At 40.7% G+C, this 101,709-nt stretch overlaps 2 protein-coding genes across 6 annotated transcripts; one reads left to right on the top strand and one right to left on the bottom strand.

The window, feature by feature from the left end:
- The first annotated feature begins 14,829 nt into the window (after positions 1–14,829).
- Positions 14,830–43,814, top strand: UPK1B (uroplakin 1B). Its single transcript, XM_003935423.3, has 8 exons — positions 14,830–14,984; positions 26,998–27,085; positions 28,042–28,242; positions 30,513–30,587; positions 31,249–31,371; positions 34,771–34,950; positions 37,810–37,893; positions 42,592–43,814. The coding sequence occupies exons 2-8, from the start codon at positions 27,017–27,019 to the stop codon at positions 42,640–42,642; spliced, it is 783 nt and encodes a 260-aa protein (XP_003935472.1). The 5' UTR covers positions 14,830–14,984; positions 26,998–27,016; the 3' UTR covers positions 42,643–43,814.
- A 6,416-nt stretch (positions 43,815–50,230) lies between these two features.
- B4GALT4 (beta-1,4-galactosyltransferase 4) lies at positions 50,231–100,987 on the bottom strand. 5 transcript variants are annotated; one of them, XM_074404324.1, is made up of 7 exons: positions 100,967–100,987; positions 68,654–69,050; positions 65,459–65,691; positions 62,747–62,934; positions 57,325–57,447; positions 54,716–54,820; positions 50,231–51,172 (listed from the first exon to the last, which is right to left on the bottom strand). In XM_074404324.1, exons 2-7 carry the CDS (start codon positions 68,904–68,906, stop codon positions 51,040–51,042), a joined length of 1,035 nt encoding a protein of 344 aa, XP_074260425.1. In that variant the 5' UTR covers positions 68,907–69,050; positions 100,967–100,987; the 3' UTR covers positions 50,231–51,039. The 5 variants fall into 5 exon arrangements, with proteins under 5 accessions (XP_074260425.1, XP_074260426.1, XP_039333282.1 ...); XM_074404325.1 differs by lacking the exon at positions 100,967–100,987 and adding an exon at positions 93,402–93,422; XM_039477348.2 differs by lacking the exon at positions 100,967–100,987 and adding an exon at positions 80,157–80,244.
- Positions 100,988–101,709: the final 722 nt, after the last annotated feature.

Raw genomic sequence — 101,709 nt, 5'->3', positions numbered from 1 at the left:
TAAGCTCCTAGCCCTCTGCTCTTCTGTATTTTGACACATTCACAGTAGCACTCTGAAGTAGAGGGGAGAGAGATGACCACACCCCTTCAACTAGGTTCTCTCCTGGGCTTTGGAGGAGCCCCCACCAATCACTAGCTGTGTAACTGCCTTTCCTTTGTGAGGTGTTCTGAGCTGCAGGTTGCCTCAGGCAGGGGCCACAGCTGGCAGGCAGGCCATACCCTTCTTTAACTGGCCCTGTGGAGGGAAGCACACCCACTCCCCTATCAGTCTGAGAACCTGGGTATCTCACCTCTTTCATTGTTCTGAGAGTGGGAGCTTCCCCCTTGCTTGGGGACTGCACAAGCCAGTGAGTCCCACCTAGCCAGGAACAGCAGGGATGAATGAAGTCAGCTGATCCATTATCCAGGCATTTCCACAGGGAACACAGAGCTGTGCCCAACCACAGATTTCAGGCAGAGGTGTGACCGCTGTGCAGAAGCCCCAGCCAGGGAGTCTTGCATGTAGGAGCAGCAGGGTTGAGAGGCGTAGTCTGGCCCATCATCCAGGTGCTTCCTGGGAGAATGTGTAGCTGCACCTGCCACAGAGTTAGGCAGAGGCAGGCCTTCTATGTTGGAAGCCCCAGCCAGCATGTCACACTTGCCTAGGAGCAGCAAGGGTGGGTGGAGTAACCTGACCTGCTGTTTGGGTGCTTCTTGGAGAAACATAAAACTGTGTCTCCTGGCAGAGTTCAGGCAGGTGTGAGACCACTGTGCTGGAAGCTGACACTGAGCCTTACCTGGTGAAGGGGAGTGGAGCAATCTGACTGCTCTCTGGCACTGTGACTGGGCCCCTCTTGGGGCTATGGCAGCTTGCACCAGGCTGCTCCAGGGCCCACGGCCTGTGGGTGTCCCTATGGACTTTAGTGTTGCTTCTACAGAAACTCTTAAGTGGCTCTCAGTATCAGTCTAGGGGCCCTGGGGGAGTCATGGGTGTTCTTCCATTCCCAGGATTGCATAAGTTCCTGTGGGTAGTATGGATCCCCTGGGGGTTCTCACCCTTTCCCCTTATTGGGGAGCTTCACTTGCCTCTAGGCCAGTCCCAGGTGACTGGATGCTCAGCTTTGCTCTTCTCTGTTCTCTATGTTCTCTCACTCCCTTGATGGATCCCCATGTAGTTTCTTCAGTTTTTTTCACTTTCCATCTGTCTTCTATTTCCTATGTTTTCTTTGATTTCCAGTGTATTTTCCTTTACTTGATTGAGCATAGTTAATTATTATAGCTGCTTTAAAGTGCTTGTGTAGGGCCAAGCACAGTGGCTTATGCCTATAATCCCAGCACTTCTGGAGGCAAAGGTGAGCAGATGACTTGAGGCCAGGAATTCTAGGTCAGCCCGGCCAACATGGCAAAACACTATCTCTACTAAAAATATAAAAATTAGCTGGGTATGGTGGAATGCACCTGTAATCACAGATACTTGGGAGGCTGAGGCACTAGAATCACTTGAACCCAGGAGGCAAAGGTTGCAGTGAGCCAAGATTGCACCACTGCACTCTTGCCTGGGTGACAAGGTGAGACTGTCTCAAAAATAAAGTGCTTGTCTAGTAACTTCAATGCCAGATGATCTTGGAGTTGGCATCTGTTGTCTTTTTCATCTCAAGTGAATTGCATTTTCTGTTTTCTATAAGTAGAATAATTTTAGACAATCTGGGATATTGTTAATATTATATTGTGTAGACTGAGTTTAGTGATACTCTTCTGATGAATGTTGATTTTTTTAATGGCAGTTAATATGATTAGATTCAAACTGCAAGTTCTCTCTTGCTTCATGTGATTGACAGGGGATAGCTCAAATCAATTCACATTACTTTGAGTCCATTCTATGAGTACATGTTTTAGGGGTCAGCCAGAAGTTCATATACGATATTGAGGAATCTTTTTCTCCTTTCTGAATTCTCCCTCACTCTTCAGAATCTGGTCATATTTGGCCAGGCTACTTCCCCTGATTCTTCCATCCAAAAAGACAGCAGGATTTCTTATCAGAGTTTTAGGCATTCTTGCACTGCCACAGCTGTCTATGGCTGTGACTACTATTGGGTTAATGTGGAAAAAATGAAGAACTCATTTTGGTCACTTCATCCAAGTTTAGTTTAGACTTTCCTTTAAAATTTATCTGTCTTTGTTTAGTCTTCAGAGCCTTCTGGAAGTTATGTTTTGGTTTGGTTTGATTTTTGTGTTCATTTGTTTGTAGTGGGTGGGGTGGGGGTTGTATTTTGTCCATTGTATACAGCTGTTATTTGCAGGAGTCATTTTTTAAGTGCCTTTCCCTATATTTAGAAAGCAGAATCTCCTGGCTAAAAAATAATATATGCATTTAAAGCTTTAGTACATAAATTTAAATATGTAGTATTTTCATTTAATTTAGTTCTAAATAGTTTCTAATGGGTATTATAATTTCTTCTTCAACTCATGGGTTTGGGGACATTATATTATTTTTATAAATTATTAGATATTGAATTTGTAATTATCTTTTGGTTTCTAAGTCAATTGCACTTTGCTCATAGAAAATACTTTGTATAATGTCCAATCTAAATCTTTGAAATGTGTTTGTTTTATGACATGGCATATAGTTAATAGTTGTGAATAAATTTTTTGAGCTTAAAAAAGGTTTATTCTGCAATCATTGGCAAGTATTCTGAGTGTGTCCATTAAGTCAGGCTTACTAAACATGTTGTTTAAGTCTTCTAATATGATTGTGAAATTGTCTGTCTCCTATAGCTCAGTCAGTTTTTGCTGTGTATATGTGCTTGGGGTTAAATTATTAAGTGCATATGAACTTATAATTCTTATATATTTCTGATAAATTGAACTTTTTATTACAAAGGGTATATCATGAACTCTGACCACTTGGTTGAACATTATTGTGGCTATACCAGATTTATTTTTGCTAATAGGTAAATGGTATTATATTTTTCTATCCTTATTACTTTTAACTTTTCCCTGTTCTTAGGTTTTAGATATGTTTTTTATAAGTAGCATATAGTTGAGGTTTTGCTTTTTTATCATTAGTATTCAAATCTGGCAAGTTTTTAACCATTTACAAATAATACAATGAAAGATACATTTGAGGTTAAATCTCTTGTTTTTGCCATGTGCTATCTGTCCTACTTGTATTTCTCTTTCTTTTTGTCTTCTTTTATCATTCCATTTTTCCCTCTGTTGACTTAGAGGTTATCTACTTTATTGTTGTTGTCATTTCTTATTGGGGGAAATTTTTTTAAATGAGTAGGATTTTTTAGAGCAGTTTTAAATTTATTTTAAAAATTGGACAGAAAGAATTGTTTTCCTGTATCTCCTTACCCTTCCCTCATTCCCCACCACTAATTTCTCTTATTATTAACATTTTGCATTAGTATGGTACACCTGTTACAAATTGGTGAGCCTGTATCGATATATTATCATTAACTAAAGTCCATAGTTTACATTAGGGTTCTGTCTTTGTGTTGTACATTCTATGGGTTTTGGCAAATATGTATGACATGGATCTACTGTGACAGTATTATACAGAATGTGGTCACTGCTCTAATAATCCTCATAATATTTTATAATGGTTCCCATAGAGGTTATAACATATATTCTTGATGTATTAAAGTATAAGTTATTTGCACCAGCTCAATTAAGGACTTCTGTTATTTTAAATATCTACATATTTTAGCCTCACAAAATATGATAACTCCAAGTAAATCAAAAATTGCAAGGGGAAAAAAATTGTTTTTCATTCTCCCTAGGTGCAGGAAATGATTAAAAACAGAGACAAAATCTGAAATCTACAAAGAATGAGCCTCTCTTCAGGATTGTTTACAATCATGTGTCAATACTCTATTCTGTTTTCCATCTGGAAAAAAAAATGGTTTTGAATAGACATTGATGTTGACTCTACCTGAATATGATCTTAATTTGTAAGTAAAAATCTATGGGATATCTATGTAACATTTATATAACAATTACAGATATCTCTGAATAATCACACAAAAACATACACATTATACTTATGCATACATTGGTATTTCAATACACATTCTCTGAAATCCTTGAATAATAAGTTCACAAATCACAACTAGCACTTTATATGTATTTCTTATAAAGCACACAAACTTGTCTCCAAGCTATTTACAAAATAATTAGAAAATGTGTGAAAAAGAATTTATAACACCATTTTTTCTCTTAATGAAAGATTAATGTTGCAATATTTCTTCTTTTTTTTTTTTTTTTTTTGCTGTTTCTTCTTTAACTTTGTTTGTTATACTCTGCCATTAGTGGATGTGATTCTAATCTTTTCCTATGGATAGCTCACTTCTGATTTTTAACCTACAGCAAAACTCAAGCATGTTGTACTGCTCTGTACACACCTGTGGGTGTGGCAGAATGTCACTTTCTCATTACCTTTATCCCCTAAAGAGTATCTACATCATGTGGAATGTATAACCAGTTCAACTAGTATTTTAATGGAAAAAGCCTTAACTTGGTCTGTCTGGTATGAGGGTGTCTGCCCAAAGATCGTAACTGAGATGATCATCTGATACTACTTTTGTGATATGAACTTTTTATTTAATTTCTGTTTGAATATTACAGGAGACTTGATTTTTTTATATTGTTCAGTTGATGCATTGGTATGATTATATGGTTGAATTACAATAAATTAAGCTTCTGTTTGAACAAATCACACACAAATTCTACTTTTTTATATCTTTCATTTCTTATAATTATGTAAAAATTACTTCATAATTTCAAAGTTTACTTGTATTTTTTTTCAGTTGTCCACAAAATGTACATGTGGTCAAACTCAATAAATTGTTCTCATTCAAACAGATAAGTAGCTCTGTTGACCGTGGGCTGGAAACACTAGGTGAAGCTGATAAACTTGCGTAAACCTATGAGAAAAGTTTGAGTTATACAACTAAGGTCACACCAATTAGATGGCTGAATAAAGTCATTCAAAGATAAATGGACCAATAATATTATTAGTGATCAAAAACTCAAATGTTATCAACAACATATGAAATTAATAATTAAATTTCATTCACTGGTTTTCAATCCTAAGACCAGACAATTTTGACATGTTTCTTAAAGCAGAACACTTGAGACTCAACCACACCAGCCACTTCAGCCTTTCCTGTTGGCTTTCTGGGATGCCTTTCACAACTGTCATTTTTGACCTTTCAGAATGAGGCAATGGATCAGAGGGATGGGCTCTGTATGGTACAGTGAACCTGTCTAAAGATGTTTGTTTAGGAAGAAAAGGGAGAAAATGAAGATCAAGCTTCATATGCAATGACTCAGGCTCTCTACTGAAAGAGCTATCTAATATGGAAGATCAATCAGCTAAAAGTGTATTCAGTTCTTAGTCCTTAAGTGGAAGGAAGTAGTCCCAGCCCAGGAGTAAACACTAAAGTAACTGGGTGGAACTAACTGTCAAGCAGAAGAGTAAGAGGAGTCTCAGAATTGGCCCTTTTGGAGTAAAACTGACAGAGGATATGGATGAGTATGTCAAATATAAATGGGAAATAAATGTTTCAGTGTCAGAGTAACCAGAGATCAAAATACATGACCTCCCTTAAAGAATTCCTTAAAGAAGCTTATGAAAAATAGGTTATTTATATAGATATGAGGTACAAGTGTTTCAAGTGTTGTTAGAGATGTTTATAACAACACTTATAACAATAATGGGCATTGTTAGCCCTGATTATTTTAGTAATATTATTATCAACAGTAATATTGGATTTTACCTAAGCAATTCTGATTGTCTTCCCTCAAATCATTCCCCAGCTACCCTGATTTCCTCACAGTAATAGCAAAGCTACTAGAGCAGTTTTCCTCAATCTTTCTCCTCCCTTCTTCTGTTTAAAGAATAAATATGATGCCATTGATCATTAAAAAAATGTAAATGAAAACCACAATGAGATATCACCTTACACTATAATCAAAAAGACAACAAGTATCGGTGAGAATGTGGGGAAATTAGAACCCTCGTATGCTGCTAATAGAATGTAAAATGGTACAGCTACTTTGGAAAACAGTTTGGCAGTTCTTCAGAAAGTGAAACATTGTGTTATTACATGACAGTAATTCTGCACCTAGGTTGATATTGTTTGGCTGTGTCCCCACTCAAATCTCATCTCGAATTGTAGCTCCCATAATCCCAATGTGTCATGGGAGGGTCTGGGTGGGAGGTGATTGAATCATGGTGGTAGATTTTCCCATGCCATTCTCATGATAGCAAATGAGTGTTCATGAGATTTGATGATTTGGGTAAAGGGCAGTTCCCCTGCACATATTCTTTTGCCTGCTTCCATGTAAGACATACCTTTGCTCCTCTTTCTCCTTCCTCCATCATTGTGAGATCCTCCCAGCCATGTGGAATTATGAGTTCATTAAATCTCTTTTGCTTTATAAATTACCCAGTCTCACATATTTCCTCATAGCAGTATGAAAATAGACTAATACAGAGGTATATGCCCAAGAGAATTGAAAACATATGTCCACAAAAATCTTGTTTATGAATGCTTATAGCAGCATTCATAATGACAAAAAAAAGAGAAATAACTGAAATATCCATCAACTGATTAACTGATTTTTAATGTAGTCTATACATACGATGGAATATTACTTAGACTTAAAAAGGAAGGCAACCTTTTCAACTGCTACATCATAGATGAACCTGGAGGATATTATGCTAAATAAAATAAACCAGTCACAAAAAGCAAATCATGTATGATTCTACTTATATGAGGTATCTAAAGTAGTCAGATTTACAGAAACAGAAATAACCAGGGACTAGGAGGAGGGCAAAAGGGAGCATTTTAATGGATTTACTTTCAGTTTTGTAAGATGAAAATGTTGTGGAGATCTGTTGCACCACAATGTGAATATACTTAACACTAATGAACTGTGCACTTTAAAATGGTTATAATGGCAAATTTTGCATTATGCGTTTTTATCACAATCAAGAAATGTTTTAATTCAAAGTGAAAAAAATGTAACACATTTATACAGTGGATTATTATTTAGCCATAAAAAGGAATAAGGTACCAATACATAACTACGACTTACATGAGCCTGGAAAATATTATGTCAAATAAAAGCAGCCGGACATAGAAAACCACTATGATTTCATTTCTATGAAATGTCCAAAATAAGAAAAATTCAAAGGGACATAAGTAGATTAGTGGTTGTCAGGGGTTACAGTGAGGTGGTAATGGGAAGTGACTGCTAATGCGCATGAGGTTTCTTTTGGGGGTGATGAAAACATTCTGGAATTAGGTAGTGGTAATGATTGCATAACTCCAAATATTCTAAAAACCCCTTAATTGTACACTTCAAAAGGATAATTTTATGTCATATGAATTATATACAAATACAGCTATTTTTTAAAAAGAAATATGGAGTTAATATTTTAAGTTTCACCATGTGACAGGGAAGAAGAATAGTTGTGAAACTCAGAACCAACAAAAATAAAAGTATCTTAGCCTTCCAGGAGAATTATCCATTTCCCCTACTCTTTACAAATTCCCTTGTTTTATTCTTTGGTCTTTGGTCTCTTGTATATATTTTTAAAATTAACCTCCTAGTATTTCATGACTAGTAACTCATTCTCAGCTCTACTCAGCCACTCTCTCCACCTATCTTCTTTTGCTTTTATATCTTTAACCTTTTTAATAACTCTATTCTAAACCACCTATTCTTGTGAATAAGTTATGAGTATGTAAGTGTAATTATATCCGTTAGTGTTTTGTGCTCATATATCCCTAGATATATGTGTGTGTACAGGGGTGTGGGCAAGTGTGGTTTCAGGTGATTCTGTGCCTATGCTTTAATCTTCATGTCAATTTTTTGGTTGGAAATATTGTAAGGATAAAACTCAGAAAACCTTGTATTTTTATTTGTAAGGATAAAACTCAGAAAACGCTGTTTATGTAAGTGACAAATACTATGCTAATGTTGCTAGTGTGCCAGTGTGTGAAGGTGCCTTTCTTCTCCTTCACCTTCCTTGGGGTCTCAGGCTATTTTTTTTATAGTGTTGGCAGAATTTGTAACTATCTAATACCATGTGAGAGTAGTAGTGTGGCCTATTATGAACACCTAGGAGATTCCAATAGGCAGAATAAATTATTTGCCTAATTGAGTTTTTTTTTTTTTAGAAAAAGAATTCTCCTCAAACTCCATTAAGATTACAGTAAAGATTTACAAAAGGAAGAAAATTTACTGTAATACTTAAAGCAGCAGGGAAAGAGACCAGATATCATAAAAATATCCATGGGATAGCAATGACAGGTAAACGAAAGCACAACCACTGCTTAGAACTCACAAGGGTAGCTAAGTGGAGGGAGAGTGTTAGAGGGCTCTAAACTCAGTATTAGCAGATATAGAGAAGGAGGCTATGAGTATCTAAAGGACTCTTCTTTTCCAATGACTTTTACTCTGTTTTAATAACCTACCACTAGAGCCACAGCTGGTCATCACCAGAACTGTTCCACCCATGAACAGTTCTAGACAGCTACACTTGTCTAGACAAGCTACACTTCCAGAAATTGCACTGAACTTCATTGATTTTATAGGGAAAAAATGTGTCCCATTTTTATATTAAGGAAAAAAAATGAGATAATTGTCCAACTGCACTTTGGTCAAATAAATTGCGGCACATCCATGCAATTTAATTCTATCCATACAATAAATGTTGCTGTAATTGTTGTTTAATTATTTGGATGAGTACAATTGGATGTACCCCATATTATATAACAATATAACTTTACATATATAGCAACATAGTTACACATACGCACACAAAAACAGTCAAACGGGGAAAGAGACAAACTGAAAAAAATAAAAGAATATAAAAATATGAAATCTTGAGTTGGGATGCTTTTTCTAAACATAATATCAAAGGCAGAAATCACTAAGAAAAATAATTACATAAGTGACATGAAAAACAAAGAAGAAACTATGGAGGAGCGGCTTCAAGATGGCGAAGTAGGTACATCTGGTACTCACCTCTTCCACAAAAAAAGAACCAAAATAGTGAGGGGATGATCACAGCCTTCGCATATCAATAATAAGTTTGCATGTAAATGGATTAAACTTTCCACTTAAAAGATACAGACTGGCTGAATAAAAAAGCATGGCTCAACTATATGCTGCCTATAAGAAACTCATCTCACCTATAAAGACACATATAGCCTGAAAGCAAAACGATGGAAAAAGATATTCCATACAAAGAAGAACAAAAAACGAGCAGGAGTAACTAAATTTAAGTCAAAAACAATAAAAAGAGATATAGATAGTCATTATGTAATGACAAAGGGATCAACTCAGTAAGAGAATATAACGATACTAACCCTATATGAAATCAACACCAGAACACTCAAGATATATACAGCAAATATTATTAGATTGAAGGGAGAGATAGACTTCAATACAATAATATTTGGAGACTTCAACACTCCACTCTCAACATGAGACAAATCATCTAGACAGAAAGTCAACAAATGTCAAAACCGTGTTAATGTCAAAACGTTGAAGGCTAAGATCTATCTGACAGCACAATAGGGTGACTATAGTCAATAATAAGTTAATTGTATATTCTCAAATAATTATTTGGGGCTGGGCATGGCGGCTCACGCTTGTAATACCAGCACTTTGGGAGGCCAAGGCAGGAGGATCATCTGAGGTTGGGAGTTCAAAACCAGCCTGACCAACATAGAGAATCCCTGACTCTGCTAAAAATACAAAAAATTAGCCAGGCCTGATGGCACATGCCTGTAATTCCAGCTACTTGGGATGCTGAGGCAGGAGAATCACTTGAACCCAGGAGGCAAAGGTTGTGGTGAGCCAAGTCGCACCACTGCACTCCAAACTAGGAAACAAAAGTGAGATTCCATCTCAGAAAAAAAAAAAAATAGAGTGTAATTGGATTGTTTGTAACTCAAAGGATAAATGCTTGAGGGGATGAATATCCCATTTCCCATGATGTGCTTCTTTCACATTCCATGCCTATACCAAAACATCTCATATACTCCAAAATATATATACCTACTATGTAGCCACAAAAAGGAAATATATAAATGGGCAAAGAAATAAAAATTAAAACAAAAATTAGATACTAATTAAATATATTTTGTAGACATTGTTTTTTCAATATAGTATCTAACATACCTAAAAGTAGAGAGAAATGGGCACTTACTTCCACTATTGAGGGGAGCACACACTTACATTTTACAACCCTCTGAAATACAATTTGACTGCATAAATGAAACTTTAAAACAAGCATGCCCTTTAATCAGGAAGTCTAAGAATTTGTTCTAAGGAAATAATAAATGTCTTTAAATTTATGTACAAAAATATTGTTGACAGCATTATTTGTAATATTGAAAAATTTAAAGTAACCTGAATTTTCCACCCAGGGATTCAGTTAAACACATAATAGCATATTCATGTGGTGGGATATAATACATCCTTTAAAATCATTTTGTAAAACATCACATAGGAAAACGTCCACACCATATTGTTGAGTAAGAATAACTGTTTTAGAAAACTGTAAATGACCAGGATAATTAAATGGGGAGAAATGCAAAGAAGATGGGAAGTACCCTGGGGGGGTGGGGGTTGTATATGTTATTTATGCTAGAACTGTATCTACACATAGCAGTCCCTCAAATAGTTCCTAAATGGATGATTCTACACTAAAATATTCACTGTATTTATCACTGGGTAGGGAAGTATAGATTATTTTTGTTTTCTAAAATAAACACTCAAATTATCAGAATAATATGATGAATGTTGTTTTAAAAGCAGAGAATAATTTAAGGCAATACTTTAATAAATGCAGATACCTTCGTATAACTGGCAATTTGGTCACACACTTTTGGCTCTTCTCAAGCATAACTTAATGTAATATTTTTTTTCCAGGACTGAGGAGAACTAATTCACCCTTAACCTCCCAAATCAGAAATTTTTGTATTCATTAGAAACGATGCTAATTTGGGTTAGCCAACAAGAGCAGAGAAAGAAAGACAATGAATGAACAACACCAGACTTTGATTTTGTTTATGAAAGAAATAAAACAAGGTGATGTGAGAGAAAGTAATTGGAGTGGAGAGGGCAGGGTTATTTTAGGTAGGGAAATCTGAAGAGGCTTCTCAGAGGAAGCGAGAGCCGAGCTGCACCTGAAGAGTAGCAAAGGAGTCAGCCCGGGAACAGCCAGGAGAAACGGATTTCCATTAAATGGAACCACAAATGCAGAAGCCATGTGGTTGGAGCATAAATGGAGTGAAAGCAGTACGTAAGGAATTTGGAGAGTAATACATGGGCAACTTGTAAGCTCCAATAAGAAGTTTGGCCCTTGCTGAGTGCAAAAGCTGAACTGAACTGTTTTAAGTAGAGGAACAACAAAATCTGACTTATGCTCTTTTTTTTTTTTTTTTTTTTTTTTTTGAGACGGAGTTTCACTCTTGTTACCCAGGCTGGAGTGCAATGGTGCGATCTCAGCTCACCACAACCTCCGCCTCCTGGGTTCAGGCAATTCTCCTGCCTCAGCCTCCTGAGTAGCTGAGATTACAGTCACGCGCCACCATGCCCAGCTAATTTTTTGTATTTTTAGTAGAGACGGGGTTTCACCATGTTGACCAGGATGGTCTCGATCTCTTGACCTCGTGATCCACCCGCCTCGGCCTCCCAAAGTGCTGGAATTACAGGCTTGAGCCACTGCGCCCGGCCGCCTGATTTATGCTCTTAAAAATTCTCAGAACCACAACCAATTCAGTATTCCTTAAAAACTGGTGGCCAAGGGAAAAAAAAAGAAGGTTCCAGGGTAAAAGCAGAGAAATACCACTGTGTTTACAAGACAAAAGCCTGCGATTTTCACAATAACCCTTAAATCCGGACAGAGTTGTTTATCTTCTTGAACTAACCAGGAACTAGTGAAAATGAGTGAAGGTATTGGGGACTAACTCCTTCTGATAGAAATGCAGTTTCAGAGCTAGACTCAGAATTAAGAGCTGGACCCAAGCCCTAGAACCTTCTAACATAACTGGTCAGGCCTAAGGAGAGACAACAGTGGGGAATGAGTAGGAACAGCCAGAGATATAGGAGAGGCACAAAGAGAATATGATCTTGTGGAAAGCAGAAGAGGGAAGCATTATAAGACGGATAGAGCAATCCACTGTATTTATTGTTTCTGGGTGAGAATAAATAAAAACAAAGAAAAAATGTACACTGAATTTGGCAAAGTAGAGGTTGCTTATAACTAGAGAAGCAGTTTCAATGGAGTAGTGAGAATGGAGGCAAGATTGAATTTGGTTGAAGTTTAAAGTGTAGACAGATAAAACAAGCCAGTTGCTTAGGAAAAGTGTAATTCTTCCAGACACTGAGACCAGCAATGTTTGCCCGTGGGACCTTTTAGACCCAAAATATAAGGTTGTACATAACATCTTCAACAATATCTCTACAATAAACACAACATTTTATAGAGTATCCCCTTAATATTGGACATCAGAGATATCACTGAGGGATTTCTTCATTGGGTGAAAATTTGGGCTAAATGATTTTTTATTGGTATATAGTTATTACATACAATAATTCCATATAATAACCATATATGCTTATTGAAATGAACTAAAATTCTTTCCAAATGCAAGAGTCTACTAATGCTTGGATGTCCCTTTCTTGGAAAAGGTCGAGACATACTTTAAGAAGTCATCTTGTGGTGGCCATAATCTAAACATATTAACTGAGTTAAGTATTTATCATCGCTAGGAGCTGAAGGAAATATGGGGATGTCAATTATTTTTGAGTGAAAAAAAAATAGCTGTGGAAAAGAGAAGACCCATTAAAGGTCAAAAGCCTAAAAATATACACACTTTAGGAAAGCTGTCAAAGAAATCCCACCAAAAATTTGTCAAGACCAACTGGAGAAAAAGTCATTTTTAGAGGCCCTAAAGAATTGTGTGGACCTGAACACTTCAGGCACAGCATTTGCAGGTTTGACTCAACTGGTTTTTTTTCTTATTAACTTTTTTTTATTATTATGCTTTAAGTTCTGGGGTACATGTGCAGAACGTGTAGGTTTGTTACATAGGTGTTTTTAATACAGAAGCTAGACATGATCAGTAACCTGCTTTCCTCCACAGGGAGCCTGAGCGCTCAGGCAGACTTACTCTCCAGCCAGTACTATAGAAGATGGCTTCTCACATATCCCAGGAACAATATGCTACTCTCTATTAACCTCATCGAGCAGTTAATAGAAAAAAATCATATCTGTGATTTTAATTTTTAATACCATTTTAAAAGTTATACAGATCATGTAACTGTACTCAAAGTGTAAGGGTGCATGCTGTGAGGACAGGCTGATTGCAGTCCTTACCTTCAAAATGCTGTGTAACAGTGGGCAGTTAGCATCCTCAGGCTTCAGTTCTCTCATCTGTAATATGGGAGAATAATAGTATATACCTTAAAGGGATATTGTGAAGAGTAAATTTGGCAGTACCTGGGACTTTTAGCATATATTTAAAATATTCTAGACAACATCATGTTTTGAGAAGTATTTTTCCTGAAATTGGTCACTAGAGAAAGCAAAAGGCATTAAATAACCCACTTGCCGAACTTCCAGTAGGGAGGCAGCCTCTTTACCACTCAGTTTGCACTGTAACTCCCTCCCTTGCCATAGGAAAGTCCCTTTGAAGTAAGGGATCGGTTAGCGAATGAAGAGAAGACGAACATTGCAGTGGCTCCTTGCCCCAAAGATGATAGAGGAACATCTCGTGAGGATTGAAAAGTTTGAGTGTGTATATAGAACCAAATCTTTTTGCCCAGTTAAATATCACAAGTCGCGACCCACATTGAAGGGCAGATCATGGAGGAGCCCGGTGGCAGAGCTACTCTGACAGGCCATCTTTCTCCAGAGTTTCCAAGAAGGGCTGCTTAAGACTGTCCCACCTATATGGCAGCTCAACTTCTTTCTCTGCCCAGTCCTGTTTCTTCCTTCTCCCTGCCATGGGTGTTAATCTCAGGGCACTCCCTCACAAATACATTTCACATTAAATTTCATCTCAAAGTCTGCTCCTAAACAACTTAACCTGTGACAGAGATGATGCTGATCCTTGAGGAACTCCCAAGTCTCTTGATTAAAGCACTCAGTAAATTCTAACATTACTGCCATTACCTATTCCTAACCCAGGTTAAATAAGTATGGTGCATGCATACAATGATAGGTCATGCAGCCATTAAAATAATGCTCTGGGTTCAATGTATAACACATGATGGCTCCAGAAGGCAGAGAAGAAGGGAAGAGAAAGGAAAGGGAGGAAAGAAGAGGGGAGGGGGGAATTGGACATCAGATAATTACTTGAGCCCTCTCTCTTTGCCTGAATTTTTCCCAATCGGTTTCTTTCCACATCTCTTGCTCCTAATCAGTCTTTGGGTCACCTACAGTATGAGCATTACTTGGACAATTACTATCTCTATGAATTTGGCATATGCAAGTTATAGAAGCTAAAACCGGACACGGCCCTACACAGGTAAGCACATATCAGCATTGCTGTGAGCGGTCAGGACTAACAAGCCTTCAACACACAAAAGCAGAAGTTAAGGATCAAATCACACTAATAAAAACAAATCAAATCAAATCAAAACCAAAGCCCTGAGTTTGTATTCCAATAAAGTCCAGAACTAGGAGGGATCCAGGAAAGCGATGAGTGAGGCTGTGAAGGTGCTTCCATCTGTCAGAGTCACACATTCCAATGCAGCAGAAATCTACTGACAGCCTCCGGTTACTCCCCCGCCTCCGCGAGGCAGGGCAGGCAGCGGCAAGCTCAGCCCATGTTAGGTGCCTCCTGCCAATCACAGACCACCGTTCCCTGGTCCTGGAGGTTCAAAGAATTGCAAGGGGGCAGAAAAGCACCTGGGGCTGGTGCAGACTGCGAAGTGGGTCGCACCGTGTGCAGAGAAAGAGGAGGCGCTGTGAGTAACCTGCTTTCCCTCTGCAGGGAAGCCCCTGGGCTTGAGGGTTGGGTTGCCCTCCCGGGAGGGAAGCTAACTGTCTGGGAGGGAAAGGGGAAGAAGTTAGATTCTCAATTCATAGAGTCTGTCATTTTTTTCTTTGTAATTTAGAGTATTGTAACTGTCCTGTTCTCTTTTACTTTGAACGTTGGAATCGCTTTCTTAAAACCTTTGATAGAAGTCTTGTTCTCATTAAACTTCTGGAGATAGTAGGCAGCCATCCTGCTTTCAACCTTAGATGTCCTCACAGAAAGACCAAGAAGAAAATCCAAGCACCCCGAGAAACCCTGTATCTCCTGATTAAATCGCACATAGACACCTTTGTAGACCCCCGATTTTCTTGTGGAGTCAGAAAAGCGATATAAAATTTAACAAAATAGCTCGTGTTGTTTCTTAATAATCTGTTCAGACTAGCAGAAAGTTTCCTGGTCTTCTTGTCAGAAATCATTTGGTCCTGCCAACTGGTAGTGAAATGTGTGAGGCAATTTACTCACAGTATTCTCTGTAAACACTTCTGCTTAATAAATGTGTGAGTTGAAGTAAATCAACAAAGTAGCTTTATCTACACAATGTAATTTTTACATAATTTGTTTTTACTCTTTACCAAGTCTTTGCTCCATCAGGATCTGCAGGACACAAAGATGTTTTTTGTTCTAATGACATTTTCGTACAAAATACAAACCTAAGTTTTAAATAATGCTAGTATTATTTTATGTTTGCATTTGTTTATAAACCTAAAACCCCACTTCTAAATAGTTTTTAAAGACTTTTAAGACGTGTAAGAATTTGTATCCAGTCACAGTGGCACATGCCTGTAGTCCCAGCTATTTGGGAAGCTGAGGCCACAGGATCAGGAGTTCTAATCCAGGCTGGGCAACATAGTGAGATCCTGTCTCTAAAAAATAAAATAACATTTTAAAGAAGTTTTGTTTACTTGAATGTCTTCTTCTAATGAAGGACAATGTTTCTTGACTATTTCTTCCCTGACTTGCTCAGCACAACAGGAAAGAACTCACTTAGGTTTTATAGACATAGTATATGTAACTATATGTACATATAGTATACGCACCCATAGGGTAGGGTGCACAGGGGCTATTCCTTTTCATGGAAAATATTTTGAGGTGAGTTGCATACTTTCAGACTGGGGCGTTCCATCTGTAACACGGGCAAATACTCAAAGTATTTTGAGTATAAATAAAATTTAGGTTACATAGTTTTCAGACCTTATAAAGAAGTGGGTTTTCTTTTTTATATTAGCTGTCTCAGTGAGGAGAAAAATTTCTTACTTTGCTTTCTGCTCCAACGGATTGTTTTGCTTTCTGCTATAAAATGGTCTTTAAAACCAACCCACCTATTTTTTTAACTGCTGGGAAGAATCATAGGTTTTTAGGTCCAAAGGTGACCTGCGATATCATTTAATCAAGGGAAAAAAAAAATCTCAGAACTTCTTTTTTACTTCTCCTGCTTACATTCTTAACCAGAGTAAACACTAGTCAGCCTTGAAATATGCTCTGGAATTTGGGCCTGATAGCCATGCAGGCTGCCCACAAACTTGATGGGCTACCATTCGCCAACTGGGACGGAAACCACATTGGTGAGGGGGCACCATCATCATAACCCCTCCCCCCAGAATTCTCCATGGTACTTCTGCCCTGGAGCTGGGCATCTCTCTGGCGTTACCCACACCTGAGACGCTCATGCAACTGAGTGCTCCTGAGCCGTTGCTTACAGCTAGTCCCTGATTTCCAATGGGTTGATGACTCCCATCATACTGGGAGCACCAGGAATCAAGAACAGTGCTGTCCAGTAGAACTCTCTGTGATGAGAGAAATGTTCCAGGCAATAGACACTGACCACAGGTATATAGGGAGTGCTCGAGATGTGGTCGGAGCAACTGAGGAACTAATTTTTACTTTCATTGAATTGAATTCATTTGACTTTAAATTAACTCCATGCAGCTACTAAGTACTGCATTAGTCAACACAAGTTTGGAGCTTTAAAGCAAGAAAATCTTATGGGCACTGTGAGCCATGGGTGATGGCCCTGGGAGAAAGCTCCCCTTTTTGTTATTTCCAGGGACTCATCCTACCTTAAGCTGAAGCAGACCAGCAATTGTTGTGACCTACAGTCTCCACACCCATCTTTACTCTGAGTCAAGCAAGTGTCTGTTCTTGTCCTGAGTTTCAGGGTCAGGGCTAAGGCAGTAGCATATTGTGTTTCTTCATTCCTTCCTCTCCTATTTTTCCTTTTTTTTTTTTTCCTTTGTTAATCCAAATTTCTCTAGCATGAACTAGCGTTTGAGGTGTGGTTTGTGTGTTCTCTGGTGCAACAAACTTGGGTGAGGAAAAGAGGCAATGAACTTGAAAAAATGATCTCATGCTTACTGGGTGAGTCTCACTTCTTTTTCTTCTGCTTTGCAAATTGTTTTGTTTAGTGAGCAATTGTTTTTAGACCTATTCAATGTGTCTAGAAACATCAACTCTATGGATATGATTACTTTTTATAAGAAAACAAACTGAATGAAAGCACAAGAAAGGAAAAACAGGAAATATAATTCTAGCCTTCAAAAAATCTGCACTCTTTAAAGCAAAGGAACTCCCAGGGTGTTGAGCAATTTGAGTAAATCATCATTGGGCTAGGCCAAGAGGCAATTTTCCCACAGGGTGGGAGCATAGGGGCTGTTCCTTTTCGTGGAAAATATTTTGAGGTGAGTTACGTACTTTCAGTCTGGGGAGTTCCATCTCTAACGCAGGTAACTGCTGCCTTGCCCTCTGCCTTCCACCATTTTCCACTTGTAAAATTTATCTCATCCCATTTGTTTCCTTTCCACCCCTGCCAGACAAGATATCCAATATATTTGAGGGAGGCATTGCTTTAGAATAACATGGGGACGGTTCAGAAGACCACATATTTAAAACAGCTTCTGCATACAGTGGGCTAAAAGAGAAGACAGGAAGGAAGATACATCTCATCATCAGAAGTCATCTAGCCACGGAGACAGACTTCAACCCCCAAATCATAAGTTAGGAGGTTTGTCATTTTAGGCTCTACCCTCTCCTTGTATCTCTTTCCTTCTCATGGTGTCTTCCTTTGCCCTTTGAAAATTCATTAAGAGAAGGAAGCTGATAAATGAGCCATGGACATGGATGGCTCATAAGACTTGATGTGCCTCTTTTATATGAGCTTGCATTTTAATCAGGAACAAAGGAGTGATTCTCAAATTGTAGCATTCAGAAGTTAGGGTGAACAGTGAAGAAGCTGTTGAATGGAGGGAGAGGATAGAAGGCTTTTTCCCTGCCAGCTTCACTTATGTGGCTCCCTTTCTGGCTTACCTTGTAGTAAGCCTCATGGGTAGGCTCACAGATGAGAGGTCAAGAGTTTCTCTTAATTTAAAGAGACACAAATGGAAGTGTATCTCCCTACCTTAAAAAGAATAATGATTAGTCACAAACCCAACACAAGACTAGGTTAAGAGTTAGGAAACCTGGACTTGAATCTTAACTCTTTTAATAACACATCATGATCGTGAACAAGTCACTTCCTCTCTGTGAGCCTTAAATTCATCACCTGCACAAAGCCTCCAAGTTTGCACCCAGAACTGATATATCATGCCATGAACAGGCACCTGGCCAATAACTGTCCTAGGATAAAAGACACTTTAATTTCTCCCAAATTACATGTTTTTTAAGACATAAACTGCTAAAAATGTAGCCATTGTCTTCTAGTTGTGACATCCATCAATTAATTTAAAAGTTTATAATTTTTCTTTTTAATGCAATTCTTTGTCAAATTGGCTTTTCTGATGCACAGCAATCCATTTTTTTGTGGCTTCCGAATATCTTATTAAACAAACTTGGATGAAGGAAAGAAGCAACAACATACCAGACTGTATTGCTATGGCAGAGGCTAGTAGGAAAGAAAAGCCATACACACATATCCACCGTGGTTTGAGCTTCCCTAAAGAGCTGTTTGCTAAAGGCAGAGAGAGAGATATAGGGGAGGAAGGATAATTCTGAGTAAGGCAACCTGAGGAGAGAAGAGATTTCTCAGTTGGGCTTTGGAAGATGGTAAAGAGTTCAGAAGGCAGAAATGGGAGAAGGGATTCCAAAGACAGGGAGGCTCTAAGGACAGCACGGTAGCATGACCAGGACACCACGGGGGGCAGTGGAAAATGGCAGGCAGGCGGTTTGGAACCTGGATGGGTACTGCCTTGAATACAAGCTGAGAAGTTTGTACTTCATCTCTTAGGTGGTCCAACCACTCTTCCACTGGCTGAAAGGAGAATAAGATAGTTGGGTCTGGCCAAATACTACAGACTGGTCTGTCAGAATGGAACAGAAGCAAATCTGGATTGAAAGAAATTGGTCAGCAACAGAGAAAGGGTAGACCAGTGATGCACCTGGCAATAGGAAGTAAGAAGGAGCTGGTGGCTGCGCTCGTGAGTACAGAGGGAACAACCTAGGGCTTTCCTTTAAATTGAGGCTACAGGGAACCTTTGAAGGGTTTTAAGCAGTGGGGGAGATATAAATTCAGAGCAGTGTTTTAGGACAGTGGATCTCAAGATTGGCTAAGTGGCTGGCACTTGGAAGCCATGTTCATCTTTGTGGAATACCAGAAAAAAATTGGTCTACTAAATTTAAAATAAGTAAGTAGATCATTTTGGCCTAAATTCATACCAAAAACTAGATTCTAACATAGACAGGTGGTAGCAGCATCCATGATTTAAGAAAAATGTATAAGAGGAAAATAAAATGACAAATTTTGATAGTAATTTTTCCTCAAATTAGGAACTGACTGGAATAGTTTAATACCGGCATCAAAACATGTCCCAGTAAATGGAACATCTAATCTGTGCTTTGGAGGATCATTTGAGAACCTCTGCTTTAGAAAGTTCACCATGAAGCACTGTGTGGAATAGAAACAGAAAATGTTTAATTCATCTGATCCAGAAGTTAGGGGCCGGCAGTTGGAATTGGTAAAACGGTATCAGGAGACACCAGAAAATGATCATAGGTTCTTCTATCAAAAATATACATCAATCCCAATTGGATGGTGTGTTACTCGGGGTTCTCACAGAAATAGAACCAAAAGGAGATACATAAAGAGACAAAGAAGCAAGGTACGGTGGTTCACACTTACAATCCCAACACTTTGGAAGGTCAAGACTTGAAGACAGGGGTTCAAGACAAGCCTGGGCAACATGATGAAATCCCTTCTCTACAAAAATTTAAAAATTAGCCAGATATTGTGGCATGCACCTGTGGCCCTAGCTACTTGGGAGGCTGAAGCAGGAGGATCACTTGAGCCTAGATAGTCAAGGCTGCAGAGAGCCATGATTGTACCACTGTACTACCTGGGTGACAGACAAATACTCTGTTGAGAGAGAGAGAGAGACAGAGAGAGAGAGAGAGAGAGAGAGATTAATTGTAAGGAATTAGCCTATTTGATTGTCAGGGCTGACAAGTCCAAAATCTATACAGCAGGTAGGCAACCTAAAATTTGGGGAAGAGTTGATGTTACAGTCTTAAATCTAAATCTGCATACTGAAAACCTAGACAGAGTTTCTATGTTACAGTCATCTTAGGGCAGAAATGCTGCCTCTTCAGGAAGCATCATCTCTCTTAAGCTTTTCAGCTGATAGGAGGAAGCCAGCCACATTATGGAGGATAATCTGCTTTACTCAGTCTACTGATTTAAATATTAATCGCATCTAAAGAATATCTCCACAGCAACATCTAGACTGATATCTGACCAAACAACTGAACACCTCTCCCAGCCAAGTTGACACACCAAATTAACCAGCACAAGGTGATCATTAAAATATTTCTTTATCAGGCAGTCAGAGACAAAACTCAAGAAGTTATTAACACAGGCAAAAGTACTACCAGGCCCTAGAGAACACCACAGTTTATATTCTGTGTGTAGAGGAGTCATCATTTGTCCTTCCCTTTTGTTCTTTCTCTGTGCCTGTCCTTTCTGGAAAGGTCAATTAATTCATATTGTCTTTTTTTTTTTAATATCCATTAGCATGGAACTTTGTCAAAGCTTTTCCTTTTTAACCTAAAAAAGTGCATTAGTCTCCCCCTATGCACAGGCATTTATTAGTCTTCAAAGAACCTGTATCAGCCAGGCCTGATCTTTCTCTTTTGTAGAAATTATATCGCCTTTCCTCTAAGTGTGCCAGGAATGCAGCTCTTCCTAAAGATTGATCCAGCTAATGTATTATGAAAGTAAACTCACTTATCTCAATTTTCCAGGACTTTTCTAGAAGTCTTGCATTGAATTGGGGGGCAGGGGCAAGTCTTTGACACAGACTTTGTAACGTCAGCTTACACGTTGTGACCAGAGTTCTTCAACTTCACTCTTGAGTGTCCTCTTACTTCTTGGGTAACTGCTGATTGAACTCAGTAATTTGCTTATTTCTTTCTTTTCCCTTAGTTCTAGAATAGTAGTTTCCAGTTATTCTGGGGTTAGCTATGTGTTTAGGAGGTTTAGAGCTGGTGAGAAGATGCTCTGTGAGCCCAGGATTCCTACTCTTGTTTCAGCCAGAGAAGTACCATTCTGATCTGATTTCATGTATTAGAGTTCCCTATTAAAATCCTATTTCCCTATTTCCTTTGAAAATGTTGTTCTATACCAAAATAAAACAAAACACTGGTTTTAGGTACCTTCACCAATCACTGGGCTATGAGCTCTAGTCTGTCTGCTTTATAAGACAAAACTAAACAAAATTAATTGGGTAACTAATATTGCATGAAAACTTCACATATATTCTCATTTAATTTTCATAGTAACCCTTGAAGTTAGGTATTCCCTATACTCATTTGAAGATAAAGCTCAACAAGATTAAGTAACTTCCAGGGGTCACAAAACTAGTAAGTGGTAGAGCTAAGATTCAAACCCAGGTCTATCCAAAGCCCATATTCATTCCACTTCACCATATTCTCTAACCTGCTCTTCAACAAAGCTCAAGGAAAATCGCTAATTTGCACACTCATTTATTCAAATAAACATTTATTTCTTTACTTTGTCCTTTTATTTAGCAAAATAATTGAGTGCACCTACTATGCCACAAGGTACTATGCCACTTTGGACCTAGAAAGACAAATAAAACAGGGTCACAAATGCCTCCTCCTATTTTAGAGACTTTTGCAGTAAAGTGCAGGATGCCCTTCACAGGTTGGTAATGGGAAGAAATAATGCAAAAACGCAGCAGAGCAGAATCCTCTCTGAGTGTCTGTGTCAGGGAGAAAGTGGTCCCAGCACAACGACAACCTCAGGGGCCATCTCCATATCACCTCACAGTCTGGGGCAGAGGCCTCAGAGCTGACCAAAGCCAGAGGGATGAGGCCCGATGGCGAGTGTTAACCGTTCAAGAATGCTAATGGCATGCAAGGCGGGCCCCTCCCATGTGGATGTGCGGCTTGGTACCTGACTCTGGCCGCACCCAAGCACAACTAGGAAGTGTTTTTCCTTTTTTCTCATGAATTCTTCTATGGAAAATATAAATAAGTACAAATGGGTATCTTCTTGTAAGGCCTCCAGGTCCCTTATGCAGTGAACAGAGGGAAGGAAGAACAAGGCTGCTTCTCCTCGATCCAAGCCCTTGGCTGTTAAAACCTCCCTTTCTATGCCCTGGGGTCACTGATGCATAAAACAAAACCGTAACCCAACACCCTGTCCTTCGTAAATATCCTCTGAGTATAATTGATAGTTTCTTACATATGTAAACAATCTTAGTGCTTACCTATTACCTTGCCATCTTTTATGTCATTTAGTGATCACAGCAACCCCATCAAACAAGTTGTAGTCCACTTATTTGATAAATAAGGAAGTAGACAGTAAGGAGAACATTGTCCAACTTTACACAGTAATGATAATGACAGCACGAGGCTGAGACTTGAACTCTGGCATTCTGATGCCAAGTCCCATGTGGTCACCGTTATACTACAGACATTAGACTATGCTGTGAGCCACTGGAAGCCTGCACTTGGCTCTCTCTTGACATTTGTGGCCATTTGGGAAATGCAGCAAATGTTTTAGGTCCTCTAGACACCAACCTTATCTAAAATACAAGTGGCCAAGTAGAAGCTATGAAATGCTAACCTCTCATTGACTTGCACATTGCACCTTTTACTTCTAAGAATTCTGGTCTTAGAGGTGGGTGGGAGAGCTGCAGATTTTTGATACATCTAAACAGGTTTTCTGGAAAAGCATGTGGGTGCAGCACTGGGTTTGGGGGAAATATGCAAATATGAGTGTCCCGTCAAGGGGCTAAAGAGACAAGAAGCTGGAGATGTGAGTGAAGGCCTAGTGTTTCTGACCTTTGCAAAGAGTCTCCCGAGCAGGGAAATGTATCTGTTCTCTCTGCTCCAGGTGTTTCTATTTCTACTGAAAGCATTTGCTATGTACCAGGACTTTATAAACTGTAGAGTGTTTAGTAAACAGTCTGGGGCCAGGCAGACTTGTGTTTCAATCTCAGCTTCTGCACTTTTTAGCAATGTGGCCTTGGGCAAGCTTGCTTTTTTTTCTTTTTTTCTTTTCTTTTTTTTTTTTTTTTTGAGACAGAGTTTTTGCTGTCACCCAGGCTGGAGTACAGTGGCCCAATCATAGCTCACCGCAGCCTCTACCTCTTGGGTTAAAACGATTCTCCTACTTCAGCCTCCCAAGCAGCTGGGATTACAGGTGCCTGCCACCATGCCCGGCTAATTTTTATATTTTTAGTAGAGTCAGGGTTTCACCATGCTGGCCCGGCTGGTCTCAACTCCTGACCTCAAGAGACCCACCCGCCTCAGCCTCCCAAAGGGCTTGGATTACAGGTATGAATCACTGCATCCGGCCCCTTTTCTTTATACAAACAATGGCAAGAAAACAGATTCTCCCCCTAGACCCTGCAGAAGAAACACAGTCCTGATTTTAGCCCCATGAGACTCATTTTAGACTTCTGCCCTCCAGAACTGTAAGATACATTTCTGCTGTTTTAAACCACAAAGTTCATGGAAATTTGTTACAGCAGCAATAGGAAATGCAGAATTGAAATACCCATCTCTCAGGTCTGTGGATGAACATCAAATGCCTAACACAGTGCCGAGAGCATTGTTAAGTGCCCAATAAATGTCAGTTTTCATCACTATTTCCCTATCTTGGAAGACAGGAGTGTCTAAATTATCATAGGCCATTGATGCCAAAGGCTCTAAGGGAGAAGAAGAGAATGTATAGTGAAAAAGGAGAACATTTTAGTGCCAGCAAATTCAGAATATCTTGCCCACTGATAGATCCCCACCTTCCAAAATCCCAACCACTGCTGGGCTGCCTGCCTGGCGTTTTCCATCATGTCCTTGCCGAAGTTTCTTCAATTTATGCTTTTCTCTTTGCTCAGAACAAGTTTCTACCTCCCTTCCTTCTTTTCTCCCACTGTTACCTGCATTTTCCACCCTAATTCTGACTCCTGCAATTCTCCCACAGAATATTCATTTGCTCTTTCCCCTTTGTCTAAACTCTGTGTGGCAGAGTCATCTCTGGAAAAGTGTACGTCATGGGGCATAACTGGGTCACCCAGGCCGCCTCCCTTGATCAGGGCCCCTGCAGCTCCTTTCTGGACCAGTAAAGCCCCTCAGTGCTCTGTCCTTCTCCACAGCCCTCCTTTTCCCCTTGATGTGCATAGTGATTTTTGCTTTGAATCCATGCTATAATCGCACTTTAAACCCCTTGAAAGAAGAAATTGTGTTCTTTCACATGGTACATAGTCAGTACTAGTTGACATTGGTGCTGATTTTGGTCTCTACTGATTCCTGCCCTTTCCTCTCTATGCTTCTGTTATCTGAACTTCTACCTTTCACAGTCTATTTACTTTTGTCCCAAGTTTAGATACTAACCTAACTGGTCAGGAATAATGTCTGTACATACCAGCAATGAACTTTACAGTGTGACTCAACCAGCCACATGAGTAAGGCTCCCCCGTGGGGAAGTTTGTGCAGTATAACACGCAACAATAACTGGAAAGAATGAATGAAATTGCTAAGCAGAAAGAAATGAATGGCATTTCTAAGCAGAAACTACACAGAGATCTCGTAACAATGGCCCAGATTCTTCCATTTCTCCAGCAAACATGGATAGAGTACCCACTGTGTGCCAAATTGAGCCAAAAATGCTCATAAATTTTAACTCAAATTGTCACAGCTACCCAGGTAAACAGGAAAGGGAAACTATTTAGAGATGTCTAAACTTACTTGAAAGGTTGCTAATACTTACAGTGTAACAACAAGGCTAAAATTTAGCAAGGCTTAAGACAAACAGGTTTGCCTCCCACTGCTACCCTACAAAACTAGGACTTGGCCAAATTGGCTGGTTTGCTATCTTGTGGGCACCTTGCTCCTCTGTCTCTACTCCCTAACTTCCCGTTCTCTTTACCTGGAATGTCAGCCGCCCCCACCTCACTCCCACACATATCCTCCTCTACTCTATTTACCAAACCATACACATCCTGCAAGGCTTACGTCTTCCCGCCTCAGGACTCCCACAGTATTTAGTCTTGTTACATGTAGTATTTATGTGGGAACGCATCTTAGTTTCCCTACTAACACAAAAAACCCTAGACTACAATAATCTCCCTTACATATCTTTGTATGCCTCAAAACACATATTGAACCATTTAATACATTTTTATTTACAGCAGGAATCCATGAATTAATTACATGCTGAGAGATATAAATGGCTTTTCTCAAGGTGCTTCAAGTGCAGAAGCCCAAATGATTGACCCACACTCTTACCTTTGTGTTCCTTCCAGAAAATCCTCAGGGAGGTGAAAAACCCATGGTCAGCTGTGTATGGCACCAAAGTTTATAAATAGTTTCTGGGAGTCAGTCCGGGCTGTGGTGAACCTCGGGGACTCTGAAGTCACACACACCAAAGTCACTAGCCTAGCTCCGCCACATACTGGTTTCGTGACCCCAGGGAACCTAATTTACCAATTTAAGCTTTAGTTTCCTCATCTGCAAAATGGAGTCTCCTCACCTGTCTTCTTTTTCTACCTAATTGGGTTATGAGAATCAGATGCGTGCAGGCAAAGCACCTGATAGAATGGCACACACCTGGCAGAAGGAAGTAAATGCTGGTCCCTGTTTTCTCTTCACTTCCCCTCATATACAATAGGGCACTCTTTCATTTGCCAACTATTTCTTTGGAGATAATAAAATATGCAGAAAATAGGCCGTGCACGGTGGCTCACGCCTATAATCACAGCACTTTGGGAGGCCAAGGCAGGCAAATCATCTGAGGTCAGGAGTTTGAGACTGGCCTGGGTAACATGGTGAAACCCTGTTTCTACCAAAAAAACGAGTGGGGCGTGGTGGCACGTGCCTGTAATCCCAGCTACTCAAGAGGCTGAGGCAGGAGAATCACTTGAGCCCGGGAGGCAGAGGTTGCAGGGAGCCAAGATCACACCATTGCACTCTGTCTTCAGCAACAAGAGTAAAACTCGGTCTCAAAAAAAAATTTTTTTTCAGAAAATAATAGTTTTTAACAGCATCCTACAGTCCACATGGGAACCAACCGCTAACTCTGGCCATGAGTTTACCCTTTGGGTTTCCATTTGCCATGGCCAAGGGCAATGCAGGTTACACCTGGGACCCTAGAGTGCTTTGGCCCTGCCCAGTCACCACCTCAGCTCTGCTCATTGTGCCCTCCACCTTGTGGGGCTCAGTCCACCAGTCAAAAAGATGCATTCTTCACACTCCTTGCCTGAAAAGAACTCCTGAAAGGCACTGACCAGGCCCTGGAAGGCTATATGTTTTTCCTTCTTTATGAAAGTTATGTGATTACTAAGCTCAATAATCAAATGTTCTTCATTGCTAAAAGATTATATGGCTTCGGTTTGGCTGCTTTGGGAACAAGGAGGCAATACGCAATGGCATGGTTTAGTCATGTTACGGAAACTGTAGCAGTTACTTGGTAATGCTTTCCACTGTGCCTTCAGCTGGCAGGAAATCCTGAAGATGGCCAAAGACGACTCCAGCTATCGTTGCTTCCAGGGCCTGCTGATTTTTGGAAATGTGATTATTGGTGTAAGTTGTGATTATTTTTCAGGAAATTCTGCTCTTCTTGTAATCATAACTCTAGATTAATCAAAAGTAAGAGTTTAAAGGAAAATAATGCTATAATTACTGGTTTCCTGTATTTTTGCTTTAAGAAATGTGTTAGTAAATATGCTAGCTAGAATTTAACTATATTTCAAAAGATCATGGTTGAAAAGATAGGTATTTCCCTCCAAGCTTTAAAATATAAGTATCTAAATGGACTCATGTCAACCATAGTCAGTGTCTAAACACTCTGACTACGTACACACTTCAGCGTTTCTTTTCTACATCACCTTGGTTTGATTTCCACAGGACTCTGCTGTAAGGTTGTTGGGGGCAGATGTTTGCATCATCTTGTTCTCCTCATATAGAGGTCAGTACCAAGGTGCAAGAACAATACAGAGGCCACACTGTGTGGGCCTGGTGACATGGGAGAACACTTGTTTTGGAGTCAAGAGCTCATGGCCCAGCTCTCCCTCTGACTCCCCATATGACTCTGGCCGTCACCTTTCAAGGCCGAGATTCCTCATCTATAAGATGTGGGTGTTGGCAAAGATAAGCAGCAAGGTTCCTCCCAGCTGTCAGTGATAAATATGACCAGGACCAGCTCAAATACCACAACTCAGAAATGTGGGCCATGATGTGAGGGCCAGGGGAGGTTATCCTCACTTAAGGAGGCATTGTTTGAGTGATTCATGCCCCAAGAACATTGTGGATGTTCTGAAATTGTGTGAGTCTGTTACTAAATAGACAGAATAACATGTGAAGAGATGTATGCAACCAGTTACCAAGATGGAAGTAGCTGTTTCATTTCCTAGCCATGGGGAGTTTAGATTAGTTGCATAAAACCTGTGCAGGAAAGGGAACTAGTCTGTCTTACCTTCCCTCCGCCCCCTTTCCCAAAGCTGCACTCCTGATGGATCCCACCCTTCATTTGCCCTCAGTGTTGTGGCATTGCCCTGACCGCAGAGTGCATCTTCTTTGTATCTGACCAACAAAGCCTCTACCCACTGCTTGAAGCCACCGACAACGATGACATCTATGGGGCTGCCTGGATTGGCATATTTGTGGGCATCTGCCTCTTCTGCCTGTCCATTCTAGGCATTGTAGGCATCATGAAGTCCAGCAGGAAAATTCTTCTGGCGGTAAGACCTCAAAATTCTCTGGAGTTGTCTCCCTGAGCCTGTTTTAATGGACTCTTTCTTCTTCACTGAGCAATGCTTTGGCTTTCTGTGGGAGAGCAGGAAGTACCAGGTGAGGAGGGGAAGACTTTCCCTGCAGTGAAATTGTCCACGTGGAGGCAAAGATGCCCTCCACTGTTGCAAGTCCAGAAGGCTCCAGTACAGAGAAGCCAAAAGGGAGACACCTGGGGGTGACCTGATGAGTATTTTCCATACTGTGCCTCTACAGCTGGTGTCTACATGCACCCAATAGGTACAACTAGGAGCTATATAGGCCAAAGGAGAGACACAGTGAGAATTCATTCATTAGATTTTTTTCTCCTGACAATAAGTTGATTAAAACATTTTGATATTAATTAGACATTAATATATTAGGATATAAAATACAAAATATGTATACATTTTTAAAAGAAAGTATAAGCTTTCAAAGATTTTTGAGCTCAAGGCTGATGATTGTGTATCACAGCCTACACTCCCCACATTATCATCCAACCTGCTTTTCAGGGACCCCAGAAAACCTTGATAAGCACCACTGTAGCTTGATAAGCACACGAGCTGTTAACCTTCAGCTCGTACCCGCCTGTGGGGACTTTAACTCTGTGCACCATGGAGAGGCTTCTGCCCCAAACCACAGACAGCAAGACCATGCCCTGACTTTGCAGATGAAAGCAAATTTGCAGGTAGCAGAGCTGAGAAACCTCAGTGTTAGGCCTGGACCCCTACTCTCTGCTTCCATACTCAGGGCAGCAGTTTCACACTATGATGGAACATACCTCCAATCCCCTACCCCTGAAATAATCCTTTTATTCTAATGCTGCAGGACCTTAGTACCTTCTTTATAGAATGAGTCTAGCAATGTAAGGTGCTTGTTAGTTGGCTCTTCTTTTAAACTAACCATTGTCCTGGTACCAAGGAAATACAGGACATTTGCATTCTCTGGTTCCTTAGTGCGAGTTAGTGCCAGGGCAAAGGTACCCATTTTTGGTGGGTGGGGAAAGGAATACAGGAAAAAGGGAGAGGAAAAACAGGTGTTCCTAAAGACAAATTCACGTGCATTCCAGCCTCCCTTTGGGCCAGCCATGTGTGTGCCTGACAGCCAGGAAAACTGAGCTGGGGAGGCCAAGGGGCTAAAGGAAGAAACACCTCACTGCGTGCCTCCTTTCTGGAATGTCTTTATGAGGAGCCAGCAAAGCTATTGACAAGGAGAAAGGCAGCAGCTAATACAGGGAAAAAATGTTCTGAGGCCTCTGAAGGTGCTCCTGCTGTTGACTCTGTAGCTAGAGCTTTATTCTGGGCTGGGTGGTGAGGGCGGCAGAGGGTCCTGCTTGGAGAGCCTCCCATACCCAAAAAGAGGACAGTTTTCCTTGCCTGCCCTGCTGACACTGACCACAGTGCCCCATATCCCAAGAGTGTGTGCAAGGCTGAGGAAGGCAAGGATGGAACTCTTGCAAACAGTCCCAATCCCAGACTCAGAGGTCATTTGCTGTTCAGATATTTTCCAGCCAGAAATAGGGGCAGTGTCATGTGGAGGCATCACGTGCACATGCACCCATGTGCCCACGCACATGTACACACACCACCACTACCACACACAGCAAGTGCCATTTCATTCATCCGAGCCAGTGTACTTCAAGTGTGGGCACATGTGAAAGGAGAACACCAGAAAATCACGGTGCACCTGGAGGCTGCCTGCTCCTCTCTGGTAAGGTTGGAGGCTTGTTAGGAAGGACCCTAGATGTTCAGCATGATCCAGTTCATCTTTTTCTAAACTCTGTGATTCTAAATTTTCAGCAAATTGGAAAGAAAAATGTCTCAAAAATCCCAAAATTGAAGGAGATTTATGAGGCCTTATATTGTATGTGATTCACTGACTCTCTTGTCAGGCACGAGCAGGCACATGCATGTATGCACGTACTCACACGTGCATGTATGCACACATACACAACAGTTTGTTCTCTTACACTTGTTTTTCCCAGTTAAAACAGAAACTCTGGATACTGGACTGAGGAAGCTCTGTATTCAGTGGCTATTTGTTCTCTGGAGAAAAGGAGAGAATTGAGCTGACTAGCACCAAGCCCCAATCCAAGCCACTGATCAATGAGGGTTTGTTGAATAACTACATGAATGATTAGATGATTATACTCACATGAATTTGCTGAAAAATCATAATTACTTCGGCAAGTTGCTCTTGGGGGGTAAATGTAATTCTTTTATCTCATTTGTTTCCCTTCCAGTATTTCATTCTGATGTTTATAGTATATGCCTTTGAAGTGGCATCTTGTATCACAGCAGCAACACAACGAGACTTTGTAAGTACAACCTCAAAAAGCAAAACGCTAACATGAATTATCATTATTATAATAACCAACATGTATTAACTAACCCCTTACTACATGCCAGGCAAGCCAATATGCACAGTAATAATACATATATAATTTTACTTAATCCTCATAAATCTATGAAATAGGCATTATCACTCTTGTCATTTTACAAAGGAAAAATATGAAACAGAAAGGTAAAGTGACTCGTCTAAAGTCACATAGCTGATAACTGAAAGAGCAAGAATTTTGAACCCGGATGGCCTGACTCCCAGGGCCCAGGTTTATAATCCCCTGTGGGTTTCACCACTCTGCCATGGCCATAGGCCTTCCAATGGGAAGATCTCTGTTCTACCTCAGCTAAGACTTGCTCTCAATTTTACATCTTTCTCTCCCATTCTGTTTCCCTAGCCTAAGCCACCCTACAATATCTGTTCTCCTGGCCTCATACTGATTTCTTTTAAGATGGGAGTCTCTTCTCTGCATGGGGACTTATGCCAATCTGAGCCAGCTGTACTTCATGCCTCTGAGTATAGTTTTGCTCCAGGAGAGAATGTTCAGTGTCCCCAGGAACAGAAAGACAAAAATATTTTCCCCTTCTTGGAAATTAGTGTGCTAACTCTCCCTCTTGTGTGGCCTCTTCCTACCGTAGTTCACACCCAACCTCTTCCTGAAGCAGATGCTAGAGAGGTATCAAAACAACAGCCCTCCAAACAATGATGACCAGTGGAAAAACAATGGAGTCACCAAAACCTGGGACAGGTTCATGCTCCAGGTAAGACCTGCAGTCTTGGGGAGATGCCACTTTTATTTACTGGTGGGAGTGGATGTCATACTCATGACTCAGTGGGACCCTATATTTTATTTCAAGCCATGATGATTAGCTTACATTTGTTGGGATGATTTTGTCAAGAAATTTAGATTAATCATATACTCTGTGCCTTAGAACTCAGGTATCATTTACATTAAAAGAAAAATATTTTCCCTGTCCCACAGTGAACTCGAGTGGTAATTACTGCCTGTTTACCTTTTTGGTACCTCTTCACAACTCCTGTGAGCTAGTCTTGCCAAACACCAGGCACTGTGACTTGATTTGGACACCCAATTTTCTCCAACTGGCAATCATAATTTACATCCATGTTTATCTCAAATGCCATCAAAAGTCCAAGTCTTCCAGAATATCCGTCATCACCCCCACATTGCCCTCTGTACACAGATTGTTATCTTCTACATAACTACCAGTCTGACCCAGCTTTCTCACTGGCCCCTGCTCCCACTCCCCACCCCACCATCAACTTCTTACAGTCATCAGCAAACTCCCTTATAGCCTCCATTCCTTCTATGAACTCTCTCTTTACTCCCTGTTTCTTGCTTCATTGGAAACTTGGCTATCTTCTAGGAATACTGCCTGCCCTTCATTTTCCTCCCATATCCATGTACCATAGGACTGGAAATTGGCTAGATGTCCTTCTTGCTCCTCTTGACTACCATATGATTTGCTTCCTCAATCTACATCACCCCTTATCCCTCCTTGTCATTACTTACCAGCCTCTCTACCCCCAACTGTTCTCCTTCATTAGGGATTTCACTATCTCACTCACTTCGACCTCTTCAGTCATACTCCTGACATCCCACCTAAAGACTTCAGCAGCCACATGGATGACTCAGCAACATCTGGCCTCACAATTCCTTCTCCTACCCCAGGATGGAGGTTTTGTCTTCCACCCACCTCCACCTGCTTCCATGACCATAGCCAGCATGCCATCACTCATGATTGTGCCACTAAGAACATTCCACTCTCTGACCACTAATTTCTATCATTTCTTTCATCAATTCTAGTAGCTCAATTCTAATAATTTTACCCCATTAGGACCTCCAGTTAACTTCTTAACTTTCCCACTTTTTAACTTTCTATCACCCCTTTCATGTTTTCTCTTTCCTCTTTGCCTAACCCATATTTAGGTCCAGCCCCATGGTCATTCCTTCCTTACCCTTCTGTGTTGGTCGCTCTTCCCTAACCAAACCCACTGCAGAATACAGCCTTTTGCTCACTTTTCGTTTATAGTACTCTAAGAGCTAAACATTGCTGAGAAAAGTCACACAACCATGATAATTTAAATCTGTGACCCCAGAGCTCAAATAGGCACACAGTATTTCCTAGGATATTTTCTCAGAAAACTCACTTGTCGCTATTCACATGTTCTTCCCTTCCTTCTTGCCTGCCACGTCTCCCCGTGACCCACTCTCCTTCTCAGCTCATGATCTGACCTCATATGTTATTAAGAATACAGAAGCAATTAGACAAGAACCACCTCATCTTTCTACCACCAAATCGACATTGACTTACACCTGTGCACTTTGCCTTCTCTCTCGTTATGACACACGGGCTGTCCCATGTCCAGCTCCTTTTCTTCTGTTCTACATTCTGTCTCCTTTGCCTCAGTGGTCTTCCCCACTCTGATCTACCTCATCAGTTTCTCCCTTACATCAGCCTACATGGACACCTTAAATTGTCCGTCTTATAAAATGACTCCCTTGTCCAACATTCACCCACTATTCTGTTCTGCTACTGTTTTGTTTTATTTCACAGCAAATCTCAGAAGAGACTCCTGCACTTGTGGTCTCCATTTTCATCTCACTCATCTGCTTTCTTCCACCACAGTTAGCCTCTGGCACCACCACTCAACAAAAACAACCCTGCTCATAATTACCAATTACCTCCATCCTGCCAAATCCAATAGCCAAGCTTCTCTCCTCATCTTCTTTGACATCTCATCAGCATTTGTCTCACTGGCCACTCCCACTTAGTCTCCTCTGCTGGATTGTCACCCTTTTCCCAAATCTGAAGGTTGGAGTGCTATGAAGCTCAATTCTGGATCCTTAAATCTTCTCTGTCCCCACTTAATCCTAGTTTGAAATAAGCCTGCCTTAGACTTAACCGTTTTTTCCCAGAATGCAGAATGGTTATTTTCCTTGGTTAGATATTTCCAATAATATAGTGACAAAACTGTACATCCTTTAAAGATGGTTGATTTATCATCAAGTTTACTTGAATACATTCATTCTGAAAGTTCCAAGATACCCATAGTTTTAAATTCCTCCCTTTTGAAGGATTTTAGCAGAATTTATAATAAAGAAGGAAAGCTATATGAATTGTGTTTTGTCCTCTATTCTCAATTCTATCCAGAGTGTAAGGGTCTGTATTAACTGATCTCCCTTCTGAATGTGGAGACATAGCTGTATGTTACCAGGTTTTTTTTTTTAATTTATTTTCTCTCACCATAAAAATAATACCTAATTACTCTAAAAAATGTTTAAATATATTAAAAAGCAAAACAAAAACAATTACTCATAACTTCACCACTAAAATTTTTAATTTTATGATTCTCAATTTGCTCATATATCAGAATAATTATTCCTCTCTCACATTGTTATATCAAGATATTAGTACAGTAGCAATCATAATTAACATTTATTAAGAGTATACTAGGCCGGGCGCGGTGGCTCAAGCCTGTAATCCCAGCACTTTGGGAGGCCGAGGCGGGCAGATCACAAGGTCGAGAGATCGAGACCAACCTGGTCAACATGGTGAAACCCCGTCTCTACTAAAAATACAAAAAATTAGCTGGGCATGGTGGCGCGTGCCTATAATCCCAGCTACTCAGGAGGCTGAGGCAGGAGAATTGCCTGAACCCAGGAGGCGGAGGTTGCGGTGAGCCGAGATCGCGCCATTGCACTCCACTCCAGCCTGGGTGACAAGAGCAAAACTCCGTCTCAAAAAAAAAAAAAAAAAAAAAAAAGAGTATACTATAAGCCAGGCACTGTATTGAACACAGTAAGTATATTAACTCATTTAATCCTTTAAAAAAATCTCTATGAGATAGGTACTGTATTCCAATTTTACAGTTAAGGAAACTGAGGCTTAGAGAGTTTAAGTAACATGTCAATGGCTGCAAGGTTCGTTAATGACTAGTAAAGTAACAAGTGTAAAAATTATTTTACAAATTGTAAAATGTAAGTTGTAAGTTATCAATACCTTCAGCTGTCATTTGGGGATTTCTTAGTAAATGTAAGATATGGTACACTTTCCATATCTTCTTTCACTGTAAAACTTCAATATTCATGGCTCCAGTAGGGATCCCAAGACAATTTTGTATCTCACATCCATTGACAGGACAATTGCTGCGGCGTAAATGGTCCATCAGACTGGCAAAAATACACATCTGCCTTCCGGACTGAGAATAATGATGCTGACTATCCCTGGCCTCGTCAATGTTGTGTTATGAACAATCTTAAAGAACCTCTCAACCTGGAGGCTTGTAAACTAGGCGTGCCTGGTTATTATCACAATCAGGTGAGTCCTCTCTCCTCCCAAAACTTGCCAGGAGGTTCTGCTGCTCTATATGAGGAAAATGTTGGTCAACGGTAGGAAATAGTCTTTCAGTAAGGAATTCTACATTGTTTTCCCTGAACTTCACGTTAACTATTTCCTTCTCTGTTAATAAACTGCAAATGCTAAACTAGGACTGATATGGGCAAATTTACATTTTATTAAAATTAACAAAACATGAGAATTGCAATAGCCGAATCCAACTTTGTTGAAATAAAGACAATTTGTACAATGCATAGAATTGGTATTTCAAGGAATATTTACATTAAACAAAGTTTTGCTCTAGTTTTGCAAAACGTAAATGGGAAGGGATGATGTGCAAAAATAACGTTTTGCCAATTCCAAAGCAATGACAATTGCTGAGGATTAAGGCAGCAATTCCACATCCACAGTCCTTATTCAGTGATAAAGTAGGACAGTCTTAATAAATATTGGGTTGGTGATTTGGACAGAAGGTGGTTTACATACAGATAGTTTTTGAAAAAGTTTCCAGACTGATGAGGATAATGTGATTGCGATCACGAAAACTAACATTTATTGCATACTTACTAAATGCCACACACTGTTTCAAGTACCACACATATACTATCTCCTTGAATGCTCAGTAGTAGGTGCCAGTAGGATCCCTATTTTACAGATGATGACATTAGATATAGAGATGCTAATAAATACCTTGCCAAGGTCACACAACTAGTAAATGTCCACCTTTTCAGAAAACTCTCTGGCTTTAGAAACCCAAGCTTTCTGCCTCCAAGCACAGACTCTAAGCCAATGAAGACTTGTTAATATTCCCCAAAAGCCCTGATGAGAACTCTCATATACTTGTAGTCAGCATCTGCTGACACTACACTGAAACACGGTGCTCTGCTAAGGGAATTACCTCTTTAAGGAAAGCTAGTTGTGTACCAGCTCATAAAATAATTGAGAAATGTCAGGTTCTTTTGTTTGAGAGTAGTATAAACTGCACTTTCAGATTGAAGGACATGGCACTGTGGATTACCATTTACCTGGCAGGGTGCCTGGACTAGGTCTGGATGCATTATTCCAGAAAAGGACATGGGAATGATCTAGATTATTTTGCAGCAGTGTCCAAAGCAACCCTCATTGAGCTTTACTGCAACATTGTTCTGGCATTGTTTCAGTTATATTCAGACTGTTACTAAAAATTAAATTTGCTGTTTATAATCATGTGCAATATAATTATTCTCAGGATTATAAAAGGCTTTCAATTTGTCAACATTGGAACTGGCTCATACAAACCAATCTTGATTGAATTGTAATTGTGTACAAACTGTATCACATCTTTGAAAGGAGTGAAAATAGGACAAATTATACGGAAGGATCCTTCTTAGGAAAAAAAAAAACAAAACAATAAAAATATGCATACAAAATGAGGCACAGGCCTTGAAAGGGTATTGCCAGTAAGGGGCCCTGAAGCTTAAGCTCATTCGCTTCATAGAGAAACCTCCTCTGGTAGTGGAAGATGGGGTGAGAGGCAGGGCCATATCATACAGTGCTTTCTAAGCCATGGCAAGGACTTCAAATTTCATTTTAAGGGTGGTGGGAAGCCACTGGAGAGTTTCAAGCAGGGGTGTAAACAAGGATGGCTGTGGAACTAGGTGAAGACCCACAGGGTGCTAAAGTGAACTCAGGCCTCAGGGAGGCCTTGTAATCTGGGAGTGAGGCTCTGGTAGACCAAGGTAGTACCAGAAAGTGATTAAGAAGTGTTTGGATTTGGGATATATTTTAAAAGTAGATCCCAAATTGTTGTATGTTGGGTAAAAGAGAAACAGCTGAGTTAAAGATAACTGAGTTAAGATCTTTCATTTGAGCATTGAGGTGAATGGAAGAGTCTGCAACACAAATGGAGAAGGGTAAATGGGGAAGAAATCAAAGTGTAGCAAAGGCAGGGCATCTAAGTGGATTAAAAAGGGACTGCGCCAGAGCCAGAAAGGACAGAACGTCAAGTTCTGTCACCACTGGGTGGAGCCTAAACCTCAAGGTCAGCCCTGCTAGGATATTTGCTTCCAGACCTCATGGTCCATGAAACCATCCCTGGTTATTGCATTTCCTAGCCATTCCCGTTGGTTCTCAGAGCTTTGGCAGAAGCTACTCAAATGGCATCTCTAGCCTTACATGTGTATATCACTCCAGAACTTTGCACTCCAGTGACTAGAATAGAGTGTGCCATGTATAAATATTTACTGGATTGTGGCATGCATGAAAGAATGATTTGGTGAATTAAAAAAATGTAATTCTTTTGCATGCACACTGTGACCCTTCAAGGTCTCACTAGACTCCAGTAAAGATATGTTGAAATATAACATCAAACGAGAATTCAGGGAGATAATTCAGGGATTCCTTTAATGATTATTAAAAATGCCAACAGGGGACCTCTGGTTTTCATGGACAGAAGCATTTTTATTTAAAAACAAACAAATCAAAAAGTAACTGCCTCCAAATAAATCACCAATAAAACCTTTGGGGAGGGAAAAATTCTAACTGAATTAATATTTTTGAATTTATTGTCTACATATTCAGTTTAGAAACAATGTTATGCCAAAAAAGCAGTACTTTTTAATGAGATTAAGTAATAAAGACACAAATAAACGTGATGTAGAATCGTTGTTCAACAGTATTGTTTATGTTCCCTCTATAAAGCACTGTTAGTAGCTGGCTGTCTCCAGAGATGTGGAAACAGCCCAGTTATGTGAAATCAGACTTTTGGGTAGCATTGATTCAAATAGGAACCTGCTTTCTCATCAACCTCTTCTTTGTTTTCTGATTCTTCTCACACTAACATGGAATTGCCCACTCCTTCAGGGCTGCTATGAACTGATCTCTGGACCAATGAACCGACATGCCTGGGGGGTTGCCTGGTTTGGATTTGCCATTCTCTGCTGGACTGTGAGTATTTCCCTGCACATATTTTGTCTCTGAAAGGATGATAGGGAGAGACCTTGAGAGTGCCACTGGTTACCTCGACCACACTAGACAGTCTAGAAACAAAACCTCAGGCCTGAAGGCTGGTCAGGAAACTTCTGGCATCAGAGGAAGGACAGTGAGTTCCCTTAAGAACCAAGGAGTAAACACCCCTTACTAGGGAAAGGCTGTGCCCTGCCAAGAAGCTCCTTCTTCTGGCTGACTGGTGTGCAGGTGCCTTTAGAGGGCCAGAGAGCCTCTTTCCCTTGCTAGAGTTCTTAGAGAACTGCTCTTCCAGGTCTCCAGATCTCATTAATTCATTACATCCACATATCAAAGACTGTCACCTATCTAGATGGCCCCTGCCTGACACTAATATGCCCAGATCCTTCCAACGAGCTGCCTCTGGCAGATTCATCCTTTCCTACTACCTACTTTATCTGATGCATATGCAGCAAGAGGTTAGAGCAGTGGTTTTCAGCCCTGGCTACACATTAAAACCCCATGGAGAAATGTTTTTTTAAAAATTGCTTGCACCCCAACCTCTGAGACTTTGATTTAGTTGATCTTGGGGTTTAGCCAAGGCATTTTTATTTCCCCCCAAGATGATCTGCTATCAGGGTTGAGAACAATCGCATTAGAGAAGCAGTCTCAAACTTTTGATTTCAGAACCCCTTTACTCTCAAAAATTATTGAGGACTCCGAAAAGCTTTTCTCTATGTGGACTATATCTATTGGCATTTACCCCATTCAAAATTAAAATAGAAAATTTTAAATATTTATTTTAAAATAAGCCCATTAAAAGTTATCACACAATATTTTTATGGGAAAAAAATAACTATTTTATAATAGTGACTTTTTTGCAAATCTCTTCAATGACTAGCTAAATAGAAGACAGCTAGATTCTCATATTTGCACCTTCATTCAATCTGTTGTAAAATGTTGCCTAGGTCAAATGATTTAGAGAAAATACATCCTTCACATAGACATGTAATTGAAAAAAATAGTGTTTTAATAATATTCACAATTATCTGAAATATAATTGTGAAGTAAAATCTGAAGATAATTGTGAATATTTTTCAATACTACACAAAATTCCACAAGTAGTAGGTTCATTTCATTTCTTTTCTTTTTTTCAGAGTCTCACTCTGTCACCCATGCTAAGGTTCAGTGACACAATCACAGCTCACTGCAGCCTCCAATGCCTGGACTCAAGTAATCTTCTTGCCTTGGCCTCCTCAGTAGCTGGGACTACAGGTGCACACCATTGTGCCTGGCTAATCTTTTTCTTTCTTGTAGAGACTTGGGTCTTGCTTTGTTGCCTAGGTATATCTTGAACTCCTGGCCTCAAGCAATACTCCCACACTAGCTTCCTAAAGTGTGGGAAGCACTTCCTAAAGTGCTCATTCCTAAAATGAGCACTGCACCCAGCCCACAAGGAGTAGCTTCTTAAAGATCAGTTGCAATTTGGAATCTGAAATTATGTTAATGAGCTGTTCATACTCTGTTATGTTAAAATACATTATATTAGTTTGTCTTGCACTTTGCATAAATCTTTTTAGCCATTTATAATTCTATAACATCATAGATTGCTTATTTGGCAAAAAAATTAGTTCATTGTGTTTCGCAGATCTTCCAAATGTTAACTGATTTATTTATGCAATTTCCAAAAAAATCACATGTGGCATTGATAGTGCCACATTTAAGCAATGGGATGCTTTCAAGTTCAGGGTGACAGCTACAAGTTTTCCAAGGTTCTGATTTTTGCTTGAAAGCTCAAATTTATCATTGGCAATGAATATTGTCAGTTGTCCTCCCTGAAGTGACAGACTCACTTTGTAAATTTTCAAGATAATATCTGCCACATGCCCAAGTCTGAACAACCATAGCTTGTCTGTTAGTCATTTTTTAAAGTAAAAATAGTGTTTCCTTAAAAAAAAAAAAAACTTCAGTACACAACTCAATCTTGCAAGTACTTTTCTTTAAGACAACCATATCACTATGCAACAGACTGCTTTATGAATGAACATTTCCTTTTTGTCATTCAGAATACTTAAAAAGATGAGTATTCAAAGGCCAAAATTTTATAAAATTAGTAGTTCTTACTGCTTCATTGAGGACAATCTCAAGTGAAACTGGCTTTTTAAATTTTTCTTTTTTTTTTTTTACTGCAAGTGCACAGCAGTGAAGACACAATGACCACTAACACGGTTTAGTGACTCTGCCTTGATTCTTGCTAATACTCTAGCAGTTTTACTTTCCACTGCTTTCACACCATCAGTGCAAATATGAAAACAGTGAAAAGGCAAGTAAGTTCTTATTATTATTCAGAGAGTCTTACATGATGGACTCCTGAACCGTCCCTCAGGTGTTTACTGTGTATTAATCTATTTTCATAGTGCCATGAAGAAATATCCAAAACTTTATAAAGAAAAAGAGGATTAATATATTTACAGTTCCACATGGCTGGGGAGGCCTCACCACCATGGCAGAGGCAAAGAGGATCAAAGCCATGTCTTACAAGGTGGCAGGCAACAGAACATGTGCAGGGGAACTGCCCTTTATAAAACAATTATATCTCATGAGACTTACTCACTATTATGAGAACAGCACAGAAAAATCCGTTCCCATGATTCATTTATCTCCCATTGGGTCCCTCCCATGACACGTGGAAATTATGAGAGTTACAATTCAAGATGAGATCAGAGTGACAACGTAGCCAAACCATATCACTATGCTTTAAGAAATGCTGGCTTAGGGGGTGATAAACTGAGCAAGGCAGGAAGGAAAGGGAAATCAACTTTTTCAAGGGATCCTTTTATGATTCCTCAACCCAAACTGTTAGGAGCTCTCCCAAAGTCCTGTGCACACGTCTATAATGGAACTTGTCCATAATGATGTATTTGACTAGAAAAAGCTGAGAACCAGCTGTTCTTTGTATCCCCAATGCCAAGCATTGCATGGAGTATGGGCTCAATCATTTGTTGAATTAATGAAAGATAACAGTGAAGTTTCTATTTGTGCCATATTAGCAGAAACTGTGGGATAATATTTAAAGGCTTTGAGTATCTTAGAACTCCATACCAGTTGTAACTCTTCATTTTCCACAAGTATCAAATAAACTCTGGATCTAGTTAATTCCCTCTTGAAATTCAAAAGAGTTCAGGAAAGGAATTAAATGATTAAGTGTATTGAGGGCCTGCTATAAACAAGGCACCATGTCAAATATTTTTAATATTAAATTCCCACAACAGTAGCTAAGCAGGTAGCCAGTCTCCCATCTTAAAAGGAGCAGAGAAATTGAGAGGGGATCTCACGAATTGTGCTTAATAAGAGCTCTTAAGCATGCCCATTTCACTATTGCTTGCAAGGGGCTTTCTCTTAGTAATTAATTAGATAACTCTGAAGCTGACTGCTTGGGTGTGAATCCCAGCTCCACCACCTACTAGTTCTATGACCCTGGGTAAGTTACTTCTCTATGCTGTCTTTTCTCCCTAGGGTTTTGGAAGCATTAACTTCAGTTATAAGGGTAACACTCAGAACAGTGCTTGATGCGTAGTAAGATCTCCTAATAAACAGTAGACCCTGTTATTATTTCATTATCTCATTCACTGCCATACCTCTGGGATAGGTAGAGATGTTATATTTATTTTATAAATGTAGGAACTGAAGGTCAGGAAGTTTCAGTGACTTGGCTAAAGTTACCCAGGAGTAAGTGCCAGATCTACAACAGAGCCCAAATAAACTAAAACTAAAACTCAGCCCTTGCCTAAGTCAGATATCTTGAGTTCTGTGGCATTCTTCAGAGGCAGTCATTCCAGGTCACAAGCATTTTAGGAAAAAGAGAAGTTCCCTGGGAAAAGTTTCATACTAGAAGCAAGGAACGTTTATCCCAAAATGGTATATACTAGAAACAGGAAGGCATTGGAAGATAAATGGCCTTGATGGCAAAAAGAGTTTAGCACAGATGAGAAGGCAACCCCAGAATACAAGGAGTCTAGGATGAGAACTGGGATCAGAATGTGGGGAACAGAGAAGCTGCCTCTGAGTGGCAGCTAAGAAGTGATGTTTTGGAGCAGTTTGGATTTGGTGTCACATCTGACCCTGTGATGTTGCTTGTAACAAGATTACTCTTAAAAATCTATTGTCTAACAAAGACATGGAACTAACCCAAATGCCCATCAGTGATAGACTGGGTAAATAAAATAATGTGGTCCATACACACTATGGAATACTATGCAGCCATAAAAAAGGAATGAGATCATGTCCTTTGCAGGGACATCGATGAAACTGAAGCAATCATCCTCAGCAAACTAACACAGGAACAGAAAATCAAACACCACATGTTCTCACTCATAAATAGGAGTTGAACAATGAGAACATATAGACACAGGGAAGGGAACAATACACACCAGGGCCTGTTGAGGGGTGAGGGGTTAGGGGAGGGAACTTAAGAGGATAGGGTCAATAGGTGCAGCAAACTACCATGACACATGTATACCTATGCAACAAAACTAAAGGTTCTGCACATGTATCTCATTGTTTTTTAGAAGAGATAAAGAAAAACAAAAAAATCACCTGTTGTCACCCAGGCCTGAATAAACCTAACATCATTTTATTCCAAGAAAGAGGTGTTTCTAAAGCAATTCCTTATTAATTTGTCCTTGTTTTTTTCTATTCTAGTTTTGGGTTCTCCTGGGTACCATGTTCTACTGGAGCAGAATTGAATATTAAGCACAAAATGTTGCCACCGTACCTCCTTCCCCGAGTGACTCTGGATTTGGTGCTGGAACCAACTCTCTCTTAATATTCCATGTTTGTGTCCCACACTAACACATGTGTGTCTTACATTGCCAAGTCAGATGGTATGGAGCTCCTTTAGGATCTCAGGCTCCTGCAGTTCCCTTGACAACTGCTCTTCATCCTGGTCTAGGATTCTGCAACATCTATATAGACTGTTGAAAAGAGAATTAGGAAAATGCATAATAACTATTTCCACCCCTGCTTATTTTTAATTTGGGAAAATAAGTACATTCAAAGGAACCTGTGTTATCACAGTAACCCAGAGCTGTATTTGGCTAGCAAATCTGCCTGTTATCTTTCACTGTTATCTAAAACAAAACTTCCAAGTCTTCCATTGATCTCAGTACTGTCAGGGGAAGAGAGAAGTCTGGAAAAGATTGCTGAAATATACCTTTTGCCTTTCTTTCTAGAGTAGCTCCCATGTATGGAGATGGGTAATTCCCTTAATGCCACCTTCAGATCCTTTTATTCTCCATAGCAATTCTTGCTCTTAACAGTAGTTCAGATTCCCTTTCATACCTTGCAGAGGTGGTATGTGTCTAGTAGTCTCAATTCTTCATTAATTACAAGTATGGGCTGGGCGTGGTGGCTCACGCCTGTAATCCCAGCACTTTGGGAGTATGAGGTGGGTGGATCACCTGAGGTCAAGAGTTCAAGATCAGCCTGTCCAACATGGTGAAATCCCATCTCTACAAAAATACAAAAATTAGCTAGGCATGATAGCAGGGGCCTGTAATCCTAGCTACTCTGGAGGCTGAGGTAGGAGAATCACTTGAACTCAGGAGGAAGAGTTTGCAGTGAGCCGAGATTGCACCACTGCATTCCAGCCTGGGCAAAAGAGGAGACTCAGTCTCAAAAAAAAAAAGTGTGGGGACTTCTGGGGACAGACCAGGGGCCTGTTATATATTTACCCAGTCTTTGCCCTGAATGGTCTCAACTTAAACACCTTTCAAACTGGAGAGAAGCAAGCCAGCCAATAGAATGGAGTGATTTACAGGGATTTCTGTTTACTGTCAAAATGTTTCTCATCTGAACTATGTTTCCATTTGTGGTCCTGAAGGAAATTCTTATAACTCAAGATTTGTTTGTCTAGTCTTATAAATAAAGAGAGCTTTAAAATCTGTTCACTTTCATTTTTACCAATGTCATATATGAGTCTAACAAAATGGGTTTTCCAACAGAAAAGCCTAAAGCACAGGAATTAAAGTGGAGAAGGGAGAAACTGCATACACAGGGTGTGGCTTCCTGCCGGATACTGGCTAACCCTGCCACACAGTTAAACAGTAGGAACCTCTACGTTCGCTTTTCCTTTTTGCTCCTGCTACACTTATCCCAGAAGCAGTGATGAGACTAATGCTCTTCAAATCCTTTTCCTCCTGCAATTGGAAGCAGTGGAAAGCTCACCAGTGCTAACTGCAGAACTGTGTGTCCCTCAAGAAAAAAACATACCTGTCACTTTGGCATCCTGCTTCCAGCAGACTCAGACGCAGGCAGCATCCCCATCCCATGCCCCCCACCAGGCACCTGTGAGTGAGACTGAGCGCTGGGGCGGGGAAGAGACAACGAGGATTGGAGGGGACTTGGCTCAGTTGTAAAGCTGGCACGGGAGCCGATCCCTGATTCCCAGGAGAGGGAACCAAAGGTCCATATCCTGACAGCACAGCCAGCTCATCTCTCCTTTGCCCGCCTTGTCTCTCCTGAATGGAGGCCATGTGATATCCAGATAAATGACACCTGGGTTTGGCTGAGAAGTTTCCCTCTGTTGTCCTTTAGAAGACGGGAGCAGAGGAAAGGAGCTTCCTCCAGACAAAGCTTTGAAACAGCTCTGCTCTCCTCTCCCTCCCCACACTCTCTCCTGTGTGTTCTGGTGCCTTTAGCCTCCGCCACTCCCTGGGCTTTCCAGTGCCCTCGTCTCCCCACTGCCTGAGCAATTCCTTACCCAAACCCACTCCTGCGTTCCTTTGCAGGGCCTCATGCTCCAAAATTCTCTCTACAAGTAAAATTCCCTTATTAGGATTGGATCTCAACTAGGTCCGGGGAAGGTCTTTTTGGAAACTAATTCATACTAAGGGGTGAGTAACAACTCATTTCCACTCTCTCAATCTGAGTGATGTTTTCTTGGTAACTGAGGCTGATCTCTGGTTGGAATCTAGCACAGCAACAGGAGGGCGAAAGAGCCACTGTGGGACAAGATGGCCCACCTGCTGCTCCTTAAATCTTATCCCCTGACTTCCTTAACAAGCAATAAGTAAGAGAGAAAGGGCCTTCAGTGAGCCACCACTCCCTGCCCCCTCTGCAGCTAGTTTCCTTCCTGGAGCCTCAGGCTTCTCATTTATAGAAGGTGCAAAGTCTGCTATAAATGGGGGCAGGCTCTGCTCCTTCCAAAACCAAATAAGGTCCTGAACACAGGCACCTACTATGTCCAGGGCCTCCAACTCTTGAGGACACACCTTTCAGCTAAGACAGAAACAAAGTCTAAGGATCACCCTGCAGAGTCCAGCCATTCAGCACAGGTTCCCTCTACAGGGCTCTCCAGTTTTAATCTCAGGGCAGTTTCTGTTCTGCCCTGTTCCTGCTTGCATCTCCCTCCACCTGCCCTGGAGGCCCAGCCTTGCCCCTCTTCCTTCTGGCTCTGGGAACTGGAAGTGGCCCCAAACCAAATCTCAGGAAGGCCCAGGCTCAGCCTCAGGCCCAACCCCAGCCCCAGCATACCAGGTAGGCAAACAGGAGCCAGGAGGCTTGGCTTTAGGGACCTAGCAGCTTGCTGAGCGTGAGACAGGCCCAGACTGAACAATCTTGCGAAACTTCCCTCTTCTCCAGCAGTCAGCCTGCTTATCAAGTGGGCAACGACTAATTACTGCCAGCACCAACAATGTGTCAGGCTAACTGGGGTCAGTGTGACGGGATCGCAACACCAGGTCATCATGCTCTCTTGGTTCCCTGGTTGCTCCGCAAACAGTCTGCCACTTAATGTTTAAAAGCCCTCCACTCCTACTTGTCAGCCTTGTAGCTCTTCTTCCTCTACATCAGCTGGAATAAACAGGTACTGCTTCTATTTTAAGCAGAAGATCACTTACTTTCTGGCTACCCATAAAGAAAAGGAATATTCATTATGTGAACTTGAAAATCTAATCTCCTCTCAATCTCACACCCCGACCCCAACCGATCTTGACAACCTGTGCTGTGGTTGAGGAGTTAGAAACTAACCTGGTTTCTCATTTCTATCGATGGAACAACTTCCTTTCTCCTTTGGGTCTAGCATTTCCTCTAGTGTCTTAGTGTCTCTTCTCTGCTTCACCTCACCCAGATCCTTCTCAGCTTGTGTAAGTAAGACTGAATCAAAGAAGAACCCCAAAGGAGGCTAGCTGTAGACTATGGAGTTTGCTGTTGTATTATAAGGCGCAAGTGGCCAGATCCTGAGAGGGGATCCAGAAACACTGCAGAGAAAGGCAGCCTTGCCAAGAAACACAAGAGATCCCAGCCCCTACTCCGGCCAACCCTTCTCCTAACACACACCCCAACTCCACATATTGTTAAGATACAAATAGCCAAATCCTGAAGTTTGGAGAAATGGTACTATCATGCCCTACTTTCTAGTGATTTCTACCCTGAGTTCCTCTTGAAAAACAACAGCAAAGCAACAGAAGCTGGTGAGACACTCACAACTAGGCTCAACTATTCTCCTGTTAGACATAAACAATCTCACAGAATACCAGACTCACTGGGTCACTCTGAGACCACGAGAAAATGAGGCAAGTCAAGGCCACTGCATAATTTTGTCTAAGCACAGACAAAATCCAGGTCACTGTGCCAACCCACAAAAACCCAAACACCTGCTTTCTTGGCTAAAATTAGTGACGGCTTTATTACAGCTTTATTCTCTTGCTAGTTTCCCTCCCTACAAATAAAACTTGTTGAAATACACAACCATGGACTTGCCCCTGATTTCTGATCACATCCAACATAGAGCAAACCCTTTCTTCAACCCTCCCCAAATGACCCAACCAAAGCCCAAACGCTGTCATCGTCCCAACTTCCATTGAGTCACCTCATGGATCCACCATGGTGTGTTCTCACTCACTGCAACGACTGTAACTAATCACAATCCCAAGTGTTTTCCACAATAGAGCTTTGAATTTACTCCTCCAACTGAAATTTTGTACCCTTTGATCAACTCTAACCCAGTTAATTTATCTGCAATGTGTTCCTGGCAGGTTTTAGCTGAAGGGCATTGATACTCTCCAAGTTACTCTTCCCATCCTTATTTCCTCTAGGAAATAAGGTTTATTTATTCCTTCCTGGTATAGGGTATTTATTTATCCATCACCATGAAGTGGTTAAGAATATGAACTCTGGAGTCAAAGTACTTGGCCCCAAATCCCAGCTCTTTGACAAGTCACTTAGCTTCTTGGAGCCTGCTTCAGAAAAACTGGTTTCTCCTCACACAGGACTGGGAGGATTCAGAAAGATAAGTAAAATGTGCATCAGCCTACAAGAGATGCCAATCAGGAAGTTACATCAGGGAAACTGATACAGAGCAAGCACTTAATTTATTATTTATGTCCCACCCTTCACCGACCTCCGCTCCACACCCCCATGTCACACACACACACACACACACACACACACACATTCCACACATGGGCACACAAGGTTTGATAATTTTATTTAAATCTTAACAATTATCAATGGAACAATGGAGCCTTTACCTGTGCAGGTGTGCTCCCTAGGGGTGGGGCCTCTAAACCACTTCCTTGTGTATATATTTAGAATGATCAGGCCCTCTCAGCAGGTATAAGATGGTTATCCATATACAAAAAAATCAGCCAAGGTAGAAACAGCTTAAACTATCAAAGGTACTAAGGATAGGGTTTTTTTTTTTTAAGTTGTAGAATGTGATTGGTGAAAAATAACTTATGAAATGTAACTGAATATGCTCCATCTTGCAGAACATGTTAATGGCTTCTGGTAGGGACTGTATGTATGAATAGGATTGGGGAAAGTGGATTTCAAGTCTGGGAGAAAATGTCTTTTATCTCACTCAAGTCCATTCACAGAGCATTTTGGGGCTCCCAGGAAATCTATTCATTGGGCCTTTAGTGGAAGTGAGGGGGTTAAGGGCAAAAAACTAGGGAGGGAGTCAGGGACAAAGTTCTGAAAGCAGATGAGAAGAGGAATGCACTTTTCAGGGTCCAGAAAATACTAACTCTCCATAGGAATTAAGACAATAAGGATATACATTCAGGAAAATTATCTCAAAGAATAAGAAAAGTCAAGAAGAAGGCAATATGGTTGAATGGTCTTGAAAGTCAGAAGGCCTGAGTTTGGCTCTGACTCTGCAATTTACTGCCTGTGAGACTCTTGAAAAGTCACCCTCCTGGCTGGGACCTCTACTTACTCATCTGGCCTCTTATCTGAAGAGTCAGTGACATCAATAAAGTGATATCACGAACTGTAAAGTGCTTTAGAAAGGAATGCCAGCATAGGTGAGAAAAAAATCAATAAAAACTTCAAAGTAACACACTCTTTGTGTTAGGTAGTTGTAATATCCAAATAGCCTGCTCCCATATAATCCTTAGCAAGTATAGTAGGCAAAGCTATCTCTACAATATTCAAAACGGTAGGCCTCTTTTGTGGCAACTGACTATGAAAAAATGCACAGAGCAGGAACTGGAGGAAGCCAGTTCCTTTGAAGCCAAACCCCCAGCCCAGCAGAGAGGCGAGAGCAGGGAGGGAAGCAGCAATGAGTGGGCAGGTAGCCCCATGCCCCCAGTGTCACAGCCTTTGATGCCCCTGTGCAGGGAAAGTGCCACGATGGCAGTGTCAAGGGTCTTAAAAAACTATCTTACACTTCAAGAAGTTTTGTAACAAGTCATTTAAGGGACTTCTATATTACCTTGGCTGAAAGAATTACCTGAAGAAAAGTAAAAGGCATAGTCCAGTGGTTTCCAACATTTAAAAACTGCAGATGTCAGAAAAACGCAGGCAGTTTTATGGCACTAGCTATGTTCCATTTCTATTGAGTGAGAACATAGGTGAAGGGGAGGAAGGCAGCAAACCACACTGCCATGTGTGTACCTATGCAACAATCTTGCATATTCTTCAGATGTACCCCAAAACCTGAAACGCAATTAAAAAAAAAGAAACTGAAAAAAAAGCCTAAACATTTAAAATACCAAGTGATAGCAAATATATGAAAAAATTAAAATGTTCTTCAGAATAAAAATGATAGAATCACCTTCATAAACAAACAAACAAAACTGCCAAGGTTGTCAAAAAGAAAGTCTGAAAAATTGTCATAGTTCAGAGAAGGCTAAGGAGAAATAATGACTCCATGTCATGTGTCAGAGGGGATCTTGGAACAGGTTAGGGGAAAAAAAAAAAAAGAAATTGAGTTTTCAAAAAGGGGTCTTCAAATTCCTTGTACATACCACTCTCTTCCATTGTCCTCCCCAACCATGACCAGGGAGGGGCCTACAACCTCCCAATTACTGTCTGTTAATATGGTCATAGTTAAGCAAACTGGGACAGAGCTCTAGAGATAGGTTCTACGGAAAAGAGAAGGGAGAGTGAGGGGGAGATTTACTCAATACACTACAGCCCCATTAGCGAATCTCGAAAGAATGAAGCTCCTTCACAAAGTTTGAGCAAAAAACACGAAAACCCTGAGTATTTCTCTGTTAAGTAAAGAAAAATATGGCTGGCACAGTGGCTCACACCTATAATCCCAGCCCTTTGGGTATCCCAGGCAGGCAGGCTGATTGAGCTCTAGAGTTCAAGACAAGCCTGGGCAGCATGGTGAGACACCATCTCTACTAAAAATACCAAAAAAATATCTGGGAGTAGTGGTGTGTGTTTGTGGCCCCAGCTACTCAGGAGGCAGAGGTGGACGGACTGTCACTTAAGCCTGGGAGGTGGAGGCTGCAGTTAGCCAAAACTGCACCATTGCACTCCAGCTTGGGTGACAGAGCAAGACCCTGTTAGAAAAAAGAAAAAAAGAAAAAAAGAAAAAAAAAAAACCCACATTTGCTCTTTGGCTCCCTGTGCTGCGTTAAAAGCTAAACAGGCTAGCCCTATAAAGTATATTATCCTTTCAAATTCTCCTTCTCCACTTGGATGGTGACAACTCCTATTTTTTTGGGGAGCATCAAACTTCCTACTCTCTCCCCCTGCTTGAGAAGGATTAGATATTATTTAAACTTACTGGCTGGCACTCCTTCATGTGAAAGTTTAACTGTTAAGGTTTCATGCAGTAATGATGGATTGAGAACCCCTATGGCTTGCATGGTAAGCATAATGTATTCATGGAGAGTCCTAGGGAGAAAGACACAGAGAGGCCTATCCTAAGACTGGAGCTGGTTGTATAAGGAGGTCACACATGAGATGAACAAGAGACATGGACAGAAGGACAGGAGACAGAGGGAGTGGAGGGTTTTGTTTCAAGCTCTTTAGAATTATGGATACTGAAATGAATATATCCTAGGGCTCAAACAATAAAAAACACGAAGGAACACTCAAAGCTTTTTCACATTTTACTACAGAGGTATTTGATAGATGTACTCATTATTAGTTAATATGTAAATTTGTAAACTGCTAATTTATATCCTACTAGTACAAAATCATTTTACAAAAACTCTTTAAAAACTAATAGAGAATGTGTTCTCTGGTGGGTATCACTGGAAGGTGTACCTGGGCAGGTGCCTCCCCTGCAGGCTATCAGCAGCTGCAACCAGGTCAGCTGCTGCTGCCTCTGTGGCCCACACTCTGCCCTCCTACTACCTCTTCATTGCCAAGTTCACTGCCTCTTTATTCGTTACCTTTTCTCCTCTCTTTTGTGGTCTTCTTCTCAACTGGGACCCACCATTTCACAGACGATCGTACAGGATAAATAATTAACACTATTATATCTTCGTACCTTTCTACCTTGGACGAGAACAACTGTGATTCTCTCAGACATTCAGCAGTCTTGTTTCCTGTGACCTTTTATCCCATAATATGTCACTTCAAATTTAAATACATCTCCTTCAGGCAGAGTCCTCAAACCGTCTTCATTTTATCGTTTGGGTCATCCTTCTATATAAAGTCCTTCAAGTATCCATATTACGATATGTAACCCTCATGATCAAAACGACTAAGAAAGCTGTCTTGTTACAACTGTTTTATAGTCCATATCACCAGGAGCTCTGCTAAGAAAATACAAAAAGGAAAAATTCAGCCCAACAATGAGCTATAACAGGTTCTTAATGTGTCCTACTATTCAAAGTCTCTAGGCCAAAATTATTGCAACCAAAGAATCAGTTCTTCCAAACATCACCAAAAGATCCAGGGTCATGCACCAGACCAGAAATCCACTGTGATGTTGACATATAAAGGATTGTATTCCACAGACAGTAATTTGTAAGAACAACTACTCAACCCATCTGTTCTCCAGACTCGTGACACCTGGTGTAAGAGCTTCATCCTAAAGATAAAAAGAACAAATGTGAATAAGACAAGAATTTAACATATGTTTGCCCCAAAATGTGGCGAACATATTTTTGTGAATTATTAACCTGTTATGTTTCCTACTATTAAGAAGTATGTTTTCCCCATTGAAGGTGACAAACATGATAGTTATGTATTTATGTGTCAGACTCCATGTAAGAACCCAGGGACCCATGATGAAAAGTGTCATTGCACTCAGTGAGCCCCCAGTCTACAGGACAGAAGGATGTGCAAGGAAAATAGATACAGTAAGATATGTGCCATCCACTGCTAACTGATCCTTGGCAGAGTTGCAGGGGATCTCTGAATCTTCCTGTGTTGTAGGGAAAGTTTGTGTCTGTAGGTGGGGAAGTACAAAGCTTTCATGAACCTCCAAAAAAATTAGTATGTATGTAGATGAGGATGAATGAAGGGGCACCTAACTTCATGAGGAAGTCTGGTGAGGGGTCAGAGAGAAGGTAAATTTCAGTAAGGCTAAAAGAGAAAATTCACCAAGTGAAGAAGATGAAGGAAAGAGCACTTCAGGCAGAGAGAGCACCCTAGGCAAGATGCACAGACACGCAGAAGAGCAAGATGCACTTGAAGAAGTCACTAGTGTGGCCAGAGCCATCGAATCTGGGAAGATGAGTGGGCGGTGAGCTGAATAGGTTCTTCTTGCTCCGCAGTGAAAACAATAAATGCTGGTTACCCGTAACAATATGGATGGGGATGAGACACATAATGTTAAACTAAATAAAGTCAGAGAAGAACAAAATGCAGTGTGATTTCATTTACATAAAGTTGAAAAACACGCAGAACTAAGCAATCTTTTGTTTAGGGATACAAACATATGGGGGGAAAAAAAACAAGAAAAAGCAGAAATAACTATCCTTATCACAAATACTTATCACGAAAATTCAGAGAAGTGTTACTTGGGGAGGTGGACGGCGGAGAAGTGAAGGGGGAGACTATGGGATTAGGGAGGACCACACAGGTCATGCAGGCAAAGTGGTGGTGGGAGATACCAGCGGTGTTCATGGTACCAATCTTCAGACTTTTCAAACAATGTAGGAATACTCTTTTGTATCTACTGAATAATTTTTTTAATATAAAGAGAAAAATGCATGCCTATGGACAATGACTAGAAGAACACAGAAAATAGAAATAGCTATTTTGTTGGAGTGGTTGACTCTACCAAAAGGGCTAAGAGCCATTTAATAATGCTTTAAAACATAAACTTTAGGCCAAGCATGGTGGCTCATGGTGTAATCCTAGCACTTTAGGAGGCTGAGGCAGGAAGACTGCTTGAGCCCAGGAGTTTGAGACCAGCCTTCGGCAACACAGGAAGACGTTGTCTTTACAAAAAAATTTTTTTAAATTAGCTGAGCATGGTGACACATGCCTGTGGTCCCAGCTACTTGGGAGGCTGAGCCAGGAGGATTGCTCGAGCCTAGGAGATCGAGGCTGCAGTGAGCATGCTCACGCCACTGCACTCCAGCCTGGACGACAGACTGAGACCCTGCCTCAGCAAAAATAAACAAATCCATAAACTTTAACAGGGCTCTTTAATCTCAGGCTAAAAGCACTGCAATACTGTTTTTAAATGTAGACTATAACAAAAGCACTAAAAGCCCCTTAATACTGTTTTAAAATTTAAGGGGAAAAATCAGAACAAAGAAATATAGATTCTTCAATCAAAGCCCCATGAAGAACTGGCTTATCTGCCAAGATTCCTCAGTGAATAGGCCAATTCCCAAGGCAAGAAAAGTACAAGATGAGCCCAGAACATCTTGTCACACCAGAGCACAGGGAGGGAAGCTCTCAAGGACTACTGTGGTTGTGTCAAAAGGATTCAGGACCCAGCCTGAAGAAGACCCCATTGGCCAAAGATGAGACAGTATGAGTACCAAAAAGTACATGAACTACAACCTGAAGGATGCTAGAAAACACCAAGTCATTAGGCTGAAAAATGTTTAATTAGTGCTTGACTCTTTCTCTTTATTCTGCCTTTCCTATAAAAACTATACCCCAGAGTATTCAAACAAATGAAAAGGAAAAGTACTTTGTAGAAAAATCTAATAAATACAAAAGGAATGATATAATTAGAATATTACAATGTTGCAACCCCTAATTAAATAATAAATCTAGAAATCAAGCATCAATGACTGCTGAAGTCATTAGGTAAAAAACTGATGGGGAATCTCATAATGCATGGATTAGACTGGCAATATCTAAACTCACAGATCAGTCCTAACAGCACAAAATGATACAACCAGACATTATATCCTGCTGCTGTGACACTAGAGGAAGTGCACAACACCATAGATGAAAATGCCTGCCCAAAACTAGTTTTCAGATTCTGTTCAAGTCTCCAGAAATGCAGAGAAATCCCAGTGTGATGGTTAATATTGAGTATCAACTTGATTAGATTGAAGGATGCAAAGTATTGTTCCTGGGTGTGTCTTTGAGGGTATTGCCAAAGGAGATTAACACTGGAGTCAGTGGACTGGGAGAGGCAGACCCACCCTCCATGTGGGTGGCACCATCTAATCAACTGCTAGCGTGGCTAGAATAAGGCAGGCAGAAGAAGGTGGAAGAAGTTGACTTGCTGTGTCTTCTGGCCGTCATCTTTCTCTTGGGCTTCCTATCCCTGAACATCAAACTCCAAGTTCTTCAGCTTTTGGACCCTTGGACCAGTGGTTTGCCAGGGGCTCTCGGGCCTTTGGCCACAGACTAAAGGCTGTACTATCGGCTTCCCTACTTCTGAGGTTTTAGGACTCAGACTGGTTTCCTTGCTCCTCAGCTTGCAAATGACCTATTGTGGAACTTCACCTTGGGATGGTGTGAGTCAATACTCCCCTTTGTATACACATCTATCCTGTTAGTTCTGTCCCTCTAGAGGACTCTAATACACCTAGTTTATGAGAAAATACGGAGGTTGGGGGACATGTTAAGTTATACTACCAGCACACAATTGGAAAACTCCATAATGCAAGGAATTTCACCGGACAAATAATCTGGTTTTTCCATAAATAAACATCAAGGAAAACGTAAAGAAGGGGAGAGGTAACCTACAGATTAAAAGAGATCATTCAAATGCAATGTAGACCTTGTTTAGACACTGATCTGACCAACTGATTTTAAAAATAAAAAAGCACTTAACACTGACTGGACATCTGATGTCATTAAGGAGATATTGTTAATTTTATTTTAGGTATTATAACAGTATTGTGATTCCTTTTTTAAAGCCACTTATATTTTAAGAATACATACTGAAGTAGTTACACATGAAATGCTAGGATGGCTGTGACATGACGTGTTTCTAAATCCAATGGGGTAAGAAAAAAAGTGAGGGAAAGAGAGGCCATGAGTTAAGAACTCAGCACACCACTTTTTCTCCTTTTGTGTCTGTTTGAAAATTTCTTTAATAAAAATCATTTAACAAAGTGAACTGTCTCAAATCTGATCGAATTCAACATAGTCCATATTGACAGAACAGCCTAGGGAGGTAGCCTGCCAGGCAAGTGGACCCAGGACTTACCGTTCTCCATTCACCTCATTGCCTCTGTCCCTAGTGTGGAAGATCATTGTATATTTACCCACTTCAGGTAGGGGCCGGGATATTTTCATTCTATGGAGTTCAACCCTAGGAAAATAATAGAGATTATTTTTTAAAGGCCATCCTATTTATCTACCACTAGGCAAATAAAAAGCATCATTTGCAAAAATTTACACACACACACACACACACACACACACACACACACATACAGTGTCACAAACATTTGAATTTCTTATAATGGTAGAACTTCAGATGATAAGCCCAAAAAAGAATCAGATTTAACATTTATTACTGGGGTACAAAGGAGATGTGTTAATTTATACTTAGTCATTTTCAAAAAGAAAAAAAAAACTGATAAAGTACTTATTTGTTTTGTTGTTGTTGTTGTTGTTTTTGAAATGAAGTCTTGCTCTGTCACCCAGGCTGGAGTGCAGTGGCACAATCTTGGCTAACTGCAACCTCTGCCTCCCGGGTTCAAGCAATTCTACTGCCTCAGCCTCTCGAGCAGCTGGGACTATAGGCACACGCCACCATGCCCAGTTAATTTTCATATTTTTAGTAGAGACGGGTTTTTACCATATTGGCCAGGCTGGTCTCAAACTCCTGACCTCATGATCCACCAGCCTCAGCCTCCCAAAGTGCTGGGATTACAGGTGTGAGCCACCACGCCCAGCTAACGTACTTATTTCAAAACATCCTGGAGAATAGAAGAATCAAGTCTGTTAGCATAACCAATTTACTGAGAGTTGCCTTCTTTTAACAAAGAAAGGAATGGTCATTTATGGTCACAAGGTGTAAAGCCACAATCCTAGGTTCAAATCTAGACTCTGTTATTTACAACCTCAGTAAGTCAGTTCACTCTTCCAGGTCTGTTTCCTCATCTGTAAAATGGCAATGGTGACAGGGAGTTGATTTCAAAGATTCAAATGATATAATCTGCATGGAACATGCTTGTACTCTGTAATGTATTAGTGCCTGTTGCACAGGTGAATAAATAAGCAGTAAATCTCAACCAACTTTCATGTTCAAATCATCTGACTACCCACCACATTAGCTGAAAACCATTCAGAAGACCGTGATGGTCTTTTCAAATGAAAGCAAAATTTGAGGCTCCCCTCTGCTTTGAAGCTGAAGGGTAGCAGGAAAGAAGACAGTGAAGACATGTGATCAGGGCAAAATTCTACTAATCATCTTGGTTAAAGGAGATCTGTGGAAGATAATGGGGATTGTTTATCACTAGCCTTCGCTACTCTTGTCCTGAAATGTAGCAGGTACCCTCTGTCCAGTTCCTAGCTATGGCCACACAGGCTGCTGATGGGTTGGGCTGTCAAGAGCTGCTACCCATCATTACGGCCATTTTTGTAGAGCCCCTGGCCAAGGAAATCCACTCCCTCCTGCTAGAAACATTCAGAGGCTCTCAGCCTAGACATGGGAACAAGACCAGCATGGAGCCCTGGGTTCCTTAAGATGAAGCAATAAAAAAATTTCTGATAGTCACATATCTAATCATTCAGAACCCCAGGTTAGAAATTTCCTTTCCAGCCAGGCACAGTGGCTCATGCCTGTAATCTCAACACTTTAGGAGACCAAGGCAGGTGGATCACCTGAGGTCAGGAGTTCGAGACCAGCCTGGCCATTATGGTGAAACCCGGCCTTTCCTAAAAATACAAAAAAAATTAGCCAGATGCCACAGCACACATCTGTAGTCCCAGCTATTCGGGAGGCTGAGAGTGAAGAATCACTTGAACCTGGGAGGCAGAGGTTGCAGTGAGCTGAGATAGCCAGGGTGACAGAGCAAGACTCTATCTCAAAACAAAACAAACAACAAAAAAAAGAAATTTCTTTTCCAAGAGGCAACAGCAGGAGGGAAGGGGGTCTCCTTGATACCCAGAAGGGCCTTGTGATTACAAGTCTAAAGATACCACCCCAAGTTCTTGAATAATTACTTATTTCTAGGAGTTAGGGATATCTATAACTATCTGACCCCCAGATTCAAGTTCAGGGGAAGAAGCTGCAGGTGGGGGCCAGATTTATTCCCTTTCAGCCCCTCAGAACAGAGAGCAGTCCAAGAGAACCTAGGGTAATGCCAACAGCCCAGAGTCAGGCCTGGGGTCAGGCCACCTGTGGTCCCCACAGTGTGCAGGGCTGGCTAATGCTTCAGCACATGCACCTCCCCAGAGGCTGTTGGCACTCCCTGCTAGGGACACTGGGAACTGTGCAAGGACCCCCTGGGGTCTGACAGAAAGCAAGAGGCTCTTAACAGCCTGGTCTCCAAATTACAGTTCAGCAGACACCTCGCAGTTTGGGATTTCCCACTCACTGGTGTCTCAGTCTTTCCCACTAACAAGCCCATGAGGCCTCCGCCAACACTTCTGGACCCCAAACCCCCACAGGCCAGGAGTAAAATGCCACTGGTGTGGAACGACGTGGGCCATCCTGCCCTCCCTCCACCCCCTCCACTCTTCTAGCCCAAATCTGCAGCCTAGTGACCTGCTGGCCTGGCATCTAAAGGGATAAATATAAACGCAGGTTTCCAGAGCCACACTGATCGCAGAGCCCCGTGAAGGGGACCTTTCTCTGTTGTTCACCTGTGTCTGAGGTCATCGTCTTCGCCTCCCCATCCCCAGTAGTTGTTAGAGAATCCATTCACCTTGAAAAACTGCTCTCTGCTTAGGGCAGTAACACCCCCAAAATATCCACTGTAACGTAACCTGGAGCAAAAGAGAAGACAGAAATGGTAAGAATATTAATACCAAAGGTCTCTGATTTCAGGGCTGGCGTTCTAGGAACCCCTGGGAGACCAGGTGCTTCCACCCACCCATTCCTGCTTCTCCTGCACCTCCCAATGCTCCTGGCCTGCCCTGTATTCTCTTCTTTCCTCTATCTGAGCAAACGCTCACCTCTGCTCAGCAAGCAAGGTGCCGCCTGACTGTTAGTGGTAATGTTTGTAGGTAAAGGCCTATAGAGATACCTGTCAATGTGAACTACACCATCAGATATTAATAACAGATTACATCTCATGTCTCAGTCCAGTGAATGGTAACAGCTGCCAAGGGCACTGGGTTAAGAAGGATTCTGAGGCTGCATCCGGATTCAGCATGAATGTGTGTCATGATGAGTATACCTTTTTTTATTTCATTTTCACTTTTGCAGGGGAGGGTTGAAGGCAGGAGACAGCTCCTGCACACACACTGCATGCACACACACTGTACGCAAATCTCTACTTCTCGGCATGCATCTTCAGCTCCGAGTCTGTTTCCTGGATAACCCAACACATGTCAGCAACCCTGAAGTTTCTGGCCTGGCAACTAGATAGAGTATAGGTAGTGCTGTTTGTGAAAATAGGCTGTAAGGAACAATAATTAGGTTTTGAAAGGAAGTACAGTGAATTATGCTTTAGATAAGCTGAACTTTAGATAAACCTGGGGCTTTGCCAGTAGGCAAATAAGATACAGGGTTCAAGCTCACAAGAGAGGAGTGATAACAGAGATGGCTCTGGAAATAAGCTGTTATCACGTAGTACCTGAAGGCACCGGTGGAGAAATCCCAAACAATCTAGTTGGTGAGAAGAGAACAAAGGGTAGACCCAAGGGGCTCAGCTCTGTGGAACCCTGGGAATACCAAAGAGAAAAAGAGTCAGAGAAAAAAGATCAGGAGGTAAAAGTCAGAGTACCTCCCAGCCTCCCAGTTATAGGACTCTTATTATCAGTGGACAAATTTGTAAATAAGAGAAATAAAGGCATCCCTTAAATATAACATCTCAACAATTCAGAAATGCAAGTTAAGGTAGCTTAATAACTTGGATATTACTAAATTAAAAGATGTGAATATCTAGAGAATTTTTAACTTTAACTTCAGGTCAGACTTCCAGAACTGACAAAATTTTATGGTTTTCCAGATCAAAAGAAAAACCAAAAGGAAAGATCAATAAACATGTAGACACTTGTCATTGAACAAGTGGCATCCCAAAAGCTAATTTTGAGTTCAGTTGTTTCTATATTCTGAGAAAAGAGTGGGGGCTCTGTTTAACCCATAACAGAAACAGATTTACCTATATGCCCCCAACTTAAAAAACTGGTAAATGGTATTTTTGCAACCTGCAATAAAACAAGCAAAAGGAAATAACGGGCTTAGAAGGTAACTATCACTGACCCCAGGACACCTATTAGCTATGTCTCATTACCACGGTTATCGGAATGTGTTTTATAGAGGCCAGGAATTCTTAGCTGCCGGAACACCAGCTGCCTTATCAAGATGTGGTGACAAGGCAGGCACAACCTGCTGACATCAACAGGCAATCAGCCAGAGAACTGGAGGACCATGTGGTAGTGCTTATCATGACCACCATCCACCACGGGCAAGACAGCTGGCTAAACACGTGAATGCGAAAGCCCTGCCCTTAGAGTTTATAACCTAACAAGAGAGGCGAGCATTATCAGGGTTCTGAGGAGAGAGGTGCTGCCACATCAGGAGGAGGGAAACTGGAAGGATTCAAATAGGCAGAAAAATGGGAGATCTCCTGGTGACCAGAACTCCGTGAGGCAAAGCACAGGAGAGAGAAAAGCACAGGCTGCCCAAGGACTGCCTGGAGACGGGTAAGTGGTGTGGGCCGGAGCAGTAGAAGACAAGTCAGCGAGAAGAGTTAAAGAACTGTTTCTCCACACCTGTAACCCCAGCACTTTGGGAGGCTGAGGCGGGCGGATCACAACGTCAGGAGAGCTAGACCATCCTGGCTAACACAGTGAAATCCCATTTCTACTAAAAACACAAAAAACTAGCCGGGTGTGGGGACACACACCTGTAGTCCCAGCTACCTGGGAGGCTGAGGCAGGAGAATCGCTTGAACCCGGGAGGTGGAGGTTGCAGTGGGCTGAGATCTCACCACTACACTCCAGCCTGGGCGACAGAGCAAGACCCCAGTCTCAAAACAAACAAACAAAAAAAAAACTTTCTTGGGTGACTGTGAGATGGCAACTATCTCTGTTTATTGATCTTTGCTTTTGTTTTCTCTTCTTATCTGTAAAAGCATGCATATTTAATTGGCCCTGGAATGGTTTACTTATTTGTAAAGGGCTGTAAGGCCCAAAGGTGGGGAAAACGTGTAGTCATAAAATAACAATAGAATCCTTGTAGGAGGAGGCAGGTATCAAAGGAGTTCTTGCCAGTAAAATTTACCACCAGCTGGCCCAGAGCTTTATCACTGACCCACAGGCAGTGAGAAACAAGATTTGTTTCTGGCTTCAGCAGAGTCTGAGACAGTTGGGGCAACTTACTTTAACTTCTTCCCTCTGCATGTAAGGTGAAAACCTTTCATGCACATGTACTCATGGGGCTGGTGTGATGGTGATTAGGCATGTGCTGACTTAAGCTCTGTGGCACTGGCGCACACAGTCGCCAGCAGGGGGCAGACACTCCGCCGCCTGGAAATGCAGCTGCCTGGAAATGAGCTCTCCCACCACAGGGTCTTTGCCCAAAGCAACAAAACAAGTAGTCCAGGAGGGTAACTCATACCTACGTTACTTACACATACCACTCTCCAGACACAAAAGATTGAGGTTGCTTACATGATACACACACAAAAAAGAAAAACATAAATGACAAACCAGGACCCGAGAAACATTTAAATCACATAGAAAATTAAGATGGGAACTACATTAGAACTCTGATCTGCAAGTAAGATGCTTTTCCGTTTCTAAAAGAGCACCATGGATTTGGCTCAGAGCCTCTTGATCAAAAGGGGAAACACATTCAATTACCGAATCATATTAAGAAAACCTGTCAGTTACTCATCAAAGGCTTTCTGATACCTAGTTATAAAGGAAACATCTGGCCAGTTAGAATGGCAAGTTAAAAACAGTAAGATTCATACGTGCGCCGTTTCTCAGAGTGAGGAGCATCTGGTGAAATCCACAATTGTGACACCAAAGCATGAGTGAAAAATCAATTCCCAGCAGGAATGTCCAAGAGCTCAGCCTTCTTATGGTTCAGCCTAATACAAAGATAAAATCTAGAATCCCAGCAAAAAAAAACCTGTCCGTAAGCAATCCTCTGTGATTGCTTAGAAATGAACCGGGCAACCAGGTGTTTAAAAAAATCTGGGCAATGGGAAGTTTAAGATTATCATCTATGGCAAGTGCCTAAAATACAGGTGTTCTGTGTTGTAAATAGTGACGTCTTACTACAGAATAAGTGAACAGATAGTGACATGCTTTTGGGAAAACCAAGTTGCCCAGCCATGATACATTGCTTCCCTCAATGCAGAAGTGACTCAAAGAAACCAGAAAACAAAACCTCTAGATAAGAAGATTAGATCCAAAGATCAAGTTTCCCCGAAGAGAAAAACCCTGGGATTCTCCCCTCGCCCTCTGCAGCCTAACTCAGACATGTGGCATCCCTCCTCTCAGCTTTTCCCATCTTCCTTTGCTCCATCCAATACAGCCAAGATCAGCTGAACTAAGCTTTCTCCCATCCTTCCTCCGCTCTAACATGTGTCAACAGCTCCCCAACCCCTGCCACAGCAAATCCAAACTCCTTACTGAACTAAGCAAGGCCTGCATAATCTGGCCCCTGCCTAGCCTCAGTTCTTGCCTCTCCTCGCAGACATTCCTTCTAGAATGCCCGTGAACTACCTGCATTCTTCCCAAAACTGTGCTGTGCTCTCTGGCATGTCTTGGAACTCTGCTGAGAAGCTCTTGTTGGTTCCACAGGATTAAGGTACCACCTTCCCTGGGGAACAGCTTTAAATCCTTCCCTTTAAGGTGTTCTTAACGACACTGTGCTCTCACCCACCAGTAGTTTGTTTATGTCCTGCAGCTTACGTCGGGATTGGGTTTTAAGTCAGTACCTGAGGCAAGAGTCACCTACATCGATGCTACTCAAGAATTCTCTTAAATCGCACAGTATGAGACAGCAGCATGGAAGCCCAGAACAAAGGAGGTATCAAGGGACTCACTTTCTACTTCACACTCACATAGAGTATATGCTGGTGGAATCTCCTGTATTATTTGACAGTTTCACAGTTCTCTCGCTCCTGCTGCCTTCCTCTTCCTCTCTTTATTTGTCCCTCTCTCCCCTCCTTACCAAGTGCTTACAGTTGTATTTGCAGAAACACAAAATTAACACAACTCCACTGTAGCTACCTGTCTCTCCACACTGAAACTCAATGGGGAGCTCTCTGAGGGCAGGCGCTCTGCCTTATTCAAATTAGTCTCATGGCTTCCAACACAGTGAGTGCCACAGATATGAGCACTCATGAACGGCAGGGCCTGGGGAAGCTGATAGGTAAGTGTGCACACATGAGGGAATATAGTGTTTCATTTGCAGAGAAACAGTCTGGGTCACTATCTCCCCTTGGCTGTGCTTGAGTAGGAGCTGGTATAATCAAATAAGGCTGAAAAGCAGCTATGCCCTTCTTAGGGGTAAAGGAGATGAGGAATGAAGACACAGATGGTAGCATCTGGCACTTCTCACAGTGACTTTGAGAGAAATGGCTTTGTCCTGGGTGTGCTGGCTCCCACGAAGACTACTCAGAGACTATGTCCTCCCCCACCTCTCCCCATACTCTAGAAAGAGGCTGCAGTCTGGAAAGGGATGTCTCAACAGAGGCCTCACTTAAAGGGACGTCTCAACAGAGGTCTCACTTGTCGCCTCCTAGAGGGGGAGTCGGGAATAGACAAATAACATTACTTGCATTCAAGTCAGTGTGGGAAAGCTTGCAAAAGCCCCCCAACAGGGGCACTGGGGGTTGGACTGGCCACCGCCTGCAATGCTTGGATGACATTTTTCTCCAATGCTTTCCCTTGTCTTTGTGATCCTCTGCCAAAGTTGTTGTAGGGTTTTTTCCTCATTACAATCTCTAACTTCTGGTTTGCACTTTAAGTGATACATATATCATAGACAATTTTTCCTATTTCTCATTTTCTTAAGGTACTCTGAATGCTTTTTCTACCCAGTCTTGATCACAACAGTTGAGCTTCTCAACCTAAGCCACCCTCAGCAGAGCCACCTTACCTGTACCCAGTGCTGTTCCTGCCAACTACCAGATGCCTGGGATTGTCCTCACACTTGTAAAGATTGAAGTCATTCTCGGGTATCAAGTCCACGTCATGGAATATAAAGCAGTCCCAGTTTTCTTCCTTGAGAGCTTCTAGATAGCCCACATTCAAGAGTTTGGCTCGATTAAACTTTTTACCTCCAGCCTAGAGATACGAAAATTAAAACTTGAGAAGCTCCTGAGATAAAATTTCATAGTGTTTCCCTCTTAGTTAGGATTCAGGAGGTGGTATTATTCTTGCTAACACCAAGACTATACTTGTGACATAAACATCTAACAGGGAAGATGCAATGACAATAAAATACCATTTGGTTTCTTCTTTATGCTTCACACATACTTATATTCCAGAACTAAGAAACATTAATTGAAATCTGAAGAGTTGTTGTTCAATGGTAGAGAGTTCCAGTTTTGCAAGATTAAGTTCTGGAGACTGATTTCATAAATACACTGCATATATTTATGCAACCAATATATTGCACAGATACAATAATTATGCACAGATACAATGCATGGAAATATTCTTAACATTACTAAATTGTAGACTCAATGGTTAAGATGGTAAAAGTAAATAAAAGTTTAAAAAAGGCTAAAAGGGTAAATTTTATGTCTTGTGTTTTACCACAACTTAAAATTTTTTAAACACAGCTTTAAAATACAAATAACTCAAATAATCAATAACAATGTATTGCACACTTAAAATGTGTTAAAAGTATAAATCTTAAGTATTCTTACCACAGTTACAAAAAACAATTTCACTTAAAATTTTAAAAACACTTTTATTTATTCCATGTAAAACTATAAAACCTTTCTTATATACTAGTCATGTCAATTAGTATTATTGCTTCACAGTTCAACCCTAGGTTAATCCCAATCTTATCCTCTGTTATGAATTTACACTAAGCTTCTAAGAGACTTAGTTAATAGCTTGCCAGAAAGGATCAAAAAATCTTGACCTATAAAAAGAAAAGGTTATGGCTAATATTTCTAAGCTACTTTAAAATTTCTTAGAAATCCCTGTAAGAGAATCCTGTTTTAATGCTAATGGTGGAGGCTAATCCTCACAGTGGCCTTAGGGAGACAGATCTGTCACTGGGTAATAAAAGAATGCAGTTCGACCTGTAATATGATTGAAGCTGTAAGAAAATAATTTACACTATTTTTTTATGGCTGCTTTGTTCAAATTCCTTCAGAATGAATTCCAGTTAAGTGGTTTATCATAAAAGTACAAGCATTTCTCAGAAGTTACCACAATGTCTTCCTGAATAACACAAAGCAGACATATTTTTCTCTTTTTTTGTAAATTTGAGATGAAATCTCACCCTGTTGCCCAGGCTAGAGTGCAGTGGTGTGATCTTGGCTCACTGCAGCCTCCACCTCCTGGGTTCAAGTGAATCTCCTGCCTCAGCCTCCCGAGTAGCTAGGCCTACAGGCATGCGCCACCACATCCAGCTAAATTTTTTTTTTTTTTTTTGCATTTTTAGTAGAGAAGGGGTTTTACCATGCTGGCCAGGCTGGTCTTGAACTCCTGACCTCAAGTGATCCACCAGCCTTGGCCTCCCGTGTGCTGGGATTACAGGCATGAGCCACTGCACTCAGCTCAAAGCAGACATGTTTTTCTATTCATAAAACTAGTACTATACCTTGTGGGTTACTATCCTGAGTAAGAACTCAGAATCAAATAAATCATACCTATAACCAACAACCTTAAAAACAAAAATAGCTATAAAACAATATAATAGTAACATTTTGTTCCAAGTGCTAAAATCCAGGCATAGGTGTACTATATAAGCACACTGATTTCCAAGAGCCCCAGTTTATCACCAGGTCTATACTGCAGAGCTGGTCCTCTGAGTTATCCAAAGTTCTACCTTAACAAATATTACCAGTTCTAACAGTAGTCATGATTTTGCTGACAAACTTAGAATTTGTAAGAATTTGAGGGGGAATTATTTGGATGGCCCAAGATGATTGTGACAAACTTAGACACTGATGTTTAAACTGATGTCTTAGCTTTCTTTCAATAAACTTTAGTGACAAATGGAGGTATCTTTAATCACCCACTCCACTCACCTCAAAGGTAAGCTCTTCAAAAGCAGCCTATAGTTATACTATGCTCCTACCAAATCATGCTTCTGGAAGCCAAATAAGTGAATCCAGAAAGTGAAAATCAAACATAACATGTTTCACGTAATAAATGGTGGCAAAGTTCAGGGCAGAAATGTGGGGGCAGCCATAGAGCACCACAGCTGCTAATGCAGAATATTCGGTCAAATCCTCCGTCTAGATCCCCACTGAGTAGCTATGGGCGATAATGACAGACAATTCCAGAATCTTATCATGTAGTGCACCGCAAGCACAGAAAGAAACACGAGGGACCAGGAAGCCTCAGGGAAATCTGAAGGCAGTCACTGCCTAACATGGAAGGGCTCACAAAACAGGCTTCCTCCAGAGGTTCCTTTAAGTGCAGTAAAATTTCCCAGAACTTAAACCCATAACTCCACACTCTGAGACAAGAATTTCCTCTACTCCTTTCAAGTATAAATGAGGTAAGAGAACTCCTTTTTTGATGATAGTCTGATGTTCCTTTTACCCAAGATAAACAGTCACATGGCCAAGTTCAGCAGAGAGAGGAGGGTCAAGGTCAGGCCCTGGTCTGCCCCCATGCTCACCTGGTGGATGACGTAGATGCCATAATCTAGCTGCTGCCTCTGCAGGAAGGGATGCAGATGTTCCAGCAGGTACATCAGGTGTTTCTCTCTGTTCCGGTGGGGAATGAGGATGGCGACCCTCTGCAAAGCTTTACATTCCTCAGGGCAATACCGGCCTCTGGACACTTTGGGATTTTCTGCCTGTACCTCTTCCAAAGTAAGATCTGGTTTGAAAATGAGCTTGCTCTGGCCTTCTACAATGAATAAAGGACACACACAATAACAGTAACTACTTCAAAAGGTGTGAGGTTCACACAAGCTAATATGCATAGACTATCGCCCAGCTCACAATGGGCGCTACAAACATCAGCTTTTATTATGATTACTGTAAAGGCTCTTTTAGTCCTGATGATAGCCAGAGAATGTGACTAAGGTTACTGGCTGCAAAAGCAAGTGGCGGATATATAATATGGGCATTTCCCTGTGGCTGGGCAATCAAAAGTCCTCTATGATTCATCTGTAAGAAGTGATATGTAGACTGTCCTGGTGAACCCTGGTAAGAGCAAAGGTCAGAGCTAGACAGAGTAACTCTTCAAATTTGGTCTATCCTCTTTTCCTTCTCCAAATTCCAGGAGGAGGCGAAAATCTCTTAAATATCAACAGCATTCCACAGAATCAATCTCCTGGACAAGGCACTCCTCCCACCCCTTCCCTAAACTCTGGAACTATCCTGACTCCCTGTAGGTAAAGCACTAAAAAGAAGTGGAAACCAGTCTCACTCCCTAACCCAGCTGCAACAGGTACTTGTGGCCCGGCAACAACTCTCCCATTTTGCCACCACAACAGACATTTCCAGTCGAGCACAGCATTTGCTCAGTGTGTCTGGAAGCAATCCAACCAAAGCCCAAAGCCATCCACAGGAGGAAACAGCTCAAGTTGGTTTTGGTTTGTTTTCTAAATTGCACATATACTGGTCAGACTGTAAAATCTCAAGATGTTTGCAAGGTACACTATCCCCTTCTGAGCAAAGCAGTCATATGCCCTTCCTGTGCATAATTCATTGCACATAATTTGCCATGCCTTGCTTAATGTGACCATCCCCCAACCTGGCCATGGCTGCTCAGATCAGGCTCACATGTCTAAGAACACCTTGGTGCTCTGCCCAACAGGAGGCAAGGTTAGCAACTTCTTCAAGCCACCCAAAGAGAATAATTGGCCTACGAGAGCCTGCCTGAAAGGTCTGCATGCAAGACACAACAATTAGTAACGCCCTAAAAACCAACAGTAAGGAATGGAGGTACACAGAAGACAACTGTAAGAGCTGATGCTGGGCTACTGAGCTACTAGAGATAATGGGGTAGCTGTTTAGATGGTCTCCTGTGTGGCCTGTTCATAATGCCCATCATTAACCTGACTCTGTTCTTGCACCCTGAAAGAGCCTCATGCAACAGGTCTGATATAAACTAGTCTCCTGGCTCATCTTCTCGTCGTCATAACTTTTTACATGCCCTAACCTAGTTTCTGCTTCCGTTTACTCTCTATCAAGTCTCCCTACCCCTCCCTCTATCCCAACATCTTCTCAAGTTCTGCCCCTCCTTGGGTCACTAAAGGCCAATTTTAAGTCATCACCAACCACATCACCATTAGTCCAGTATTTGCCCAGTAATGAGTCACTGCCCATCTATTCTTTATGAATGAATTTACTGTTTAAATATATTGTGAACATTTTAAGCAAGGGGAATCATCAGGCATATTTGCATTTTACTGACTCATTTTCATATCTCAACTTGTATAATATATGAAGGAACACACAATCAGGAATAACATTTTGGCTTTTCTGTAACTGACTAAAGAGAAGCAGCATGCCAATATGAATATGGTACAAGACTGTGACTCAACTAGGAAAGGGGTGTGCAGACTAAAGGTTTGTGTCCCCCAAAAATTCATATGTTGAATCCCTAATCCCCACTGTGGGACCTTTGGGAAGTAACTAGGTTTAGATGAGTTCATCACAGGGGTGGAGCTGCCATGTGAGATTAAAGCCCTTATAAAAAGAGCAAGAGGAATGAGATCTATCTATCTCTTTCTCTCTCCTTCTCTCTTTCCCTTTCCTTCTGTGTGTACGTGTGTGGGCACACACACCAGGGAAAGGCCATGTGACGACATACCCAGTAAGAGGGTCCTCACCAAGAAACTGACCATGCTGGCACCTTGATCTTAGACTAATTTACTGTTTAAGCTGAGATGCAAAACATAAAAGGTGAATCAAAATATACAACATATTTAAGAAATAAACACTAAAGACCACGTCGAAAAACTTACTTAGTCTCTGTCCCTTGACTCCATAGTTTTGGCCAGAGGATTATAACAGATGTGACCCCAGTGGAGGCTAGAATGTGCTTGCATTTCTCCTCTCAAGCTCTTGTGCTCTGCTGATACAAGCTAGCCCACTAGTTTCAGGAGGAGGACAAGAGGCACATGGGGCAGGGCCACCAGCCTAGATGACTGGACCCTATTAATAATGTCTGGTGCTGAGACTTTTGTGGCTGGATAGTAAACGTGGGTCTGTTCATATGACGGACTACTATACGTCAATGAAAATGGACAAACCGTAGCCACATGCAGCCATGAGAATAGATCTCACAAAAATAATGTTGAGCAACAGAAGCCAAACACAAGAGTATATAACATATGCTTCCAACTTGTAAGATTCAAAAACAGGAAAAATCTACTGTGTAGAGTTAGAATCTGGAAGCCAAAGTGGTGAATGAAAGAAGTATGGGAATTCCTGTGGTTCCAGCAAGACACCATTTCTTTTTTTCTTTTTTTTTTTTTATCTTCTGTGCTACACGAAGCATTTGTAACTTCTTTTTACATACTTCAAATTCTGGGGTACATGTGCAGAATGTACAGGTTTGTTACATAGGTATACATGTGCCATGGTGGTTTGCTGCATCCATTGCCCTGTCATCTACATTAAATTTACAGGCTAGACAACTATGTTCATTTTCTGAAACTTAACCAAGCAGTACACTTCCGAGTTTTGTACTTTCCTGTACATGTAACATTTATTTTATTTGAATTTACAGTTTCTGTGACACAGGAGATGTATACGTTTATGAGGTACATGAGATGTTTTGACACAGGCAAGTACATGTTATATTTAAATAAAAACTTTACATACTACTTACATAAAAGAAAAAAGGGAGCACTTACTGAGGTAAGGAGACACAGAAGAGCAGTTGTCAAGTTCTGTCTTCCTTGTGGATGCTTCATTAGTCAGAGTTTTTCCCTTCCCCAAAATGATGGCCTTATGGAAACTAGCCATGAACTTCTTTGCTTGAGGAATCTCTTGAATGGCACCCACAAAGTAGTTACTGGTGGCCCATCCAACCACCGTCAGGCACAAAGTCAAAAGCAGCAGTAATCGGAACTTGTAGGAAAGGTGGAAAGTCAGGTTGAAGCCCATGTTTTTTATTATGTGAATAATATGTATCTCTCTGCTTCGCTGCAGGCAAGAAAGCTTCAAGTTGAACTTTTCCAATCTGATCGCGAACTTGATGACAACTGAAAATATAATGCCTGCTTTTGCTCGTAGTTCTGCTCCAACAATCTAAAAGGCAATCACAAAAGACACGTTGTTTCAAATGGAAATTCTATCCTGAAATAATTCACTTCGGCACAAACTGAAAACCCATACCCGATGGATCTTGACTAACCCTAACGGTAGGTCTCCCAGTAAGGGTTTAGAGGTCCGAAAACCAGAGGTTTTAGAGGTTCCAAGCATCAATACATCACAGAAGCACTCTCTAGGTTATTGGCCAGGCTGTCTGTCACCCAAGTAGGGAAGCCATTTCCAGATGTTGGACAGAACAAACAGGCAAGGGAGTCTGCAAATGCCCTGAGATGTTAGCTGGGCACAGCCTAAGACACAGCCCTAATGGTTCTCTGCCTCAGTTGCCCCTTCCTGGCACAGCTTTAAGGGAGGATTTTTAAAATGTGAAACCTTGTTACAGAAGCACATTTTGACCCAAAGAGAAAATAAGGGAAAATTTCTTCTCCCCTGTGAGAGCTAGAAAAGCATGGTCCTTGACAATAGGGAATGAGTGCTACATTAACCAAGAGGCACTGGCACAGGTACACTGCAATGGCAGCCAGGAGGGAGTCTGTCAAGAAACACAAGAGAATCCCTAAACAGAAGGTTAACAAAAGGTCAATTATCTATCTATATGAATAACAGAACTACTGCACAGTGTTTAAGATCAGGAGTTTGGACTGAGACAGAAACTACAGCTCTACCACGTAACAGCTACGTAACCTTGGGCCAGTCATTTAACTAAGCCTCAGTTTTCTTATCTGTAAAATGGGGATATGCGGGGCTTAGATGACCTAATTTATTACTATATGAAGTGTTATCCCACCTTTACAAACAAGCGAACACACTGAAACAACACTTTGTGTACTGTATTTCTGTCAGTTGATCAACTGCCACTCTGATTTCATACTTTAGTGGTGTGAGATGGGATAATATGAATTCACACCTAAAAGGTGGCTATGCTCTTAATTACTGACAAAAATCATGTTAAGACCACCCAGCTGAGGGCCCACTCTGAACCATGGAAAATACACTAAAGTGGTGAGTGCTACTTGACAAGGATCCCTGGGTTGCTGCCAGCAACACCTGCTAAATACATCCTCTCCATGTGGCCAAAAACACATCTCTCCTCTAATTCTAAACATGTTCTCAAAACACAGAAAATGCTAAAGCCAGGGCACAGATAATCTACAAAGACAAACATATTCTCAATTAAACGAATAAAATAGAGACCAAAATATCTTCTATGCTAAATAATCACATGGAAACACTTATGATTAAATCTTAAATGACAAAAAGAAAAACAGAAAGCAAACCCAATATCTGTGCAAAGATTACAACTAGAGATATACAATAAGGAAAGTCTAGAAAGAAATACACTCAAAAGTTAATAATAATATTAGGAGAATGGGATTCACTAGGGATGGCTTTTTCTCTTTTTAGAATTTTTAATAACTATAGTTTTATATTATGTATATATTTTTGTATATTAGTGTCATATTTACATGTATTTTACATATATCATTTTATAATATAGTACTCTTAAAATGAAAACAAAGTGAATTTTTTTTTAATGACGAATAGAGAGGCAGTAAGTAATTGTAAAAAACAACTATTACCTCAGAAACTCCCAGGATAGTTTCACACTTACTAAAGGATAGAATTCCAAAAATTTAATTGCAGGTTGGTTTGAAGGAAACCTAGAAAATACTTCTCTCTAAACACAATGCCATTAATGAAAAGGGAAGTTAAGTTCTTGGGGAATGTTTGACCCAGAAAGCAATTAAACAGTATGGCCTGTGTTCAGTATCCTGTGAGGTTATCATAGGAAGTCAAGGCCGAAGGCAGTAATAATAACCCATAAAAAGGGCAATTTATGCATGCATTTACTCTGTGCCATGCACTGGGGTAAAACCACTTGTATTAACCTACTTAACTCTCATTTAACCACATGAAGTAAGAATTACTAGCCTCCTCATCAAACAGGTAGGAAAAGGAAAGGAAGGTTTGGAGAGATTAAGTACCTGGCCAAAGCCCGCATGACTAGTAAGTGTTGGCATGCGGTCTCAGCCCAGGTGGTCCGCTCCACATCCTTCACATGGATGGTTCCTCTTTTCTCCCCTTGGTGCCTGGGTAGGCCCAACACAAACCCTTGAATATTCAGGTTCCTTTGAGGGCCTTCTACGTCTCTCGCACATTTGCCTTCCTTTTCTTTGGGACTGTCTGTTCCCTCCGGGTAACAGTAAGTCATCAGGTCCTGGGCCAATCAGACAACCTCTGCAGTGGACTTAATTGTAGGAGGCTTCAATGCTAGGATTGACAATTATTATTATTATTATTTTTTTTTTTTTTTTTTGAGATGACGTCTCTCACTCTCACCCAGGCTGGAATGCAATGGCATAATCTCTGCTCACTGCAACCTCTGCCTCCCGGGTTCAAGCAATTCTCCTGCCTGAAGCTCCCGAGCAGCTGGGATTACAGGCACCCATCACGATGCCTGGCTAATTTTTTCTATTTTTAGTAGAGACAGGGTTTCACTGTGTTGGCCAGGCTGGTCTTGAACTCCTGAACTTGTGATCTGCTCGCCTCAGCCTCCCAAAATGCTGGGATTACAGGCATGAGCCACCACACCCAACAGGATTGGCAATTTTTAAAATAAAGATCTTGATCTTAGAAAATTCAGACTGGGAACACTGCTTTTCTTTTTTATTTTTATTTTGTGAGACAGGGTCTTGCTCTGTTGCCAGGCTAGAGTACCGTGGCACAATCTCAGCTCACTGCAACCTATACCTCCTGGGTTCGAGCAATTCTAGTGCCTCAGCCTCCCAAGTAGCTGGCATTGCAGGCATGCACCACCACAAATGGCTAATTTTTGAATTTTTAGGAGAGCCTAGGTTTCACCATGTTGGCTAGGTTGGTCTTGAACTCCTGGCCTCAAGTGATCCCTCCATCTCGGCCTCTCAAAGTGCTGGAATCACAGGCCTGAGCCACTGCACTCAGCCCTGTGAACACTGCTTTTCTATTTTTAGAGAGAGAATCCCCTAAAAGAGAGAATTGCCGAGTGGAAAGAAGTTATGACCATAAAATTATTGCAGTGTTGAAACCAGAAAAGACCTTGGAGACCACACATCCACCTCCCTCATTCTACAGAGGTGGAAGAGATTTTAAAACCTACCCAAGGGAGGAGGTACATAGGAAATCTTTGTATCTTCTGCTCAGTTTGGTTGCGAGTCTACAACCATCCTAAAAATACAGCTGAATCTTGAATAACGTGGGTTTGAACTGCATGGCTCCACTTACACTCAGATTTTTTTTTTGAACCAAATGTGGACCAAAAATGTAATATTCCCAGGATGCAAAACCTGTGTATACAGAAGGCCACTTTTCCAATACATGGGTTCCTCAGGGCTGACTACAGGACTTAGGCATACATAGATTTGGAAAGATACAGGGTTCCTGGGGCCAATTTCTTCTGTGTACTGAGGGACAACTATAATTTAAAAAAAAAAAAAAAAAAAAAAAACCGACCCAAGAAGGAAACAGCTCTGAATAATCATAAACTAATATTGCCCAACTGCAGCCTACAGGCTTTGTTCAAAGATAAAACATTTATTCTAAAAGCAAGGAACCATTATTAATAATTACCTATTAGGCCTTCATTACTAATCCTGCTTTTGAGACAACAGCTGACCCAATTAAAAACAATTACTTAGCTATCTTTCTAAGTCTAAGTGCTCTCTCCAAAACCATACAGAGAGCCAGCATAAGGAAGTTCAGCGGTAAGGTTTCCTTGGCTCCTGTGAGTAAGCATCTGAAGTGTGAAGGGTCTGTCATCTGTCTGTCCATCTATTTTTCAGGAGAGACTAGCCAAGTGACTGGAAGCCACCCCTCTCAGTGTGTCTCCAGCTAGAAAATGATGAAAAATACTTATCTCACAAAGTTGCTCTAAGAATTTAATAAGATGATGTACCCAAGCACACTGGTATACCTGGTACATTTCCAAGACACAAGTTTTTGTTTTGTTTTTGAGACAGAATCTCCCTCTGTTGGCCTGGTTGGAGTGCAGTGGCATGATCTCAGCTCACTGTAACCTCCATGTCCCAGGCTCAAGTGATTCTCCTGCCTCAGCCTACCCAGTAGCTGGGATTACAGGCGTGTACCACCACACCCAGCTAATTTTTGTATTTTTAGTAGAGACGGAGTTTCACCTTGTTGGCCAGGCTGGTCTCAATCTCCTGATGATACACCTGCCTCAGCCTTCCAAAGTGCTGGAATTACAGGCATAAGCCACCATGCCCAGCCAGGAACAAAGGTATTTATTGGCTCTAATTACCAATGTGATTCATGTTCAACTGTTATCAGAGTATCAGCCAAGATAATGTTATCTCTGGAATGAATGAGATAATTTGTACTTTCTAACTCTGTAATTTCCATTTTTCTTTTAATGAGTATATAATATTTTTATAATTAGAAAAACATGACGACTTTTTTAAAAAAGTAATTTTTAGGGCAAATGACTCCTGGCTGGTGTTTGGGAAAATGCCGTTATATCGGATTTATTTTCTTACACAAACATTTAAGTAACTGAGAGACCCTCAATTCTCACCACAGTCTCAGAGTTATGTTCTTTTTCAGTTAAGTCTTGAAGTGGCAGGACAGCTTTGACTGAAAACAAATGCAGGCAACATGAAAAATGTTATTTAGGGCTAGATTTACCACTCTTTTCCTTTCTAGAAGTCTGCCCTGTAGTTTGTTAAAAATGATCATGTTTTCATATTTGCTTTTCCCCTTCTCCATTCAACCAGTCTTTTCTGAGTGCCTGCTATTTTCAGGCAAAGGGAATAGGATATAAAGAGAATTAAAGCCTAATCTTTGTGCTCAGAGTTTATTTCTATCTTTTTCTAGATCTCATTCTCTGCAATTTCCTGTCAAATATGCCAACAACTCCAGCCCAAAGTGGGAGAAGAGATTCAACAAGATGGGTAAAATACTGAGAAGTCTTAAAGATAGGTGATAGGTACCTGAGAGCCCATTTTCTTTCTCTCTACTTTTGTGTATGCTTGAAATTTTCCATAATAATTTTTTGAATCTGGCAAGGAAGATGAGCTATAACAAAAAGTCAGGCAGCATGAGTGCTACATATCATTCTTGGAGAATCTCTAAGCACACATTTTTATTCCACCAAAGTGGGTGGGGAGGACACCATGTATCACTTTATAAGGATCTGCACCAAAGAGAAAGGGTATGTTCATTCAGCAGCTAAGAGCCCCAAAATCGGCATTACAATGTCTCTGAACCTATCAGGTAATTTTGCAGACATGTAAAATTGCATGTAAGTGCCCTTGATATTGTACCAGGCACATGATCCTGATGCCTTGGGGCTCCCTGGAGCAGCACCAGAAGACAGATAGATTATTTTGCTACTCTTTTTACTCCTGCAGCGTTCCTGGGAGTTTACCTTTTGCACACACATTGTCCCACCTTCCTTAGGCCCTGGTATTCATCATCCCAATCACAGCTCCTTTAGGAGGCTTCTGAATGATCACTGGCCAGATCCTAATGGGGCAATGGTTCCCTGGGCAGGGTAAGGAATGGGATAAAAATGATACAGCCATTTACATGTACAAGTCATTTAAACCCAAAGATTGAGCTTCTAATGGCCCAACCTAGAAGCATTTGAGTAATTAAAAAAATAATGATGGTACTGTATTTTAACCACTAGTTAGGATAAAATGAATATCCACTAGTCTATATTGATAAAAATAATTAAACAAATAAATGAATGGAAGAGAAGGGGCAGCTCTTTTCTTGCAGTAAATTCCAACTAGTAAGAAAGTGGGAGATGGGAAAAAAATCACCCTCGGCAAACACCGCAGTAAGAACCGTTGCAGACAAGGTTCACCAATGGATGCTAAACAGGCAAAAATTTGAAGATAAACAGGATAGTCTCAAAGTATCTCCCCCAAGATAATTCTTAACCACAAAGGGAAAGACAGTAACTTGGTAGTGGAGAAACCCAGCAGCTCACCATAATATCACTTGTGTGGTATTCGTGCTAATGGTACATAGCTTCATTAGAAGCACGAGAAAACATCAGACAAGTTCATTCCACAATCTACCTGACTGGTACTCTTCGAAAGAATCAAAATCACGAAAAACAAGGAAAAACTGAGTAAATATTTCAGACTGGAGGAGGCTAAGGAGAAAGAAAAACTAAATAAAATGCAGGATCCTTGATAAAATACAGTGGGAACAGAAAACAAAAGGACATTAGTAGGAAAACTGATGAACTTTAAATAAAGTTTGTAGTTTAGTTAATATTATTTTTCAGTGTACTATGGTTATGTAAGGGGTATTATTAGGGGAAGCTAGGTGAACTCTCTGTACCATTTTTACAACTTCTCTATAAGTCTAAAATTAACTAAAAATAAGAGTCAGAGACTAGATACAACCCAAGTCAACAAATGACAGTAAATCAACTTAATTCTAAAGGAGAATCATTGTTTTTGTATTCCTAGTGCCTCAAACCAACGTGACACATACCAGGTGCTCAATTTAGTAACGAATGACAGACTAGGATATATACTAGTTGAAATACATAAGGACACATCATAATTCCAGGCTCTTGCTATAAGGAATGAGACATAAAAAAGGGGGGGGGAGTGAATAAAGATTAATAAAATTAAATGACTACAAAATTCCGTCTGAGGAGGATTTTAAAAATTTAAAAGGCTCACCCTGATACTAGCTCCTTTCACTAATATCAACACTCTTCTACAGGTAGGGACCTCACCTTTAATAAATGGCACTTTACCCACTACCTTCCGCTTCTCTACTTCTAAAAGTGATACTTCTCCTTGGCTTGGGGAGGAAGTCCTGTATGGCCTGCCCCTGCCTTCATGAAGCCACTCACTGCATGAGCTCCACAGCACACTGGAATACAGTGTATCTGCCTCTGGGCAAATGCTGTGGAAATCACATTTGAAGCCAGGTGGTCCTACAACACCCAAACGAAACGACCAAAGTTATTTTACGTAGTATATGTTATGCAGCATAATACAGAATTCACCAAAATTTCTGATGGGAGGTTTCAATAGAAGTTCATTGTTAGTTCATAAGTTAGTTTCAGCTATCCCTAAGAAATCAACTGTGGAGTCAGTAGAAGCTTACTTTCTGCAGCTATTAGGGGCACCTCACCCTAAATCTTCTTAAAAAGGTTTAAAAAGCTCTGAGATCATGTGTATAGCAGGGCTCTGAAGTCACAAAGAGCTAAGTTCAAATTCTTCTTACCAGATTCATGAATGGCTTTTGACAAGTAACTTAAATGTTTTGAATCTGTTTGGCCATTTACTTAAAAAGCACTTTTCAACATCTGGTTCCAAGAGTGCCTTTATCAAATACATAAGGGAATGTGTTAAAACTGCAGATTCCTGGGTCCCACTCCAAAGCCAATAGGTCAGAACAGCAGCCACTGGGGCTCAGAAAAATGAAATTTTAACAAGCTCCCCAAATGATTCTTATCTGCATTAAAATTTCAGAACCAGTGACATAAGAGAATGGACCTGGAATGCAATATAGATCTTTCAGATATGTTAATTTTCCCCCTGGTGAAGAAAGTAGTAAGAAAATATGTGAATATGAGATTTCAAAAATGCATTCGAAAGGTTTTTTATTCCATCATTTAGAAAGATAGTCTAAGAAAACAACCAATACCAAGCGAGGTGGCTCATGCCTGTAATCTCAGCACTTTGGGAGGCCGAGGCGGGCAGATCATCTGAGGTCAGGAGTTCGAGACCGGCCTGGCCAACATGGTGAAACCCCATCTCTACTACAAATACCAAAATTAGCCAGGCATGGCAGTGCGCTACTCGGGAGGCTGAGGCAGGAGAATCGCTTGAACCCAGGAAGCAGAGGTTGCAGTGGGCTGAGATTGCACCACTGAACTCCAGCCTGGGTGGCAGAGTGAGACCCTGAAGGAAGGAAGGAAGGAAATAATCAGAGAGGTAGACCATGACATTCAAACAAATGTTGCTAAAATAACCAAAAATTGAAGAGTACAAATGTTAACGATAGGGGTCTGATTTAATTAATTATAATACATCCACATAATGGGACATACACTTTCATTAAAATGGTGCTTTAAAAACCTACATGGAAAAGTGTAATAGTTAAGTAGAAAAAGATATAAAAATGTATATAAAATACAGGCTGGGCGTGATAGCTCACACCTGTAATCCCAGCACTTTAGTTGGCCAAGGCAGGCAGATCACTCAAGGCCAGGAGTTTGAGAGACCAGCCTGGCCAACATGTTGAAACCCCTTCTCTACTAGAAGTACAAAAAGTAGTTGGGCATGGCAGCCCACGCCTGTAGTCCCAGCTACTTGGAAGGCTGAGGAAGGAGGATCACTTGAACCTGGGAGGCGGAGGCTGCAGTGAGCCGAGATCATACCACCGCACACCAGTCTGGGCATTAGGGACAGGCCCTGTGTCAAAAAAAAAAACAAAAAAGAGCGTATAACATACCAATTATGAAATATATGTTTGTGTGCATGCCTTTCATATACAAAATGACAGAGAAACTAGTGGTCATCTCTTAATTATAGAATTAGGGAAAACCTTTTATTTCTTTTGTATCTTCTAATTTTTCTAAAATGGAGTTTTCATCATCAGAAACAATGTTGTTTTCTGACAGAATGACTAAATAGTTTTCCTTTATAATACAGTAGTCCTTGGTTTCACTTTCTGCAGTTTCAGTTAACCAAATAAGACGCAGTAAGATATTTTGAGAAAGAGATGACATTCACATAACTTTTATCACAGCATATTGTAATAGCTGTTCTATTATTAGACATTATTCATCTCTTGCTGTGCCTAATTTATAAGTATTATAGATATATATATAGAAAAAAAAAAACAGCATATATAGGGTTTGGCACCATCCATGGTTTCAGGCATCTACTTTTGGTCTTGCAGCATATCCCCCAGAAGTAAGGGAGACAACTGTATATTAAAATTTAAAGACAGCATCACAGACAGGTATCACAACTAAAACTATGACTACATAGTTTTCCTTTAAAATACACAACTTTTAGTTACATAAAGTTTGACGATTCATTCATATAACCTTTAAGAAAACCTATTCTAAATAGGCCCAACAAGCCCCAGTCTCAAAGAAAAACCAGAGGCTGTTAGTAATTCTTCAGTGCCAGAGAACCCTGTGGTCTCTCTTTGAAATGCCTATTCCCAGGCTCCAGACCCAGAGATTTTTATTTCAAAGGGCTGAGATGGGGTCAGGAAATCAGTATTTTTGCCTGGGCCTGTCACTCACACCTGTAATCCCAGCACTTTGGGAGGCCAAAGCAAATGAATCACTTGGGGTTAGGAGTTCCAGACTAGCCTGGCCAACATGGTGAAACCCCATCTCTACTAAAAATACAAAAATTAGCCAGGAGTGGCAGGCCTGTAGTCCCAGCTACTCAGGAGGCTGAGGTAGGAGAATTGCTTGAACCTGGGAGGCATAGGTTGCAGTGAGTCAAGATTGTACCGCTGCACTACAGCCTGGGCGACAGAGCTAGACTCTCTTTCAAAAAAAAAAAAAAAAAAAAAAAAAAAAAAGCCGTAATAGGAGCCTAGGTAACTCTGAGACATGCAGCCAGGTTTGAGAGACCACTGCTGTTCATTGATGGCTTAAAACAAACAGAAAATCATCACTGACTTGTTTTGGATGTTTCCACTGAATAAAAGATCTTCAAAGAGATGGTTAGTTCACAAATCATGTGCATGCACCTCTGGAAAAGGCACGCATTACTACTAGCTCAGCTTAAAGTAGATACTAAATACTTATTACATTAAGAGGTATATAAACTATAACCACAGAGCTGATTTTATTGCCCTGTCTATCCATTTCCCCTTAGATTAGTAGTCAAACAGTTCAATTCAGTTCAGTACCTCTTCACAACGGATGTTTTTAATCTAATCAAAGATCTAGGTACTCGGAAGTTTTTGCAATTTCATGGGGTTTACACTTTCCATAAAGAACAAAACTGCTCTAGAAGACAAAAAAAAACTTCCGAACTATATCCAATCAATTCCGAACTATATCCAATCCATTATTCCCTCTCCCCGCTCCCCCTCTCCCCACCAAGAGAGACCTTCCAGCACTCCCCGCCTGGGTCTTGGGACTAGCCCTCCGCGCCCTCTTCTGAATTCAATTTCTCATCCTGATCTGAGACTCCTTGATTTTCTTGCATCTTCAAGGTGTTCGTTTCCTTTCTTTAAAAATTAATTCAAAAAAAAAAAAAAAAAACACATAACTCTCGTCCACACTCAAATTACCATCTTCTTATTCCTCCTTTTCGTCACCAAACTGCTGGGGAGGTCTACCAGTGCCCTCCCCACCTCCACGTCCCCATCCCTCACTCACTACGGAACACTTTGCAACAGGGTGCACGCCCTCCCTCTGTTGATCACTGCTCTCCTAAGGCTACCAACCCACAGGCCTCTTCTGGGTCCAGATCCCTCCGGACTTCCCTTTCTCAAATAGAGAGTTAACAGCCCTTATCTAAGGGAAGACAGAACACGAGGGATACAGATCAACAGACACTGGAGGGCAGTCTCCTTAGTCCTTGATAACCCAGGTGACCAGCCCCTTCGGAGAAAGGTCAAAGGTCGCCGGCCCCTCGCAGGCCTGGTGCTGGGGTCAGCTGATCAGTTTCCCCGTAGAAACGCTGGAGAAAGAGGGTTTCCAGGAAGAAGGGGCTTTTTCAGGTTGATGCACCTGGCGGAGAGGTGCTGGGGCGACCCCGGAATCGCGACCCGGGGCGTGGAGGTGAGCCCTGGATCTTTTCCTGCCTGGCAGCACCTCGCCCGGCTCCCCGGGCCCACAGCAGAGGCGGCGCCGCGGCGGGACGCCAGCACCTGAGCCGGCGCCTCCCGCCAGGCTCGGCCTCCGCAGGGCCCCGGCCCGGCCCGGCCCACCGCTTCGGCTGTGGCGGGGCTGCCCCACGGAGGCCGCCGCAGCCGCGGGACCGACCCCGGCCGCCGCCCGGCTACCCTCGCACGGCGCCCGTGTCCGGAGAACTGCACATCCCGGGCGCCGGCGGAGCCAGGGCCGCGTGTACTCACCGCAGAGGCGGCCGCGGCAGGCGAGCTCTGCCCGGGGAAGCGGGAGGCCGCGGAAAGCCGCTCGGGAACCGCCTCCGCTGCCCGGGAGGCGGCTCCAGAGTGCGAGCTCCGCCTCCCGCGCGGCCCGGGCCCGAGGGGCGGGTCCGCCGGGCTCTGCACGCGCCTGGCGCTCCAGCCCCGCCAGATCGGCCCCACGCGGCGCTGGAAGGGGCACCGGGAGGGAAACGGAGGGTCGATGCCTCGGCCTCTCGGTGGCTTTAACATCCTGTGCCAATAGTGTACCAGGTGCTGGGCGTTTCTTAAATTCCATCCCCTTAAATGCTCACACAGCAGTAGGAAAGAGATCGGGACCCTTCCATTTTACAGAGCAGGAAACTGGGGCTTTAGAGGCGAATACACTTTATGATTTACGTTACCTTTACATTACATTAATGCTTTACCTTACCCTGCAAGATTTCAGCCCTCTCAACTGCAATAATAATAGTAGTAGTAGTAAAAATAATATTTTTCCCATGTTGCAGGACTATTGAGAATATTAAAGAAATGAAAATTTTAAAATCCTTATTTCTTCAAAGATATGATTACAGAAACCCAAGACAGAATTACATTTATACTAAAGATTTGAGTGAAAAATTATGGTATGCTCTCTTTAGGCAGTCGGAATAACTAGATTCTCCAGGACAGCCTCCCACAGCACTCACGGGAAAGTAGTACGTTTTCCAAGAACCACCCATCCACTCCACCCCAAAAGGAGCAAAACACAGCTAGAACCAGTGCTGGGCTCATCAAGCTTCATAGCCAGAATTCTGAGGCTATACTGAGGCCACGTGGACCCAATGTAGGCCCTTGGAAGCGGGAAAAGAGGGCCACCTAGTGGCGATTAAGTACAAGTCAGTGAAATAGGTCAGCGCTGCTCCTCAACAAGGTTCAGTGTGAACTTACTTTCTGTTTGTGTCCCCTTTATAACATGCTGTAAGGGTGTATAACCACATTTAGTGAAAAATGACATTACTGGATTTAATTCAGTGACATTATACAAGCAGTTACTTGTACCCACATAGATAATCCCCAGGTCTTGAGTATGAGATGCCTAGAAGCATAATGTACCTGTCGCAAGAATCACTCAGCTTTTTTATATTTGGTAGCTGGTAGGTTATTAATTGGAAAAGTTAGGTGATTGCCTTCAGTAAGTGTAGGAAAGCAAGTAGCAAATTATATCTACAAAATCAAAGATCGCTTTCCACTCTGCTTTTTTAGGGTGGCTTTCATTGGAACACAGAGAGACAGTGGCATTAATAAAATTGTTTCCTAAGGTGTTTTGTTTTGTTTCGTTTTTTGAACCAGCCCAGAAACCCAACAGTTGTTCTGATTTTTCTTGCTAGAGCATGAGCCTTAGCTAAAGCCATCTGTAAATTATGGTCCCATTGATCTCCCAGCAGGAAATAGGGAAAATAGAAAAAAGGATAAGATATTCATGATAGCAGAGAAGTCTTGATCCATGATCTTGAGAAAGCTGTCCATGTCTAGAATGCCATCTGCTTCTGGGGAGAAACTTCCCTGGTTAGCTTTACCTTAAGGTCTCCAATTGGTACATAGTTCCAAGAATTTGAAGGGGCCCTCTTGAGTTGCAAGGTATGGACCCAGGACTCGAGGCCCTGAAGTCTTACTGTGGGTGGTGAGAGAAGAACCTGATATGATCTCTTCTAACGGGGTTCAAGAGCATTTTTTCTCAGATAGGATGTTATTTCCAGAAGACTCAATCTCTGAGTTCTAGATTGTGAAAGTTGATTGTACTCAGTCAGTGAATCACAAAAGACTTTTTTCACCAAAGTGGTGAAAATACACTTCAGTATAATGGATTAAAGCTTTGCAGTATTTAGTTATAGCAAAGCTTATAAGAACAAGAGATACATGAGATTCTATTATTAAGGACATAGTACTTCCTAGAAATAGTTTTTTATCTACTCCATGATGAGTAATAAAGTACAGAGTTTTTAATAATGGAAGACTTAAGGACTCAGGAAGAACCAGGCAGCCATATGGGACCTCCATGAGTCAACACTTAACCATCAATTTACATCCTTTTAAATATGTGTTGGTTGGTTGGTTGGTTGGTTCCAAGATGGCAGATAAGAGGCAGTGCTAGTAGGCCTCTCCCACTTGGAAGGATAGAACAGTGTGTGGCAATTAACACTGTGAACTTTTATTCTAAGAACCACTGCAGGAGGTTACCAGGAAACTGAAAGAATTCGCAGATCCTATGAAAGAAGCAGCACACCCGGCAAACTCTGTGAGACAGGCAAAAAACTGAAAAGGGAGAGCCTGCCTCTGAACACACATTCCCACTGGGGAATCTGAAAATCCAAATCATAGGAGAAGGCTTTAGCCTTACCTAGAGCTGGAATGGACTTAGGGAGCAGCACAAAATATAAAAGTAGAAGCACCCGCAGGAAGAGCCTCGGAGGCACCCTCAGTCTCCAGCTTGAGCCCAGGAAAGCCATCCCTGACTTTATCTGACAGGGACCCTCAGAGATGGCAGCCAGCGAACTTAGGAAGGAGTCACAGGGTGAAAGAAGCTACCAACTGAATTTTGTGATAATGTCAAGTGGGCATGAATATGCTTGAATGGAATCCGGGGACGGGGGCATAAATGGAAACTACTACAGATATGAGGGCAGAAGCTGGACACCCAGCATTGCAAGCAGATGGGGAGGGGTGGGACCAGAAACATGCTTGCTTTGTCAGCAGCGAAGCTCATGGCCCAGGGGAGGTCTGAGTTCTACACACCAGCTGCCTGGATCTAAACTCAGTGCTGCATGGCCTCACCAACTCTGTGGGAGCTGGGTGAGGACCTTCACAATGAGCTAATCCCCACTCCCCTTGCAAACTCTACTGCACAGCAGAGATAGCCATACTCCCTATAGAACATAACTCTATTGGCCTGAGAACCACCCCTCCCATCCCCCACAGGGGCTGTGGCAGTCCTTGCCCAGGGAGAATCTGAACTCAAACCTGCCTAACCCTGCCCCTACCTGATAGTATTTCTCTACCTGCCCTGTAGCTTAACACAAAAGACATAAACTCTTGAGACCTTTATGGACCTATCCCTTGCCTGGGAAACCAGAATACTTCCCCTAGACAACTTAGGGCAAGTTTAAATGTCACCACTACTGCCACAGCTGGTGCTCTCTTGCAAGTGCCACCTCCTGGCTGGGAGCCAACCAACTCAGCTCATTACAACGGCTCTTGACAGAATAACACCGCTTCCAAGAAGGAGAAAACAACAGCTGATACCACTCCCTGCAACACTATAGCTAACCAGAGGTCCTGAGTCTGTCCACATGACAGCTTCACTACTAGCACAACCAGCATTCAAGAAAGCCAGCACACTGAGCCTATCTACAACTAAGAAATCTCACAGAGTCTACATCACTCCCCTGCCACCTCCATCAGAACAGGGCTTGGTATCCATGCAGGGAAACCTAAAGACAGATCACATCACAAGACTCTTTGCAGACATTCCCTAGCACCAGCCCAGAGCCTAGCTGGGTGGCTAGACCCAGAAGAGGAAAAACAATCACTTCAGTCTGACTCTCAGAAAGCCCCATTTCTAGGGGAAGGGGAAGAGCACCACATCAAGGGATCAACCCGTGGAACAAAAGAATCTGAAGAGCAGGCCATGAGTTCCAGATCTTTCTGCTGGTGAGAAATTTCTCACAGCAGAGATGCAATTGCAGTGCTGGGTACAGTAGGGAAAGTTTGTACCTATGCCCCAACAGGCAGGTGGCCTCTGTGATTACGAAGGGCCTTGGAGAAGGGATCCTTGTTCCCTCTGGCACTCCACTGCAGGCACAGCTGAAGCTTCCTCCACAGGAATGCAGGATGGAGGCAGCTATAGACAGCCTTACTGGAACAATCCAGGGTGAGCACAGCCCCACAGAAGAAGCACCCCTCATTCCCCCACCTCCCACCAGATTCAAGCCTGCACAAGAGGCAGGGTCACAATTCCTCCCCACTTGAAACATCAACATTCCTACAGATGAAAAGAGATGCCTGACTAATGTGAATAGCTGAAACACTGGGACAGAATGAGACTTTGAGTTAAATAGCTTTCTTGGTGCCTTGAGAGGTGAGCTGAGGTAGTTCCTACTCCTCACCCTGATAAAGCCTCAGGACATCAAATTGAGAGTTTCCCCCAACCATCTTCATCAAGGCTAGGGCCTGAGCCCACCATTGGGATTATATATATTCACCTGCCTTAGCTATAACTAGTGCCTACCCAAGAATCTCTCCCCTGTTGGCCGGAAGCCTGAATCATCAACTGAGTAAATAAAATACTGGGGAAAAATTAAACTAATAAATATGGATCACAAGAGAATGAGATAAGCTTCAAGAGATCCCTGCCATTCCAACTTCATAGGAGACAGTGAACTTGCACATGCACAAAGCACATAACTACTACAACCTGCATCAGGAGAGCCAATGCACAAAGACTCTCTATAACCAAGGAACTCATACAGTCTTCACCCCTACAATCACCAAGAATCAAATTAGGATGAAATAAATGTTAAAGTCTAATCCTTAAAAAGGAAAAAAGAAATTTTTAAAAATCCAATCAAAAATAAATTCAAGAACAATTTGAAGAAATAGTCTACCAAAATGAACCAGAAAAGTAATTCTGATACTATAACAAAACAGCGTTCTGTAACACCTTCAAAAATCATCCTAGCTCCCCAACAATAGATACAAAACAAAACAAAACTCTGAATTGCTGATAAAGAATTCTGAGGGTTGATTATGAAGCCACTCAAGGAGAAGCCAGAGAAAGATGAAAACTAACTTAAAGAAATTTTTAAAACTGTAGAGGATACAGATGAAAAATTGTCCAGAGAAATAGATATTATAAACAAAAAAGCAATCACAACTCATAGAAATGAAAGACACAGTTAGAGAAATACAAAATACGGGGAAAGTTTCAACAATAGACTAGAACAAGTAGAAGAAGGAACTTTACAGCTCAAAGACAAGACTTTTGAATTAACCCAATCAGAAAAAAAATAAAGAATTTTTTTAAATGAACAATGCCTCCAAGAAATATGGGATTATATTAAATGGCCAAGTCTAAGAACAATTGGTATTCCTGAAGAGGAAGAGAAATCTAAAAGTTTGGAAAACTTATTTGAGGGAATAATTGAAAAAAAACTTCAATGACCTTGCTAGAGATCTAGACATTCAAATACAAGAAGCTCAAAGAACTCCTGGGAAATTCATTGCAAATAGACGGTCGCCAAGGTACACAGTCATCAGGTTTTCTAAGTCAAGACCAAGAAAAGAATCTTAAAAGCTGTGAGACTGGCCACGCATGGTGGCTTACATCTGCAATCTCAGCACTTTGGGATGCCAAAGTGGGAGGATCACCTGGGGTCAAGAGTTTAAGACCAGCCTGGCCAACATGGTGAAACCCCATCTCTACTAAAAATACAGAAATTAGCCAGGTGTGGTGGTGCATGCCTGTAATCCCAGCTACTTGGGAGGCTGAGAATTGCTTGAATCTGGGAGGCAGAGATTACAGTGAGCTGAGATTGTGCCATTCTAGTCTGGGCAACAATAGTGAAACACTGTCTCAGAAAAAAAGAAAAGAAAAAAGAAAAGCTGTGAGACAAAAGCATCAGGTAACCTACAAAGGAAAAGCTATCAGATTAACAGCAGATTTCTCAAAAGAAACCTTAGAAGCCAGAGAAGATTGGGGTCCTATCTTTAGCCTCCTTAAACAAAATAATTGTCTACCAAGGATTTGTATCTAGCAAAACTAAGCTTCATAAATGAAACAGAGATAAAGTTTTTTTCAGATGAACAAATGCTGAGAGAATTTGCCACTACCAAACCAGCACTACAAGAAATGCTAAAAAGGAGTCCTAAATCTTAAAATACAATGTTGAAATACACCAATATAGAATGTCCTTAAAGCATAGATCTCACAAGGCCTATAAAACAATAACACAATTTTAAAAACAAGGTATTTAGGCAACAGATAAAATTATGACTGCAGCAGTACCTCACATCTCAATACTAATGTTGAATGCAGTGGCCTAAATGCTCCACTTAAAAGATACAGAGTGGCAGAATGAATAAAAATCCACCAACCAAGCATCTGCTGTTTTCAAGAGACTCACTTAACATGTAAGGACTCACATAAACTTAAGGTGAAGGGGTAGAAAAAGATATTCCACACAAACAGAAATCAAAAGTAAGCAGAAGTACTCTTATATCAGACAAAACAGACTTTAAAGCAACAACAGTAAAAATAGGCAAAGAAGGACATTATATGACAATACAATAATTAGTCCAACAGGAAGATATAATTCTAAATATATGTGCACCTGACACTGGAGCTCCCAAATTTATAAAACAATTACTACTAGACCTAAGAAATGGGATAAACAGCAACACAATAATAGTGGGGACTTCAATACCCCACTGACAGCTCAAGACAGGGCATCAAGACAGAAACTCAAAAACAAAACAGTGGACTTAAACTGTACTCTAGAACAAATGGACTTAACAGATATTTACAGAACATTCTGCCCAACAACTCCAGAATATAGAATACTTTCTTCTTATGAGCACATGGAACATTCTCCAGGATAGACCATATGATGGGCCATGAAACAAGCCTCAATAAATTTAAGAAAACCGAAATCATGTCAAGTATCTCCACAGACCACAGTGGAATAAAACCAGAAATTAACTCTGAAAGGAACCCTCATAACTAGACAAATAACTGGAAATTAAATAGCCTGTTCTTGGATGATCTAGGGGTTAAAAATGAAATCAAGATAGAAATTTAAAAATTATTTGAACTGAATGATAATAGTGACACAACTTATCAAAACCTCTGGGATACAGCAAAACTGGTACTAAGAGGAAAGCTCATAGCATTAAACTCCTACATTAAAAAGTCTGAAAGAGCACAAATAGACAACCTAATGTCACACCTAAAGGAACTAAAGAAATAAGAACAAACTAAACCCAAACCTTGCAGAAGAAAAGAAATAACAATAATCAGAGCAGAACTAAATGAAATTGAAACAATAACAACAAAAAAATATAAAAGATAAAACAAAAACCCGATTCTTTCAAATGATAAACAAAATTGGTAGACCATTAGTGAGATTAACCAAGAAAAGAAGAAAGAAAATTCAAATAAGCTCAATTAGAAATGAAATGGGAGATATTACAACTGATACCACAGAAATCCAAAGATCATTCAAAGCTGCTATAAACACCATGAACACCTTTATGTGCACAAACTAGAAAACCTAGAGGAGATGGATAAATTCCTGGAAATATAAAACTGTCTTAAATTAAACCAGAAAGAAAAAGAAACTCTGAGCAGACCAATAACAAGTAGTGAGATTGAAACAATAATTTTTAGAATGTCAACAAAAGAAGTCTAGGACCAGATGGATTTACAGCTGAATTATATCAGACATTCAAAGAAGAATTGATACCAATACTATTGAAACTATTCCAAAAGATAGAAAAAGAGAGAATCCTTCCTAAATCAGTCTATGAATTATTACCCTAATATCAAAATCAGGAAAGGACATAGCAAAAAAAAAAGAAAACTACAGACCAATATCCCTAATGAACATAGATGCAAAAATTCTCAACAAAATACTAACTCGTCAAATCCAACAGCACATCAAAAAGATAATCCACTATGATTAAGGGGACTTCACACCAGGGATACAGGGTTAGTTTAACATATGCAAGTCAATAAATGTGGTACATCACATAAACACAATTAAAAACAAAAATAATATAATCATCTCAATAGATGCAAAAAACAGCATTTGACAAAATCTAGTGTCCCTTTATGATTAAAATCCTCAGCAAAATGGGCATACAAGGGACATACATAAATATAATAAAAGCCATCTATGACAAACTCACAGCCAACATTATACTGAATGGGGAAATGCAGAAAGCATTCCCCTGAGAACTGGAACAAAACAAGCATGCCCATTTTCACCACTTCTATTCAACATAGTACTGGAATTCCGAGCCAGAACCATCAGACAAAAGAAAAAAATAAAGGGCATCTAAGTCAGTAAAGAGGAAGTCAAACTGTCACTGTTTGCAGGTTATATAATCATATACCTAGAAAAACCTAAAGACTCACCCAAAAACCTCCTAGATCTGATTAATGAATTCAGCAAAGTTTCAGGATACAAAATGTACAAAAGTCAGTAGGATTGCTATACACCAACAATGACCAAGCTGAGAATCAAACTAAGAACAAAATTCCTGGTGGCTCATGCCTGTAATCTCAGCACTTTGGGAAGCTGAGGTGGGCAAATCATGAGGTCAGGAGATGGAGACCATTCTGGTCAACATAATGAAACCCCATCGCTACTAAAAATTTAAAAATTAGCTGGGCATGGTAATGTGCACCTGTAGTCTCAGCTACTCAGGAGGCTGGGGCAGGAGAATCACTTGGACCCAAGGAGGCAGAGGTTACAGTGAGCCAAGATCATGCCACTGCACTTTAGCCTGATGACAGAGCAATATTCCGTCTTGAAAAAGAAAAAGAAAAAAAAAAAAAAAAGAAAAGATAGGAAAAAAAAGAACTCAATTCCTTTTACAACAGCTGCAAAAAAATAAAATAAAATATTTAGGAATATATTTAATCAAGGAGATGAAAGATCTCTACAAGGACAAATACGAAACACTGTTGAAAGAAATCGATGACACAAACAAATGGAAACACATCTCATGATTATGGATGGATATAATCAATATGGTGAAAATGACCACATGGCCTAAAGAAATCTACAGATTCCCTGAAATTCCCATCAAAATACCATTATCATTCTTTACAGAGCTAGAAAAAAACAATACTAAAATTCATATGGGACCAAAAAAGAGCCCTAATAGCCAAAGCAATACTAAGCAAAGAGAACAAACATGGAAGCATCACATACCCAACTTCAAACTATTCTACAAGTCTATGGTTACCAAAATAGCATGGTACTGGTATAAAAACGGCACATAGATCAATAAAACAATATAGAGAACCCAAAAATAAAGCCAAATACTTACAGCCAACTAACCTTTCACAAAGCATACAAAAAAATAAGGTGGGGAAAGGACAGGATATTCAATAAATGGTGCTGGGTAAATCTTCTAATCTGGCAAGCTACATTTAGAAGAATTAAACTGGATATTCATCTCTCACCTTATATAAAAGCTGACTGAAGATAAATCAAAGACTTAAATCTAAGATAAGAAACCATAAGAATTCTAGAAGATAACATCAGAGAAATTCTTCTAGACATTGGCTTCAGCAAAGAATTTATGACTAAGAACCCAAAAGTAAATGCAACAAAAACAAAAATAAATAAATGAGACCTAATTAAACTAAAAAGCTTCCGCATAGCAAAAGAAATGATTAGCAGAGTAAACGGATAACCTACAGAGTGGGAGAAAATATTTGCAAACTATGCATCTGACAAAGGACTAATATCCAGAATCTGTAAGTAACCCAAACAAATTAGCAAGAAAAAACAATCCCATCAAAAAGGGGCTAAGAACATGAATAGACAATTATCAAAAGAAGGCACACAACCAGCCAACAAACATACAAAAAAATGTTCAACATCACTAATTATCAAGGAAACACAAATCAAACCCACAGTGAAATATCACCTTACTCCTGCAAGAATGGTCATAATCAAAAAATCAAAAAATAATAAATGTTGGCATGGATGTGCTGAAAATGGAACACTTTTACACTACTGGTGGGAGTGTAAACTAGTACAGTTACTATGGGAAACACTATGGAGATTCCTTAAAGAACTAAAAGTAGAACTACCATTCAATCCAAAAATCACACTGCTGGGTATCTACCCAAAGGAAATAAAGTCATTATGTGAAAAAGACACACACACACACGTTTATAGCAGCATAATTCGCAATTGCAAAAATATGGAACCAACCTAAATGCTCATCAACCAATAAGTGGATAAAGAACATGTACTATATATACACCACAGAATACTACTCAGACATAAAATGGAACAAAATAATGGCCTTTGCAGCAACTTGGATGGAGTGGGAGAACATTATTTTAAATAAAGTAACTCAGGAATGAAAAACCTATTATTTTATATTCTTGCTTATAAGTGGGAACTGAGCTATGAGGATGCAAAGACATAAGAGTAATATAATGGACTTTGGATTCTTGTGGGGAAGGTTGAAAGGGGAGTGAAGGATAAAAGACTATATATTGGGCACAGTATACACTGCTTGGGTGTTGGGTGCACCAAAATCTCACAAATCACCCCTAAATAACTTATCCATGAAACCAAAAACTGCCTGTTCCCTAAAAGCTATTGAAATAAATTTAAAATAAATAGATTTATTTCTCTAATTTAGTGCATAGCACTGTTTTTATTAAATAGGTTAATGAATGTAATTTGAGTCAGATTAATCTTTACTCAAATTTATTCAAATTGCATATTGTGTTAGTCCATTCTCACGCCGTTAATAAAGACATACTCAACACTGAGTAATTTATAAAGGAAAGAAGGTTAATTGACTCACAGTTCAGCATGGCTTGGAAGGTCTCAGGAAACTTACAATCGTGGCAATTCTATACTTGTAAACATTTGGGTTAGTTCCTATACATCTAAGAGCTTTAGGAATACTTAATTTATATTAGTGCTTATTATTATTTAAGCAAATTAAATTATAATTAATTTAATAATATGTTTATTAAACTAATTTAATTCATAATAAATGTGATACATTTTTGAAATTTAATAACTTTAATAATAAATGAATTGTAGCAACACCAGCTGGAGGTAGAAAAATATCACAAATACATACATGTAAAGACTTACATAAACATACAGGCAGAAGCAGATCTGACAGGTTTTTTTCTGAGATTTTAGCCCTGTGTCAGGCACAGCAATACGAAACTCACTAGTTCATAAAACAATATTTAGATGACAAAAAATTATGTTTCCAGCCAATGAAGCAAGGTTACCCACATCAATGGCTAAAGCTTTTTACTAATATTTTTGAGAGGAAAAAAACTTTGAACATTTTTTTAATCAGCAATTTCCAGATATTTCCTTTTTTTTCTATTTTTTTTCTTTTTTTTTTTTTTTTCTTATTCAGACAGAGTCTTGCACTGTCGCCCAGACTGTAGTGCATTGGCACTATCTCAGCTCACTGCAACCTTTGCCTCCGGAATTCATGCAATTCTCCTGCCTCAGCCTCTCAAGTAGCTGAGATTATAGGCACATGCCACCACACCCGGATAATTTTTTGTATTTTTAGTAGAGACAGGGTTTCAGTATATTGGCCAAACTGGTCTCGAACTCCTGACCTAGTGATCCACCTGCCTTGGCCTCCCAAAATGCTGAGATTACAGGCATGAGCCACTGCACCTAGCTCATTTTTCTTCTTCTTTTGCTTTTTCTTCTTCCCTAGAGTCATCTCCCTAAATTTGCGTTTTCAAAGGGAGGATTCTCACGTAAGATGAGGTAGAAAATTGACGTCTCAAAGGCATGATGCTTCAGGCTGAAAACCATCGTTTTCCAAAACAAAGAAAGGTGAAAAGTACCTTAAAGAAAGGCAAGGCTTGTTATGTACATTTAAACCATATTCCTTCCCTGTTATGAGAGTTTCCCATGATTCAGTCCTCTTTCTCCTTAAAAGCTGAAATTTCTTTTATAGATGTAAATTTATCTTATAAAAGAATCTCAAAATAGCCAGCTGAATGCCAGAAATGAGTATTTTGGAGACCAGTTCAGTTAGATAGGCAGCTTCCCAACCCAGCTTCTGTTTTTTAACTAGATCATGGAGTCAGATTGGTTCATTGTTTTCTCTCTCTCTGTAAGATTCAATGACGGATCAGTCAGTTTTTGTGTTTTCTATATTTATTTTTGTTTTGTTTTTCAGAAAATACTTTGGGGATGAATTCTAAGAGAACATTTGCTATTTTCCTAGTCTCATTTGTTCATCTCTAAAAGAAACAGGAGTTGAATCTTTGCTATCTTCCTTGGGTACCTCTCATTTGGCCTCAGCCTTCCATTTATGAGTTTCTCCAGGTCCCCAAGTCATGTGTACAAATTAGTAAAGATCAAGGAGTCCTGGATGAGATGTTCCAATGAGGCTTATACATTTCTTAGCAAATTTGTGGGAATTTTCCTTTGGGACAGAGAAATATTTCAATATTGTTCAGAACTCAAGATTTAAAAAAACGAGTAAAAGTGGTTAAAGCAGTAGACATGGTTGATCTGAGGGCCTAACTTTATAAGGTATTTTTCCAGTTTTCTTTTTTCCTTTAGGATGAGAAGCTGAGTGAAAAATTTCAAAGATTCAGAGTATGCTAAAGAAAATAAAGAGAAAGGTAGAGAGAAATCCAATCAGAGTTAAGTCAGTCAATATACAATTATAAATTATTTTAGACAAGGTTCACTCATGTTGTTAAGAACAGTTTCTCTTCAAAGGGTTTCAGTTTCTAGTTCTTTGTTCTATTCTAAAAAGTAATCATACCCATTCATCTGTCAGCCCTCTTTATCTCTGCTGTGACCAAACACACCCAAGCATTTCTCATCACCTATGTAACCACCCTTTCCTATCAAATGCTCACCCTTGCCCCTTGATGTTGTCCACAGGAGCCAATCATAATTAGCCTAGATTGTGTAGTTGACCCCAGCCCACAGGGTGAGGACACAGAACAAAGTCCACATTAAGGAATAAAAACGATTGCTCCTTTGTTCGAGGTGCCCTCCCTTGCCTCTGCCTTGCATGCAGGAGACGCCCTTCTATAGAACAGAAGTAAATTATCTTGCTGAGAAAACTTTTGCCTGAGTGTTAGTTCTACTTTGTGGTACCAAGCACTTTTATCTCCAACAATCATTTCTCTAGAAAAGCACAGGTTTCAAAATGGAGAAGCCCCAGACTCCTTAGATTCAGATGCACCCATTATTGCCAGTCTTCTTGTAACCTTACCTACCAGAGGCCTTTTACTGAAACCCAGTCCAGTGTCTGTTGAATCCAATCTGATACCAAACCCAGCCCAACTTGTGAACTCAGTCTGGATTTAAGATGCTCAAATAAACTCAAAGGTTGCAACACAAGTTATGGAGCTCATATTCAAATGGGACTTACTGATGACAACCTCCAACATGCAGTGAGAAACAATCAACACAAGGGGTTTAGGAATACCTGCAACTGTTTGCTCATTGCTCCCAAAGGTCATCATCAGAAGGACATCTTTGGATCTCACAACACCAGATCTGTTCAAATAAAAACTTTTGACAAACTAAATTTAACGGTTTGCTTGAGAAAAGAACAATTTATGAATCAGGCAGCACTCAGGACCAGGAAAAGTTCAAAGAGCTCCACTCTGCAAGGGGGACAGTGAGTATTTCTAGACAGAACAGGGAAGTAAAGTTTAGAAATAGCTTGATTGGTTACAACTAGACACTTGCCTTCTTTGGACATGGTCTGAACAGTTGGCAGCTTGTAATTGTCTGCAGCTCAGCTGCTTGTGATTGGCTGAGATCCAGCTATCTTATATGAAAAATGTGCTTCTAAGTTAGGTTTCAGTTTGTTTACATACTAAATTAGGTTGCAGTTTGTTATGGAAGGACTCAAAATATGTTTTTTTGGTTTTTGTTTTTGTTGTTGGAGTTATTTTCTTTTTTAGAACAAGCCTTCTCTTTTCATTTTCCAAAAAATTCAAAATATAAAGACAGCCTCAAGGCCAAATTTAACTTAACAGACAACAGCTATTGGATTGTGTAGTGGACCCCAGCCCTAACAAAGAATACAGAAGAGCTTTTTTTTTTTTTTTAAATTAAAAAAAAAAAAATTCCCTAGAGATCACTTACCAATTGCAAAGGGAAATGGGGACCTTTCCTTTGGAGAAAACCAGCAGATACCATCTTAACCAAGCATTAAAGTTAATTCCACCAATAATAGAAATTGACATGACATCACATATGAGATGATACTTTGAGGACATAACATTATTTTATTGTATACCTACCAAAAACGTATACCTGTAATAAGGAAACAAACAAGCTCAAATTAAGGAACATTCTGTGAAACAACTAGCCTATACACTTCAAAAATATCAGTGTCATAAAAGACATGGAAACATGAGGAACAGTTTCAGATTACAGGAGACTAAGGAGATTTGACATCCAAATTTGTTATCTGGTCTTGGATTTGGAAAAAAAGTTACTATAAAGTACATTATCGAGAATTGGAAATAACTGCATACAGTGTGGAAGATTAAAAACAGCCTCAAATTATTTAACATTACTCACACTGAGGAATGGGGACATATTTCCCTTCCGTTTAAATCTTGGCTGGTGGTCTGTGACTGTTTTGACAACGTATAGTGAGAGAGGAAGCAGAATTGGTCTTGTAAAGGCTGGGCTCAGAACTGGCATAGCTTCACTTCCACTCTACTCCATTTGTCAAAGTAGTCACAGACCAGCCAAGATTTAAAAGGAAGAGAAATATACTCCCATTCCTGAGTGAAAGGAATGCAAAAAATTGGAGGCTATTTTTAATCTACCATACTATACATATTCATTACCAGTTTTCTCAATAATATGCTTTATAGCAACTTTATTTTCAATCCAGGACCACACATAAAGAAGTCTCTTTAGTCTCTGTTATGGGCTGAATTCTGAATTGTGTCCCTCATCCGCAATTCCTCAGCCCCCACAATTCATGCTGAAGCTCTAACTAATACCTAATACCTCAGAATGTGGCTATACTTTAAGACAGGGTCTTTATAAAGGTTATTTAGTTAAAATCAGGTCATAAATATGGGCCTTAATCCAGCATGACTGGTGTCTTTACAAGAAGAGGATATTAGGACATACATTAACACAGAGAGATGACCACATGCCCGTGTGAGGACATCAGGAAGAGGTCGGCTACCTGCAAGTGGAGGAAAGAGGATGGAAGAAACTAAATCTGTTGATGCCTTCAACTTGGACTTCCAGTTTCCAAAATTGTCAGAAAATAAATACCTGTTGTTTAAGCCATCCAGTCTGTGGTATTTTGTTATGCCAGCACTAGCACACAGATATAGCCTCCTTTAATCTGAAACAGTTTGTCATTTTCCTTGTCTTTAATGACACTGACATTTTTAAAGCATGCAAGCCCCTGTGTTTCATAGAATGCTTCCTAATTTTGACTCATCTGACTGTTTCTCATGATTAAATACCAATTATATATTTTGAGCAAGAATATGATAAAGGTAATGTTATGTCCTCAGAGCACGACCTTGTGTGGGATGCCAGTTTGTATTATTAGTGACCTCTAGAGGCATTCATGCTTGGAAACCAGAGCCACATGTTGGAAGTTTCGCTATCCTGAAGCTGCCATACTGTGGAAAGCCCAAACTAGCCAGGTGGAGAAGCCATATGGAAATAAATAAATAAATAAATAAATGTCCAGCCACCTCCCAGCTATTCCAGCCCCCAGCCACTCAGAGTCACCACAGCTGAGGTTGCAGACATCATATAGCAGAGATGAGCCCTCCACAGTGTGCCATATCTGAATTCCCCGACCCAGAATCATGAAACACAAGAATAGAAAGGTGCTTTAATCCTCTAAGTTTTGAGATCATCTGATACACAGCAATAGACAACCAAAGTAGATCATATATTAGATAATATTCTAACGATGTTAAATTTCCTGAAATTCATCATTACATTGTGGTTATATAGCAAAATTACTTTGTTCTTAAGAGTTATATAATGATGAAATATCATAATGTCTGCAATTTACTTTCAAATGATTTAGCTAATGTATGTGAAAGAGAGAAAGAGAGAGATGGGGAGGAGAGGGATAGAGAAAGAAGACACAAACATAGAAAAAATGTTAACAATTGGTGAATCTAGGGAAAATGCATACAAGTGTTCCTTGATAACTTTTACAACATTCCAAAGTCTTGAAATTTTTCAAAATGAAAAGCTGAAATGAGAAAGAGAGAAAATATTAAATGTCAAAGAGAAAAAGCAATGACTAGATTTCTCCTTTTGGCCATGATGAAGTAACAGGAAACAGATTTACTATTTCACCTGAAGAAACAAACAACAAAAAAAAAACAGACAAAACATATAAAACAATGTTCAAGACATTTGATATCAGGCAACAAAGAACACTGATTTCTGAGAGACAGGAAACAAACAAGTTGAGTCCTACAGTTTCTTCATCTTATTACCTCAAGGGAGCTTCCAAACTGTGACAGAGGGAGGGCAAACTGAGACAGAGCCTAGCAGACTTCCTGAATTGAGGAGACAAACCCTGGAGTCCAAGAGAGCCAGGCAGCTGCAGTTCATAGGACAGAATACCAGACATAAGACAGATGCACACAGACAGAATCCTGGAGATCTGCAGGGAGTCTCCCCCAAATACGTATGATCAATGCATGCGTGTAAGGAAAACACCCCACACCAGGAAAAATACATCTGTAAAGATTAGTGGGAACAGTTCCTGTCACTCACACTGGTCTGAGAATAATGTGTTTCCAGGAACCAGACAGGAAAAATTCATAATTCACAAGGCATTGGGTGGAGAACTAAGGATAGTCTTGCCACTGTAGCGGGGAAGAATAAGCCCTACTCTGAGCAATGGTCCAGTCCTGCCTAACATATTTTCACAAGACTCAAAAGGATCAGACCATATCCAGGTAATTTAAGTGTCTCCTAGAACAAAGCTCAAGATTTATATAGTTGCAATAGTACCTAGCACACAAAATGAAATTCACAATATCTGGCAATCAAAGATTACCAGGCAAATGGAGGCAAGAAAACACAACCAATAGTGAGGAAAATAATCAATTGAAAGCAACCCAGAACTGACATAGATGTTAGAATTAACAGAGGACAATAAGACAGTTATTTTCATTGTATTTCACATATTCAAAAAGTTAAAGACATTGAAGGTATAAAGAAAAACCCAAACTGAACTTCTAGAGATGAAAAGATCCGTGAAAATAATAACATACATGCCAGAAGAGAAGAAATGAAAATATACTATTGTAAGATTCCTATACTATATGAGAAGGCTTTATACAATGTGGGTATAATATAACTTTAAGGTAGACTGTGATAGATAAACATGTACAGGCACACCTAGAGATACCGCAGATTCAGTTCCAGACCATTGCTATAAAGCAAGTATTGCAGCAAAGCATATCACACAAATTTTTTTGTTTCTCAGTACATATAAAAAGCTGTGTTTGCACTATACTGTAGTCTGTTAAGTGTGCAATAGCATTATGTCTAATGAAACAATGTACATACCTTAATTTTAAAATACTTTATTGCTAAAAATGCTAGTGGAGTGAGCTGAGCACATGCCGTAGGGAAAATGGTGCCAATAAACTTGCTTGGTACAGATTTGCCACAAACATTAAATTTGTATTTAAAAAAAAGAAGAAGAAGAAAGAAAAAAACACACATGCACAATATTGCATATTGCAATATTGCATGGGAACGGTGGTTCATGCTTGTAATCCCAGCACTTTGGGAGGCTGAGGCAGGCAGATCACCTCAGATCAGGAGTTTGAGACCAGCCTGGCCAACATGGGGAAACCTCATCTCTATTAAAAATACAAAATATAGGTGGGCCTGGTGGTGGGCTCCTATAATCCCGGCTACTCAGGAGGCTGAGGCAGGCGAATCACTTGAATCCAGGAGGCAGAAGTTGCAGAGCCAAGATTGTGCCATTGCACTTCAGCCTGGGCAACAAGAGTAAAACTCCATCTCAAAAAAAAAAAAAAATGCACATTGCATCCCATAACATACCTATTATATATACCCACAAAATTTTAAAAATTAAAATAAATAAAAATAAAGTAAGATAATGTACATTTCCTCTGACCCAACAATTCTTCTGTAATTATTTTTTCTACAGATATTCAAACACACATGTCTAAGGATATTGATGAAGCATGAATTTGTCATAGCAAAATCAGAAATTGACTAACGGACATCAGTAGGGCCCAGTTAAACAAATTACAGCATATCCACGTAATGGAACACTATCCCATTTACAAAAAGAAAAATCAGCAAGATAGATATAGATATAAATATGGATATAGATATGAAAGAATTTTCAAGGTGTATTGCTAAGTAAAAAACACACATACGCATACAAACAAAACAGAAAAATTTTCACATGATGTACTACCATGTGTGGGAAAAGAAAATAATACGCTTGCGTGCTTGCAAATGCATAAAATGTCTTTAAAAGACTACACAAAACTAATAAGAGAAGTTGCTTCTGGAAAGAAGAACTGAATAGCTAAGAGACAGGGATGAAAGAGAGACTAACTTTTTGGTGTACATCCAACAATTCCTTTCTAATTATGTGTTGTGCATATTTATAACTTCTTCACAAGTAAATTTAAAAAATATAAAATTGGAAATTCTTAGCAATGTAATTAGAAAAGCATATGTCAAGAGAAAACAAATGCAAATTCCAAACTCTAAGTGAAGCCAAATAACTTTTTTTAAATGTAGCATAAAATATAAAGCAAACTCTAAAGAGCTATGATTTGACCAAGTTATGCAGTATAAGAAAGAAGAATCCACTTGGCCTTGAGGCACGTTTTTGTTGTTGGGGTTTTTTAAGACAGGGTCTTGCTTTGTTGCCCAGGCTGGAGGGTAGAGGCAATCACAGCTCACAGCAACTTTGAACTTCAAACTCCTGATCTCAAGCAACCCTCCTATCTCAGCCTTCTGAAGTGCTGGGATCACAGGGTGTGAGCCACTGCACCCAGCCTTGATGCTTGTTTTATTCTCTTTTGTATAACCCAGGTTTAGAGATACTGGATTAGTTTCTCATCTTCTGAGTCAATCACTTAGTATTCTGTAGCAAATAATATTTATACAAGCATAAACTATCAGTCATAAACTAAGTTATTGATTTCAACTGCTAGAGTCAATCAACAGGTAAAATGCAGAAAAATTAATTGTATTTACAGAACAAAATGCAAATGCTATAAACCCTAACACTATAAATATAAAGGTAGGAAAGAGAGAAATGAGGAGGTGAACAGAAAAATTGGAGTAGAAGGAAGTGGAAAGGAAGGCAAGTATGGTAATGGAGCTTTTCTCATACTCTCTTGTAGCAAATCAAGAATTACTACCTACACTGATGCATCAAGAAATCAAAGTTTAAGCATAGTATAGACCATCCTCGACTTACAGTGGTTCACCTTACTACCTTTTGACTTTATAATGATGCTAAAACAACATACATTCAGTAAAAACTGTACTTCAAATTTTGAATTTTATTTTTCTGGGCTAGTGACACACAGTGGGATGCTCTTACATGAGATATTCAATACTTCGTTATAAATATGCTTTGTGTTAGATGATTTTGCCCAACTGTAAGCTCATGTCAGTGTTCTGAGCATGTTTAAGATAGGTTAGGTTAAGCTATGGTGTTTGGTAAATTAAATGTATTTTCAACTTGTGACGGTTTTATCTGGATGCAACACTGTCGTAAGTCAAGGAGCATCTGTATTTAAATGTACAGCGACAACCAAAAGGAGAATAAAAAAATATGTAATTAGCAAAACAAATGAAGAAGGAAGCAAATGAAGAGATCATCTAAATGAGATGTATTTCTCATCATTCATAGCATGGCATTAACAGATAATAAATAAGTAGATAAATCAGAAACAGTGGTATAAACATAGAAGTTATCATTATAGTGTTAACCACCAAAAGAATTAAAAATAAGTGGAGATCTGGCAAGATGGCCAAATAGGAACAGCTCTGGTCTGCAACTCCCAGCGACACCAACGCAAAAGGCAGGTGATTGCATTTCTAACTGAGGTACCCAGTTCATCTTGTTGGGACTGGTTAGGCAGTAGGTGCAGCCCATGAAGGTTGAGCAGAAACAGGGTGGGGCATCACCTCACCCAGGAAGTGCAAGGAGCTGGGGACCTTTCTCCCCAAGCCAAGGGAAGCCATGAAGGACTGTACTATCCAGCTCAGATACTACACTTTTCCCACTGTTTCTGCAATCCACAGACCAGGAGATTCCCTCATGTGCCTACACCACCAGGGCACTGGGTTTCAAGCACAAAACCGGGCAGCTGTTTGGGCAGACAGTGAGCTAGATGTAGGAATTGTAGCACCTGGAAACCCAGCAAGACAGAACTGTTAGGGGACTGAAGCCAGGGAGCCAAGTGGTCTTGCTTAGCGGATCCCACTCCCATGAAGCCCTGCAAGCTAAGAACCACTGACTTCAAATTCTTGCTGCCAGCACAGCAGTCTGAAGTCGACCTGGGACAATCAAGCTTGGTGGGGAGAGGGGCGTCCACCATTACTGAGGCTTGAGTAGGCAGTTTTCCCCGACAGTGCTAAGGAGGCTGGAAAGTTCACACTGAGTGGAACTCACCATTATCCAGCAAAGCAGCTGTGGCCAGACTGCCTCTCTAGATTACTCCTCACTGGGCAGGGCATCTCTGAAGGAAAGGCAGCAGCCCCAGTTAGGGGCTTAGAGATAAAACTTCCATCTCGCTGGGACAGAGCACCTAGGGGAAGCGGCAGCTATAGGCGCAGCTTTAGCAGATTTAATCATTCCTGCTTGCTGGCTCTTAAGAGAGCAGCTGATCTTGAGAAGAGGGATTCTCCTAGCACAGCACACCAGCTCTGCTAAGGGACAGACTGCCCCCTCAAGTGGTTCCCTGAACCCCATGCCTCCTGACCGGGAGACACCTCCCAGCAGGGGTCGACAGATACCTCATACAGGAGAGCTCTGGCTGGCATCTAGCGGGTGCTCCTCTGGGACGAAGCTTCCAGTGGAAGGAACAGGAAGCAATCTTTGCTGTTCTGCAGCCTCCACTGGTGATACTCAGGGAAACAGGATCTGGAGTGGACACCCAGCAAACTGTAGCAGACCTGCAGAAGAGGGGCCTGACTGTTAGAAGAAAAACTAACGAACAGAAAGCAGTAACATCAACATCAACAAAAAGGATCCCCAGACAAAAACCCCACCCAAAGGTCATCAGTCTCAAAGATGAAAGGTAGATAAATTCACAAAGATGAGGAAAAAAAAAAAAAAAAACCAGCACAAAAATGCTGAAAATCCCAAAACCTAAAATGCCTCTTCTCTTCCAAATGGTCATAACTCCTCTCCAGCAAGAGCACAAAACTGGATGGAGAACTAGTTTGATGAATAGACAGATATAGGTTTCAGGAGGTGGGTAATAACAAACTCCTCTGCACTAAAGGAGCATGTTCTAACCCAATGCAAGGAAGCTAAGAATCTTGATAAAAGGTTAGATGAACTACTAACTAGAATAACTAGTTTAGAAAAGAACATAAATGATCTGATGGAGCTGAAAAACACAGCACGAGAACTTCGGGAGCACACACAAGTATCAATAGCCAAATCAATCAAGTGGAAGAAAGGATATCAGAGACTGAAGATCAACTTAATGAAATAAGGCATGAAGAAATTATTAGACAAAAAAGAATGAAAA

This window comes from Saimiri boliviensis, chromosome 8 (genome assembly GCF_048565385.1).
Source record: "Saimiri boliviensis isolate mSaiBol1 chromosome 8, mSaiBol1.pri, whole genome shotgun sequence".
In the NCBI taxonomy this organism is placed as follows: Eukaryota; Metazoa; Chordata; class Mammalia; order Primates; family Cebidae; genus Saimiri; species Saimiri boliviensis.
This window is presented reverse-complemented; position numbering and strand designations above follow the sequence as displayed.

What these genes read in the sequence shown, in the direction of transcription:
- B4GALT4 (XM_074404323.1), bottom strand. Translation starts at nt 71,092, where the DNA reads ATGCCAACACTTACTAGTCATGCGGGCTTTGGCCAG. An exon ending in GTCATGCGGGCTTTGGCCAG is followed by an intron (nt 69,051 to 71,056) that starts GTACTTAATCTC and finishes ATTGCCTTTTAG; the next exon opens with ATTGTTGGAGCAGAACTACG. An exon ending in AATGAGGTGAATGGAGAACG is followed by an intron (nt 51,173 to 54,715) that starts GTAAGTCCTGGG and finishes TTTTATCTTTAG; the next exon opens with GATGAAGCTCTTACACCAGG.
- UPK1B (XM_003935423.3), top strand. Translation starts at nt 27,017, where the DNA reads ATGGCCAAAGACGACTCCAGCTATCGTTGCTTCCAGGGCCTGCTGATT. An exon ending in TTGGAAATGTGATTATTGGT is followed by an intron (nt 27,086 to 28,041) that starts GTAAGTTGTGAT and finishes ATTTGCCCTCAG; the next exon opens with TGTTGTGGCATTGCCCTGAC. An exon ending in GGGACAGGTTCATGCTCCAG is followed by an intron (nt 31,372 to 34,770) that starts GTAAGACCTGCA and finishes ATCCATTGACAG; the next exon opens with GACAATTGCTGCGGCGTAAA.